We start from the raw sequence: 133673 nt of genomic DNA on the forward strand, positions 1-133673 counted from the left end.
CAGGTCGGCAGCAGGGTAGACAAAGTCTTCAGTCCCGTGGGGCAGAGCATCCGGCGGCCAATGCCCAGGGGGATCAGTGTGGCGTGGAGCAGCTCTCTGGTGTGTGGAGCTCAGCTGTCTCAGTAGTGGTCTGGAGCCTGCCTCAGTCACACCTTGAAAGTGGTGGACTCCACCCATCTGGGTCTTTTTTATTTTTTAAGATTTTATTTATTTATTTTTAGAGAGAAGGGAAAGGAGGGAGAAAGAGAGGGAGAGGAACATTGATGTGTGAGAGATACATCGATCAGTTGCCCCTTGCACACCCCTAACTGGAGACCTGGCCTGCAACCCACATGTGCCCTGACCAGGAGTCGAACCAGTGATACTTTGGTTCTCAGGCTGGCACTTAATCCACTGAGCCACACCAGCCAGAACTACCTTTCTGGGTCTTTTTGATAAATGTCCTGCCACCCCGGATGCCAAGGAGGGAATTCGCCCAAGAGCCTATCTATGGGTGGTCCCGCTCTGCAGACGTGGCTGTTCTGATCACATGTGCAGATACCGTAGGTGCGTCTCCTTGCCAAATGTGTCTTCTCTGACTTAGGTAGTTTCCCACTTGAACCAAGGTGTCATGGCTGACTGACAGCCATTTTGGTGGACATGAGTGACTCCACTTTGTTTTATATACTTTATGCTATCTTGACCAGACCAATACCATTTTATTGATCCTGCTCTCCACATATGCTCACACCACTCACCTCATGCCTCCAGCTTTTAGGATGTGCTGAGAGGGCAAATGGCTTTGACAATTAGCCCAGGATAGTTGCAACTAGGCTTTGGGCTGGAATGACACAGAGATGGCAAAAGTAATACTTGCAGCTGGGGCCAGGAAACGACCTCTGCCCTCCAAAAGCTCAGATCTGGGCAGAAATCATCACTTCATCAAACAGGACAGTATTTATATGAACACAATGGAATAGCCTATTTTATTAATTATTTTAGTCTTTTATTTTAATAAAAATTTTATTGACTAAGTCTAGTGAATCAAAGGCTCCCCTCACTACATCCCCAATGAGCCACGTAGTAAAATTGCACTAGGCCCTGATATAGAACGATAAAGTTTGAATTTATATCTATTTAGGGAGGGTTGACTACTCATTTCAAAACTAGACACCAATATCCGGGACTAAATCTTCCATCAAAACTATCTGTTAAATAAGCTGGTTATACTAAATAAATGATGAAGGATAATTCTGTGTGACCAACGTAGATGACCCTATAAAGTCAGTCTTACACAAATATTGCAGACCATGGCCACTGCTGCAGCTGGGCACCTGGAGTCAAGGAAATTCTGAGTTACAGAATTCTAGAACTGGGTGATCTTTTTTTCTGTCCTTTGCAGCAGATGAAACTTCAACATACTTATTTAAGATCAATTCCAGAAAAAGTAAATCAGACATGCATGTAACTTTTAGTTTCTCTTTTTTTGCATTAGCTTCTTCAAAAATTAGAGTTAATAATTTAAGGCATCAAAGTAATAATATATGGTTCATCATTTATAAAACTACTTTGGGAAGATTTGTCTGCGCTCTGAAATCAATGCTAACCTGCATTTCTGATGAAGCTTTGAAAATATTTTTAAAGCTCTTTTTATTTTTATATACTTATAAATGCCCATTGTTAAATACAGGAAAGTATAAGAAGAAAATAATAATACGCTGCTGCTATATCTAACCACTGTTAATAGTTGAGCATATTTTTCAATATTTTTTCCTATATGCACATGTTTTTTTCCTTACGCTGTTGAATATAGCAATCAAATCTAACCTAAAGGCTTTGTGAATTGGAGATAAAACTATATATATCCTTTATCTGATTTTGACTCTTTGATATGATAGAAAAAATAATTAAATGTCTCATTCATTCCACTTTCACATTGCCACTGTGTGATTCCAATTCAGAGGCCTTTCAAATGTAAAAAGGGCTCTTTGCCATAATAGAAGATGACAGTCTTAAATCACTCATTTAAAAAATACACTTTTAGAATGCTCAAACAAGGATGATGATCTTTCATTGATTTACTAGAACTTTCTCACCATTCCTCCGTAAGACCACAGGTGTGTGTTTGCATCAGTCAGCAGTACCTGCAATGTCCTGTCCTTGTCTAGGGACCAACCAAAGCAAACTGGACTTGATGAGGATTGATCCAGGACCTCATCAACCCACATTCTAGACAAATGTCAGCATAATCAGATTGCTTTAGGCAAATTGAGCCCACAGAAACCTAGACTAACAGAATGGATAAACCATAAGGTGATATTTGCTTTAGGAAAGAACTCCTTCCCAGAGAATTCTTTTAAATAACAAGCACTGTTAGTGTATTTAAAATAAGATTTGACTATATTCAAACACATCTTTCAGGATTGGCTACTGAGGAGAGTCCCATACAAAGCAACTTCCTGTTTTGCTGGGAAGTCTTTCAAATAATACCATTTGACACATTTAACACAATAAATAATTACCAAAATTTCATTTTAATTACCGAAGATGTAATTTGAGGTTACATCAGAGCCACAAGGTAAATTAGTTTCCTATGTCTCAAGGCCTTGTTCGCACTGCGTGGAATTTAAAAAGGTCTCTTAAAGGGCAAAAAATATGGAAAACATGTAATATACTTTCAAATAACTGTGAAATATCTGAAACAAGGACTTTGAGGTCTCAAGCTCACTCTTGACACAAGCTTTACAAAGCTAAATATGAGCTAACAGGCTCATTCCTAGGTGCAAAATTACTTTATTGCTTTTAATAATAAATTATTTAAATTAATTATGCTAATTAAACTTTGCAAGTTGCCTGAGGAGGATGCAAAACAATAGGAGCAGGACGGGCTACACGATTTACCCCGCCCCCTCTTCGAAAATTACCAATTTCAAGAGGGCATTCAACCTCCTTGACCTTGGCAACAATTGCACTTGAGCCAGGCTATGCACGAGGCCCTTCCCCTCCCCCCACCCTCTCCTTAAAAAGACTCCATTTTTTGCAGTTTTTGGTTTAAGGAAAAATTGGGCGGGAGGCACAGCGATTATCCATACACCACCGGCCCCTCCGAGGCACTTCTCATTCACCAGGGCCTTAACCCCCCGGTCACAGTGCGCTTGGGCGCAGAGAGGGGTGCTGGCGTTGCTGTCATACAGTTTTAGGTAAAATACTCAGCACAGCTCTTATTTACTATGCAATCACTGGGTCACAGTACTGTAAAACAGATTTTTTTTTCTTTCCCTTTTTATTGAAAAGAAACAGACTTTTCGAGTTGTTTTGTATTGTTGTTTGTTTCGTTGTTTACAACAGTGTTGCATTGAGAAGAATTTAGGCTCACTGTTAGCAAACTGCTGGAGGCAGGTCTAAGCGCCTGGGACTGGTCCTTGCGGCCCACTGCGCATTTTGCTCCGGGACGCGGGTACGGTAGCCTCTGGAGACGCTCCTCGCGTGGCGACCTTTTCTCGGTCTCCAGCGCTCGCCCAGAGCCGCACCTCCGTCTCTTCCCGGTACCTAGGTGCCCAGGTGGGCCCGAATCAGACGTCAGCCCCGGCCCAGAGCAGCCTCCCGTGCACTTCTTCGCCGCCCAAACTCGCTCTCTCCGGGCCACTGCGCGCCCCTCTCTCTCCTCACGACTGCGTTCCCGTCGCCTGCCCCCTCTACCAGTCTTTCACACTCTACGGCCCCTCCCGGGACAGCGCTGGGACCCCAGCCCCGGGCCAGGCTACAGAGCCCTACCGCCCTCGGGGCCTCCCGATCACCCGGTGCCCTGGCCCCTCAGGCTCCCCCCGCCGCGCCCTGAGGCTCCGGGCCGCGCGCCACCGCCCCTCGGCCAGCCGGGCAGCGCGACGAGTCCCACCCCGCGCGCCCCGGGAGCCGCGGAGGCGGTGGCGCTGGCGGGCGGCCCGGGAGGCGGCGGCCCCGCGGCCTGTGCGTGCGCAGCGCCCCCCGTGGCCGAGCCGAGCGCAGGCGGCGGCGGAGGGAAGGAGGGAGTCGCCCGCCCCCCGCCCGGCCTCCTCCCCTGCCCACCGCCCTCCCGCCCCGGGGCTGCCGGCGGTGTCCGCGCCTCCCCGCCCGCCCCGATTTCCTCCGCGCAGTGGCGGCGGTGGTGGCGGCGGCGGCGCCTCGTGCGTGCGGTTATTTATTTATTTCCGGGCTCCAGAGCGCTTATAATGGAGCCGCTGTCAGCAGAACCTTCTGCCGCCGCCACCGCCGCCGCCGCCACCGTCCCTCCTCTTTTTTTTCCCGGCAGATCTTTGTTGTGTGGGAGGGCAGCAGGGATGGACTTGAGCTTGCGGATCTCCTGCTAGAGCCGCCGCGCTTGGAAGAGGGCGCCGCCGTCGCCGCCGCCGCCCCGAGGCCCCGCCGGAGCCGGCCTGCGTCCGCCCGCACCCCTGCCCACTCGGCCCACCCGCCCCGCGCTTCCCGGCAGAGTCCCCTCGTGGCGGCAGATGTGTGTGGGGTCAGCCCACGGTGGGGACTATGGTGAAATTCCCGGCGCTCACGCACTACTGGCCCCTGATCCGGTTCCTGGTGCCCCTGGGCATCACCAACATAGCCATCGACTTCGGAGAGCAGGTAAGCGCCGCCGTGGCCCGCGCCCCGCTCACTCTGCCTCGGCCTTGGACGCCCCGGCGTGGTGGGATGGGGGCAGAAGGGAGTCACCTGCTCCGAGTTCGTCTTTATCCTGCAACATTTCGTTGGGTTTGCAGCCTGTCAAGGATGACTTTTCCAGCACTCTCTTTCCTTCCTCCCCCGCCAGTTATTCAGCAGAGTTTTCCAGCTCTCTGGAAAATGTTAAAACACGTAGGGGGTTTGGCGCTTCACCTATAGAAGGGTTTTCAGTGCACAGCAGGAATATTATGTAATTTGTGGTTATGTAAACCTCAGGTCTTAAAGTGTAGTTTCTGATAGTTCAGGTGCTGGCTTTTTATTTTTCCCGGCTTGATGGTGATGGTGATGGTGATGATGGGGAGATTTTTTATTAAAATGTGTCCCAGTTGATTTCGCAGGTACTTCTAATTTGTTTTCAGCCCAGGTATGGATTAGTCCCCGGTGTGTCCTGATAAGCGACCGTTGGCCATCTCTGGTTTGGGATTTGGGGGTTGTTTTCTCTTGGACCCCTAAAAAGAGGCGTGCATTTTTTGTTGCCTTCTCGTCCTTGTTTCTTTTTATGTTTTTCCCCATTGATCTCCATGTGGCGTCATTGCAAAACTGGCGCTGCAGACTCCCCAGCATCGGGGTATTGGTGCTCTGCACTTGGCCTGTGGGGACCGTTTTGTTTTTTGGTTTGTTTTTTTTTTCCGCAGGGCCCCAGGGGGAACAGTTGCATTTTAAGGCCAGGAAGAGGGGTGGGCTGTCGCATGCCACCTTGATGCACGTTGTTGGAAGTGGCCAGAGTGTGTAATGAGCAAGGCTCCTGGTGGTGTAGCACCTTATTTATGTTCTTTTTCTTTAAGTCAAGAGACTTAAAGGGTTATCTCTGTAAAAGATGCACCTATTTTAATGCACTTTTAGTTTTAAGAAAAAACGAACCGTTTTTCAGAAGGGGGTTCATTTAACATCTCCTTTTGGTGAATATCTGCTTGGATTTGTCTCTTTGCTCAGAACTTCTGATTGATTGCAACTCTGTAAGCTCCCTGAGACTTAGTGACATTGTAAACTACATTGTAAGCTACTTTAACTTTGTATTTTATTGCAGATAAGTGTCCACAATGTAGTGCAGTCTTTAGAGACCTTTGTCTAAAAGCCAGCTAATTTCTCTTAACTATTATATCTATTCTGTTGACACTGTGACTTGCCAGTTACCCACCCCCAAGGGCTTCTCTGCTGCCGCACCTCCTTCCTGCCCACCTTACCTTCTTTCATAATTACCTGGTGATTTGGGGCATTTCCTATAATCTGTAGAAAGATTTTTTAGACCTGAATTCACTACCTTGCATATTAAATGAGTCAAGTGTTGTGTGTTCACCTGAACCTTTTACTGTGTTAAGACTTATCTTCTTGGAGCTGCTCCAAAGGTTGTTGGCCCAGCCTGCTCACCTAGTCACTTCTCCCTGAACTGTAGTGTGGGGGAGGGGGGAGGGGGGAGGAATTATGTAGGGAAACTGGAGGAAACAAGAGCATTCTTCATCATAGTTAAATGACCTGAAGCATACTATAGTATTGGCTCACATTTGCCTTGATTTAATACAATGCTGATGTAACTAAGGATTTGAGTTTAGGGTAAGAGAAAGGGTTTTCTGAGGTTACAAAAGGGTGGCTAGACATAAGTGACAACTATACAGATGATTTATCATAGTGGTTCTACTAATTCAAACTCATCTTTACAACATTGCTAACCTCATTATCACAGCTGACATAAGAAAAGTACTAGAACAGTTATCTTTTTGCACAGAAGCAAGTTTTATCAACAACTGTTTTTTGAGGTCCTTTATCCCTTAAATGCCCGCGTATTTTGAGGTTAAAGGCTGCCTGGAGGTGGAGATATTTTATCAGAGTTGGGATAGAGGAGAGATGGGAGAAGAAATTGTTAGGTTCCCAAAACCTTGCTTTGCCTTCTAATATCAGATGATAATTGTTTTGCAAAATGTACAGGATAAGAAGAATGGAACTTGTGAACTAAGAGATGACCTGGTCATATGTGGGTAATGCATATAAGAGCATTTACCCCAACTGCTTCAAAGCACAATAAAGACAAAGAGAATGAGCCTATTTGCAAAAGTAGGTCTATGTTAGACTTTTGAAAATAGGCAGCTCTTGATGTGAGTTTTTATCAAGTTCTAGACAGATGAACATACACAGATCTCTATCATTCTATCAGAGTGAGCATGTATATGACACCTTGCCCTGAATGAACACTGATTTCATATTTCAGTAATTTATTAATCCTAAAGTAGGGACATGACATGGGAGTGTAAAGGTCAAAACAACCCCTGGCTCATGCTTTTGAGAGAATCAAGAAATGCAAAATTAAAAAATAAAACATCTCATTAGCTTTTAAGTCTCTGACTTGTCCAGAACAAAAGGATAGTAAAATGCTTTTAAATGAATCTTAGAGGAGGGTTTTCTATGATTATAAACATCTCAGCTTGAGGTTTCTGTTGAAAAGATAGACAGAACTTTTAAAATGGAAATAACCCAGCTATATAAAAGATTCCCCTGAAATTAGAATAAGCAGCACATATGTGATTGTATATAGGAATTAGACATTAGTTATCTCAGCTATTAATGTATGTCGGAGAGGGGGTATGAGGAAACCTGTAACAGTCCATCCAGAGCCTCCTGATATTCTCCATGAACATTATCTCTTGTATGTAGATTTCCCTGTAATTTCATAGCTTAGTCAGGGAGGAACCCAACTATTATGGAGTATTTATTCTAACAATACCAGCAAAATCTGGGATCACATTTTTCAGTTTTCATGGTAGTAGTCATTTAAGAAGGGAAGGAGGGTTGAATTCTACATTGGAAAAAGAAAAGCTATATGGAAAATAGAATGGCCTGCTTTATAATATTAAACATGGGTAGCATTGAAAAGAATGAGAATATATCCTTTATTGCAAAACATAAAATAATATTTGTAGAATCCTGTAAATGCATAGAACACTTTAGGATAATTGCAGTATATCTAGAGTTATTATTTTGTGTCTATTTTTACAGATTGATAGTCAAAAGTATTAATTACTTCCATTCTTTGAGCACTTTATATGTGCTTATAACACCTCAATACAAGTTATGTACCAGGAAAGAATGAGCGGCCTAGGCATGTTAAGTGACATGTCCGAGATCACACAGGCAGTACGGGGCAGAGCCGAGTTCATGCCCACATCTGCCTGGGCCTTGGCCGGTCTGCTCCCTGCCTGCTCCAGTCACGCTCACTCACGGAAACCTGCCCGGGAGTCCTTAGAAATGTATCCTTTGAGCTTTTCAGATTCCTAGCCTGGGTTTAAATTTAATCTTAGCTATCACATTTTGAATTGTAAAGATTCAACAAGTATAGGGCAATGGTAACAAGGGCTCCCAGGAAAGAAAGATTGTGACCAAGAAGTTCATGTAAAAAGAGCCAAATCATCCTAGTAATTAATTAATTCCACATTGTATCTTATTTTGACAAGGTTGGCATAGACTTTGGTCAAGGGGAGGAAAAAAGATAAGAAACAACAGGTACTTCACAATAAAAGTGTTCCAAAATCACTTAGTCTTTAGCATTAGAGCCATACAGACTGCTAAGGAAAGATGGAGGAGGCTGATACATTTTGTACAATATATTTCTTCAAAAGTATTTGCAAATGTACATTTGGTTTTACCATGTTCAAAGGATGTTGTTTCTGCTTAAAACTAAACTTGGTGCTAAGTCCCTGACTACCTTAAAAGCCAAGTTCACCAAATTATGTAGAATAAAGCAGTGAACTTTAAAAGGTACCAAATCACACTTAAAGCATTAGCTCTAACTTTGAAAGGTAAAAGAAAGTTGACCTTGTTCTCACTTGAGAAGAAATGTGTTCTGTCTAGTGCCAGGTAATGCAGTCTTTTACCCTCAGATGGTATCTTTAGGTATTTCAGATTGTTCTGTGTGACTCCCTGGTCTTGATTGGGTCCAATATGGCAATTCAGTGACCCTAGATGTTTACCTGTGAATGAAGGCTTTTGCATATGGGTTGTTAAAGTTATACCAGTAAGATGTATAATAGGAATGTTAAAATGTTTTCCTCGTCCCCCTTTCTAACTTAGGAAAGATTTTTCTAACTTAGGAAATCTACTACTGTTAGGCTTCCACAGTGCACAAAGAGGTCCTGCAATTATTAATACCACCAAATGGGGGGAGGGGAGAGAAGCCCAGGAAAAGTAACGTAATAAATGTTCTTCCTATCTACTAAATAGAGAAACACCCCCCACACGCACACACCACCCCCACCACCACCACCACCACCACCACACCACACACACACACACACACACACACACACACACACACACACACAAGTTCTCCATTAAGCTAGGAGGTACAGGAATTAGAAGGGGTGAATGGATGGCGCTGGCCACTATTATGAAGGGATTCTTCACCCAAGGTCACCAGGTCATAGGAGAGACAGAGCTTGCCTTAATAATAAAAGTGTCCATTGTGTGTTTTACTTTCCAAAGTACTTAAATACAGAAATGTAAACTCCAAGCTAAATTTTTAAATAGCTGTGAGGGAGAGACATTTTCCCTTCCAATCTATTTTATACTAATGGAATAAATTTCAAAATAATGTTTTTTTCTAACTAAACAAATAATATATGCTAACTATTTAAAGTTAGACTAAGTATTAAACATAGAGGGGAAAATACTGATAATTCTGCTCTGAAGAGAAAAAACTCCTTTAACATTTTTATCTCCTCCCTATTTTTTTCCAGTGTAATTAAGGATATCTTTCTCTCTCTCTCTTTTATATTCTCTCTCTCTCTCCCTTTCTCTCTCTCTCTCTCTTTATCTCTCTCTATATATATCTCAAAAGCATTTAAAAGTGTTTAAGTATGATTTTAAATAGCATAATATTTGATTATATGAGCATACTGCAATTTCCTTTGCTGTATATTCCCTGTTGGTTAAATGTTGAGAATTTTTTGGTTTTGTTTGCTTATTTTTCAATGTAAAATTTCAGTGAGCATCTTTTTGTAATAAGTAGATAATACGTTTCCTCTGACTAACTTGGGCTTTCTGCCTGGCATAACTTGGTGCCTATTTCAGTTTCTCATTCATACATAGAAGATGAGGTCACTCTTTTCTGGCAGTCCATGTTTACTTAAGGACAGAGTGACCTCCGCAGTCCAGCTGATCCTGACTCCACCATGTTTCCCAGTTCTCTTCAGGTGAACATCTACCTCCAAAGGATCTCTCTTTCAACGTACTTGGGAGAGCAGCTTGTTCCTAGAGCCATGACAGTATAATCCTGTGGTTAGTTTGATTGCTCATTTCTTTATTGAGGTGGTTTGATGACCTGCCTAACTACTACTTTGTCAGGATACTTCTTTCCAAGCATGTCCTTCAAAGAGATTAAAATACATCATACATCAAGACATTATCTAAATCTCTTTCTAGTAATAACATCCAGTTCTTTAAAAGCAGTTTTTAAAGTGTAGTAGTATAATATCATTTGTGCTACTGTCATCCTTTATAGATATGACAAGCTCAGTGTCATATTAGTGTAAATAATTGGGTCTCCATGCCATTTTGCTCTCCCTGTCGGTTTGAGGCCGTGGGGCAGGTTATGTTGGGGAGCTGGGGGGAGACAGGAGACCACGTATGGAAAATCATTCTTTTAATGGCCTGTGTGTGTTGAAATAAGTCAGCCGCATTAAACTGCTGGTATAACATACCAAAGTGATTTGGATGTCTTCATTTTAAAAAAAATATTGATCTGGCATTTTTTTTTAAACATCTGTGCCTCTGTTAGTTGCTGTGGAGATGAATTAGAAATACAGAAAACCGTTTTACACAGTGTCATCTGTATATGAGCTACCTATATGATAACTGAAGCTTATCCTTCAAAATTAAAATTATTGGTTTTTCTTTTAGTTTTTTAGTACAAAAATGATTGTTGCTTGAAATCTGTATTGTACATTTCTCTACATTATTGAATAAACATAATATGCAAAATGTTATTGGTGGCTCGTGAATGTCCATTCTTGCGCTGGACAATCACAAATATCCACTGGCAGGTGATACTCAAAATACTTAACTAAGAGTTTGGCACCAACCAATGCAATAAAAACAATAAGCAATAAGAACAGCTAATGCATGTTGAGTACTTGCTTTTTTATTTTCTGCTTTGGATCTGCTCTAAGGAACTAAAGTTTATTAGAATTTCATGAAAAATGAAGAGTAAATAATTTTTGGAGGCCTCCTTTGGCAAAACGCATACATGCTTGTGGTACTTGCTTTCTTGCCCTGCGCCGGTTTTGATTCTGTTCTCGAGAGATTCTAGAATGAATGTCAGTGACGTGACCTTAGCACAAGGGAAGTGTTGCCACATTTGACACAGCCCCTGCCCTCAAGTTGCCAGGGTCTTGGTGAAAAAAAATATATATGAAGTACCTGTGCAATCAGCATCACGGAGCAAAATGTCTAATTGCACAGCGCAGTTTATGATAACATATGGCGAGGTGCTCGGTAATTGCGGTAGAGCAGTAAGAGTGGAGTCATGACAAGCTGTTTAGGCAAGACAGTTCTCATCTGGAGGTTGCAGGCCCCTGCTTCCTTCTCTCTAAATGGTCTTGTCCTCAAAGTGGGCAGCACCCATCTGAGAAGGTGAAGATAGTTACAAGATAGGTAAATAAACAAACTTCATATCTAGCCATACAAACCCAGATTTTCTTTTTTGTTTTTGTTGTTTCCATGATTTTGAAATCATTTAACTGCTATTCCAACAACCAAATGCCATTCATGGTGCTGAGAACAAATGAGCTTAAAATGACAAAGACAGCCGTTATCTCTGTCAACTAGAAGACCTTTGCGTCAGAACTTTCTGGTTCTGCTATATGGTTGCTCCTTCAGGCTGAAAGTGCTTTCATAGTCCATCCTGGGGAGGGGGATAACTTGATTATTTGTCAGGGCAAAGAAGGTATTTATTCCCCTACATAAAGAGTTATTCAGAAACAGCCTGTACATCTGGTTCAGGAAATTCCACGGGGTCCCAGGGACAGATGGACCAACTTTGCTTCTAGTTGAGAGAGTACCTTTTGGTTTGTGAGCTCACAGGTCCTAGCTGGTTTTTAAATTTTTTTTTTTATGGTGTTTTGATGTGACTAGACTGGCAAGGCTTTCAATGACTCTGACATCATTGGCACTGTTAGAAGATTGCCTTTCTGGAAAGATGGGTTTTGTTGGTTTGAATCTACAGTCCTCTTATTAACGCGAGTCAACATCTCTGTCCCCAGCCTCCAGGCGAGGGGAGGGGCTGTGTGTGTCTCCTTATCCTGGAGCATAAGGAGGTGAGAGGCAGCCCCTTGCAGCTCCAAGCCCATGGTCCCCAGCACACTTCCTAGGCCTGTCAGTTTCTGTAGTTTGCATATCATCTGTCATCCATCCAACCTGTATGGAGCCAGGCTGGCAGCGGGGACCCTGACTCAAGGCTGGGACAAAAGTAAAACCCAAAGTGGGAACCCCTGGATAAGAACTTGCAAAAATGACTAGAAAGGTGATGCTGAGGCTAGTTGAGGCATTTAGTTTTAATTGAATGGCTATAAAGCTGAACGTATACTGGTAAGTTAATGAGACACTTTCTAAAGAGCAAGATGAGCCCAGAAGGGGCAGAAGTTGGCTTTGTGGTTGTAATTTCCCTAGCAGGTGAGAAGTCAAGGTGGCTTATTTTGTGAGAGACCCAAGGAGGACTCGTAGGGGTCAGGCAGCTTTCGGGTTCAGTAGCCCTGCTTCAGTATTTATGCCGGGAGAGCTGGTCACTTATGGGTATTGTCTTCACTAAATGACAGTGAGTCTACATTGCTAAGTTTGTCTGGATCTCTGCTCAGTTTTTAAAAAAATAGAACATTAAGCCTACAGAAGTATTTGAGTCCCTGACTATCATATTCTACTTTGCCATTTGGCTTAGGTATGGCTGTTTTGTTTTTAAAGCTGCTTTTTAGGCCCATGAAGTGTTGTATGTTCTTGAATGTTCCTCCATAACAACCCAGAGATCTCCTGGCCACTGGGTCATGCATTTCAATAGAGGGACATAGTAGTGTGGAGAATCTAAAATAGATTACAAGAAAAAAAAATTGTCTGATGGTCTGAGAGCTTTAAATGGCACGACAGGAAATGCACGGTGACTAGAACACTGAGGCCTCCCAGTAAGTGGGGCCTAAACTTGACATTTCAGAAAGACGAGCTGCGCAGAGGAGAATTACAAATAACCTCATAAGTAGGAAAGGGGTAACTTTCACCTCTCGGCGATTCTGGCCAAGTCAAGTGCCGAAGCAACGAGAAAGACACATGGCATCCAGCTGGAGTCCAAGTGTCTCTTCTCTGCTCCGGACACCCCTTCAGGTGCAGTTCCCTCACCTGCACTGAGACCCTGTTTTTCCTTTGGGATGGTTCTGGTTCTTACCCCTCCCTTTTCATTCAGGGGTCGCGTTGCCTTACCTGGAGCCCAGCCTTCAGGGTGTACTTGCTTTCTACTCCCACGCAGAGCCACGCACATTTAGGTCACCTAGCCTCACACCTGTTGGGCTATTTACCAAACTTGGGCAGGTTCCAGGACTTGTCCGCAGTTAGTCCACCAGGTGTGTGATTACCAGACTTCCCCAGACAAATCAGCGTTTCCGCAGTCAGGAGAAAGGAACTGGACTTTGTTCCGGGAACAGTGGAGACTCCAAAGAACCCTAAAGCAGACGGTGGCAGCGAGCATCAGTAGCTAAACTGCAGAACCACTTTTGTTTTTCTAAAATTCTTATTTACTCTAATTTCCTTTAGGCTTAACATGCCTTTTTTCAGGGGAGGGGGCTGGTGAGCCCGTTTTTCTTTCCTCTTTAAAATCAAAGGAGAATTTACAAACAGTGAAATATACAGTTCTTATTACAGGTCCATGGGTTTTGACAAATAACAAACGCCTGCCTGTGTAAACTCCGCATCCCAGTCAGCACATGCATGGAGCATTTCCATCAGCCCAGAAGGTCCCCTGGTGCCCCCGCTCCGGGGCAGCCACTGTTCTCAGTGCTGTCACAAGCCTTTTTAATTGCTCATGCAAAATGACACACATGCATTTGGTCCCAGATGACTAAGTTTGGGACCACTCCTTGTTACTGTGTAGCGCTTGTATTCTTTCTTGTAAAATATGCCTCAATATTGTGAATTTTAGTGGATTTAAGGCAGATGGAAAGTTTGACTTTCTGTGTAAAATAACTTTTTTCCTCAGTTCGTAATATTTGGTGATTTTAATTCTTCCATTGCCATACATCCTTCAATTATGTGAACTACTAATCATTTTGAAGTTCAGGCATGCTTAAAAATTAAAGTCTGCATAGAAAGCTAATATCATAAAACAAAATGTGATCTATGCCTGCAATAGACTATTTATTCATCCCTAAAAAGGAATGAAATTATGATATGTGCTACAGCATAGATGAACCCTGAAAACATCATGCTAAGTGACATAAGCCAGGCACAAAGGACAGCTGTTGTATCCTTGCACTTATATGAGGCATCTGGAACAGTCCAATTCCTAGGGACAGAAAGTGGAATAGCTGTTACTAAGGTTTAGGGGGAGGGAAAAATGGAGAGTTACTGTTCAGTGGATACAGAGTTTCAGTTTGGGATGACGAAGTTCTGGAGAAGGATGGTGGTGATGGTTGCACAATATCGTAAATGTACTTAATTCACTGAACTAGAGACACTTAAAATGGTTAAAAATGATCAATTTTAATGTATGTATATTTTATCCAAATTTAATTTTTTTTTTAAATAACTCATATGCTACTGGGAAAGCTTCTAGCTTTTGAAAAGGACCTCTTTTTTTAAAAACATCATTTATTTTATTCTAGTTGTACTTTGTTTTCATTGTAAAAAGAAGGAAAATAAATGAGAGCATTTAGAAGAAAATAAGAATGGTGTGCAAGCCAGCCACCTAAACATAAGTATGTATCTTATTTTAGTGCATGTCTTCTCATCTGTTTCCTATTCCTATATGGTGAAACAAAATTGTAACCTTTTTTCATTTGATGTGTAGGCAGTTTCCCTTGATTTTAAGTATTCGTCTAAAATGTGATGATTAATGGCTTCCTCGCATTCCTTCACATGGATATACCTTAATTTACTTAGCTGATCTCTGTGGTTAGATGCAGGGGAGGCAGGGTGGGGGCGGGGGGGTGTTTGTTTGTTGTTTCATGCTGTTATAAATAATGCTCTGAAATATTTTTGTACAGAAATCTTTGTACACACCTTAGAACCTCTTGGGACACACTTCCATCCCCGTGTACCATTTCCAGGCCTCTGCTCTCTGGCACCGCACTTGCGGAGAGAGTTGTCTCAGTGTGCCCTGCAAGATATCAATTCAGTTGTTTTATGATGTAATAATTTAAAAAAGACTCTTTCAGGACTTTCATTCTTTTCAATATGTTTCAGCATGTTTTGGACCAAATAAATACATACTCCAAACATGTATTTATAAGCTTGGGGAGGAAAAGGATTGTGTTGTTTTTACTTGCATATATATGTATCTTGGAAGATACCTGTCCTTGCACGTTCCAGGGCAGAGAAAATGCTCTGTGTGTGTGTGTGTGTGTGTGTGTGTGTGTGTGTGTGTGTGAGAGAGAGAAAGAGAGAGAGGGAGGGGGGGAGAGAGAGAGAGAGAGAGAGAGAGGAGTTCAGTAGTGCTCAAGAAGTTTACTTTCCACACCTTCCTGGTGAACACATTGGAGAGGAGAAAAATTTCCTGACCTTCCTGAGTGCCAGGGCCTGCCCTAGGCACATGGCATGCACTGTGGGGTCACCTTCCCCATTTTACAGGTGAATTGAATAGCTGTGCCAGAACCTCTCTGGAGCAGCCCAACTCCTCCGACTGATGGCTCATGCTTAGCGTCTCATAGGAGATGTGATGTTGACTGTGTTCTCGGGACATGCGGAGCTAGTGACATTTAGGGAAATAGAGAAAATGTTCTCCCTTTTCTACCACCCTGACCGTGGTTTCCTCCATTTCACCTGGTCTCCTTGCTATTTACAGGCCACTGCAGAGGAAAGAGGCAGGAGCAGAGGGAGAGGGGAAGTGGGCCCTGTGCGTTCAGAGACTCACTGAGTTCTGTGGCTTGTCTTCTGCCGTTCCCCAGCGGTGGTGCCAGCTAAGCATGGCGAGGCTGAGAGAAAAAACACCCCTTCCTGAGAATCCAGACCCCAGCGTGTGACCCAAGGCCCTGTGACCTTTGAGCAAAGAACTTGACCTCTGTGGGATTCAGCTTTCCCAACTATCAAATGGGGATAAAGGACTTACTTGCCTTCTTTTGGAGGTGTAGACCAGAGACGGCACACAAAAGCACTCTGAGAAGTATGAAGTTCTACACATATGTAAGATAATCTTGCGTAAGACTTTGAGCCTGGTATGCTGCTGCTACACCTGATTATTTTTACACATTCTTGACTAGCTGGCTTTTCTTCTTTGTATTGATTGGGTGACTTGCCTTAAAGGGATTTCTGAAATTAGAACCAGCTGGGTTTGAGGGCGTGCTGGAGGACAGATGCTGGGAACACTTGGATTTTATAGCATGTGTGTCAGCAACGTTGTTGCAGCTATTTTTGTTTGTTTTATTGTCATTTTTACTCTTTGTGGAAAAGACATTTAAGGCTGGATTTGTTCAGCAGTGGGTTGTTGTTTTTTTTTTTAATTGAGTTACTTGAATTTAGGTAGCATGTGCTTTCTGAAATGATGAGTTAAATTGAATTTTAATCATAGGCTGTTGTCTGCCACAGGTTCGGAGGAGGGTGGCTGCACATACCATTGACCCCTTCTGTAATCCAGACATGCAAATGGGACCAAGCCTTTCTCAGCTTTGTTGACAGTCATGGTAGTAACACACCAAGGTGTTCAAACCAACGTGCAGTGACTGCTTAATGAGATGAAAGTTACAGCTCCCTTGCCAGCTGCTAATATACTGATCTGGAGTGTCATGACTGTTAAATAAGGAGGGATATGAAACACAGAGGGCAATCGTGTCTTCCTGAATGAGTTGGTTCAGCATTTGTTTCTTGGACACCTGCTATGTCCCAGGGGCAGGCCTAATCACCTAAGACAGAAGAAAAGATGATGCAGTCCTGGCCTGCACAGAATTATGCAGAAGGGCGAGCAGCCAGGTAGGCGCTTACCAAAGAGTGCGATCAGGTCCCAGACAGAGGAAGAACAGGGTGTTAAGAGGATTTATCTCAACAGAGGGTTTAAGGTTCCCCTTATAAAAGGAGCCCTGAAGCCATCCTCCTTTCAAGGGTTAGGGATGCTTTCAGTTCAAGCGGAGACTTGAGGCCTAAAGAGGATAGTGTGTCCCAATCCTGGAAAGCAAGAGTTTCAGGTGAGGAAAGACAGGTACTTAGTATGATTGGAATGGCGAGCAGGACAAGGAGGGAGCAGGAGGGCAGGCTGATAGGGTGAGCTGCACCGGAAGAGTTCTCAGAAGGGGGGCGGCCTGATGCCCATATTTGAAAGGTTATTTTGGTTTCAGTGCAGCTCATGAATTAAGGGGAGGTGAGACCAGAGGCAGGGAAACCAGTTGAGAGGCACTTGTGGTAACTACCAGAGAGATGGAGGTGGCCTAGATTCTAGATCAGGCTTGGGGGCAGGGCAGGAGTGTGAAAGGCAAAAAACTAGAATCAAATGAATTTTGGCCACTGATGGATGGTGCAGGAGGGGATGTACAGCTGATGAGACCACAAAACTTTAAAAGACCCAGTTTGGAGTGAAGAAAATGAGGTCCGTTTCATTCATGTTATTTCACTAATACATCTAGTGAAATGTTTTCAATTGCTCGTGTGAGAGAGAATACACATTTTTGTATAATTGTGGGAGCCACAATAAATACTAACATCTGGATAGCTTTCTCCCTCCCTCCCTCCATCCCTCCCTCCCTCCCTCCTTCTTTCCCTCCCTTCCTGTGGCAACATCCTTACATTCTCTGTAAAAGGGAGATTTTTGCATTTTTACCTAAATGCAAATGCTATGAATAGTCATTTTTTTCTTTCAAAATGTAAAAATGCCTTCTTATAATGTAGTCAGTTTGTCATTTGCCTTAATGAAATGGTGAGCGATATGGAAAATTCAAAAATAATTATGAGTGTTTGGCATCGGAATACATTATTAGGACGTTGGGGGGAATCCCTAATTTATCTCTGCATCATCATGCTCTGCTGAGGATATTAGGTTGGACCAGGTGCCTGGTTACAGCAGAGCGATGCCATCTGGAATTGAATTTGATGAGCTCCCTGGGTTTGCTCTGTCTGTACATTAAATGTTTGCTGTATAAGCACTAGGGAGTAGACTAACCTCAGAGAGCCTCCTTTAATGGCTTTGTTTGTTTGCTTGGTTGGTTAGTTGGTTAGTGTTTACAGTCTAGTTGTAATTCATAAAATTTATCTAGACGACATTTTCCTATAGAAATAATATTACAAATCATGGTTAGGTTTCTAGGCCACTCCACCAAAGTTATATAGCCCCTAATGTTATTAAAACAGTACATATCTGCAATGAGGACTGGTAGAAAACCACACTGTTAGACTAGTAGTAACTGGGGAAAGCAGTAATATTGAGATATATTATTTGTCTTCGTTAACTTTAAGAACGGTTGGCTTAATAACAATGAAAGGAAGGCTACAGCGGTTTGGAGGGGAGGGGTCAGAGCTTCGGGCTTTAGAGATTGGGTTAACTTAAAATCAAAGCCTCGTGTGGATGCATGTGACTCTCAGCTGTGATCACGGTAATTTGAAAATGTGTAAGTGGGAGTGCCCCACAGTCCCAGGGGTTAACTTGATGAGACTTGGAAGAGAGGAGGATGGGCGGGAAACAGATCTCCCAGAGTGGGATTAACGGGTGGGACTGGGGTGACTTCTCTTGAGTGGACTGTGCAAGAGCAAGGGACAGAGGAGCATGAGGCTGGAAGTCCCTGTAGGCTGCTCCCCACGCCTGCTTCCGGCTGGCGCCCCGGACTCGGAACAGCAGGGTAGGCTGGGGGTGGGAAGCAGCAGGAGGAAGGGGCACGTGTACAGCCCATTGCGTGTGAAGCTGTGGCAGGTGGCTCGCCGCAATCAGTGATGTGCTGGTGGTGAGCTGTGTGCTGTGCGACGTGGAAGGCAGTTTTAAATATTTCCCATGGAAAAGAGCTGACTTCCCTATGTTTAGACAAATACTTGCTCTACTTGTCATAATCATTAGCTACCTGGACTTCAAAATTCATGTTCCTTGCCCTGTAATTTATTGTTACCGAGCCATGGCTTGTACGCCCAGTTAATTTCAAAGGGCCCTGCGACTTCCATATCATGTTTCCTTTCCCCTAATTAGTCCTTAAGTGGCATTCAAATTCTATTTTTAAATGTATTATTGCTATGTTTTCTAGTGAGAGTGAAATTTAAAAACGCCTATCTGTATCTACTGATTTAGGCTTACCTGAACCTCCATTCCATGGACATCTCCTAGAAAAATAGTGCAAAAAAAAAAGCAGCATTTAACGGTAAGAGACCCATAGCTACTAGAAGATCAGCATTTTCTGTAATTGGACCACATCCATATTGTAAAAGAAATACCAGTGGTGCCTCTAATTACATACATTACATTCAAACACTCACATGCGCTTGCATTTACATATTCTCTGTTTTAGAGTCAACCAATGTAATACAAATGCCTTAGATTGAGGGTATGGAAAACACACATTTAACCCCCTTTTTTCCTTTTTAGTCGAGCCAAAGTGAGCAGTCTTATTTTGAATGCAACAAGGGGAGCATTGCCCTCTCCCTTGCATGGCGCATGCTTCTCATTCTTAGAGCACTTTATAGTTTTACAGTATGTTCTCCTTACATGTAATAGTGGCTCCACAAGTGACGGACAGGTAGGGTAACCCTGCCTGGGAGGAGGCGAGGCCACCACCAGCCGCCCCTATTCCCTGCTTCCTCTTCCTCCGAAAGCTCCATTTGCCTTCGCACCCTGGATGGTGCTTCTTAGCAGGATGCAGAGGTCCCCTTGGAGCGCAGAGGAGTGTGGAGTCCAATCACGGACTTACAAAACGGACCAGGAGAGCAGAGAGGCTGTAAGGCTCAGAGCTGCCGAGGGCCCGCGATCTGTGTTTGTGTCAAAGGACCACAGCCTGTGGAGAGCTCTGCCTCCTCTGGATGCCTCTGTGTCCTGAGCCTCCTCTGTTCCCTGGTTTAAGGGCCTGCTCTGCCACCATCAGGAGGGTGATGCATCTTCCATCCTTGAGGTCAGGTCACAGCACAGGCCTGGCAGCTTTCAACGTCACTTGCAGGCTCTGCCTCAGGCCTCCTGAATTCTGACCTTATATACAGAATTCTGGTTCTTTAAACATTCATGACACATCGCTCCACCTTAGCAAAACCCAGACTGGCCCTGCCCTCCTCAGAACTGACAGGAGCGCCCCAAGTGCCTTCTTATCTATGGCTGCAGGGCGTTACTTGTTTTTTTTTATTTTTAAATTAAATTTATTGGGGTAACACTAGTTAATAACACTACTTTAATTTGACATCCAGGTACTCAATTATGTGCTCACCACTCGAAGTCTCATTTCCTTCTGTCGCCATGTATTTGAGCCCTTAGCCCACGTCACCCTCGCCCGAGTATTACTTTCTTAAAATCTAATCATCGAGTGAAAAAAAAATACTCGGTGTGGGCTCTCTGGGCTTTAATTGGCTGAACCTCCTGGCAGACATTACAGTTTTTGTTGCTTTTCAGCACCTTTTCATAAATCAGGTGTCTTTAAAAAAAAAAGATTTCTTTTTCCTTCCAAGCTTTCCTTAATTTCAGATTAGGTTGCCTTGGTGTCTACAGTGACCAGTTTCTTGCCTCTCCGTGGCAGCTGGTTCCAGAAGAGGCAGAGAGAGTCATATTCATTCCACCCTCTGGGAGGCGCCATCCATACAGTGCCTCCTGGTCTCCACAGGCCATCCATCCCCAGGGTTACACATCTGTCTCCCCATCTCCCCACGAACCTGAGGTCAGGGCCAGTGCGTGTCTTCCTGTGCCTGCCCGCTGGTCCCTTTCCTACAGCACTCAGCCCAGAGGAGGAACCTCAGAAAGTGCTGGAATGAAGAAGTGGATGAAGCAAATAAATGCGTGCATATAGAAGTAACATAACCCACACAGCTTGCTCAAGGTTAGGGCAGATGTCTCCATGTCCGCCAGCCAAAGCACATCTGTGCCTCTAAATCGGGGGTGCCCAACCTTTTGGCATCTCTGCGCCACACTGGAAGGAGAAGAATTGTCTTGGGCCACACATTAAATGCATTGCAATATATAATCACAAAAACATCTCATAATATTTTAAGTAAATTTACGATTTTGTGTTGGGCCACATCCACAGCCATCATGGGCTATAGGCGGCCCGCGGGCCCCAGGTTGGACACCTGCAGTGAAGGGACGACTCACTGAATTTATTAGATTTCTCCTGTGCACACGCACACTGCTTTGTACACGCACTTGGCTCCGGGTGTGAGGTAGGAGGATGACGATGTGTTGACATGCAACAAGAATCGCCTTCGCTCTGCCACCAGCAGAGGAAAGCAGCTCTTCCCACGTGTTGAGTCTGGAACCGTGTCACAGAGAGAAGGACTGGGGCACGGACTCGATATTCGGGTGTGTCTACTGGTCATAATATAGGTACCAGTGAGGCTGACTGCTCTGAAAAACAATTATTCTTGAGTTTGGGGGAGAAATCCTTTCCTGATGAAAGAAAACCTGCAAAACCGTGCCTGAGGCATGAGGTGATGTCACCTGAGGGAGGAAAAATCAGGGTGATTTGAACATGACTGAGCTGCTCCCTGGTGAGGAGGAGGAGATGGGAGGGGTGCAGGTGGAAGGGATGCTGGGGAGCCCCCACCCCACCACAACCAGCCCTCAGCCATGAGAGTCCGCAGAGAAGACCAGCGTCCCTTCAGGGGTGCGCATCCAAGTGACCTTAAAGCAGTCGCTTCAGGGAGGTGGGTCTTGTCTGATTGGCGTGCATGTATCTCCACGCCGGGAGAGGAGTCCACCCGCACACCCAGGGCTAGGATCAGACCGAGTAGGGCAGATGTGCAGAGCAGCATTAGTGAGCAGAGCTGTCATGTCAGCTGTTAGCTCCTAGTAAAGAGCACTCTGCACTTTGCACTTTTGATCATCAGCGTGGGCTGTAGCCAAACCAAAAAGCTTTTAATGTGCCACATTAATACATAATCGCAATATTACATGACACGTCATAGCATGGGATCCAAACAGAATACCACTGAAGTAATAGTAACCTAATAGCTAGCCAACAATATTGCTATTAAGTCTGCTTCCTGCCCTCAATGTATCACATATATAGCCCAATAACCTGTAATGATTTTCTATGCAACTAATGTTAACAATCACAGTTTATGGAATGTGTGTGTGTGTGTGTGTGTGTGTGTATTTAATATTGTAAGAGAAGAGAGCCCTTTGCTGTAGGGATTCTAAACTTGTTGCCTCCTTTACCATTACACAATGGGAGAGACTGCAGTCCAAAGTAGAACTAAAATGCTTTCCCTCCCCAAAATCCAACTGAGAAGCAAAAATGCATTTGGGACTTACTCTGCCTTACAAAGTTTATAAAGAAGAAATCTGATCTCTAGTATACACCAGTTCCTTAGCAACTGAGGTTGAGATGCAAAGTCCAGAGGGAGAAGATGGAAACAAGAATGGTATGTTTTCGAAGCACAGCGCCGGTAAACGGAGCCCCTGTCTTCCCTACCTGAGTCGTGACCTGTACTTGCCTACAGGTATTTCCCTTCTGTGGTTATTAACTCATTGATTCGGAACCTTGGCAACATTTTGATAATTTTCTGTTGTTGCATGTCTCCCTTAGCATGATATAAAATATTATAGATTGTTTCCAATAAGCCAGATTAAAAAAAAAAAAACAAAAGGACAGAGTTCAGGAAAGAAAGAAAGAGAGGGGAGGGAGGGAAGGGAGGGAGGAAGGGAGGGAGGAACCTTAGAAAGCAAAGCATGGATTTGCCATAAAGCTGATAGTGGGGCTTTGAAAATAAAGCCTACAACCAAAGCGGATGGGAGTACAGTACAATTAATTAATCTTTTAGTGACTCCAGGCTCTGTAGTCTACATATTATTTCTACATATGTGTATGTGTATGTGTATGCTGCTTTTTTTTTAAACAAGGGTGGAGAGCTCCTAGGCATAAAAACATTTTTCTTCTGTTATCTTCTCTCTGAGGTGTTTTTTGTTTGTGTGTTTGCTTTTTGTCTGATTTTGGCAGGGGGCGGGGGTGGGGAGAGGAGCCCTGGTAAGGTGGGATGACAGGGAAAATGGAAGGAGATAAATCACTCTTTTTCTCTCCGCAGGTCTTTAAAAGTGATTTATCACGTAACCGCTTCTCAAAATAAAATACCATTTTCTTCCTAATAATGACGACTGCTTTTATCACAGAAAGGTGTAATAATGACACGCAAAATTTTTCCTTCTTCATAGAATAAGAGTGTAAAACTTTAGGAAAGCAAATTAAAAACCCTTACTGACTTTTCAACTGTCCTTTTCATCGGGTTTCATAGCGTGCAGCGGTTATTTGAAAGCATGGGGTCCTCTCATATGGAGTGGGAAGAATTCTCTTTATCCCCACATTGTCAGAAAGATTCGCTCCCTACCTGTGGGCACAAAATACATAGACCCTTCCCTGTGTTTTGGCAGCCTGAGCCTTAGCTTGTCCCTCAGCTGATGTGGCCCCAGGTGGATCAAAGGCCGGCTGAAATGAAAGGCTTGCCCTGTGCATGGGTGGCTCGTGGGGACACAGATGCAACTCTTCCACACTCTCCTTCCGGATGACGATCCTTTTGTTCCCTTAGCCATGCTGTGAACTTGCTGCTTCTCTTTGCTGAAGCCTGCAGGTCCCGAAGGATTATAGGCTGCCTTCCTTCCTCCTCCAGTCAGGGCACGCTCCTGCGCAGCTTGTATTCAGGCCCTGTAGCAGCAACCTCCGCAGAGATGGTAATATTTCAAAAACGATTAACAGCTTTCCCCCCCCTCCCTCAGTGACCTCAGTTTTCTTTACTGGCCACATGGTCATTCATTTTGAGGTGCCCACTTTTACCTTCTTGTTTTTTCCCACAATGTGGATGAAAATAATACAAGAAAGATGTTGCCCTTGTCAACTGTGCTCTCAAGTGGTTCACTGGCCTCCTTCCTCTCCCTCAGAGCAAGGCGCTGCTTTTGATGAAAAGCCCTTCATCTCACAAGACAACCTGCAAGAATCCAGTTTGAAACCACAGGACTTGACATTCGTTCTTAGCAGTACATTTCGCCTTTGCTGTGCATTTCACGACGTGCCCAGTGTGCATGTTTTCCTCCAATGAGTTGCGCGAGACGACAGAAACGAAGTCTCTAATAGAAACAGCCCAAGAAACAATCAGGAGTTGCATATCTATTGTCAAATACCCTTGCACTAGCATTGCCCACCTATGAAGCAATTTAAAAAGAAACCCTCTAAAAAGCTGAATAACTAAAGAGCGCTTAAATGTGATTATTAAATAAATCTGCCCACTTGTTAGCATAGTCCAGGTTCTGTCACACCTTATACATACACGGAGTTGTAAATACTGTTGTTTCCCTAATGCTCTGTGCCTGTTATATGGAAAACTAGAGGAAAGCAGCGGGATGCCTTCTTAAATGCAGGAAATAGTGATCTGGGACACTTTGGTAACAGTCTTTAAACTTAAAATTATAATCACTTCCCAGCAGTTCGATGTAGTGCTTGAAGCCTGATTTACCAAAAGATACTCCCAAGGTTCGGATGTGACTGTGTCAAAATAAGAGTTTTACTAGAATCTCGTAGTTGCTGAAAAGCCCCCACAGGGATTTTCCATGGCCATGGGATGCAGTACTAGAGTGACTAGTTCGTTGTTTTTGACTTATCTCTAGTCAGACAGGCCCTAAGTCTCCTTGCACCTGTGGCCATTGACCAGTGTTGTAAGGCCATTAAAGTCACCTCACAGAGCCCAGCGTGGGGAGAGTCGGTTAGGCTCCGCCTGGCTCCCTCAGTGGATTGGAATCCTAGGGGAACTCCAGCACCCCCCGAGTCGCTTCTCTTAGGGCAGGACCCAGAGGAACTTTCAAGTCATCATCAACCCAAGTCTTTGTGTGGGGGTTCAGAAGACCCTGTACATCCTTGGCACTATGTGATAAGGGCAGGAGGCACTACATCTTATGAGAAACTCTTCCAAGGTAGCTCTCCCTGGGCACACACCCCTAAACACATACCTACACATACCATTTTGTTTCACTACTTCATACTGCCCTTTGTTCTTGTCTCTTCTTAACAAAATCAGAAAAGTTAAAAAACAGACAACCACCACCCTGTTTCCTTCTGCCAACAGAGAAGCCTCTAAACCTCAGGATGATGGCCTCAGGCGCAGGATAGAGGGGAGAAAGACAAGTCTGGCCTCCTGTATTCACCCCAACTAGGGTCTCACCATATTCACTAATAAGATAAACAGGTAAAATGATACTTGGTTTCATTCTTTGCCAAAATAGCAAAATGGTGGCGTTATTGGAAAGTGTGCTTCTGTCAGCACCATTAATCTGGATGTTAAATGATCGGATATTGTAATAGTTTTCTCAGAAAGTTCAGTTGCAAAGAAAGACCTTCCCCCCCCCCCCGTTGCATGCTTATGTAAACAGGAATAGAAGAGCAGGAAGAAGCTGATAATATGATAGGTTGGTAAGCAATTTCTCTCCCTGAGGCAAACACTTTTAAGTAGAAAAATGATACCAACTTGACCACTCCAACCTCCTGGAAAACGGTCCTAGAAGCACCAGAATTCTCGGATCCAGACAAAGAGCTTGTTATACACAAAGAAGAGGAGGGTGGGGCACAAAAGACAGAAATAACTCCCAAACTCAAAATAAGTGAAGAATCCTTAAATTGCGAGGAGTGTGGCCACAAACAAATCCCGAATCTTCAAGGTCTTCTTGTGCCCCTGTGGAGCAGAATGTTACAGACAGCAAGCAGAAGGGGGCCCTCTGTACATGCCCACCCGAGTGAGGCCTCAGGGACCGGCTTCCATGTACAGTTGGAAACAGGAAGAATGTATCTTTGACCTCTGCCTTGTATCCTGATCTGAGCAGTAGCTACGACCCCCTAAAAAAATCGAAATATCCACAGTAAAAGCTCAGCAAAGTGGGAGCAAGTCTGAAGGGTTAGGAGGCTCCAGCTGAGCTAGGAATAGCATGAGTGTCTTTTAGGTGAGGAACCTCCTCTGAATTAAAGTTTGATTGCCCCTTTTGTTCTGGGAGCCAAGAAGTTTAGAGAAAGCAGTGAAATAGTACAGGTAGTTGGAAACACCTTAGGCCAGAAGTAAGGTCAGGGAAACTTGGCAAGAGAAAGGTAACTGTGGGTTCAGGAAAAAAGTGAGCCTGTTGGCTTACAGTGTAGAGAATGAAGGACTATAGGAGAGAAACGATACATCAGAGTCAGACCAAGGCCACCAACCTTGAGGAATTTTTTTCTTTTAAAAAAAGCTTTTTGACGTTTACATCATAGCTAAATTCAGGAGAACTAAGGCATGAAGCAGAGGGAGACAGATCCCGCAGCCCAGCCAACAAAGCTGTTCTGGTCTGCAGCCAAGGACTTGTTCGCTCTATTGTGAATGTGAACTTGACTCCAGGTCAGAATCTTGTGGATGCAAGAACACTATTTTCCCCCTTTATTCCTGCTTTGTGGATTCACAGGAAGAAGGGAAAAGTATCATGTCTATTACAAAAGAGTCACACTCAGGTGTCTAAAATAGACCACAGCTATATTTAACTTACTGGCGTGTGCGGAATATGTGCCCGCTGTGTGTGTGGAGCTGCCGAGCAGTTTGGAAGCCGGGTTTCATCAGCCCTGAGGTAGCTTCTCCTTGCCGCGCCTCTGACATAATCTCCTCTCAGTGATGACCCGCATCCTCTCCCACCAGAGCAGGCATCAGAAGCCATGAAGGCCCCGGCAGGTTGCTAGGACGATGCCATAGAAGGATCCCCCTTACACCTGCGTTTCTTCCTGTCAGCTGCTTCCTCTCTCAGGTTCACCCTTCTGACCAGAGCTGGAGAATTGCTTACTTCACCTCTTCTGCTACTTTCAGATGGGCTCATTTTTGTGTTTTTGTTTTTGTTTTTGTTTTTTTCCTTTTTGGCCAACTGTGATACTTGTGCGGAAGAGGCGCACGTTCATTTGGGGTCTACTGTGTTACGGGAAAATGAGAAATGCCCATGACTCATTAGTTAGGGAATGGAACAGCCAGGGAGATGGGCTCTCTGCTGGCTGCTAAGGTGTAGGCAGGGACCCCACTCAGGAAGCACCATCTGTGAGCGTTCTAATCACTGCAGCGCTCTAGCCACATCTTAGAGGCTCCACTGACTTTGAAGCTGTCAGCAGGGCTTTGCTGTCCCACAGCAGAACCACAGTGGGAACAGAGCATGCCCAGCACAGGAGGCAGTTGGGTAGAACAGGCATTCTAGCTAGGCTTCTTCATGGGTTCTGCTGTGCTTGTCCAGAACATTCTGCTCTGGGTGCCGTTACTGAGAGGAGAAAGGACAGTAAGCCGCCATCCAGTGGCGACATGATTGGTCAGGCCTGGCTCATAAGCACTTGGCAAATGGAGGACACACTTCAGTGTTTTGCCATACTGAAGGCTCTGACACTCTGCAGGCCTGGATGATCAGCTCACTTCAGTTCCCCCATGTCTTATGCAAAGTGAGACAGAGTTGGTTCCTAAGGGAGGGCTTGTGTGGGGCTGAACCGATGGGTATGCTATAGCCCAAACCACGCTGGCCAAGACGGAACCGCTGAGCCTGCCCCAGGACTCTGTAAGATGGCGCTGAGCTTCTGTGGCTGCTCCAGGCCAGTCTCTTTGGGTATGTTGTTGGTCAAAGCTGGTCTCTGTCCCTGGCCTTCAGATCTGCCAGTGAGCTGAGCTTTTGATGTGGTTCACTCCTGCCTGAAACACAGTCTCTTGACCTGGCAGGTGAAGAAATGATTGGTAAGGCAATGAGCCAGTTAGAAGCCACACCCCACCCTTACGGGAGATCAGCCTTACACAGAGAACATCAGTTGGCTGTTCACAGTTACCTCTTTTGTAGAAAATTGTAGCAGAAACAGCTTTTTTTTTTTTTTAATCCTCGCTTCAGTATATGTTATTTAGGAAGGGAAAGAGAAAAACATCCATGTGAGAAACATCAATTGGTTCCCTCCCATATGTGCCTGGGCCAGAGATCAAACCCGCAACCTTTTGGTGTACAGGACAACATTCCAACCAACCGAGCAACCTGGCCAGAGCACAGAAACAACTTTTTAGATGTACTTTAGGACAAAGTAGAAAATGATGGACCTTGCTGGGGTAATATAATATTCCTTCTTAAAATTTTTTGAATTGTGTCTTGAATACAGAAAGAGGAAAAAATAAATTATTATAAAGAAAAGTTGGGGGAATTCCTTGCTCTGGCCAAATGTTGCGCTTGTTGAGAATAAAAGAATGTTGGAGTTTCTTTATGAGCAAACCTATCTATAGAATGTGTGGTCAGGATGAAGGCAAGGTGATATCACTTATCTTGCCTTGTAAGAACTTCCTGCATTTAAGAACTTGCCATATATTTTCTTGCTTATTCTCTGAAGATGTCTGGGACATTCATGGAGGGGCTGGCTGAATGTCGTGGACCAGGCCAGACCAGATATTTGTTATTTTAGCTCACAGAAAGTTAAGGTATCATTTATTTTCTCTGGTTCAACCTGCAATTGGTTACATGGTCCTCAGCAGTCAAGACTGAGTTCCTACTTCTTATGGCGAATGTTCCAGCTTCACATTTTTTCTCAGGTCAAAATAAACCCTGAGTCCTACTGACATCCATGCTGTGCATAAAGTTCCTTACTTATGGTGCAAAGTTAAAATATGGAGCCCAGAACACTAACAAGTGCGTGCCGTTAGGACTTTCATTCTGCTGTCCAGTGTCTTGTAGTTTCTTCCAGGAAAATGAAAATCTAGGGCTTGGCATTTTCTAGTCTTGATTTCAGGCTAAAAGTAATATGAGTTTGGAGACTGATCAAAATCTAGCCAGCCTTGAAAACAAACCCGTACAAAAGCTCTTTTTTATACTTAAGCTGGAAAAAAAGGACTTTCTTTGGGTTTTGTTCTTAACTGATAAAACTCGAAGAATTCGGGCTAGACTCAACCTTGACAGAATACGCCGGTACCCTGTGCTTTAAGAGAACCAAGGAGACAACAAGCCAAAACCACGTGTGTATGTGTGTTTTCACATTACAAAGTTTTAATTTAATGTATGTTAGCATTTTTTTTTAACTTGTGCTCACTACTTTCTATATTAAGGATTAGAATTAAATCACATAAACTTTCCTTTTCCAAAAATGAAAAGTTAAGTCCCTATCTTCCCCAATTCAGCACTAAGGTTTTATATATATATTCTCAAGACCCTGCCCCTCTGTTAAACTAACATGGCACTAGGCTCAATTTGCTGAAAGTGAAGGATAGATCTATTTGGATAACTTAGTCAAAAATCATTTTAAGGATCTTCGAATATTTTTCACTTGGGTTATTGTTCTAAGAGATTCTCATGTTGTTTACAAACACCGGCGCATCTAGGTTCTTCGTGTGGATAGTGATTCCATTCCTGCCAACATACGCACACCTTGGGGAGCAGGGCGATTTGGCTGGGGTTTTGCTGAGCACACCTGCTGTTTGTATACACTGGCAGAAAAACTCACACTGCACCGTGTTTTGTTCTGCACATTAAGTGCAGATTTATTGAAAAAATAAACTATTCCTAAACTTTCCTTAATCAGAAAGCGTACAAAGAGGCATCTGCCAAGTAAAATAATCCCAGTGGAATTAAGCGAACAGCCCCTCCCTCAGGGACCACTGTTGGTGTTGGAACCTCTTTCCTCCTGTCTCCCCTCTTGTCTCCCCTCCCTCTGTCACTGCAGAGGTCCCTCCAGTTACTGCGGCGCCCTCCCGCAGGACAGCTTTCTGATTCCAGGCTTGCACGTAAGAAGGGCATGGCTCCCGAGCGAAAGATACTTGTGGTTTTCTGAAGATAGGGGGGATTGCCTCTCAGCGTGATTCTGCCAGGAGACAAAGAGGGTGAGTGGTTAAGCAGAGAGACACACAGGAAGAGTGATTCGTAGCCAGCAGGAGCATCTGCCAGAATGTCGCATGCCGTAAGGTCACAGTAATGCTGGATCTTCTGCAGGCTCACAGGGAAACGATGGTAAGCGATGGTAAGCGGGGGAGCCACCTGCCGGGGCCGAGCGCAGGACCCTGCTGCTGGTTATTGCCAACACGCCAGGCTGTCGGAAGGATGAGCAGTGTGACTGTGAAACCGGTTTTCAGGGTCGGCAGCGCTGGACTTGGGAGGCGTTTCAACATGCACCGCGCTGGGCACAGACTGTTGGGTGTTTCTAAGGTTTCCTTTTGCAATGGGACACACTGTCCCAAAAGACAGATTATTCTGATGGTGAACCAGAGGCACGCATTCATGTCTTCAGCAACATTATTCTCTCTTAGTCTCAGAATTAACAATAAGTGTGGAAGCACTTTAATGTTTTTTATAAGCTCTGTCCAAATACAGAATTTTATATAGGTACATATTTTAAAAAACCTTATAAAGAAAGACAGGACCATAGAAATTAATTGTATTAGTATCAGCAGTAATAATTAATCCTGTTTGACTCATTAAGTGAAATAAATCGGCTTTCTTTCCTACTTTGGCTGAGAATAGTGCTTTTCTTTGTCCTTACAATGGAAACGATAACAGTCATATAGCCTGGACTGCTCTAAGTGCTTTATGTGTATTAGTACATTAATCTGTTTAATAACCCTCTGAAGCAACTGCTGTTATGATCTTCTTTCTCCAAATGAGGAAACAAAGGAACAGAGTTGACAAGTGACTTGCCCAAGACCACACAATTATATTTTTTAAGGATCTCAAGAAATCCCCTGATAAATCAGCAGTATACATGGGTTTTTTCCCCTAACAGTGTCCTTTTCTTCCTGTGATCTTTGAGCCTGATTGCCTTTACTATAATTAGCAGTAATAGTAATTAATAATAATAATAAACCATTACCATTTGTGGAGGGCTTATCACTCTAGATCATGCAAAGACTAAGCATCTTAAATGGATGCTCACCCTCTGAAGCGGCTCCTGTTATCCCCACTATGCAGATGGGAAAATTAAAGGCTCAGGTAACTTGTCCAGGGTCAGACGGCAGAGCCCTCTGCTGTGTCACCAGGTCAGCGGTAGCGCTCACGTTCATTGCCACATCATCAGTCCTTCTTTCTGTGTACTTCTAGATTTTAAACAGAAATCACTACAGTCTGTATTTATACTCCAAAGATGCTTATGAATTTTGTGGAAGGGGAGCCATGTTTTTAGACCAAGTCGGTGCATGAGCGAGCAGGAATTTTGTTCCAGCCTCCCTAGCTCCAGTTACTATAAGGATTGGTATTTCCAACAGCGGAACTGGTTAGTTACTGAGAGCTTTGGCTATTCTACTCCTCATTACCTTGAATAGCTAACACCCTTGTTTATGAATGAACAACCAGCCCCCTTCCCAGCAAAAGACCTAATCTTTAGACAGCAGAAGGTGTCGGACGACCAAAACATATCTCATTTTTAATGAACATGTCAAGCCATTTTCATTTTCAGTGTTAATTCTCTGATAGAACTTCCAACATACATGGCTACGCTATAATTGGAGAATGGAATGAGTATTCACCTGCTTTAGGGACGTCTGAAGACGTCATGTTAAGAGGCAAGCCTTAACACAAACAGGAAGACAGTCACCAGCCTCAACGTGGTTCTGTGTGCTGCCCAACCGACCCATCTGAGACACAGGAGTAGGGATGCACGTTGACGGAGCCTCCCCACCGAGCTAGCCCAGACTGGGGTCCACCAAAGCAACAACACAATTTCATCAAGAGATTGAAAACATAATATGCACCAGAAATTGTCTCTGGCCACTCACTCATTCAGTTACAGCTAGATATGTTTTAATTGTGCATGAGAAGGTAGGCAGGAAATAATTTTTGTGAACTAGTTCAGTTGCTCTTCTTCAGAAAGGTTAGGTGGTGGTTTGTTTTCCAGTAGTTCAGTGTTCATTTTTCTTCCAAGTTTTTAATTGCTTTCATGGGGGAATAGATATCCTCATCCCCATTTTAGAGCTAGGAAACTGAAACATGAGTACTGATTAAAGTTTGCTTTAATATTTTTGGAGACTTACCTCTTCCAACTCCTCTTGCAATAGTTTTTGGGTTTTTTGTTTGTTTTGTTTTTGTTTTACTTTTTTACTGAATTTATTGTGATAACATTGGTTAATAAAATTATATAGGTTTCAGTTGTACAGTTCTGTAATACATCATCTGTATATTGTATTATGGTTTACCCCAAATCAAGTCTCCTTCTATCACTATTTATCCCCCCTTTACCTTTTCCTTCTGGTAATCACCATACTGTTGTTTGTGTCTATGAGCAACTTTTAAATGTCTGTTAGAATTTGTTTTTAATTCTCATACTGCTTCTGGATAACTTGAAGTGTTCTATAAACCACCTATTTACTGAATGTAATCAATTTATATTTATTTTTTTCTCCTGTATGACTTTGGTTATTGAATTTTTTGGAAAGAATACTGCATATTTATAACCTAAAAATATTTTTCCTCATTGTATTTATTTGGGAACCTTATAACAAAGCAATATAGTGGAAATAATATTTACTTACACATGAAAAGCTGTCAGAATTTCCACTGAGAGAATAAATTTGGGTCTGTGATAGCAACCTTTAATAACTTTTAAATACTTTTTGTTATGTTTTTAGTTTGTGAATTGTGTTTTATTTTGGAAAGGTGACTGCTTGAAGACTGATTCTTCACATAATTTTTAGACCAGAAAAATCTCAAAAAAACCTATATTTAGAGGTTATTGATATAAATATTGCTTTTCTTGGAAGGAAGCTACCAGGAAATTGCACTGTAATTTTGAATAGAGTTGTGCACTGTTGGTATTATGAGCTGTTAAGAAATACTGGCATGGCTCAGTTGGTTGAGTGCTGTCCCACAAAGCAAAAGTTTGCTGGTTGGATTCCAGGTCATGGCGCATGTCTGGGTTGTGGTGCGAGGCAACAGGTTGATGTATCTCTTACATGTCAGTGTTTCTCTTCTTCTTTTTCTCCCCCTTTCTCTAAAAATAAATAAAATCTTTTTAAAAAGAAAGAAAGAATTAGATATTTTGCTGGGGAAGCATTTCCCCCCCTCAAAATTTAGGGTAAGCTTCAAAAGCAAAATGTCTCTCATAAATGATTAAAGCTTTGTTCCTTAAAGGTTATCCCTCTTCCTTAGCTTTCTTAAAATTTAATTTGGTGATGAAAAACATTAATCTATGGGAAATAGTCTATGGTTTGTTAACCGCTCTTCCCCAATTAGCAAGATTAATATGCTAGTTGAGGAAAAGATCCCATTTGTTTTCAATTCTATGAAAAGCTTAGTTGAGCAAGTTTCCCAAAATACACAACAGGATATGAAGAAGCCTTAGGTGAAAATTGGAACCTGCAATTAAGTAAGTTTAGGAGGTAAGAATTCTACTCCTCAGCCACCGATGCGCAGATTCAAGTAAGTTTGGCAGTATTGGGTTGACTACTATAAAATAATTTTCAAAGTTTTTTTTCCTGATCCCTGACCTTTGCAAATGATTAGTACATATTTAAATATTCATTGAAAGAAAAGGGGGGGTTCTGTGACTTCTTCAAAATCAGCAAATAATTAATGACCAAAAAAGACAGCCTCACATCGTGTTTCCAGAATCCCAAAGCAGTAGACTGAGTGGAAGGATGCCATTGGCAGGCAGTCTGCGGTCACAGAGGACCCTGAAGGGGCAACAAACGCCTGATGATCAAATCCCAGACATTTGGCCACAACCGGGGCCAAATGATGGTCGTGCCAGAATGAGGAGAGTGTGTAGCCCTTCCTTGCATCCCGAGCCTTTCCCTGTCCTTTATTTATCAGGGCACTTTTCACCGTGAGAGAAAGAGTAAAGCAGACAAGTATGGGAAGCTGGCGTTTCATGACCCAGAATGGAGAAAGGATGGGTGAAGTATTGGGAAGGGGAGACTGGAGCTGGGGATTAGCCCTGTGGTCCCTGCTTCGCCCCCACCTCTCCTGCCCTCCCCCGGGGGCAGAGTTCCACATGGGAGGTTACAGCCTGCCTAAGTGACTTCCGTGGGTCATGAGTGCATGGGACAAATTCTCAAACCACAACTTGTAAAACTCTGTGCAAGAGTTTGAGTTGAAAGAATATTGCTTTTAAACGTGCCATTAATAGTATTATTAAAGAGTAAATCTTAATTGTTAAAAAATAAAAAATAAAAGACCAAAAAATAGAGATTGACTTTACAAACATCTTCAAATATGCTTGAATGTTTCACATTATGTGTGGTCCAGCACTGGGAATATTAAAAATTATAGCTTGCGTTAATTTATATTCTATTTACCAAAAATAGTCAAGTCACTTCACCTAAAAGTGTGTCCTTAAAAGGAAAGAAAGAAAAGAAAATTGAACCACCTCATTAAGGCCTACCGAGAAAATGAGTTAACATGAGATGCCTTCGGAATGACCAACTGACCCAGCGTGACCTGCACCACGGGGTTCCCTTGACCCTGGACTTTCAGTGCTAAACCAGGAAAAGTCCCAGGGAAACCAGTCCGCTTGGTGCCTACCGCCAAAGGGGTGAAGCGGCAAATGAAACTCAGTGCCATGCCAGCGAGTCCGCCCCGGGGACCCTTTCCTGGGCAGCGCGTGAAGGTGGCGAGTGGGGAGGCAGTGTGAGGAAGCAGACCTGCCACCTTGGACTCTTGCACTGCTCTTTGCTGATGCATTTGCATTGGCTGTTGTTGTAATATTTTAGTTATAGCCAAATTATTCTTCTAAATTAGCAATGTTGCATTTTATCCCTAAAGGACCACACACGCGTGTCTCTACCCACACACACACATTCATGCAGGCATGTGCACACATAAACATGTTCACGCTCACACCCCGCAACCCACAGCATTTACATACCCCTAGCCATCAGGGACCATCTTCTCACCACTTCCTTTCCCTGCAGGACTCCAATGTGTTTGATTTGGCCTCTTCACTTAGTGTAGTATCATAGGGGTGAGGCTTTCCTTGATTTCCTGTTCATGTGTTCCCCACCTTCATTGACTGCAGCCTGTGTAGGTGTGTGTAACCGGGAAGGAGGCAGCTCCAGTGTTAGGGGCCGGCCACAAGCCACATGTTCTCAGTATGATAGAGCACTGCGTTAGGAAAATACGTTTGTCCAACAAGCCCAGGCACAAAAGGATTTGAAGGTTTTGAAGGGCAGCCGCAGATACACAAGAAGAATTTTGCCTGACACTTTTGCTTGCTAGACCCGTTTTAAAGGGCATGCCTAGTCTGTGTTCGATCTGCTATGATGATTTTAGTGTATCATTTAACCAGCTGCTTTTCAACATAAAACACTCTACTTTCCTGACATTCATTCTTGCTGCCATCCACCTTCCAGATAAAGAACAGGTGGGTGACTTTACCCCCATAATCCAAAAACAGCAAAACCCGGGTCAGAAATTGAGCATTAATAATTCCCTGGCTTATACAACATGGTACAGACATTGCAAAGGATTATTTTAAAGAGTAGGTTGATGTTTTCTGGGGTGCAACTACTGTTCAGTGAAGAGAGAACTGATGAACTTTGATGAAGACACTGAACTCATTAACGTATTACATCATTTCTAGATCCCAAGGATGGTGAACACTGCTGATATTTGTCTCAGGTCCCTGCCTACAACACAGGAAGTGTGCAACAAGGCTTTTTATTTGGTTTGACTTTTGTGGGAAGGTTTTCTCAAAGACTGATTCCTGAGATACACACACGCATTGGTTGTGCAGCTCGAGCCTGGCAGTGAATTCTACGTCGTGCCGGGCATGCCTGTGGATTCGCTGCACGAGCACAGGCGACTGGGCCAACTACGTTTTTCCTAAGCATTTGGTAGTTTATTTATAAAGTAGGATTTTGACACTTTTCTTCTTGTATCTCAGAGAGAAGCTGTATTATTTGGAGAACTTGACATTTTCTGGTAGGAGCAGAATTCTAACTCTAGTATGTTTGGCTTTTGATTATCAGATCAGATTATTTCTAGAAGTCTCGCCACCCAGATTGAAGAAGGAGAACAGAGAGATCTCGGCATCTGCGTATCAAAATAAATGTTTCTGGTTATACCCAGGATAGTGTACTGATGAGCTCACCTGAGTTCTAGTTCTAGTACTAGCTTTACCACTTACTGATGATGTGGCCTTAGTTAAGTCAACTTCTCCCAGCCTGCTTCCTCCTCTCTAAAGGGCTGGCAAACAAATGATGATAAAACATGTTTCCCAGGGTAGTAGTGAACGTTAGACTAGGAAAAACATGTGGGGTGCTCAGGACAGAGCTTAATATTGAAGTTCTACATTCTATTCTTTTCTTCATTATAATGTACAATAAGAGTCAGTTAACTAAAACTGAAGTAAAGGTCCATGCTTTGAAACTGCCTCTTCTGAATGATTGCCCCATAAGGAATTCCCTTGAGTAATTCAGACCTTAAATATTGGTGCATTGGACTTGGGCAAAGTCATTTGCTAGCTGGTTCTTTCACCTCTGATTTGAATACAGTGCAAGGAGATGGGCCTTATTTTGATAAACTGATATATTCCTAGAGCATGGCTAGAGTCTAGGCCATGAAATGTTTTCACAAGTAAATTTTCCAAATAATGAGACCCTCACTAGAGACCATACATTACTGATGGGGCTTTTTTCCCCATGGTAGGGGCCTGGGGACTTACAGTAAAGACAAGCATGTCCTTAATGATAGAAGATCTCCTTGGGTGGTGTCCAAGCTGACCTGTCATGGACAGCTTTGCAGCTAACTGTTTGGTGAGATTACCATGGTTCCTTTTTCTAAACAGCACAAAGTAGGTGGTGACGCTTAAAGTAGGGTGTTGTAGCAACAGCCTAGAAACAAGGGGACGTATTTCACAATTTGTCTGTAGTTAATGTGTTTCATCCTATGACACGGCAGTGCCCACATGCTATGATTGGAGGTGTGCCCAAAGGCTCCCCTTCTCCAAACACACAGGGTCCCGACCTGGAGATGTTGGAACTTGTCAGCAAGGAGATTAACCATTCCAGATCATGGCATTGTCTCTTGAAGGCATCTTCTAAATTTCTGTTGAAATAAAAAGATAATCTGGGAAGAGAACCTTGACATAACATATCAAATTGCTGAATGATCAGCCATGACCAATGTGGCTCAGTTGTTTGGAGTGTCATTCTGCAAAGTGAAAGGTTGCTGGTTCGATTCCCAGTCAGGGCACATGCATACATTGAAGGTTTGGTCCCCTGTCAGGGCACATAGGAGAAGCTATAGATCGATGTTCCTCTCTCTCATCAATGTTTCTCTCCCTCTCTTTCTCCCATGATTCCCCTCTCTCTAAAAAATAAATAAATTTTAAAATTTAAAAAAAAAAAATTGCTGAACGATCAACACTCTGCAAGCAAGATCCCAAAAGAATTTGAGAGAATTAAAAGAGCTAATATATGTAAAGCATTTAAAAGAGTGTGTGGCACATGGTAAAAGAATTAGCTGTTATTGTTACTCAAATATGTTATAGTCAGGCCTGAGGGAGGGGAAAAGCATGGATCAGGGTCTGCTAACTGCCCGAGCAAACAGTGCTGACATCTCAGCATAATAAAACTTCCTTTCTTGTTTGTGCCACAGCCCACGGCAGTGGGGTGGCTGTCCTCCATGCAAAAATCTAGGAATCTAGGTTCCTTGTATGTAATAGTTCTACCGTATTCTAGAACCCCTGAGTTTCTTCACTGATTTTTAGTATCCAACTGGCAAGTTAGAAAAGAGGTTCGTTTGCTGAGGTTTTCTTAGGGACTAGACCTCCTCCCACATTCCCACATCTTCCACATTCTATTGACTTTATTGCAATTGATTTACTCCCTCACATTCCATTGGCCAGAACTGGTCACATGGCCCTACCTAACTGAAGGGAAAACTGGGAAATGTAGTTTTAGTTAGCTACATGCCCAGGAAGCAGAAAACATAGATATTGGTCAGAGCATGGGTAAACCAATAGCAAATTGGTGATTTTGACTTTAGTTTATGGTTTCACTATGAAACATAAACATTTTTCAGTTTCATTTTAAGAATGAATGGGAAAATCTATTCCCTAACTTGGCACAAATCATTCAAATTCTAACGTTCATGCAGAAATTCAGCAACATTACCATTTCTGAATAAAATAAAAGCTAACATCTAGAGAGCACTTACTATATATCAAAATACTAAGAACTTTACCTGCTTGTTTCATCTTACTTAATAAAAATAATTTTTTAATCCCCACCACATCCCTTATGAGATAGGTACCAGAATTTTACACATTTGATGGATGAAAAAACTGAATTACATTGAAGCCATTAATCCAAATTTAAAAAAAAAAAAATGAACTGATGAATTACAAACAGGATTAGCCAAACTTCCAATTTGTATTTTCTTCTATCTCTTTAATCTATAACTTAACAAAATTTGGCAGAGAGCAAATTTATTGCCATCAACTCTGTTTTCTACTTAGGGAGATCAAGTCCAGATATAAAGCAGAAGAGACTTAATCCAATATGGGTGTTCACTGTACCTGATACAACACCCATTAATTTGTTATGAGTTGGGTGGTTTATCAAGAAAACCTAATACCCATGTGCATGGAAAAACACACATTGGTGTGTGCTTTATCTTTTGGTTTACTTTAATTTATTTGCTTAGCTAAACATGCTATGTTTATTACTGGGTTAACCATGCATGCATTGTATTAGTCTGAAAAAAGAGTGTTAGTGTCTTAACCTCTGATATCTGTTTAAATATGTTAGTTCCCTTATATTGGATCTGCAATTAATATTTTAATCACAGAGGCTACATAACTTGATGTCACTGGCATGAGTCCTATAATCTTGTGAGTAGGGCATCAAAAAGAGAAAAGATAAAAGCACATTTCTGTGAGCCTCTGTAGGTGTAAAGACTGATCTTTGAATTAGGCACTTACTTTCTTAAAAGAATCTGCATGGTCAGCTCATTGCAATCTTATCAATTCCATAGATGTCAAGTTTCTCTATGGAACTAAGATATGTTTGTAAAAGCCCTGAAAAGTTGAAATTTAAACAGATGTCAGATGGCAGCAGCAGATGTGTGATGGTACAAGGGGTTTTGTTAGGCCGTGGAATCGCTGACTAATTAGAATTTCTGTGTGCCGGCGTCTTTACTTAAACACTTTTGGCCAAGCGACAGGACAGTTGGGTGTTTGCCCAGTTGTTTGTGGCCTCATCTGTCTCTTGATAAGTCTCAGAAAGGCAGCCAAATGAGGAAAGCACCTCCTTCTGAATATTTGGTTCATGTGTTCTTTGGTTTCCATGCTGCCATGTTTTGGTTTTATAAAATCATAAGAAACTTAGGCTAACCATCTGATCTATCCATTCCTAACAGGTAATAATCCTATGATTTCCACCTTTAGATCCCTAGGTATTTTCCACTGTGCAAAGTTATAATGCTCATCACATTTGTTCTTCAAAGTAACTTTCATTGAGTTGATACAGGGACGTTGATCACTGTACAGGGTGTGCAACCAGAGCCACGGGGCACGGAGGTGAGCTCTGACAGGCCAAGCTCAGGTCCAGGGCCAGGCAGAAAAGTATCTGGGGCTGACTTCTTGGGCTGTAACCCTGGTGATTTCCATGAGACTTTGCGCTTGTGACCTCATTCTTGAGAGCCAGGGCCCTTATATAACACATCAGGAACGAGACGTGTCCACAGTCACTCACATCAGATTATTAAATGCCCTCACAACCTGCGAGACTTGTCATTGGACTTATTAGCTGATATTTGGAAATGACTGCTCATTTCTATTATGAATAATGTAACATGGTGATTCTCATTCCATGGGCAATGACTGAGGATAGTTTTGGTTCTGTGGCACATAGGGCTGCTGTGTTTTACATTTCATGACCATAAATATGCATTATCATTCCTTTCTTAATTCAAAGCATCTCAATTATAACACTAAAAAAAGAAACCACCTTTGCTTTCTGTACTCTTGGACAAATGACTCAGTCATTATAGCCCTTTAGGCTTCCATAGGTAGTCCAGTTTTGCTTTTGATTTCTAAACAAGAATAAAGGTTGGATGCCTCAGACAAACCATTTCTAGGCTAAGGCTACTTTACTCTCGTTGTCTACCACTGCACCCCCAACCGTAAAAAAGTGGGAGGAAATTAGTTTTCCATCACTTTTTTTTCCTATTTATATTTCATCAGAACCTATGTTTTTCCTCTTTCAAGGAGGGATTATCCTAAGGGAATAGATCGTTTCAGCCTTGATATTTGTGGAGACAAAATGTAATGGAGATGGTGTTTTTTCTTTCGTCAAGGCTGTCTGAAGATTCAGCAGACTCTTCGTCACTATAAGATATTCTTGCTACCACCTACTTGTTCAGTGGGTTTCTGTCTGCTGCCTGTTTATCTGGGCAAAGGCGCCACAGGAAATAAGGAAAGTTTAAATGTGGAAATGACTTCTTACACGTCAGAGGCTGTGTGAACTTGAAAGTCATTTGTTAGTTTTGATCTCCAGTTGGCTTGAAAATAACCCACATTTTCTCTTTCCGTTTCCCAGTTGTTAAATTACTTGTAGGAGGATCACCCACTCAAACTCCATGCTATGATTGCTTTCTTGCCACATAGTTGTAAATTGTTCATTTCCACAGCAAATTTGTCATTTCATAAACAGGATCACTCTTCTTTTTTAAAGTTATTTTTATTTTTTAGTTATTCTTGTTGTTCTTAATATTCTAGTAGGATGTCCCACCGGTGGGCCACAAGCTGTGTGCTGCATGCAGCCCAGGATGGCTGTGAGTGCGGCCCAACACAAAATCAAAAATTTCCTTAAAACCTTTTTTTTTGCTTACCAGTTTTTGATAGTGTATTTAATATGTGGCCCAAGACAACTCTTCTTCCAGTGTGGCCCAGAGATGCCAAAAGGTTAGACCTCTGTATAGAGATAGACACACTTACATCTAAATGAAACACAGTCCAAAGCACTTAGGACCAATAAAATAAATAGTTATTTTCTTATAATGTAGGTACAAAATAGTATGTATTCAACTATTTGACTGCCCAAGCAACTGTTAGCAGTAATCTCTGAAGTTCGTACTTTGCCCTTTACAATGAATATAGTCGATGTCAGATGTGTAGTTGAGAGTTTGATGTCATTCAGCGCTGTAAAATTTTATAATGGTACATTTAATATTACCAGGCCCAGATAACCTCAAATTAATTCAGTTTTAGTGGTTTTAAATGGCAGGTACTTAGGGCACAAGAAAAGGGCAAAAGTGGTTTTCATGTATTTCTTGGATTTGAACATTTGTGGTCATGAAATTTTTGTTTTTCATTGGCAGAGTTTTTACTATTGCGGTTGGTATTGCTTCTGACTGCATGCTGTATATTGTGAAAAATGAAGGCCATTATCTTTTTATATACAGGAAAAGGGTTATATTACAGAGTTATATCAGTCTCTGAGCAGATGGGCCCAATGGAGGGTCATTATTGATTCTGCCGGTGTGCTATTTCTGAAGTGTGAACTATTCATTCTGTTCAGATGGCTAGGAAAAACAGCCTTCCTCAAAGAACTGGCTAACACAGCACTGTCCGACACAAACGTCATGTGAGCCACATAGGTAATAATTTTCTTGTAGTCCCATTTAAGAGGTAAAAATAAACAGAGGAAAATAATTTGTGTACTTTCTTTGAATTCACTAGACCCAAAACACTGTTATTTCAATGTGTAATCAAAATAAAATTATTAATGAGATTTTTTATACTTTTATTTTATTTTATTTTTTTATCCTTGAAATCAATGTGTATTTTACACTTACAGCACATCTCAGTCCAGACTGGCCACAGTTCAGGTGCTCCATAGCCACATGTGGCCAGTGTTGGCTGCATTGGACAACCCAGAGTGAACATGAACTGAATCCATCGATGGTCTGATAGCAGCTTCAGAGAGAGGGAAGGAAGGGACCATGTGAAATGTCTGCTCATGTGCAGAAAACTAAATGTGAGTTCTTGAGTAGGAAAATACTGACAGGACTTTCTGGAAAATATAACTTAACTTCTAAATTGTTTATTTGTACAGGTCAAATGCTGCTCTATAGCAGAGTTGACTTTATTTTTATGGAAAAAACCACTAATCTAATGTTAGTCATTTCCTAAAGGAAATTAAAATTCAACATCATAGAATCTTAGTGTAAAGATTCCTTTTTTTTTACTCATTTATTTGGGTCTGCTGTTGCCATAGCTGCACGGATGCAATACATTCAAAATTAAAGACTCCAGTTACAGTCACAGCACTTTCCGTGGTTATCACATTGGGTTGGCTAAAAATCTGTTACGTTTTTTCCATAAAATAAAGGACACATTTTTTTATTTTCACCAAAAATTGCATTGATTTGGATATTTTGAGTATGTTGGCTATTTCCCGCTATTGGCTTCTAGTGGGTAGAGGCCAGAGCTGCTGCTAGACATGTTCTAAGGCATAAGACAGCCCCACAGCAAAGAATTATTTGGCCAAAATGTCAGTAGTACCAAGAAACTTTGCAAACTACTTTTGACACATTTGATCAGTCATACCACCTTCTCCATATACTGCATAAATCTTTTTGTGTTTCAGTTGCATTTTTATCTTTCTTGAAATAATAAAGCATAATGCCCTGAAAATGTTACGTATTTTCTTTTCTCTTCAATATTAAAATGGTTGCACAAAAATTCACCAATTTTGATACTTTTTTAAAATGCACACTGATAAGACAGCTGTCACAATACAGTCTAACACAGTTGTTTTGAATGAAGTTACAGGCAACTAAGTGCTACTAGAGGCATTGTACAGAAAAAAAACAAATGAACTTTTCGCCAACCCAATATGACTTTTCAACTAATGGTTGTTTTCATTGTAATGGACTTTTCCCCCCTGAAAATGTGGAATTTTTACTTAATGAATGCTTATATTTTTATTTGGTACAGTCGGTGGGAAAATGGCACAACGCCATTCCAAATGCTTCAAAACCCTCACAGCAACTATAAGCTGTAATTACCGAAACAATTAGTGTTAACTTATTACCAGAACCAGTCTCAGAGTCTTTATTTGTGGTGAATTTCCTCCTTTGTTGCTTCCTCTGGAATATGGGCTATTTTATGCCATTCCATTTTCAGAATAAAAGAGCTGTTGCTATATTTCTAAGTGTGCTGATACCATGCTCTGTCTCTGTCGTCAATGAAAAGAGATGACCAGCCAGATGGCCCTCATTCTAAAGAAGCTATGTATGACCTTTGAGTTTTTCACTGTTGATTGGAGATGAAGGTTCTATTCCATTCAACTATTATTTTGAGGGTAGATCATTATCCTCAAAGGATTAGTGATAGAGGCACGTGATCAGAATGAACTTGGGCCGTCTCTACAAACCCACGTGTCCGTCTTCCTCTTGATGCTGCATTCTCATAAAGTCTTTGTGTGTTTTTGAAGTCTAATAACTTAAAATGTTGCTATGGTAGAAATTTACAAAGATTCTATCCTTAACCAAATTTTAGCTAGCCCTCTTCTCTACTAGGCCTTGACATTGGCCTTCTGTGTCTGCCCTTGCCTGGCCTGTCTTTAACAAGAATCCTGCTGTTGGTTAAGTGGGAATCCCCCACCCTTGATTTCTGATCACTCTCATTAACTGACCAAGTTCCTCATCCTCCACCCTCCACATCTAAGTCCTTGGCCTACCTTTGGCAAGGATCCTCTTAGGCTAGATTGGCAAGAAGCCCCCTACCCTGATGTCTTTTCTGAGCAATCTTCTATCCCTGATCCCCTCCCTCTGCTCATTGGCTATTAAGCACTGCATGCCCTTGCTGTATTCGGACATGACCCTTGATATCTCTCTCCCCCATTACAATAGTGTTGACCCCTTATGGCAATAGTCCTGAATAAAGTCTTCCCTACTATTTTAATAAGTGTTAAAATAACATTCTTTTTTAACAAAATAATCAGTTGCATAGAAGGCCCATTTATTAAACCTTTAGCGCAATTTTATTTTTGAATGATTCATAAGTTCTTATTTTATTCCAACTGGAAAACAAACACTACTTTAGGCAGGCCAAAGTCAAGTTAGTGATTAGAATTGAAGTTCTTACTTATTTAGAAAGTTCATTGTTTGTTACTATTATGTAAAGATTTTATTATACTTGCAACTGAAGTTTAAAAATTGGCCTAAGACTTTATTAAAAGCTTATTTATAAAACACTGGATTTCCATAGTCTTAACGGTTTCTGTAGGAACAATGTGTTCTTTTTTTATAGAAAAAACAATCTCTCGCTATAATTTTTTAATTAAACTTATCAGAATGACATTGGTTAATAAGATCATGTAGATTTTAAGTGTAGGTTTCAAGATCATGTAGATTTCCGTGATACATGACTCTATATTGCATCGTGTGCCCACCACCCAAAATCAGATCACCTTCTGTCACCATGTATTTGTCCTCCTTTACCGTTTACTCCCCCACAACCCTCTTCCCTGTTCTTAATTTATACTAAAACGTTTGGCCCAAAATGTGTGGGCATGTATCTCCCAGGGATGTTCTCTACTGAGTTGCAAAGGTTGTTAGAGATTAGGTTTTATTTACTTTAGCCCACTTGCTGGAGGTCAACGAGCGGTCACATGGAAAGTGGCTCTGTGACAAAAATAAGCATACTAAAAAGAAGGTGATAAAGAATTACATTGTAACCTTAGAACAGCTTTCCCTGCTGAAAAGGCCTCCTTGTATAAATGCTGGGCCCCAATGGGAAGGCTTGTTTCATTGGAGAGTCCAGACCCACATTGCAGGCTTTCAGGATGACATTCCTACAGCACAGTCCCATACAACATGTGGATGCACAGATGTGTGCATCAGTCCGTGTGTGCCCTGTCAGAAAGCATTTCCTCAAAGTTTAGTTATGAGTTATGCAAAAGAAAGAGAAAGCAGAATAGTATATACTTTCAGCATTTCATTTTTCTCAAGATAACTATGGAAATTCCCTGGAGAGTCACTTTCTAGGTCTTAGGTGAGCTCGTTCAGGACACTGGCCCACAGTTAGTGACGGAAATGGGGCCGCTCGTGCCAGCAGCTTGATCATGAATTCCCTCTTCAGAGTTGAGCTTACAGTGAAACTACTTCCAGTTTCTATGTTAAACCCTCTCAATAAACATCTCTTTTTAGAATTAGGTATTTCATGATTTTTTTTTAATTAGCTTTTTTCTGAAGGAGCTCAGCAGGAGCAATTAAATATAAGGTCTTTGTTAAGGCCTTTGCTGAAGGATCCTTTGCTTAGTGTTCATTATGTGCGTATTTCAACAAGTCACAGACCAGAATGGTAGTATTTCAGTGAGGTATTTTATCTCTTTGTGAATGAAGCCAGGACAGAAGCACTGCATTCCTGTTAGAAGAGTGGAAACCACAAGACTGGGGGTATATGGAAGCCAGTTTGCACAGATGCAGCTACTTATTTGGATATAGTCCTTGTTTTGTGTCTGCCTCATTTAAAGAAAGAGAGAGAGAGAGAGAGAGAGAAAGGGAGAGAGAGAAAAGAAAGGAAGGAAGGAAGGAAGGAAGGAAGGCAGGCAGGCAGGCAGGCAGGCAGGCAGGCTGGAACAGCCCAGGAAAAAGTAGATGCTAGTGGGAGGGGTCCAACTTTCTCCCACTGCTGATTCTTCTGAGGAGCAATGAAAACTTGAAGATAGAGTATGGGCAAAACCTGGACTTCCATGTAGAATAAAGTGGATAAGAGGAAAAAGCTCAAGCCTTCACCAGGACACATAATGAACCATACCCATTATGGCCAGACTAATTGGGTAGGTAGCTATTGGTGTCTTAAATCTTGTTCTTTTTGCATCCACTTTTAAACTTTTAACTTTACTGCTAATATTATAACAAGCTCTTTATCTCATACCATGAATGTGTGGATGGCACCTCTATCCAGGTAAAGCTTGTCTATGCTGAATGCTGGTGTTAAAGGTTGTGTAGACATGCAACATGGCTGCCACCTGGGAACAATTCTCTAGACAAAATACCCAGAGGAAATAGGCAACCTTTTGATTCTTCCCACTTGTGAACTTCGACATATAAAGCGATGGCCGATGTCATGCCCTTAACTGTCTCTATATAGGATAATACAGTGGGAGGTAGAAGAGGTGGTCGGACAGTGAACGCAGAGCGTATAATTGGGGAAGTGTTGATTCCATACTACAAATGAGTCCTATCTCATGGTAGTTCAGAAATATCTACGTTCTTTTCTCACATTCATGTGGTCCCTTCATGTTTTATTTTTCCCTTTTCACTATTCATGTTTTCACCCTTGCATTTCACTCATTTCCACTCATGTTTGACAGTTTCCATCAATTTCTTCCCTTGGGCTTTGGCGTCACACCCAGGATCCTGCCACCATCAAGCAGCACCATGCAGAGTCAGACAGCCTCTGACACATGTAACACAAGGCTGCCAGAGCACACTGTGGAAAGCCAAACAGAATTTGTGAGCCTTGATTCATCATTTCTACCCCACGGTGACCAATCCTAGACTCTTACACGATACATCCTTTCCATCTGTCTCTTTGGCAAAAACAACAGAAAAATGAGAGACCATGTCTAAAGGAATTTAAGCATTTTATTCACTGAAATATTTGAATTTAGAAAATAGCATGCCACAGAATCATCAAAGCAGAAGTTATATTGTTTTTTAATTTTAAAAATACATATCCAACAGAAATTCAGGGCAATACACGTAGCAAAGCCAGGCTCCGTAGAATCAGATAATAGCACGTGTTCCCAGCCTATGGCCCTTTCTTTCTTCCTATCCCAAAAGAGTGTTTTTCTTTTCCCTGTGGGAGAGTTTGTTTTGCCATCACATTGCATCCTGGCCAAAGCTTGTGGCCTGTAGTGTTGACGGCCCTGCCTCTTGGTTGGGTGAGTTTTTGAGAAGCTTTGCTTGATGCCAGACCAATCTATTACAGAGGCTCCACTGAGGAGCAGTCAGGTGTACTTGTTATTCTTGTTCCAAGAAAGACAGCTGAAAGGCTTGGATCTCAGAAAAATATTGACTCCTGAATAAAAACATTTTGTGAAAAAGTAGATCGAGAGAAACAAGTCATCAACAAGACTTCTACATCCTTCGTAAGATGGTCGTGGTCTATTCTCACTTCTACATTTGAGAGTTTCCGATCTTAATCATTCCTTCCTCTTATGCCCGTTCCTTTCTTAGGCCTCACATCGCTCTCTCGTGTAAATCAGATTGTTCGGAGTGAAACCATTGTGATGAAAAAATCAGCAACGCAGCTTTCAAGGTTTAAAAGAAATTAAACTTTGTCCTCTCTCCTTGCTTAGAGATTCTAACCAACCCTCTTTTAATTATGTATGTAAGGAAACAGGTCCAGACAGGTGAGCTGCTGAAGCTAACACACTGATATAGGGCAGATCCAAAAGTAGGATGTCTCTCCTAAGATGGCCACCAGCTTCCTTCAACCACTTACATCAAGAAATAAATGTTTTTAGGTTGGGAAAAGAAAGAAATTCAGCATAATATGCTCTGCATATCAGAATAACAACTAGGGACGTTTGTAGGTCAGGAATATTTTTTCACCACCTTATCTACAGCGCTTTGTCACCTGATTTGCCAAAAATACCTATTGCTGGATTGGAAAGCCTAGTAAATGGGGCGTGCACACAGAAAAACACATAGGGATAAGGACTTGGAATTGGCCATTTGCAATAGTAACCCATCTATCTTGGTCTTAATGGTCAGAGCCTTTGGTCTTTATTGAAGTCTGAGCAAGCTGGTTTGTAGAGCAGCTAGACTCAACCAGGCAACATTCAGAGTCTCCTCCAGCTTGCTTGCATTTGGCAGTATTTGGTCTCTGCATTTGGTGCCTCTGTGCTCTATGACACTATGACCAGTGTTTCTGCCTTGTGGCCTCTGTTTCTGTGTATACACTTGGCATTTCCTTTTCTGTTTCTGTGGATATGGCCAGGTCATGGTTGTTATCTTATAAATAAAAAATACACTTTGGTAGGAGCTAATGAATACTTTCTCATCCATGAAAACCAGTCTTGACCACAAGAGACAAAGACATGGCACATCTTGAGGGAAATGTAGAACCCAGGGTTCCCTGGAATACTGTGGAAAATCAAGAGTGCTCATGTTTTCATAATGATGTAATAATTAATGGAAGGAAGTGAAATAGCTAACACTGCAAATGGCAAGTATGACTATCAGTGAGAAACTTCAGAGCTGTGGCCGTGTTCTTGTTACACCCACTAAGCATGTACATCCCCATTCACATGCATGTACACAGATGAGCTTTGGCTGGAGCACCTATTAACTAGTGCATTTATGAGGAGAAAAGACCCTCTGGTTATGGCACAATGAGCATCAATTTTTAAACCCTCGCATGCGGTACAACCCAGATTTGTGATCTCTCTTGAACACACTAGCACTGAGGTGCTACTGCAGCCTAGTAGGTTTCATTAAGTGGAGAATATTGAAAGTGGAACAGAAAAGTTTCATGCACTTTTCTAGAAAGCCACAGACCTAGAGTACTGAGCATAGTTTGTCTAGGTCGAATTGCAGAATTTCTAGAAAGGGCCAAGTGAAATGTTCAAAAGGACAGAGGTAAGAGGCTAGTTTGAAAGAACATACTTCAAACATTAGGACCCTTCAGACTAGAAAGGCAAAAGCTCTGTTAAATATTCCAGTTCCATTTTTAAGCATGGATAAAGTACAAATGGCCTTGTTTGGTAAATATTGGCATTCTAGATTTAAGGTTCCCCTCCCCCATGAAATTTGAAGGAAGTAAAACTTCATATAGACAGGAGAGGGAAGGAGGAAGAGAAAGAATTGGATTGGGCAACTATTAGTGAACTTAATGACCCCAGGAGGTATTGTAGGTTGAAAGTGTGAGCTATTGTAGATAGATAGATCAAAGGTGTACCCTTGAGTCTGAGTCAAGGAATGCCATAAAATTCACCTTCAATACAAGGAATGTCAGAAACAGACTATTGAGCTAAAAAAAAAAAAAAGAAAGAAAGAAAAAGGAACTGACTTAATCCATATACTTTGGTATCCATTAATTTACATTTTTATTTTATTTTAACAATTTTTTCAATTTGTTTAACAATTTAACAATTGTTAAATATTTAACAATGTAGTTTAACAATTCCAGAGAAAGAGAAATATCGACGTGAGAGAAACATCGATTGGTTGCCTCGTGCACATGCCACAACTGGGAACCAAACCCACAACCCAGGCATGTGGCATGACTGGGAATCGAACCTGCAACCCTTCAGTGTATGGGACAATGTCCCAACCAACTGAGCCACACAAGCTGGGCTTGTTTACATTTTTTAGATACCTGATATTTGTCAGAAGCTAGACTAGTACATTGACAGATCTCACACACACACACACACACACACACACACACACACACACCCCCCCCCCGACATGCAGCTTTCTGTCCTTACATCATTTTATGGTCTAGTAGAGCAGGAAAACATACATAACAGATTTATAATGCTATATATGAATGAAATACATGTCCCGCAGGGACTAACCATTGTCTATGGAAACGCTGAAAAAGGAATGCTTGATTCTAACGTGAGAGAAGGAAACACCACCTCAAGGACCTCAACCCTTGAACTGCCCCTTGAAGGATAAGGGGGAAAGCAGGAGGGAGGATGGTCTGGCCCAAGGAATGAATCCAAGCAAAGCACAGAAGAAGCATGATGCTCAGGGAACACTGGAACATGGGGTGCAGGGAAAGACCGTGGGAGAGGAAGCTGGAAAAACATGTGGCACAGATCATTCATGGGTAGGCATTTAGATATGTGCTGTAGGCAGTGAGTCTTTAATGGGTTTTGAAGATGGAAGTGGCATGATCTGGTCCATGTTTTAAGATGTTGACTCTGGATCAGTGTGGAAGCAACTGGAGAGCCAGGAGATCAGAATTGGAGTTGATAGGCTGGGGCAGAAATACTGACTGGGAGACAAGCACCTGGGATGCTCTCGGCCTCTGAGAGATGCCCGCAGGAGTCCACAGGGAGGGTCCAGGTGTTGATGGTCATTCTGGCCCACGTGAATACAGATCCTCTTCACCTTGGGGGTTTCCAACAGGACACAAAACTTTGTGATCACCTTAATAATACAAAGCTGAGGACACTGTTACACACTTTAATTCACCTCCTTTTTATGATTTCCATATTTATATTTTGGACAAAATAACTCTGTCTAATAGCCACCTGAGCTTAATGTTTCTCTAGTTAATTCAGGTGTCAATTGGCATTGCTAATCTGCATAGTATTTTTAGCCAAAATTCATACTCTGTAAGTATCAATGGGCCTATTTTTAACACCATCCTAAGACCTTAACATGCACTGAAAAATGGGTTATGCTAATAAGAACCTATTCAACCACATATAAATATGACAAGGATGGTTATACTGAATAAAATTAAAACACAGCACTTGGCTTGTACTGCTACTGTTCACAGCACCTATTTCATGCTACCTTGTGTTCATGTCGGTTGTATTACATGCCTTTTTCCTCATCTGGACTGTCGATTGCTCAAGATCAAGGTCTCTATTCACCTTTTGATTGTCCCCCATGTTAAAGAAAAAATTGTCTGATTTTTGTTACAGTGGTAGGGAAGAGTTTATTTGGGACTCTGGCAATAGGGGTCAAGACTCTCAGTAGGAGGGAGAGATCAAGGTCAACTCCAAATACAGCAAGGACTGGTGGGGCTTTACAGCCAGTGAATCGCGTGAGAGAGTAGGGATGGAAAATTACTAACAGGAGACATTGAGGGTAGGGGTGGGTGTTGCTATACTGACCTAACAGCATTCTTCCTAAGGGCAGGCTAAGGGTGAGGATAAAGAATTTGATCAGATATTGAGAGTGATCAGATATCGAGAGTAGGAGATTCTCTCTAAACTGACTTAGCAGGATTCTTGCTACAGATGGACTAGGCAGACCTAGAACAGAGCCCGGTGTCAGTGAGGGCTCCTTGAGAAGAGGGCTAAGAGGAGCCTGACTAACGTGGGGTCAAGGAGAGAGTCTGGTTTCCTACAAACCCCAGAGGAGCTTGTTCAGTGTGTTACAACTACAAAACATGTTGCGCGCGCGCGCACGTGTGCGCGCGCGTGTGTGTGTGTGTGTGTGTGTGTGTGTGTGTGTGTGTCTGTGTCTGTCTGTCTCAGGGGTGTCTGTGGTGTCCTGTACAGGTTGTTTCCAGACCAAGAGAGTCTGTCACTGCTGAGAGGGCCCATGCGTTAACATGGGCTGAGGGGAAGGGTGTTCGGGGAGCATGGTTCAAGTGACAAACAGTTGCCTAAACATTGACTACTCCATTACCTACATTTTAACACAAAATGACTTTCTGATTTTAGTTTTAATTTGAGGCAACACTCATTAACCCTTAAAGAATAGTTTGTTTTCCCTTGGTAGTTTTCAAACTTGGGGCTCTTTTGATTTGGTTTATTTTTTTTTTCTTAAATGGCATATTCTCTTAAAGGAAAAAAAATTACTGTCAGGATCAAATGATTAAGAATATCTAGTCAAGAACTTTATAGAGAGAAATATATAGGGAGAAAGAAAGGAAAGAACTATGATGGTACCATGAATTGAACTAGAAAAATATATTATTTTTTACATTCAGACTTGGAAAAGGACTACTAATGAGCCATTGCGTTGTCATGTACTTTTCCTCTTGGTCTTCAGACCTTGAAGGTTTAAGAATAGAGGAAAATGAAGAAGATGGATAATATCAAACATGGTCTCTTTATAAAAAGGTCAATGTGGTATTCCAGCCCTGTTACCATGGTTGATTTGGTTGTTTAACTTGGAAGAGCATTAACAGCAGTCAAGATTTTTTTTTTAGCAGAAAAGAAAATGGCAAAATTCCTCTTTGAGTTAGAACCCCAGGACTACAAAGAAAGGGGTTTCCTCTGAGATCAAACAATGTACCAATATTAGTAACCCAAGAATTCAGTGTGTTGAAAAATCAAAATTATGATATTCATTTTATTATTTTTTATCACACAAGGTTAATTGTTTGCTTGCATTTGAGGACAATGTGTAACATAATAAGAGTGCTCTTAAGGTGTTAGTTCCAATAGTACACACCTGCAGGCGATTCAAAAGGATCTACAGTGTACTGAGGTTTTTATGAGCTGAAACCAGCAGTCCTGCCTCTCACTGACATTGGGCAGTTACACCTGGAGGCTTCTTCATCCGGAAGCATGTGCCTGGTCTGGGTGGCCAGGGGGAAGTCCCAGCTCTGAGACCACAGGTTTCTCCTCTTTCCCTACTTCCCTGTCTCTGGGCTGTTGTCGTTGGTCAGCCCTGTCTTTTTCTCCTGTGTGAGTAAGGATATGAGTGGCTGAGCTTACTTCACAGGCAGAGCTGAGACTTTGGAAAGCCCAGAGACTGTTCTGGTACCAGCCAAAGTCAGAGTTCAGAATGCACCACGCTGCCTATGGCAGTGAGATTCCCTTACTGAGGAGGTTGTGCGAACTGCGCTGGCCAGATCAGGAGCTGTGTTTGCAGGAACACGGTTCATCTTTTGCTTTTAACAGACCATGCCTTTCCCACCTAGCCTCTTGGCCCACAGCGTCCTGTTGAAGTCATAATTCTCCGTAAAATGGCATTTTTCTTGCCACGGAAATGTTGGGTCTGGAATTTGATGAATGCACTATTCTGCCTTCCAGGAGTCGGGGTGTAGCAGAGGTAAAAATGACCTTGACAGTGATGCGCAAGTTTCGATCTCCTCCTAAGTCTTTTCTTAAAAGATTTTATTTATTTATTTTTAGGGAGAGGGGGAAGGAAGGGAAAAAGAGAGAGAAACATCAATAGGAGAGGAAAACATCGATCCGTGCCTCTTACACATGCGCCAATGGGGGACTGAACCTACATCCTGGGCAATGTGCCCTGACTAGGGATTGAACTGGCCGCCTTTCATTTTGCTGAATGATGCCAACCACCTGAGCCACACCAGCCAGGGCTTAAAGGTTTTTTTTTTTTTCTTTTTCAGACTTTGTAATTTAAAAAACAAAAAGTTCACCATGAGATAATAAGTCAGGGAACCAAGGACAGACAAGTGGTGGCTTCTGAGGGCACAGAAAGTAGAAATTAAACATGTAATTGTCTCTTTAGTTCCTTGGTGCCACAAGAGATTCCTGAAACCTGAACACGCTGGAATAAATGGCAGGCACTGAGTTAATAGTTAATGTAATTAGTCCTGTCACCTGGGTACTTTAAACTCAACATCAATGAACGTTAATCCTGGACTGATGTATCAGTGCAATCAGGTACAAACGTGCTCATCATTTTACTACTTTACATTTTATTAGTTAGTCATTTATATGCTTTGATCATGGTTATTCTCCTCTCCCATGAAGTTCAGAATTGCTTCTTGCGCCTGCCCTCCGTTGGACAGGGTTCAGAAGCTATTGGTGGTGCCCAGCCCCTGACCGGTCAGAATAAGGGGCGGCAGTGACACCAGAGAGTGAAAACAGAGTCCGTGTCTGTGGCTGCAGTTCAGCTGGCATCCAAAAACTAACTTCCTGTTTAGGCTCCTTTGGGAGCAAAAGTTTGGGTTCAGGTTTTAATTCTGTTTTGGCTTCAGGAGCCCAGTGCCCACTCTAGGGTGACATTGAGACTGAGCTGACTCAGAGGAAGGAGCCTCCTGTTGAGTCATCCACCCGACTTCCCGTGGGTCCTAAGTTTTCTTTAGTGGCTTCTCATCCAAGAGGCCCCAACTCTGGGCTACTCAGACGGATGAGAATTGAACAGTGCAGGTCATGCTTCTGTATTGCATCTCTCTAGAAAGGCACCATTTCATCCTATGAACAGTTCATTTCAAGAAATAGAAAACTGGAGGGGGGTGGGAGCCTGAGCTTTCTGATGTCAGGCTCACACATCTCATCGAAGCTTTCAGACCTTCCCCTTACCTGTGCTGCTTTGCTGTGGATGTGCCCTAGGGGGTCACAGTGCCTGCTTTTTAGAGATTTATCATCTAAAGCAGATGATAGTGCAGGTACCCGTAAAGACACACGTGCAAAAATTGAAAATATTTTAATAAACTTAACTTTCTCACAACTGGTTGAGGTGAAGAATTGGCAAGGGAAAAATGCTCAAGGAAGAGTAGACTCCTTAATCTCACGAACTCAGTGTGTGGACTCAGGGACATGGAAGGGCCGCCATGCGCACCGCGTAGGCACTAACTCTGTGGCTGTGGCTCTGCGAGTTGATTCAATGCTGGGATAGGAAGAAACAGGCACAGGAAACAGTTCATTACATGGAATAAAAAGAAGTAAAAGATTTTTAAAAGTAGAACTGTGTCATCTGAATTCATAACAGCCAGTACTGTTCAGAATTGTATATCTAAAATCGCACGGACTTCCTAAGGTGAAGAGTTCTGCAGTGCAGAGGTAGTTTTTCTTTCTCTTTTGTTAGTTTGGCAGGTACCAGTTCAGGGATTCAGTGTCTTCCGCATTTCCCTTTTATACTTACAAGAGGTTACAAGAGGACAGTTCAAACTGGTGATGACCAAAGATAGCTCACATTTGATAGAAGACCGCCACGGCCCATCCCCATTAGAAGAGCCTCCAAGAACAACACACACAGGAACTTGCCCTTTCCGTTCCTAATGGTCTACACTCTACAGATTCATCTCTGCCCTCCTAGCAGGAGGATGACCTCCTGATGCAGCCACAGCGAGTGTCCCCTGACATCCTGAGACAAGGGTTCGTTCTGTTCATAGCACAAATGACAGTACCATAGCGAACACTCATCAGGCACTGACATCAGGGGTATTCTATTGGACTCCAAGATAACTATTCAATGGCAGTTACTAAATTATTAAATGGTGATGAATATTCCATTTAACATGTTAAAGTCCCCTGTTTTAACCCTGTTCCAGCAGTAGGCTTGTGTAAGTTGTTTTCTCCACCTAAATATATTGTTTGGTGTGTTGTGTAGAGTTTTAATGTTGTTGTTGTTGCTTTTAGGAGTGGGGAAGCGTAGTGAGGGGGAAGAAGGGCTCCATGGGGATAATTCTTTTTAACTGATTAACAATTTTATTTTATTCAACAACTACTGAATTAAGCAGCTTGTACTTTTAGTGTTTTTAAAACATAAATATGCCGAAACGGCAAGATGGTAGAAGAACTGAAAATTACAATACAAAGTTGCATCCAAGTGTTTATAACTCTATGTCTATTATATGTTTTATAAGATTATCTTATCTTCCCAGCTAGATTGTAAACAAGCTAAAATTACCTCTTATTTATATGTATCTTCTCCAAACCTCTAGTTCAGTGATAATGAGACTACTTAGAGGCACAGAGTTGGAGTGGGCCATTGGGAGGCGTGGCGGCAGGTTAAGGAGGGAGCAGCTGCAAATGGACAGAGAGCGCGCTGTCCAGGGCCAGCGCTGTCTTAACTTCCTGTGCACAGGGTAGGGTAATATATTTGCAGTGGGCTGAAACCATTGCAAAGTTGTTTGTACATCCTGCAATGACAACATATCAACTCATGAAGGTGAGCTACTGTCTCATACAGAAAAGAAATGTGTAGATTAGGTCAGTAGACAGTGACAAGGCAATTAAAAGAACCATGAAACAGATTCTATGGGAACTAGATACCTAAGAATAAGTACATACCTACAGCAAGAAACGCTGAACTAACCTTCAAAAGTGCTGAACCTTGATAACCTCCACCTTCCGTGGGCTGTCATACAAAGATGGTGAGAATCACATTATTAAAGGACCTCAGAGACCATTGAAATCACACGAGGCGACTCAGTGACCTCTCTAGTAAGCCAGGGCCAGTTGTGCCAGAGAAGGAACTAGATCCCAATAAGCCCATTCTTCTGCTCCTCATAGCCTCACCCTGTCTGAACCCCTAGGGAGCACTGATAATGAGTCTTCATTCTTCTCTTCAAAAGGTACCCACACCATACTGTATCTTCATTTCCGCAGCTGTGTGTGCACACCTGGCGAGTCAGCAGCATGACGTGCTCCTCAAAGACAGGGTCCTGTAGGCAAAAACATTTGGGACTACCATTGTTCCCTTGGAGATTTATAACACATGTTGGCATATAAAGTCATCGGGAATTTCTGTCTTTTAAAAAAAGAGTTTAACTTTGTATCCTAAAGTTATTTATGCATGTCTAGGGCTATACTGGCACCTATTAACACCTGGAAGAAACAGTGTTTCTGGAACATGCTTTCCAAAGCACTGCATGAGCTCATCAAGTTCCGGACCTTGAGGATTTCAGAGCCAGTGGCGGTAGTCACCGGGTTAGACACGAGTGAGAGTGGAAGCAGTGGAATTTCCTTCCAGGAGGGTCGTAAAGAATTCAAGGGCTCAGACAAGGCACCTACTAGGGTCCTATGTAAAAAAAGGAGGTTAATGAAACAATCTAGTCTTTTAAAAAACGTTTAATATAGTGAGTATAATAAATTTTCTAAGATATATACCAAATGATACTCAAAAGGCACAGATACAAATTTCATAGTAAAAATATCATGTCAGAAAGATGTTTTTCAGCTGTGGTCTGCTCTGACAATGAAAATGTGTGCAATCTAATTTTAACTATAAAAGGCTCCAAGGAATAGAACACTAAAAGGTGCCATGTCGCAAAAGGAATTATTAACCAGCTCACAGTATCCAGGCTCTTCCCTGGATATTTGTTTATATATATTTTCTGCTTGTGCATTGTCCCTTGTACAATTCCCATTTGAAAACGGTAAGGGTTTGCTTTAAAAATCCAGTACTTTTCTTCTTGGTATTTTTATATCTTATTAATCAATTTCACACGATTTTGGATGTATTTTCACTGAAAGTGAGTTTAAGAACCACCAAGTATTATTAAGGGAATTCCTCTTGTTTAAGAGAAAAGCTACATCTGTGTATTTTTTGTTGTTGTTTCTTTTTTTAATGCAGAAAATGATGCCTATTCAAATAGCAAACCACAATGTTTACTAGGTCATGTCTGGATTTCACTATAATTGAAGGTTAATTTTTCCCACCTTCCCATTGCTGACTGCATTCTGATGTTTGATAGTAGGGACTCCAAACCAGTGACCAAATTTTGTGTTGCCATTAACGTGCCACAGAGAACATAGTACAAGTTTCTGTGCACAAACAGGAAAAATCCGGCTTCAGAGAAGAGCAGCTGCTTGCAGCAGCCTGTGATGAGCGAGGGCAGTGGAGAAGCTTTGGACCAGACTTGGGTCCAGGCGTTTTGGTATCAGTCAGCCACGCTGCATGGAGCACACATTGTCTCTGCATTGCCTTTCACTTCCATTACCCCAGAACATACACAGCCCAGCAAAGGAAAACCCAAGAGCGTACCTCCCAAAACACAAACGAAATTCTCTTTCCATTGCTCACCTTGTGCTGGAGCAAATGCAAAACTAAAGTATTTCTTCAAAGTCCTCTGACAGTATAGTGCCAAATGCAACCTCAACCCCATTCCAAGAAGGGCAGTCAGTTCTAAATCTTGGTGTGCAAATCTTAAGGCCATGTCTGTTGAAAAGCAAGCTTACTATATGAGTTGTGCAAGTTCTCATATTTGCATATTGTGTTTATCAGCTCCATGGGGAAATAATTAAACTGCACCTTAAGCAGTGATCTGCCTGTGGGCCTGAGCTTTAGCCACAGCACATTCACAAAGCGCTTAGAAAACCTGGGAAAATGTATCTGTAAACTGATCTAACAGGAAGCAAAAGGAGTAAGGAATTAGGGTGAGAAAGAGGAAAGGAGGGAGGGAAAGGGCGTTTAAACTGGAGAGCGTTTTCAGTTCCTGGTCAGGACTTCTCCCTGCTATTCCACTTCCTCCTCACTGTACTTTCAGGGCTCGGCGCACAGGAAGCTGCAGGTTACCCTTCTGGCTTCAGTAATTCGACTTTTTCCAGGTCTCCGTCCACTGTGGTTAAAATAAGGGTGCTTTGAAAATAGGTCCTGCTGCCCCAGAACAGGCTGGTATCTCAGCCCACTCCCCAACAACGCCTTACTTCCCGAAACTCTTCGGGCTTCCCAGAGTCCACACACCACATTGTCTTTTGCTTGAGAGAACAGAGCTCTGCAGTTTCCCTGACTTCATGGCCATCCCAGGGCATCTGGTTCTCACCAGTGTAAAAAGATCCTGGTGATATTTCTGTTTATCCCGCCAGCAGTTTGCCATCAGATAAGTGTCAGCTTAGCAAACACATTTGCTTTGCAGAAGCAAATGCATCAGGACTTCTTGCACTTAGAGAAACACATTTTTCCCCCAGTGGGTGGTCATCCCATTCATTGTTCAACAGTCAGCAACAAAGAACAGCAGTGATACCAGATGAAGAGGGAGAGGAGTTACTGCCCCATGACAGAGCAAACAGGGCAGGAAACTGCTCCTGCCAGGCCCTGCTTGCTGTCTTCCCGGAGACCACTCAGCTACAAGGGCCACCGGGTCATCACCTGAGAACTTCCAGGGCAAACACTTGGGACTGGGGGGCTCAAGTGAGGAGCAGGCCCACTGAAGGCAAGAATAGCAACAAGTTCCCTTCTTGCCATCGCCTGTTTGATCATCTTACTCTGTGTCCCCCGATGCTATCAATCTGGTTCTGGCCACCTGGCCCTTTCCTCTTTATTCTGCACCTCAGACCACTTAGCCTGCTCTACCTTTTGGGGAACTGTGCTGCTAGATGTCCAGTGGTCTCCCTGACCCTGATGCCCCGCAGTCCTTGCCAGGCTGCCAGTCTGCACAGGCTCAGCATCTCAGGGCAAAGCCACCAGAGGCAAGGGGCACTTAGTGGTTAGGTCTGTGGTGTGCATGGCCCAGGAATAAACAGAGCCCTGTGAACTCTTGCTGCACACAGGGTGGGATCGGTGTGTAGCCGCTGACTGAGTGACAGAAGTATAGTTCACAGCAACTCACAGCATCCCCCTGAATATTTTTCATGCCCAGGATCCTTATAGATGCCAGGGTCAAGGCTCACAGAGTCTGAGGCAGCTTGGCTCTGGCCATCCATTCTTCCCTGTGGTTTATATTCCTCTTTAAACTCAGACAGGAAGTTCATCTCTCTTTTATTTTAGGCTTCGTTGTAATGAAGTATTGTTTTATTTTTATTTCACATGACTTGGAGAATGGATAGCTCCAGGTAGTGTTTTTAGCTTATGTCACGGGTACCCAGTTTCAGGCAGTGACACCCCTCCTCAGCTAGACAACCTGAAATGGCTCTTTTATTTCGCCCATGTTGATGGATGGCCTAGATGCAGACCCCGCCCTCAGGGAGGCTGACTCAGGGGTGGGGTGTTCGAGACAGATGAGAAACAGACCTTGGTTCTTGCATCAAAATAAATGTTGGCTCCCAACTTTCTTTCCTGCCACCAACACCATGGGCCCTGGACTCCCCACCTCTTCCCTGGGGGTCTGTGGTAAGAGGTGGTTTTCTAACTCTATTTTCTTGTCATTTTAGTCCGTTACACACATTCTTACCAGATCAATCTTCATGAACTCTATACTCACAAGCTCCAGGTCATTCCTATTGCCTATACAGCCAATCTAAACTCCCCTGCCTGGGATCCATGACCCCACCAACATCCCCTTCCAGCACCCAGCTCTCCTTCGAGCAGCCTCTCCGTGATCCCAGAGGCCAGGGTAGATTTTTGCCTTAATGAGGGGTTACTGCAAGCTGCTTCTGAACATGTGCATTGAACACGCTGTGCACATTTCCTTCTAAAGCTGTCAGATTAATGAAGGCAAATATTGAGTAATGAGAAGGTTGCTTGATTTTGCTTAGCTACTACTGCTATTAAGTGCAAGGCTGAATTTTTTAAGCAAAGGAACCAGGCTTATAAAAAGAAAGTGAGGGGGAGGCAAGGGTTATTAGGGCTGGAGGAGCCTGGCTAGGCAGCAGCGGGGCGTGATGTAGAAGGTGCTTTTGGAACTGCTTCACTGAATTTGTATCTTTGCATTTTTTATGGAAATCAAAAAGCAACTACCACAGGTATCTATTTTCTTGCTGCCCCTCTCTTCCCCACTGGCCGGAGAGTCATAAACTTCAGGCATTTGGGTCACTTCTGGAAAATGGAGCTCATCCCTCACCCAGACTTAGGGTCCTTCACGGTCCCTACCAGAACATACTACGGGGCCAAGTCGGTATGACTCCATGGATCAAGGAAGTTATTTTTGCTTTGAATTGCTCCACTGGCTGAGGCTATTCTAAAAATCGAGTGAATCCCAGAAGATACACACATCTGCCGCAGGTCTCCAGGACTAATTATTAGTCTGCCCTGAACCAGAACTGCATGCTGAAGCCCTGGTGTGTCAGCGCAGGTGGTCTAAGTTAGGGACTCACACCCAAACATCGTATCTCCAGTCTTCTAATGGGGGAAGGGAGAGAGGGTTGGCGACACGCCTCCTTCTTCCTCCTTCTTCGGTGCTAAGCACTTTCACACACGTAATCTCAGTTAACCCTACAGGAGACAGGTTTGGGTGAGGATTGCTATTCCTGTAGAATCCTGAATCTCAGAGAGCTAGTCACGTGCCCGAGATCGTGCAGCCAGTAAGTACGTGGGGAACCTCACCGCCCGGCTGCTTTCCAGGCCCCTCTGCTGGCATCGGTGGCCAGAGTCCCAATTCAGCCCCGAACAGCTCTGTTTTCTCCCTGAGCCTTGGTCTCCCCATCTTCCACAAGAGCTGAGACTCCCTACCCTGCTGGGTTTTCAGAAGGATTAAATGAAATATGATCACAAGAGAAAATGCCCAGCACAGACCCCTATATCTGCTTAAGAGAGTCCACTTGGCAACAGTTGGAGCTTCATACAGCTCTGCTCATCTATACAGGGAGGAATGTGAAAATAATTTTAGATTTCTACTTAGCAGCTCCTCTCAAATATATTTTACACAAAGAAAGAAATAGAGGAGAACCAGTGAAAAAGGAATTTGAGTCTCCTTCCAGATATATTTTTAAGGCTCTATTCCTTTTCAAAATTTACAGCCAATGTCAACAAACACTTAGTTTGTCTAATCTTTTTGTGGTTCGCATAGAAGGTAGAATGAGTGTTTTTCAAAGTTGGGACTTCCTGTTTTTCCCTGATCGTTGTTTTTCTCTTTGACTTCTTCGATTTTTGCATCAGCCAAGAAAACATGTAGTACAGGCATATGGGATGAGTTTTAAATTCATAAGCGTTTGAGAGGATTAGAAATTACATGATATAATGGTTTATGTCATATTTCCTCCATTTAGTGCACTTTAATCTTTACATAGAAGTGAGTAATTATAGAGAAGTATCTTTTGTTCTGTAGAAAGGGTCTTTTGGGAAGACCAAGGGGAAAATCTTAATGCATTTTAATTTGTGAGGAAACATCATTTTCTATGTTAAGCAATTGACAGGCATTATAGTATAAAGCTTATTTTAAAACAGGTTTAATTTTAGTGTCAGAAATTTAACTTGACATAATGAGAAAAATCTATTTACTCTTCAAAGTCCAGAATTACCATTGTTTTTACCCTTAAAGTACAAATTTAAAAATCTGCACTTTGCTATTTAGAAATTTAATAATCTTGGGAGATTCTCTTTTACTCTCAGTAAAATAGGAAAAAATGTTTACTTTGGTTCATTCTTTAGTGTTAAAGAGAGTTTACTAAGCCACAATACTGAACTCTTCAAAGACTTTCTAGAAAAGGGGCTTTTTTTTTTTTATCACTGTCACTCTTGAAACACAACATAAGTTTAGGGTAATTGAAATGTGGATATTAAATTAGCTTTTTTTAAAAAAATGCATTTAGCCCATACGGAAGCCCAAGCATGAGACTTGGTAAAACAATTCTAACACTGAGATTGCAATGATTCTTAAATTCTTATATAAATGCTGTTACAGGCAATGACAAATGAGTTTAAATGTAGCCATACCCAAAGAGTCCAAGCTACATTTTTTTTCCTTTGCACAGATATTTAGGGCACATTCCATATACCTTTGTTCAGAAGTTCCCTATTCAGCCATTTTGATCAATTAGAATTATTATCTTGTCTCTACAGTTTGAATAGCTGTAGTGTTGTGTTTACATTTTAGCACCTGTTTCACTGATAGCCCTTCTATGTGGATCTCTCTCAGCCTTTATACTGTTTTCCCCACCCACCACTTTTTCCATCTTCAGCTCCTTAAATCTGTCCTCCTCCTTGTCATACAAAACTGCCCTAGTCTTTATGACAGTTAATCAATGAGTAACCATTCATACAAGCCCCTAGTTCTAAGATGTGTAAGGGATATAAAGAAAGATTCAAATATACTTCGGGAGTATGTCATATTGGCATGGTAGCCATTCAAGGTTAAAATTCTGACACCGAATCATGTTCATTGGCCAATAAAGAGCATGGAACCAAGCCAACGTGCCATACTCACCTAGTATATTTGAATGTGTGAAGTAGTGCTATGAATAAATAAGTGATGACCTGTGACAGGCACAGTCATGTGGCTGAGAATAGGGTAGGAAAGACTTGACCTTGATCTCAGAGGATGGGCCAGCGAGACGTGGAAGATGCTGGCATTCAGCTGGGATTAAGAGTTAGCACTCCGTGAGGGAACTCAAGGGGGTGTGGATAGCCTGTAGAGGTAATAGGACTCCAGGAAGCTGTCTCTGACCCTGCAGATTGGGTTAAAGACTTTTATGCTCTAGTCAGACTGTGTTAGCATACTGTATTTGTTTTACCTATTTGTAAGCAAATCATGATTTAGGTGCTAAAGTCAAAAAAGGGAGAAGTCACCTTAAATAAGCAGCAGCAGGAGGGAGTGTCAAAAGAAAGAAGATTCCTCTTTTCTCATGCCCAAAGGTCGAGATTTTGCAACTGTTTTTTGGCTAGCACAGAGCTTCTAGTATTCAGCCTTGTTTTTTAAACTGTTGGAAATCATGGCATATTTCAAGTGAAATGAACGGAGGGAATTCTTCTAAGAGATCTCATCCCAGGCGATTACTAAGTGTGCCAATAACATAACAACTTTCACTTTGTGGGGTGGTTACCTGGTTTTGCACCCTAAGAGTTAGGTATTTCACTTATTTTGATTATTCAACTTAATTACAATTAATCAAAATGAGTGGAAATTCACGTATTAAACAAGTTGCTTTTTTCATTTTCAAATATAAAGTAACAGGTGCTCTTTGTCCTAAGTAAAACAATATGAATGTGTATGTAACCTTTTTTCCTTACTGAGTCAAGGAGCTGGTACACTTTTAATTTTAATACCTTGACATATTCCTTTGTACAAGATTATAGCAGTTTACGCTCCAGTCAGTACAATATGAAATTCGCCATGGTGCTGTATCTTCACCACCGCTGGATTTCATCAGTCATTTTAATTTTTTTTAATCTGATGGCAGTCTTGCTTCCTTCCATGTTTTTCCCCTGACTGCTCTTGTGGTTGAGCATCTTTCCCTCTGTCTATCCCATTAGCATCTCCTCTGCTGTGAGTCACCTTCTCTTAGTAACTTTTATTACCTGGCAAAGGAAGCCCCCCTTTTTTGACTTCTTTATCACATTTTTCTTTTGGTTATCCTCCCGTATAAAGTTGAAAACCATTTTAGCCAGATCGAAATGAAAACCCAAATCTCTGGCATTTTGACTAACTCCATTAAGCTTACAGGCGAATTCAGAAGGGTGTCTGATAGATTCATCAACATTAGATCTTCTCATCAAGGAACATAGTTCACCTCCACTTATTCAGGTCTTATTTTACAAACTTCAAGAAAATTCTGTGGTTTTACTTCAGAACTCTACTTCTTGTTGAATTTATTCCCAAGAACTTTATAGTGTTGTCTTTTACAGTGGGAGAGAGGCAGTTTATTTCTAATATTGGTCTAATAAGTTTATTAATTTAATGAGACACAGACTGTGCCATCAGAAACAAATAGGAAACAGGCTTTTCTTTTTTTCATCTGTGCATTGCTTTTAAATAATAAACACAAAGTAAGGAGTTGTATTAGAGTTACTCCCATTCTCATTTGTATTAATCTTTTCCTACAATGCTTTAAAATAACAATTTTAATTTCAACTGGTAGAATTTAGTACTGGGGCTGCATGTGAGTCCTTCTTGCTTCAGAATGCCCGCTCTGAGTGGAACTCCCACAGGACTTACACGGGCTTAAATAACAAGAGTCTGAGCAGTAGGTATTTTGAGTCTGTTCTCAGTTTGTACCAGGACAATTACATTAGCTTTTAACTGTCAGAAAGACAACAGAAACTAAGGGAAAACCCAAGCCTGCCACACTTGTAAGATTTCACACAGAGTCCCGGAGCCACTGAAAGATTGTGGGGCTGGACCAGTAGACCTTTCTCTAGTCAGGTGGTGCCAGTTACTGGCCAGCTGTCAGCGGGATGTCGCAAATCTTCCTCTGATGAGAATCACTGGAGCCTTGATTGTAGCTGTACTACTTTAACAGACACCCTTCCCAGGCACTCACAGGGGCCTCCCTGGAGGCTTCTGCACACAGCAAGGCAAACATTGAAGACAGCTCTGTCCCATTAAATATTGTCTGTTTGAGTTTTGCTGGGATTCCTTTCTAGGTATGTGTGTGCAAGTCTCTGCAGAGTCCATGTGTGCGAGGGTCACTAGTATAGAACAGCTATGGACTAGATGGAATAACCTGAATAATGCCTAATTTTTACTCTCTTGCACCCACCTCCTAAAGACAATCAATTCAACAGACCCTTAGCAATCTTTCACAAAGCTTGATGTGTGTCCTATAAATACCTGACATGAGTCATAGTTGAACCCCATGCAAAAATAAATGAATTCTGCAGCTGAGAAGCAAAAAAAAATTGGACAAGTTATAGATACTGGGATGATGCATTGCCCCATGTATAAATGGGATAAACATTTTTGTCCGCTGTAAAGAGCCCATGAGCAGTCCCGCCACACTGGTGCTGTTGGAATAGGTGCCTGAGCTTCATGCAGCCGCCCACACAGCGCTGTGGCCACAGGTTTGTGCTCCCCTTGCTGGAAGGCGCCGATTGTAGAGCCCCAGGAACCTGATTTCTTTTATTCTCATTTTCTTCTCAGGGCTCAAATATAATGACTTCCGTCTCATTCCATTCATCTTCCACACAGTTGTAGTGCTTGCTCACATTACTGTTGAACAAATAATTTTCATTTCAGGGCTCTTGGAATTTTTTATAGAAATTGTCTTTATCCGAAAGTTCCCTTTGATCTGATCAGCTAATTCTCTGTTTGAAGTAAGCAACTGGCACTAACTGTGATAGCTGACTCAAAGTGGAAGGAGGGTTTAGCTTCGGTAAAATAGAGTGATGGTTAAGATCCAAAGACCGGAGATGTCTGGATTCCTGTGTCACCCTCGGCAAAGTGACTTCACCTCACCATGCACCAGTGTTCCCACCAGTCACCTAGGAGGCGGTAGTACCTGCTTCACAGATAGCATCTGCGACAGCAAGCACTCAGTAAATGTTAACTGCTAAGATATTTTTGTCATCATCATTACTGTCCTTATTGGGTTTCATAAGATCCAGATGCAAATAGCCATCGCCTTTTGCTTCTGTTAGTATAAATGCATCATAAACATCAATAGAAGGAAATAGATGTCATCTCTGAATGTTACAGTTGAGTTGGAGACAAAGAATGGCACTTCTGAGGTGCTCAGAGATCCACAGCTAAATTTAAGATACTAGAGTAATCAGAAAAAAAACTTTTACTCAGCACGGAAGAGGATATTTAAGCATGCAGGCAGAGAGAAAGTTATGGAAATGTAGCAAAAGACAAACTCCCCAGATATCGCAGTTAGTCTTTTATTCCAGATGATTTTTTTATGGAGTTGTTGTGTTGTTGTTGTTTTTTAATATAAAAGCATTTTAAACTCAGTTCTGAAGTGGAATGGGGATAATCCTAAGACATTAACCAAGCAATATTATCATTTGGGAGCCATATAACTTTACAGGTATAAAAAATAATTAGTAGTAAATACGGGCATTTCTGTAATAAAGATGTGAGCTCAAAGTGAGGAATATGTAAAGATTCTTGACAGGAACCTTTGGGTTTTTTAAAGTACACTAGAATTTTCATAATAATATTTGTTTCCTGTCAAGCTTCCCACCATCTTGAATTAAAGTTAAATTTAGGTGAATAAGCTTTACATTTAAAAGAAAGATCAAGAGGATTTAAGGAGGATCCTATGACACTACAATATATTAATGAACTAACACATTTCCAGAGTATGAGGCCAAAAATGAGAAGTTATTTATTTCCCCTGAAATACCGAAGAAACCCATGGGGAAAACTGAGTTAGCCAAATTTCATACCTGTTTAGCAGTTTATCCATTCTTTATATAAACTCCTCTCCCAAGTATGGGAAGTGACAGACTAAAAGCGTGTCATATTCTGGACTTGCCCTGTGCTGTCCCTGGGTTTTTCAGGAAGCACTAAATATGGACGCCACTACCCAGAGCAATGACTTGACTACTAAGGAGACCAGGCTTCATTTTCCTGCTACTCCCTGTAAACCACAGCCTCATGTGTGGGTGTCAGGTTCTTGGCTCGAGCACCAGCTAAACAGAGTGGGGGTGTCTCATTTAGAGCAATATAGATCCTTGAGAAAATAAAGCATGGCTGGAAAACTACCGGGAAGACAAATGATCTAATTTAACCCAAACCACTTTTAAAATACAGACGAACAGAACAATAACAGTGGAAAATTACAGGAACCCGGACTCCTTGAGAGGATTGAAATCCAACATGGTGATTAGCCATGTCTTTGGAAGAAGCTATCCCCACAGGTCGCTTTGCCTGCTGAATTTTCCCACTTCCATAAATGTAAATTTTCTGAGGATCTTGAGTTTGAGAAAGATTTTTAAGCTCTCTGTCATCTGCAACAATAGTGAGTGTGCTTTATATTGCAGCTGTAGACAGCAGTCTTTCATCAACAAGATTAGATGGCAGACTAACAAGACAGAATTACTACCCAGCCCTCTGTGCCATTGGTTTTTCTCATCCAGGATGAGGCAAGTAAAGGAAGTATTCATCTTACTGAAAGTAAATAAAAGAAAGTTGCGGCGGCGGGGGGAGGGGGGGCGGGGGGACACTTAGCATTTCATGTAATAATGTCTTGCTGTTTTAGGGAGCAACACCTTTCCAACTTACCACCTTTTTGTAGAAGAATTTGAAAAGCCACTTTTAAAGCATACTAGAACTTTCGTAGTCATATTTCTTTCCCATCAACATGATCAATTTTTTTTACCATGTGACCCTGAATATCAGTTACAAAATCAGGATCCAGCAGCCCTTGGCACCCCTAAATTGTGTGGGCCATCTCTCCCAATGCCCTGTCGCCCTCACAAGTACCGTCTTTCAGGAGCTGGGCACCGCTGCCCTGGGTACCTATCAGCGGCACACTGAGCTCTCAGCAGGGCTCTCTCAGCTTCTGCAGTATCTGTATGGGGAAGGTTCTCTTACCCTTTGAATCTAAACTACTTCTCCTCTTCTGTCAGCAGCTAACTTCTGTTACAGCATTTGACTCTATAGAGGGACAATTTGTCCTGTATCTGAGTTGACATCCAAAGGACATGAAAAAAAGAGTCAAAAAAGAAATCTTTGCTTAAGCTTTACACCTAGGAGGCTAATCATGTGGCCCAGTATTGCATTCCATTTATATCTGCGTGTCTATAGTTAAGCAGCCAACCTTTATCCAGTACCGGTGCCCAGCATGGCATAGTGGAAATACCAGTGGAAGTCCTTGCCTATCTCTTAAGAAAATAACAAGACTCCAAGAATGTGTACAGTGCTACTGCCATCACTTTGCATATTTGACATCCATCCATCCTGTCAAACAGGTTTATTTACCCAGAAAACCAAACCTGCAGTTGGAGATTTTATTTACCAAATATACTAAGATACCAGATTTATTACCAGATGTAAGCTGTATGTTACAGCTAACACATTCATTTTTTCACGTACTGATTTTTCCACTGTGTCAGGCACTGTGCTGAGTAGATGTAGGAACGCTGGTGACAAATAAGCCAATCCCTGCCTCAGGTAGTCTGGTGAGATGGGAGTCAAGTAAAGAGGCAACCACAGTACACCCAATGAGCACAGTAAAGGGGTCCAGGGTCCCTGCGGGTTGTGGAGCACCACGGAGGGACCGGGCCTAAGAGATGGCTTCCCAGAAAATACGATTCCCAAACTGATGATGAGTTTACCAGGTGAATGGGGTGGGGACAGGGGTAAAAGTGGTTCTATGTTGAGAAAAGAGCTTCAGCAAAGGCCTTTAGATGCAAGAGAGCATGGTGCGTCCAGAAAACTGCAAACAGTTGATACGCCCTAAAACACACAGTGCAGGTGGCAGGCCGACAGCGGGAGCAATTCGTCACCAATTCACTCTTGGCTCCCTGCTGCTGAAAGGCCTGAGCTGGCTCTGGGGGTCTGGCTTAAGGTTCCACGGAGCTCCACTGGCATGGGATGGCTGCGGAAGGAGACGAGGCAGAACGGGGTGGGGGAGCAGAGGGTACCCCGGGGTTCCTGCAAGGCCTGGAATGGCCCATCCCCATCTGGGACTTTGTGGAGCAGAAATGTTTTTGATGATGAAGAAGAAAGATGAACCTATATAGAGGTTCATCAGGAGCACAAAGAACTAGTTGAAAAGCTGTTAGAAAGATACGTCAAAGAAATTGGAATTAATGAAGATCAACCTCAAGAAGTATGTGCTTCTCTTCTTGCAAAGACCCTACTTCACAGGCCATTGTGCAACCATTGGCCGCAGAAGATTTTACTATCTTTAAAGCAATGACAGTCCAGAAAAACACTGAAATGAGCTGTAAGTCATTCGAATAATTCAAGGGAGAAATAGTGTGTTACTACCTGACTGCTTAACAGATGGTTCTGATGTGGTCAGTGATTTTGAATATGAAGAAGTGAAAATCTTGAGGGATGTTCTTAGAAAATCAAAAGGAGAATGTGGACTGAAGGAAGAAAAGAAGAGAAAAAAATCAGCTATTGGAGGCTAAAACACAAGAGCCCCCAGTGCAGGCTAATGAAACTGCAAAAATGAATAATTCTCAAGGGGACGGTGGACATTTTGCACATGAAGGTATAACATTTTGCACAACACTGTAAGTTAATGTCCATGAGAAAGGATATGAGGACTAAGCAGATGCAAAATTCGGAACAGAAGGGAAGACCTGCTGGGAAGGTAAAGGAAATGACAGAGAGACCAGAAATGACAGCAGAGGAGAAGCCAACTAAACCAAGAGGAGATTGCTTGCAGAGAAACTTAAAGAAGAAGTTATTAAGTAAATTTAAAACCAATTTAGCAAAACAAATTCAAATTTTCTTAAAAAGAAGTTCTTTAATCCTTAAAAGAAAAAATGCAGGAGGAAGTGTAGAGAGAATTGAAACCAGAGAGATAGCAAGGTCAGATTTCAAATGACTTTTGTAATTGTTCGCTCATTGCACAAATATTTATTGGATGCCAACTGACCACGTGCTGGACAGTATTATAGACTCTTAGAGCAACATTCATGGAGCCGATGTTCTGTGAGCAGGGCCAGCACTGCAGCACCTTGGATGCGCTTTTTGGAATTTGGGTTTCTGTGATCTGTCCACAGTATGAAAGATTGGAGGAGGGCTTGGTGACAAGAAGACCATTAATGACCTGATCCAAGACATGGCAGTGGGGCTAGAGAGAACTAGACAGATTCAGGAGTAACTAGAAGTATGAATTGGACCAAGAAGTCTGTGGCTATGAGTATAAAAGACATCCAGGGAGATCCTCAGGCTTTCCAGTAGGAACCCGGATGCATTCAGGCAAGTGGAACCCAAGGAGAAAGTCGAATCTGCAGGAACACAAGTAGCCTCACGGTTGAAGTCAGCTTTGGAAATGTAGAGTGTGAGGAGGCAGTGGGACATTCAAATGGAAATATGTGGATTTGGAGCTCAAGAGAAGTCTGGAAAGGTGGATCTGGGGATGCTGAACAGACGGAAAGTAATTGAAATTGTAGGAGGGAGTGGGGCCCATGAGCGAGACCAGAGGGTAAGAAGAGGAGAGGGCTCCAGACAGCCCCCTGGGAAGATGAATACTTAGGAGACAAAGAGAAAACATCAAGGAGAAAGAGCTGAAGCAGAAGAGATAGGAGAAAACCCAGAAACCTCAGTGTCATTATAGCCAAAGGAAAAAGGTCTTTCAAAGAAGCAGTGGCCAGCGGGGTCAGATTTGCTGCTGGTCAGACAGTTGAAGATAGACAAGAGCCTATTTGCTTTATCAGGAAGAGCATGTGTTGGGGAGAGAAAGAAGCCAGAACTCAGTGTGTTCATTCAGCAAGTTACTATATGTTGACCTCATCTGATATGACCGGACTGTGTTATAGCTGTAGTTCTGGGGATACCAACCAGGTCCCTGCCCTTTTAGAGCTGGTGTTCCAACAGGCTGAGGAGGAAATGGGTGAAAAAAGTACAAATGATGAGAAGTTATCCATGAAAGGAAGGTGAGAGAGGGGGCGGTAACTAGAGGAAGAGATGAGTCACAAGCAGGTTTATTTTTAATATGGAAGAGATTTCTACATGTGTATATGTTGATGGGAAGGAGTCAGGCATGTAACAAAAATCAGACAAGCAGGAGAGGAAGGTGGTGGCTCGTGACAAGGTTCCAGATGAGGCTGGAAGGATACAAATGCAAAGACCCAGGTAGACAGCCCTGTACTCGCCCTGGGGAGACTGACCGTTCCACTGGAATAGGAGAAAGGAGGTGAGGAGGGGTTGGGAGCAGGTGTGTTTTGTTGAGGTTTGTTTCAGGGAGAGAAACAACAAGAAATTTACTTCCTCCCTGATGGATTTCATATTCCAGATGAAGTAAGAGGTGAGTTTGTCTGCTGAGTAAGAGATTATTGAGGGAGGAGAATGGAAAAGATGGAAGGATAACCAAGCAGCTACCAGCCCAGTAGAGGATGGAGACAATGAGTGTGTGGTGGCCACAGTCTGCGTCATATGTTTGATTCCAGCCACTCTCAAAGCCCAAGTAGAGGCCTATAAATATTGATAAGAGTGGAAAATGTAAATGATTCGATGGCTCCAAGATCATACATTTTCAGATAGTAAGTTGTGTGTATTCACATGTGTGGGGTTAAAGGAATAATCATAAAATGTGGGTTAGAGTAGTAAGGAAGGACAGACAGGAGGAGCCAAAATAGAGAAGGTAGAGTCAAGAGAGTGACGAGATTGATGGAGATTAGCATAGATAGAGTGTCTCCAAGCAGAAGATAAGCTGTGCTCCAGACCTGCTCTCAGGGAGGAGGCGTCACCTCCCAGGGGCACACCATTCCTCCCAGCTAGAAGGAAGGCTCGCTGTTAACAGCGACATGTGGTCATTGGCAGGACTGAGGTGAGTTGATGACTCTTGGTCTGAAGAATCTCTGTCTGCAGTACAGAGATGTTTCTGGTTTCCAGAGCGCAGGTTTAAATTGTCAGGATCTCTTTGAGGGTTTAACGGATCTAAGACTTTTGATACCAGGGAGATCACATGCGGAATTTGTTAGCCATTTCTCTGGAGGTTGTGTTTTGTTGTTTGTGTGTTTGTTTGTTATTTTACTTTTTAATATCCTGTCATTTGCTAACTTTCTGGGGTGAAAAATACAACAGAACACCATGAACTTGGCAGATACTGGGAGATAGTAAGGCATGCAGGACCCAGGTATGTTTTTAAGTCAGATAACCCACACTGCTGAGTGTCCACAACATAGAGAACACGGATCTGACTGTGAACAAGGTCCATCCCGTTCCCTCTGAGACCAGACCAGGCTGTGAATGAAGGGCAGCATCATATTTACAATGGTTGGAGTGCTGTCAGATCTGGCCCTATTCTAACATGTTTTCACTTTTGGAAACTCATGAATGTCTAGAAACTTGCTTTTATACAGCAGGTGAACTTCTGAATTCTGACTTAAGGTCTAATTCATTCCAATGACATCTGAGACACTTCTTTAGCTGAATTTCAAGATAGTAGCTTTCTGTCTTTACTAGCCACAGCAACTGATCAGTCTGGTCTTGGCAAGAGATGCAGCAATGTTCAGGGATTGAGCTAGCTCACTAATGCTGAACTACAGCATAGTTATAACAATGATGTAACATGGAAGTCTTATCACATCCTTAAGGTGCTTACATTTATTTCTAGAGTGCTATAGGGCTGAATCCTAGACTCCTTTCTTTCTATGTTCTGTCTAGTTGATCTCATTTATCTCATGCCTTTCAATACTATCTATATGCTGACGGCCTCCAAATGTATCATCTGTAGCCGAGACATCTCCCTTGGACTCAGGTAGCCAACTATCCTACTTGACTTCTCTATTGGAATTCAGTGGGCAGCTCAGACTCCACAGGGGGCTCCCAAAAGGAGTTCTTACTTTTTCTTCCCAAATGTTCCCCACCCAGCCTCCTCATCTTAATCAATAGCTACACCATTTGACCAGTGACTCAAGCCAAGAAATTAAAAAATCACCTTTGGTTTCTCCTTTCTCTTCATGCCCACCATGTAGTACACTGCCAGAATTGTTCTTTTTACCTCCAAAGCAATAAACTTCTCTCTATCTCCACTATCACACCCCGGTCCAAGCCAGCACCTTCCCTTACCTGGATGACCACAGAACTCTGGACCTTCTGCTTCTGTCCTTTTCTCCTCAGTCCTCCCTAAACCCACAGCCAGTATGAGCCTCTGCCCCTAGTGTGCTCAGGCCCTCTAACAGCTTTCCATTGCTTTTAGAACAAAACACACATTCTTCACCATGACCTGGACTGACCTCGGCATGGCCTACTTTTCCAAACTCTCCCTGTCCCCCTCTACTTCTCTTACTGGCCTCCTTCACATTCCTGAAAGCATGAAGCCCTCCTGTAGGCCTATGCCTTCCTCCAGCTCTTCATTCAGCTGGTCATTCTTGTTCTCAGGACTCAGCTCAAGCATCACCTCTTTGGAAAGATTTCCTTGTCTAGTCCATCTGAGTAAGGTCCTCCAAGGAGTTCTCAGCTCATTAGCATATTTCATTTCTCCACCTGCCACTGTAAACAGTTGTACTGCTGGTATACGTTTTACTTCATTCTGTCAAAGAGCAGTCATGTGACCCCCCTATGATGCTGTAGGTCAGGGGATGTAGTATAAACCAGACAAAGTTCTCAGTGCCCTGGAGCTTACATCCAAATGGAGAAGAGAGGCAATAAGACAAATAGCAAGTAAACAGACAATATAATATCAGGTAATGAACATGCTATGAAGAAAAAGAGGGTAAGCAAATTGAGACAGACAAATGCAAACAACAGGTGGCAGAAGGTCATGTAAGAACTAATGACCAATAGGAAGACATCCCAAGTAAATGGGTAATGGGTATTTTATTCAAACTGGTTTTGAAGGTATACACTATTTTGAGAAAATTAATTTTAAGCCATATCTTACAGCATAAGTTCCAGAAGGATTAAAAAGCTAAATCTGCAAGGGAAACCATACAATAGAACAAAACTACCTAATCTCTGCATGGGTAAGAATGGGGGAGTCCATAAGTATGGAAAGAAACTCCATGAAATGATTGATCAACTACATAATCATGAAGTTAAGAAAGTGAACACATTGGGAGAAATACTACAAATAAGAATAATAAAAAGGCTGATAATTTACTATATGTCCTCCATTCTAAAGCTCTTTTTCTTGCATTTTAATGTTTCTTAAAATCAGGATATGTTTTTCAATGACTGTGTACTTTTAATGTGATCATTAAAAATATTAATGGTATATCTTATGAGTGATAACATCATGCAATCAATGTTATTTTCTTAAAGTTCATGAAAATTAGATGAACAGTAAAGTTCCTGGTAGAAAATGACCTGCACAACGCTAACACCCAGTCTAAGATCAGTTGAGTTGTTTGAGCTAGAATAAGGACTTTGGCCAAGCCTCTCAGTAGTTTAGTGATAGGAGCAGATCCGACTCCAGTCTGCATGACTCTGAATCCTGGGTTCTTTCTTCAAATGACCATAACTGGTGAGCTGACACTGTCCTGCCACCAGCACTGTCATTCTTTGTGCCCTCTTCCTTCCCACCTGCCTCAGCGCTGGGTTTCAGACTCAGTGAACTGTGGGTGCAAACAGAAAGCATCGCCATGGATGCCCAGGCAGGGCTGGTGTCCTTTTAGCAAAAAATAAAGTTTTTCCAACAAGACACATAAAAAGTCCAATCTTAGATTATTTAGATTCCTTCTTACATGCTTTTAAAACTTTGTGTGCTCAGTCATAGGTATTATTTAAATTTGAACCAACATTTTAGCAATGAAAATGTAAACTATAGCTACAGCTATAGATTTCGGGAAGGACAAGAAGGAAAAAGGACCAACCATACACCATTCACAATGTCTGGGAGAAACATAATTCGAAGTTGTCCTAAATCAAGGCCTTTGGAAGCAGATCCTGTGTTGGGCAATTCTTGTCTAAGTGCTTTATTAAGGAAGTGTTCTCAGGAGAAGGAGAAAGAAGCAGAGGCCAGTTAGGAAAAGTTAAGTAAGGGTGTGGCTCTTCTGGATATTAGCTTCCACCTGGTCCCATGGGGAGCTCTGGAACACAAATTGTACCAGAATGGCCCCTCACCGAGGCAGGGGAGCTGATCTTTCATGCCCCTGTGGTCAGCCAGCCATTGGCTACATGCTGCCTCGAGGTCAAGTGTAGCTTAACCAACCCAAAGTTGCTGGGGCAGTTTTCCCGGAGAAGCAGGCAGCTGTAAGCCATTAGTGGCCAACTCAGTATCTGGGGATGGGTGCGCTGCTCAGTACGAGGATCTGCGTGGGACACCAGTGGCATCCTCTGCAGCAGTCCAAAAGGAAATTAATTTGGAAGATTATCACATCAGCTTTGGTAGAAGGAAAATTCACTTTAAGGGAGGCATTGTGGCAGGTTTCCTCTGCAAAGGCTAAGAAGGTTCTTATGGAATGTTTGTGTTATTATTGGAAAAAAGAAAAAAAGGCTAGAGATAAAATTAGAAACAATGATCAGAAACTAGCTTATGTAATACCAAGTCGTCAGAAGCAGGATGCTTAATTCCTACAGCATCATGCATTTTTATGCTAGCTTTTTCTAAAATCATTTTTCACATTGGTACTTTACTGTAAATACATTTTTTGCTAACAATGCTTTGCATAGAATGTTCAACTATATAATAAATTGTGGACACGTGCCATTACATATTTGTCAAAACCCCTAGAATATACACCACCAAGCGTGAACCCTAATGTAAACTATGAACTTTGAGTGATAATGACACGTCATTGTAGGTCCATTGATGGTAACAAATGTACCCCTCGGGTGGGGGATGTTGATGGTGGGGGAGGCTGTGTGTGTGCTGGAGCAGGGCCTGTATGGAAACTGTCTATACTTTCTGCTCCATTTTGTTGTGAACCTAAAACTGCTCTAAAACATAACGTCTATTTTTAAAAGTTTACAACTCTAGAGAAAGCTGATTCTTCTGGTCAGTCAGTTGTCTTAAAGACAGAGGCAGTGTTCTAGTGACATTTTTAAAATAAAGTTCTCTCCACTTGAACATCCATTCCCACCATCTCCAGTGTAATTGATTGGTCTAGTCAGTGGGAAAATGAGTTAGGAAATGTAATGCTGACCAGGCTGCCAGCACCTCAGAGGGTCCCTCGTGGAGAATGGTTAATGTAACCAGAGTATTCTGTGACCACATCTCTTGAGCAAGCATTATTTGAAAACAGTATATTTGATTTAAAGTTTTCCGTCTCATATTTATCTGCACAGAACTTAGAAAATTATTTCAAGTTAACATACAGTCAGAATCAGGTGACTAGCATCCACCAATGGCATAATAAATTTATTCAGTATGTTTTTTCATAGCTGAGAACTCACTCTCGGCTTTGAAGGACACCTACATAACACATACACAGCACTTCAGGTTACATTCATGCATGTGCACGCACATACCCTTTCATTAAAAGAAAAAAAAAATGTATCAGTATCCACTCCATCTAAAGTGGTTGACTCATTTCCCAAATACCTATTGCTGTTATACAGATTCAGCCTACAAATAACATTTACCATGTTAAGCTTTTAACCAACACTTCTTAGAATTATTTTCTGAAATTAATGTAAACTGCTCATTGGGGTTTTTTCTATGACTTTAAAGGACAGGCATCTCCCCCACAGGAAGATATTTAAACTGAAGCTAATATGGATGAAAATGAAAACTAATAACTTTTATGAAATTACAGTGAGATTTACCCCATAAGCTGCTTAGCGTTTCCATAGAAACGTGATCTGTGAAGCTTTATTGTAGAAGTGCAATCCCCTGGAGATGAGATTTCTAATGCTGTTTGTGGGTTGCCTTTTCCCCTCACAGGCCTTGAACCGGGGCATCGCGGCTGTCAAGGAGGATGCGGTGGAGATGCTGGCCAGCTACGGGCTGGCCTATTCCCTCATGAAGTTCTTCACAGGTCCCATGAGTGACTTTAAAAACGTGGGCCTGGTGTTTGTGAACAGCAAGCGGGACAGAACCAAAGCTGTCCTGTGCATGGTGGTGGCCGGAGCCGTCGCCGCCGTCTTTCACACCCTGATAGGTAAGTTGTCAGCACGTCGCTTGAGAATCTAGCTTTGGTCGTTGCTCCTTCCTTTTAACGTATGAAAGTGTATTTATTATAATAAGTGATTTCTTCAGTAATTATTAAATCTTTCTCATGCAAATTTCAAGAGTCTGAAGGGATGGAGTTTGTGCTCCTAGCTCAAGAAAGAAAATGTGTTTTCTCTGGGGAGCTGGAGTTTTGTTTGATTTCCAAATGCGGTGGCATGGAGGGAGTAATTTCATTAATAGGTGACACAGTATAGGATTAGAGTTCAGTAAGGTCAACAAAATAGCAGGTGCTTTTGTTAGAGACAAGCTTTATTATACACTCACTTAATCTTAAGAATTAAAATAAAAGGATGTTATTTGAAATTAATACTTGTCAGTAGTGAGAACAAATGACAGATTGTTTTATGTGTCAAAATTAACTTCTTCTGTAGAGCCTCATTATTCTATTTTGTTCAAAGACAAAACTAAATACTCTTGGCATACATAACCTTCTTTCTGTGAAACAACAAGGAAGCTATATTGTACACGTAGTAACTAGCCTACAGTTTCACCAACACCTTGGAAGAGCACCCCTCTTTAGGGCCAGAGTTCTACTCTGCTGCCTTCTCTGTGGTGGCAGAACACGAGGCCACCATTTCAGAACAACTTGGCTTCAGGGCAACCTGGAGTAAAGATGAACAGCACGTCTATTGAACCCAGTTGCCCAGAACCTGTGAATGACACTTCCTAAGCACATTGTGTACCTTCAAATTGGCACTGGTTATAGGAGAACCGTGTTAAATAAAGGCGCCAGAAGATTAACCCAAACCATTTACAGTCTGTTCAGATGGCCGCTAATGTTTACTCAAATAACTGTGAATCTGAAAGTAAATGGAGTAAGGTCTTCGTGGTTTGTCTTTTTAATGTAGCGTAGAATTTTGTGCTCAGACACAGTGTGGATGAGAGGATGCTACACTTGGACCAAGTGTTCAGCCAAAGTGTTGACATTCACCATTAAACTTGGCCTCAGAGCTTCAGGGCATAAGGTTAAGAGGAGATGCCTTTCTCTCCCCAACTTATGCCCTAAATACTAACATGTGGACTAAGTTTTGAAGAAACCTTCTATAGCTAGATTTGATCTAGGCCATTTTCATGATCATATGTATTTAAGGAAAATTCCATACATGATGTAAATTAGGTCTAAATAAATTTTTGTTTAAACAGGTAAATTAGTTCCCTCTTGCTATTAGTTTATCTATTTGGATTTCTAAATAAACCTAACACTCTCTGTCTTGGTCATGGTTGAATAAGGCTTGGGGTGAAAAGCGTCTTAGTAGCTGTCAGTAAACATGGAAGAGAAAGGCCAAGCTTCCTGTGTTACTGAAATTGTTGTGAGGAGCACATGATCACTGAAAAAAAAAGTCAGTGTCACTTTCCAAATTAAATCTAAGTTTTTCAATTTTCAAGTGGAATCATAAAATCTTAAACTTGAACCAAAATGGTTCTATCCCCCAGATATATATAGCAATCTTTTTTTTTCACTTTTAGTATTTTTACAATCATAGTGCTTTTACTTCCACCAAATGGATGTTTTCTGCAATTGCTGAGAAAGCACATATCAGTTTCTTCTGAACACTCCAAGCTCAAATCTTAATGATTTGCCCTCTTCCAGTTTGTTGGCCTCATTTGAGTTTTCTGCCGAAATCTTTAATCCCTCCTGCCTTCTGCTGCATCAAGCATATTTGCCTCACCTTCCTTTCTCCTTCCATTTTTAGCAATCCCGTTAGCTTTTCTGTACCCAGGTCTTGTTCATTGTTTGCATTAACTTGACCACCGGCTCCAGACAGCATGTTGCCCTGTTGCCATCACTAGCCTTTCCAAAACTATTTTTCTACCATCAATAAACATCACCCCCCATTCAGATTCTACTGTATGTGTCACCCACACGAGACACTTAAACCCATTCTCACATCTTAGTAATGCTGAAAACAGCTACTTACATTTCTCCTTTAATAAACACTTCTTGCATAACTATACTCATGACAGAGGAACAAGGACATGGAGAAAACAAAAAGGCAAATAACCCAGATATATTTGACTTGAGAAGCCATTGTGTGCTCTCAGGCCATGTTTCTAATGATACTTGCCTGGACTGATATTGAAATATCTACTCCATTCATGCACAGCCCTGAGGGGCTGGCAGGAAGCATACGAAGCCGTATATATGTCAGAGACTCCCCATGCTCAACTCACAGAGTGGAAATATGAACCAGAGGAATCCAGGCTCGAAACCTAACCTCTCCGTATTCTTTTGTTCAGGTAAAACTAGCCTGATTGTCTTATACTTTCCCTTTTTGGTGCTATTTCCCCATTGCCTTAAAGATTTTATTTTTTTTAATCACGCTCTTACAGCTTTTCAATGGTATTTCTGTAAGGGTGTGTGAGAGCATAGAGGAGGGAGAGATTCCTTCCCGAAGGAATTGGTTCACAAAAGCCTCATGAAGTTAGAAGGTCATCTCTTAACTGGCTTGTCAGCACAACTCTTTTTAATTTTCCCCTTACCTTTGATACAAGATAGTCGAGAATTTGATCCAGGGCTCTGAATTAATATTTTCCTATAGCCATATAAAATTCCAGATGGTGACTCTTCTTGCCTATTTTGCGGCTCGTGATTTTAACACCACACTGGCATTCTGCTTTGTTTCAGTTTAATGGCCAACTCTTCTTGGTTTCTTTTTGCTTTGTTTCCTACTTAATCTTCTGTTCATTTTATTCTTTATGATATTAGTTACTTTTCCTAACATGATGCCTCTTGTGCATTTAAAATCTGTAGATTTTTCATTTTGAGATATTCTCAAGCATCGATAAAATTCATCCATTTTCCCTTATGATATTATTAATGTGAATGGTAACTGTAAAGAGATATACCACTGGTATTAACAGAGCTGATCTTCCTGCTTTGACTAAGGAGGAGTGACTAAGGATTACCCTTTGTTAAACTCAGTTTTAAAATAATCTAATCCCCTTCTGTGCTATCAGTGGTCCAACAAAAGATTTATTGAACAAATAATATGTGCATGTTATTCCAGATCCTGTTGATCAAAAGTTGGGAACAGAGGTGATATAGCTACAAAAGATATGGTGGCAAGATACACCCCTCTCCTTGGGTAGATGTAGCCCATGGGGAAATGTACGTGTTTGGTACCTGTTTCCAGAACACTGGCAAAAGCTGTTTTCAGCCAGTGAGAGCTTTGGAGACATGGTAAAGGTAAACCAAAGTTAAAGTGGGGAGAGTTAAAAACCACCCTGGACTGAGATAGCAGAGTGACTGTGAGTAAACAGGAGGGAAGGAGCTCTTGGCAAGGAAATGATGTGGGAGGCACACTGTAGTCATTTTATAAATTGGGGGAGATAAGGCAAGGAAGAGTTCAGTACTGAATGTGAGAGGCCCCTGTACAAGGGTTGGAGCAGGTAACCAGGTAAGGGAAGTGTGGAGCCTGAGACTATAGAAGAGCTCACTAAACAGCCCAGATAGCAAAATGGAGAGGGAGGAGGAGAGACTGGGAAGGACCAAGTAGGAGGGGGAAATGGGCAGGGTGGGCATTATACAGTGAGCTCTATGGCTGTATCTGAGTAACTTGGAGATCCTTTGACACCAGTGGGCACTTTTTCTGCCGTGTCAGGGACAACCATGTTGAATAAAGCAGATTTGTTCTGATGTTCATGTAATATGTTTAATGCAGCTTTAGCCAAGAAAGATCTATATATTCTACTTTTGCTTCTTTATAACCTCAAGCTCTCTAAAGAAAGTTTTAAGAAAAGTTAGTAAAGAAATTTTAGAAAAATTAGGTCCATTTTATCATTCTGCATGATCTCCTTGGTTTTGACCTAGTGCCTTGGTTAGATACTCTCAGATTATTTTTTTCAAAGATTGTATATTCCACGATGCTTTAGTCATTGGAGAAATCCTGGTCCCCAGCATAAACTTCTCTACCTTAGATTTTTCTCCCAACCTAAATGAATTTTGATGCTTCATACTCTTAATTATCTACTAATAATTTATCAATTGCTGGAGCATCAGTTAAAAAAAGGGATTTCAAATGTTAGCATCTTCAGCTTTGAAAAAGCCAGTTTCAGACACAGCTCCTTACTTGCACTCTGTGTCATCCCTGAGCATCAGTTAACAGGTCACGGTCGGACATTAGCAATAGGCTCCGGTCGAAGAGCCCCAGAAGCTCTGTTATCGTGTTTGCCCCAATGCGAGGTCCTTTTCCTTATATTTGCAGTAGTTGAAGAAGTTTTCTTCCTGTGTTTTGTATTTGTTTTCTCGCACGTGGCTATGGTTTCCCCAGACGTGGCTGGAGAAGGTCCCACTAACCACACAGGCACTTCCCCAGGAACATGTGGTAGAGACTGTGAGGGAAAGGTGGCTCCCCCCAAAAAAATGTATCTAAAAACTCCCCACCCCATAACTTTCTGCAGCAAGCCAAGTGAGGAGACACTTGGAATTGTGTTGGACTGACAGATTCGAAGATTACAAGATCCACCGGCCCAGGAGCTCATGTCTGCTCTCTGCACACCCATAGCCTGGCTCTGGATACCAAATTGCAGGAGACTTCGGAGTGTTTTTGGCTTTTTGTCTTTGGCCTTTGTTGAACACTTGTCAATAACTGCCCCTTTTTAGGCTACATTGCAGTCACTGCTCTCGTCATGGACTCACTTGTGAGATCCCACTTTTTGAACAGCAGTGCATAGGGTTTGCCAGGGCCAGACCTTAATTTAGGCCCGTGGGCAAGGTGCAGTCCTAGCCTATTTCCCTCCCAATCTAGAGAAAAGGGGAAAACTTGCTGACCTCATATTTGGTTTCATCTGGGTTCAGCTTAATTTTACCTGCACGAAATTAGTATTGCCTGACCTCCTAATTCACATAGATGTGGAAATCACTGCCGTGAATTTCTTATTTCTTTATACATTTATTCTCAGCAGTGACATGTAAGGCCCTTCCCTGGTCCCAAAACAGCCTGGGCCGTCAGCAGAGCTCAGAGGAACAACACTACTGCGGTGAACAACTAAAGTTATTTCTAGAGTGGTTCTTTTTCTCAGTCTTCCCTTGTCAACAAACTTCTCCATTATTCATGGATCAGAAAACAGCCCTGTAAAGTATGGATAATTACAATTTGATGTAGTTTAAACCAACAAGGGTGCTAGGAATGAACAAGCAGTTTCAATAAAGGCTCACAGTCTATCGCTATATAACAAACTATCCCTATATTCAGTGATTCAAAACACAAGCACTTACTCTGGCTTACCAGACCATGGCTGCGCTCATGCCTCTGTGGTCAGCTGGCGGTCCGGAGGAGACTCTGCTCATGCTGGCGGGCGCACTGGGGGGCTGTCACCTCACTGCAGGCTGGTCTAGATGGCTTCTGCTGGGACATTTTTGCAGTCAGCCTGCCGCAGTCACCTCTTGGGGGGTTATGGACTCATGCATTTATTCAATCAATATATATTGAGCACCTCCTATGTGGCAAACACTGGCCTAGATCCTGAGAATTCAGATATGACCACAGCATGTTTTCTAGAGAAAAGCAGGTATTACACAGTAAATCATCCCCAAACCTGCTCTTCCAAGTCTTGATACCAGTGAGATGGAATTTTTGTTGTTGTGTTACTATTTCACATTAACTCTACTTACTTTGTGTATAGGTTTATGCCATCTCTCCTAGGCCTGGGCAACATTGTACGTCCCTTCTCTGTGTCTTCCAGATAAATGTTGCACCGTGCGGATTACAGACAGACATATCATGTGTCTGTGACCCAGCCCTGACGCAAGGTGACAAAGCACCTGACACATATAAGTCATTCAACCATTTTTGTTAGAGGGATTTAAATGTCAGCCACACAAACACACGCTTTGGGAATGATACGTTAGAAACCAGTGAAAAACCCATAAACGCAACATAGTGGGCCAAGGAATAGTGAGACTTTCAACGTTGGGAACTTGGGGATCTGCATCAGACTAAGAGTTCTCAAATTTGCCTCTTGTTAATACACTTAGTATCCTGTTATTAAAATGGGAGGAGGGCTTTCTCCTCGATTCCCATGGGAAAATGCAGGTACATAGACTTTGTTTGGTTAATGTTACTATTTTGTCACATTTTCCTGTAAGAGCTTATAACTACTGGATGAACAAGCTTGAGAACCAGTGATTCTGGAAATGGTCCATGACCCTGGCAGGCTGAGGTCAGAGGAGCCAGGGACTGGCATGGGCCCTCTGGTTTCTTCCTGCCTGTGCGGGGTCAAAGCTGTCACCTGTAAATAGGTCAGGTCAATGCCCTCTGACTGCAGCCTCGGCTGGAAATCCATTTACATCTGTTTAAAAACCTTGTTGAATTTTTCTTTTCAATGTTCTGCTCTTCGTAAGGAATACAGGCTGTTTCAGAACAATCTTGGTCGGACAGTTGATGGAAGTTGAAGGTTACTAGATGTTGTCACGGGCAGCTAGCCTGGTAATTAGGGACTCTATGCAAAGCCCTTTAAACAAATTACCCCCAGCCAACAGCTCCAGCCAGAAACAGCTCCAGCCAGAAACAGCTCCAGGGCAGAGGATGGGAGGGAGAAGGGCAGGGGGGAGGGGTGGAAACAGCTGCTGGGATTTCATAGTCCCAGCTCACAGGGTGGAAACTACCTTTGTAGGCAGGATCAGACTCTTCTGCCGTGCAGGGGAGGAGTAGAAGGAAGAAAAAACCAGGAGAAAAAGCTCCCCTTGGCCTCTGAATTTTTCTAATACCTAAAAGAAGAAAAGAGGAGCAAAGGCAGCCTTGGACCCATAGGTCCCAAATTACCCTGGGACCTGGGGACGCTGAAGGAGCCCAGCCCAGCCGCAGGCTGGATAAAGCAGGGGTGCGGGGGAAAGTCTGGCAGTCAGCAAGCTGGGCTGGGCTCGTCACCCATCAGTCCTTCAGACCCTGTTAAGCTTTAAATGTTTCCTTCACTACTCTGCAGAAAGGCACTGCTTTTGCGGTTTTAGTTAAAATATCCTACCATGAGCACGTATCTTAACAAAGGGTAAAGACGCTTGTTTCTATTGATCTCTACACTCCCAGGCCACACAGCAAACAATATGACCCCTCTCAAGAGCAGGTCCCTTCTTTCTTGCCACTGCCCCAGAGTCTCACAAGAACATTATTCTCTCTCTCCCGTTCTCTGAAGCCGCCTGTATGAGTTTGCTAGTGCTGTCCTAACACAGTAGCACAGACTGGGCAGCTCAAACAACAGGAATGTGTTGTCTCCCAGGTCTGGAGGCTGGAAGATCAAGGTGTCAGCCGGGTTGGTTCCTTCTGAGGCCATGAAGGCGAATCTGACCCAGGCCTCCTCCACCCCCCCAACTTCTGGTGGCTGGCTGGCACCTGCAGCCTTCCTTGGTCTGTGCAGGTGTCACCTGTTCTCCCTCTTCATGCTCTCCTGGTGATCCCCTGTGCTTATCTATCTCTGTGTCCAAATCTGAAGGATACCAGTTATATTGGACTGGGAGCCCACTCTAGTCCGATATGACCTCATCTTAATTAACTAATTATATCAGCAATGGCCCTGTGGCCAAATAAGGCCTGAGGACCAGGGGCTAGAATTCCAATAAGAACCTGGAGAGGACAAAGTTCAGCTCATAACACCACCCTTGGGGTCGCAGGCTTTCACCAGTTTTCTGGTCCCCAGCTTTGCCTACGCAGTCAAGTCCACTCAGCTGGCCTTTGATATTGACTCTAACCTTTACCAGGGAGGTTTAGCTCATGAGCTATTCATAGCCAGCCCTGCACTTGGCATTGCACTGCTGTGCTGGCCAGCATGACTGCCTTGTGTGTGGCCAGTGGCCTCCGCCAGGGTGGGGCAGCGGTGTGGGCGGGGCAGCGCCGTCTCCTCGCAGGTCCCAGTGCAGTGAACATCACCTGCCTGAGTGCAAACGAATGGACAGATAAACAGCAGCAACAACAACCTCCGAGACAAAATGCCCAAGGTTAAGCACCTAAAGTAGACAATATATATGATAAAGCCACATCTCCGTGTTACTTTGTGGTTCTGTCAGCTTCCCTCAGGCCTGAGTGCCTCAGTCAAGCCTTCTCTTGCCCACTTTCATCCATTTGCCTTCTGATCCAAATTTGACCTTAACTGCTGCCTCCTTTCTCCCTTGTCCCTTGCCCGCAGTCGTACCTTCCCACCTTCCCACATCTTTCCTCTTCCTGCCACATGTCACCTCCCCTCCTGAGTGTATCTCCTTGCTGCCTCGGTGGCCCTGCAGGCCCCGCCCCATTCCACACATGGCGCCTTTGCTCACCTAGCAGCTCACCCTACGGATTTCCCCTCCGCTCCTCCTGGGAGGACTGGGCCCCCTCCTCCCTCATTGGCCTCCCCACCTTACCCGTCCCCTGCATACCTTGGCCCTTCCTGCTGCTACCCCTCGGAGTCACTTACTCACACCTCTGCCCCAGTGGGATTCCATTTGTGCATGTAAGTAGCCTTGATACCGTCCTGAAGACCTCACTCAATTCCCATAATTCAAGATTAATCCTGACAAAGGAAGGGGAGTCATTTCTTTTCACTAGTTAATGTGGTAACAAGTCATCTCCCAAGCTTTGCAGTAGAGGGGAGGGTTCTTATTGCTCCTCATGAGGTGAGGCTCTAGCTGCCTTCTATCTCCTTTCTGATTTCAGAGCAGCTTCTGTGGTTGTCAAGTACATAAACACCCACATTTATAAAAGCAGCAGGGGCACTACTACCAGGGCACTATATAAAGGCCTATGAAAAACACAGGGATGAAAATCTTTCTATAAAGTCTTAACATGTGTCAATGAAGTAGAAAAAACTTAATGGTTTATTTCGTCTTTACTAATACTGTCCATCAAAGTGCCTACCTAACACATGAGGAAGACCTTTCTCTTTCTTCCCTTTCTATCTGTTTGGCATCGGCCCGTTCATTCAGCCCACACTGGTTAAGTGCTCACTATGTTCCAGTCATACGCTGGTCACAAATCGTGATGTTGGAGGGGCCTCAAAAGCACCCCAGAGATACCTTTTTTTTTTAATGGAGCAAGGCTAAGCCCAAAGTTGCTACCCTCCTCCCCAAAAATGAAAAAAAAAAATGAACAGAAAATGGTGAAAAGCTAGCTGTAAAATTGTTACTGAAAAGGCATAGTAACATCTAGGAATTTTCTCTTAGTACATGATTAAGAATATGTGTAAACACTTACCTTTAAACCTATCCATCAAGCCTTCTTTAATAATATCAAAATAATGGAAACCACATAAATGTACAATAATAGGAGATTAAGTTGATACTAAGTAAACCTACAGAAATGAATTCAGTGCAACAATTAAAATGTAGAAGCATGTCATGAAAAGGTATTCATGGTTTACAAAGGCATATACATAAGTATGATCACATCATGTTTTCTGTTAAAACACATGCATACCGCACACACGGCCACCACGCACACCCCCATGAAAGAACTGGACAATCCGAGCCCAGAGTACACCATGACCTCGTCTGGGTAGAGGGATGAGATTGTAGATGGTTTTCTTCTTTTTGTTCATCTAAATTTTCTAATTTAAAAAAATATATATTACATTTAAAATTGTTTTTAAACTTTTAAGAGAAAAACCATATACAGATAACTTTTTCTAAATATCACCATGTATGTTTTTTGGACCTTTTGCAGCTTATAGTGACCTAGGCTACTACATTATCAATAAGCTGCACCATGTGGACGAGTCAGTGGGGAACAAAACGAGAAGGGCCTTCCTGTATCTTGCTGCCTTCCCTTTCATGGATGCGATGGTGAGTAGAGAAGATTGTTGGCTTTTGTTAATTATAGTATTGTCTATAGAATGTAAAACTTACCATCTTAACTATTTTTATGTGTACAATTCAGTGGCATGAAGTGCATTCACATTGTTGTGAATCTTCAGAATTCTTTTCATCTTGTAAAATGGAAGCTCTGCCCTGTTAAGCACTAACTCCCCGTTCCATCTCCCCTCAGCTCGCGGCAACCACCCGTCTACTTTCTGTGTCTACAAATTCAACTACTCTAAGGACCCCATAGGGGGGAATCACACAGTATTTTTTTGTGACCCATTTATTTCACTTCATATAATGTCTTCAAGGTTCATTCATGTTGTGGCATGTATCAAAATGTCCATTTCAGGCTGAATAATACTCCGTTGTATGTATGTACCACATGTAGTTCAGTCAGTCATCAGAGGACATTTGGGTTACCCCCACCTTTTGGTTATTGTGAATAATATTGCTATGAACATGGATGTACAAATATCCTTTTCTGTCCCTGCTTTAATTCTTTTGGGCATATACCCAAAAGTGGAATTGCTGGGTCATATAACAGTTCTCTTTTTGATTTTTTTGAGGAACCACTGTACTGATTTCCATTTTACATCCAGCAGTCAGAAGGGTTCCAACTGACCATTGACTTTGAACCAGTCCATCTTGTCAGTTTATTTTATGAGAATTGTCTTTATTTGCTTTAAGTCCTGGCAGGCCCCAAGAGAGCCAACTTGAAAATTTTGGTTTAAATGGAACATTCTCTTCTGGTGTCTTCAGGATCGAGGGATCAGGGTAGCTTTCTGAACAACTTACCACTTGTGTGCTGTAAGCACATAAAGCTTTTTAGAATAAGAATCTTTTGAATATACGATAGGGTTTCATTACTTTCAACACCAGCTTTACCACATTAGCTAAAGGTGGCTCACTTCCATAGATTAAATTCTTTGTCATGATTCTAAGGAGTTCTCATGCAGTGCTTTTTTCCTCTCCATCTGTGTCGTAGACATAAAGGAGACTTAGCAAAAAAAAAAAAAAAAAAATACAGACACACACACGCATGCCAGTTATAGCCAATGCTAGCAAATAAGCCCTTTCTTTGGGCTTCATTTTAAATTACCCTTGGAAGGAGACTTAAAAATATGTTAATCTGTACAGTTTTACTACCCTTACCTCAGGTTTTATATGCATTAGACACCTGAGGTGAGTGGACATCTGTATGGAGGTGAGGCAGTGTCTTCTCAGATGTTATCAAGGGTCTTAGATTATTGACATGCTCCTGATGAATCTCTGACAGCTTTGCACCAGTTGGCAGGGTGGCCTTAAGTGTTTAACTCTCGGTTTGACACAAAGGTTCTGATTCTCAATTGTTGTGACATCGCTTTAGTGGGAGAATTTAGGCATCAGAACACTTGTACCAAGATTTATTTGTTGTCTTTTTTTATTACCAGGTATAATTACTCTGATAATGGACACATAATCAGAACAAAAGAGAAAAGCAAAGGGTTGGGGCTCCCTAGAACCAGATTCCCCAAGGTGTCCCCGCTGGCCTGCACTGGCGCCACAGTGCTTTCACATCAGTTAGGGGCAAAATGAAGGACCCCGGTTGCATCCTAAAGGAGAAAAAGCTAACATCCCAACAGAGTCCATGGTATTGCCTGATGCCTGCCCCTGCATCTGTATTGGGACTCTGTCAGCACACAGAAGAATCACAGCCATATAGTGGATTCAGGGAACTAGGGACTCGGTAAAAGTGAATCACAGACCCTTAAATACCTTTTATTCCACTTTCCTTCAGCTGTACTTACTTGCCACAGTAGACTGTCTGATATCAGCATAACACCAGAACACGTGGGATTACTACCCTTTTCTTCCATGTTTCATTTGTCAGTTCCCCCAAAGACCCCAAAAGTGAGAGACTTCTAATAAAAAGCAAAATAATGAACATTTATAAAGAGCAGGTCATCTCCCCAAACACACACTCTCTCTCACACATACACACACACACACACACACACACACACCCTTACAGCATGGCCCTGATATATTAGTTTGAGAGAGAATATTTGAGAACCACAAAGCTTATCATCCAGATGGCTTTTGGTCATCAAAGATAGCCCAGAAGCTGTTATTTGCAAATGTTATCTAGAGTTTGCATTTCTTGTCGCATTTGGCACCTTGGAACCTATAAGCTGCGGAAGGAAGTAGATATAGCAGCTGCTATGTAAAGTCTTGACACAGATCTATTTAACTCTGTTGAAATGTGATTCCTGTGTCAGTCCAGGTGGGCCTTTCCAGGTTAGAAGGATGATCCTTAAACCAATCCTACCCTGAACTTCAGACCTTCTCTAAACCTGCCATCCCCTGAGCTTTTCATTGTCTACTTCCCTTAAAGGACCTTCCCTCTTCATTTCCCTCAAAGACACAAAGTGACAGATCAGATCCCACAGAAACTTGAAGAGGAGGAAATAGTGGGACCCTAATCAGTCCGTCAGAACCTGTAACAGCAGCAGTAACTCAGAACCAACTCAGAGCTCTCATTATACGATGCTTTCTCTACAGAGAAGCTGCTGCTTTGGGATTGCGACTGCTCCCAGAGAGAGACCAGGTTCCTCCATGCCTGGTGGTCCCCCAGCTCTCCCACCAGGCATGTGAACCTAACTGGTACACTGGTCTGCAGATAGCTGGTACGAGGTAAAGACTGCAATCACTGACTCCACATTAAAAATAACATGTGGCCAACTTAGTCATTTTACCAACCAAAGATTTACCAACCTGCACTACTAAGATTTTAGGAGGTACAAAGTCTATTTTAGGAAGGTCTGGTACATCACAGTGACCAGAAATAATATAATCCCAAAGGTAGACCTCATGCCAAATTCTTTTTCTTCTGGCAGGCATGGACCCATGCTGGCATTCTCTTAAAACACAAGTATAGCTTCCTGGTGGGATGTGCCTCAATCTCAGATGTCATAGCTCAGGTAAGGATGGCCTGTGTGTCAGGCAGAGCTCTTGGAGCCCTTTCTGGGTGAGCAACAGAGCTCACAGATGCTTCCCGCCCATTCATTCCCTCTGCAGTGTGTTCCTGCATGACTCGAATCAAATGTCGACTTCAGTAGATGTTTGTGAAACGAATGGGAAAATGAACCTCCTATGATACAAGCATGTATAATCTTGCTAGAATGAGCGTTTTAGGAAGTTAAATTTAGTATCAGAGATTTTGACCTTTATTTTTAAAGCACTTGCATGTGAAAAGATTATAAGTCACTGCTGGTACACTTTGGGGTGGTCATAGAGCCACTGCGCACTTGGCCTCATGGACACTCAGCCCTCTGTGTGGCCTGACAGGACATGGCCTGTCACTCGGTTCTAGAGAGAATGCTTAGGAATCATCCTTAAATGTTGTTTGTCATGCTGTTGCCACGCAGGGCTGCCATTCACGCATCATTTCCCCACATTTAAAAGAACAAGGAAGCCAGATGCTGCCTGAGAAGAAGCCTTGGTTGCTCTTTCTGCTGAGTCCAGTTCCCTGGCATCTGGCCCCAGCCCTGGTTTTCCATTCTCCTTCCTTTCTTCTTCCACCGAGGATACTGCATGAAAAATTTCAGCAGAAAATTAGATTTCACTCCTACAATCTATAAATTAGGCTTAGTTCCTACATTCAGGGGTTTAGGAGCATGATTTCTTCACAGAGGAAGAGGTTAGGCTGACTTCTAAGCTCCCTACCCAATTCTCAGTTCCATTCTATGAACACTTCCGTGCATTTCATCCTGGTTTTTCCATCTTGCACACACTAGTCCTTTGGCCATCTTTTTAAAATAATCTATTGTTAAACTGTGAGTCCCTCCTGAAAGACTAAGAGTTAAATTTCCAGATTCATTGCATTTGCTCCGTGGATCACAATGAAAAGCAACTGAAACTCATTCCTGCTAACACAGTGCACACATGCGCATGCACCTGTATGCGAACCTACAGCCATTTTCCTGCTCCGTTTTAAACCTGGTCCTGGCCCTCACCTGCTGGGAGGGCTCCCAAGTTCAGAATAAATGTGCCTGGTTAGTAGGGGCCATGGAAGCTGGATTGAGATGACATCTGGTTTCGGCATAATGCTGGTGAAGTAGTTGTTTTAAGCCTTGTAGTTTGAGTTCCTGCCCCAATGTGGTTGGAGGAGTAAATTCAGCTTCTGTTGCTAAGTCTTTTACCCCTGCCCTCAGCTTCATTCCTCTTATTACCAGGCAGCATTTGTTAATTACCAAATTTGAGAATGAGTTAATAGATCCTAGGCAAAGTCTTTGAAATGCCACGTTGGCATAGATAGATAACAAGCAATCACCAATGATAAAATGAAAATAGTTTATAACACTTTGGCTTGCAGTGGCAACTCCTGCTCTTTAAAAATTTTACTAAGCCAATCGATGTCACACAGCAGTGCAGAAAAGCTCTCTGATTCAAGCACGCAGTGCTTCTCTGTGCCACGGCTGTTGCAGTAGTCATATGTTCCAATTATAATGCCAAGGGGTTTATGAAAAATATTGTGGTATTTGTTTAATTTCATAATCACCTGCACATTCTTAGCTTGCTCAATATCAAAACGAGAATTCCCTTGAGGTTATCAGACCTCCCTGAGACCTCCAATCTTTTAACCTTTCCGCTGTCATCAGCCCTTGCTTTCCCAAGGCAGCTGGCCCCAAGGGTCTGGTCAGACACTTTCTTGGGACCTAGGGAGCCACCCTAGGGCACCCTGCTTCATTGCCAAGCCTTTCCAGTTTTAATCCTAGACTTTTTCTTCTTTTCATCTGCCCTCTTTTCCCCACTTCTCCTGTGCTTGCCCTGGTTCAAAGGGTCACCCCTCCTACCTGCACTACCTGAGATGCCTCATAACTTGCCTCCACCTTCCCGCCCTGTCTCTGCTCCATCCTTCTCCACTCGGCCACAGTGATCTATTCTCGGTGACACTCTGGCCACCTCACCCTCGATCATGGCCTGCACAGTGCTGAAGGCCCACGGGCCCTGTTTTTCTCTCCAGCAAGCACTGTGCTCTTGTTTCCTTGCTCTCTCCACTCTAGCCACACGTCCTCCTTCGGGGGCCTCCATGTGGCCCAGCCCCCTTCCATGGGGTCTTTGCATGGATCCCACTGTCCAGAAGAAAATGTTCTCCTCATGTGTCCCTGTCTCCCTCCGACTCCTGCCCACCCCCTGCTACTCCTGCTGAAGCTGCAGGTCTTAGACACACTTCACGTGGGGTGCCCTCACTCCCTCCACAGCTTGGCCCTCCAGCCATTGCCCTCTTTCCTTCAGGGCTTTGTCGCAGTTTGTCAGTGGACACTCACTGGCATCCTGTTTGATCAAGCTTTCTGCCTCCTCCACTAGACTGTCAGCCCCAAGATCACAGAGTCTGGTACTGTGCTATTTGTCATTGAATCCCCAGCACCTGGTATGGGGCCAGCACATAGCAGACTCTCACTAGGGAAATCCTCACCACCAAGACAGCAAGCTTCCCTCAGAAAATAACCCGACATTCTTTGATGGCTGTGTCAGATTCAAAATCATCTTTTGGAATTGAAATGCAAAGGCTCGAGGGTTATTTTAAATTGCTAAGTGATACAATCCACTGTGTAGATGTAAGTGCTACAAGCACTGGACCACATGGCACCATGTCATTACAAAGACGGGAGAGGCTAAGAGAATCTCCACCTTGACCTTGGGAGCATTACTGGCCGAATGCACCCTCCTGCCCTTCCACCCAGCTCTAGCCCACTGTGCTCCTCGGGCCATTTTCTTGTGATCATCACACTTATTTCTTTGCCTGTCCTTTCAAGTCCTGATCCTCCCCCTTAGTCTTGCACGGCCACCCTGGTGGCTCTGGGTGCCTTCCTGGACTTGGCACGGGAGGGGTTAGTCTTCACGTATTCATCTTTTATACAACCTTTGTCTCCAAACACGATCATCTCAGTTGACGCTGGAGGTTTGCATACGTCCAATGGTACAATTGCTATAAATATGTTAGTCTGAGCTTGCATGTTAGGACACCTTAGAGGCCTCTGATTCCTTAGAGAAATATATGGGCATCTTGGCCCCAGCACAAAACTCTCAATCTTCTGATTCAAACACAGTGGGTTCTTCACAAGGCTTCCGGCAGTTGGTCTCCGTAGCCTGCAGTTAACACGACAGTTGTTCTCCTGGGAAGCAACAGTCATGGCAACAGGCTCGGGCGTCTCTGCTTCCATCACTGGGCTCTGCTGTATCCTTGAAGAGCGTTGAGTGTGAACATGAATGTGAGCGTGACTGCGAGCGCCACCCCAACTTGTGACCAGTCACATTGCCAATGTTGCGGGCAGCCTGGTGTGTCCACGCAGCCACACAGTCCCTCTGTCCTGCATGCCCCTGAGGACAACTGGGCCAGCATCTGTCTCATTCACTGGGTTTGAGAACAAAACTACAGCCTAGGCATGGTGTCCGCCAATGCTCTAAGCAAATCACCTCACTATCTAATACTTCTATTTCATTCAGAAGGGTTTTCTCTGTATCGCCCTGCTTCTCTGTGGTCACTGTGGCAATGAATGTACTCAGTGAATCGTGCTCAGCCTCCAGCTTCTTTTTTAACTTTCTGCCATCACTGATTTCTTGCTAATGAGTGATCATGATAAACCTCCTATGGTTAGGATCACTCAGTGATGGTGTATTTTACATGCCTACCAATTGGTGGCTATTTGGCTATTAAGGTTGATATAACCCAGGGATATCCCCCTTCTTCCAGTACCGTACGTTTGTACCCAGTACGCCTCTGTGGTCCTCAGAATGTGCAGGTCCCAGGACTCCAGATAGAGGCAGGGCTGCTCCTCAGATTTCTGCACAATAGGGAGGTTAAATGCATTAACCCATTTGCTTTAGAGACTATTATTATTTTTCTCCCTCGACTATTTTTGACCTATTCCATTTTTATAAGTTAATGTTTTAATTTGGCTTGTTTTATAATAACTAGCATTAGTGCTTTTGTAGCTTTTTTGGTGAATTCCATCTTATAAATGCTAACATCTATTTTTCTACATACTGTTGTCATTGAGCACTGCTCTGTGTGTGTGTGTGCGTATGCGCACGCGTGCATAAGGCAATTTAGGTCCTCAGGCCTGGATTATATGTGCACCTCAGTATCCAGCCTCAAGAGGGAAAAGCACTGCTGTATCTTTTGGGGTCTGGGTAGCCAACATTTCTTAGCAAACTTTTTATCAAAAACCTTAACCAGATATGCAGTTGCCTTAAAAGAATCTTAGTGGTGAATACAAGATGATCGTGTGCTCATCCTGTGGATCCCAAATGTCTGGCCCTGTATTCTGAGAGCAGTATTGCACCATAGCCCATTTCCTGTTCTCTTTCTCATCATCACTGAGGTTGAGGCTTTTGCTTAGAAATCCGTTTCATCTGGGTGCAAGAAATCGGGCTGTGGTTCAGTGGATCGGTTCTGCCTTCTTCCCTCTGACTTGTCTTGTCTGCCCCTCTCACAGGTTGTTTTTGTAGCCATCTTGCTTCACAGTCACCTGGAGTGCAGAGAACCCCTGCTCATCCCAATCCTCTCCCTGTACATGGGCGCACTTGTGCGCTGTGCCACCCTGTGCCTGGGCTACTACAGGAACATCCACGATATCATCCCCGACCGGAGCGGGCCGGAGCTGGGGGTATGTCCTCAGAACTCGTCGAAAGGCTGTCTGTACATTTGAGTGGAAAAATGTGACCCTACCCTTCTAGGAAATGAGAAATCAGTAAAATAAGCACACTCACTGAGATGTTAAGTGCCAGGAGGTATCCGCAGGGACAGACAGATGGAGAATTCATAAACTCTGGCCATCAAAGAAATCTTAGAGGCCACTGTCCAGCCTTCTTATCTCTGTATGAGACTGGGGCAAAATGGGTCAAGTCGGGCCAAGGAGTACGTACAGTACTTATGGTTTTTCTTACTCTCTATGGTCAAAAGCAAGTCATTCTACAGTCATACAAAATTTTAGCACCCATGGTACCTTTGAACTTACCTTGGATTATTTTGAATTTACAACAAGGATCCAGGCTTTGTGCCTACCTTCTGTATTGTCCAAACACAGTTGACCATTCAGGTACATACCACGGAGTGAGAAGAGCATTTAGGTACCATAGGGTGACACAGAAAAATTTTAAATATGGTCTCTGCTGTCAAGCAACTCTATGTCCCACTTGGCAGATAAAGACCAGTACAGAAGTAACGGGTGTTGACCCAAACATAGATGCAGCGAGAACACAAGAGCCACTGAAGCAGAGAGGAGGAAGTTAGTGATATGGGCTGAGATGCCTCCCTGATGGAGGCACAGCTTGGGCTGTGCTTTGAAATGTAAATAAGATATAAGCAAGATATAATTATTTTACACAAATGACCAAAGCTTCCTTTTCATCATAGGTCTACTCAGTGGCTGATGCCTACGTATGCTGACCTTTTCTACCCTTAGGCATTAGACATCATTTGGATTTGTTTCCATCCATATAGCTATAAGATACATATACATGACCAATGCAGTCCTGAATAAATTACCACACTCCACCCCCAGACTCCACCTTTGACCATATGTTACCTTCGTCATATCAGAACATTAATTGGATTGCCCAGTTACCTCAATCCCAGGTCAGGACACCAATAAAACCCAATCTAGTTATTTCAGTCCTGAGGACAACCACATCAAATTGATCTTGATGGTAACAGTCCATCTCTTAACGTGCAGCCACCAGCAAAGGGAAATAAATTGAAGTGGTTGAGATGGCCCTGTGATGTCACTTCTACCCTCATGAAGATTCAAAACCATAGTTAAATAACTGAAAGCCAAGCTTTAAAGATAGCACACATCTTTGCTGTAGAATTCTTAGTAAGTCACACTTTCTTTACCGTGCCCATTAATTTTCGCCCTGGCCAGGTGGCTCAGTTGGTTGGAGCATTGTTTGGTGTACCAAAAGGTTGTGGGTTCGATTCCTGGTCAAAGCTAAGTTGCAAGTTTGATCCCCGGTCCTGGCACGTATGGGAGGCAACCAATAGATGTTTCTCTCTCACACAGATGTTTGTCTCTCATTCTCGCCCTCCCTTCATCTCTCTCCAAAATCAGTAAACATATCCTCAAGTGAGGAATTAAAAAGTTATAATAATTTTTTACTTTCAAGAGTTACCTCTTGGGGAGTTGGGGCAGGTGGAAGAGGGTAAATGCAGGATAAATGGTGACAGAAGGAGATTGGACTTTGGATGGTGAGCACACAATACAAGGTGCAGATGATGTATTGCAGAATTGTACACCAGAAGCCTATATAATTTTATTGACCAATGTAGCCCTAATAAATTCAATTTTTAAAAAAAAGAATAATAAAAAAAGAGTTACCTCTTACTTACATGGCTTCTAGCCAGTCAGCGTAATGATTTAAACAAAAACTAATTTCCAACTCTTTTCTCAGTCCATGGAGCTGGATTCTACCTGGCTCAGAGTTGCCCTGTTTGGAAAATAGTGGTTTGGATCCCTCAAGGCTAACTGTGTGTTTTGATTTCACAGTAGCCTGCCAACTGTCTGAGTTCATTTTATTTTCACTGTACATTTTATTTTAATTCAACTTGGCTTGTCTACAGAGGCTTTTCCTTACATTAGTTTTAAGTATGGTGACTTGACTTGTGATTGACATCTAAAAGGAAGGATTTGTCTCTGAACTGTTTTTCCTATTCTGCTTCCAGAGTTTAGTGAACTTTTGCCTCCATTTCTTGATGCAGGGAGATGCAACAATAAGAAAAATGCTGAGCTTCTGGTGGCCACTGGCTCTCATCTTGGCCACACAGAGAATCAGCAGGCCTATTGTCAACCTTTTTGTGTCCCGGGACCTTGGTGGCAGTTCTGCAGCTACAGAGGTAGGGTGGTTTCTGGGGATGTGGGCACTCATTGTCACCTTGTAAAGAATGTGGGCAGGGAAGGTGGATTACACATATGTTTCCAACTCATCTTGAGAGCTCAAGGAATTCGGTGATAGGAAATTATATGACACATTCACACATTCACGCTAGGAAGCCATGAGGATCCCATTTGGTGACTTAAAATCATGTAATTTTATATCTTTATGACTACAGAAGAAAATATCTCATTCATCCTTCTTAATGACTATATGAGGAAACTGAGGCAAGGACATAAAGTTAAGGACACAAAACTAGGAAGAAGCTGGGCTAATATTAGAATCCAGATCTTCTGAGTGTAGCCCAACGGCCTTGCCGTTTTTCCGCGGCGTCAGCATGATGCCTGCCCCCGGTGGTTGGAGAGGGCAATGGAACAGGTGTGCGGCTGCAGAAGGGGTGAAAAGACGCAGAGGGCGAAGGGTCAGTGCTTCCATTTGGACCCACCTACTGTCACCTGTTTTTTTTTCTCTGCCGTCCTGCACTTACCACCCACCCCCTTGCGGCTTCATGTGCTCTTTGGCAGTCTGCCCTCCTGCAAAGGAGGAGCCCACTCACAGCTCAAGAAATTTACCTGGAAACTGGCAGCTCCTCCAAAGAGAGAGTTGAATCACTCTTTCCATCCTCCCAAGTATGGTATGAACAAACAGAGTGACTTCATTTGTTTCCTGCACCACCGCCCTCTGGAGAACTAATTCTGTCTGTGGAACCACTGATCCTTCAGGAAGACTGGTGGCTGCTCATCAGGCACCCTTGCCCTTGCCCTTGACCACTCTGTCAGCATGTCTCCAGCCTGGGGTCTCCTGCCAGTTTCCATGTCTTGGGAAGCAGCGCATGTTGGCTTGGAAAGAGAAGCACATTAATCACAAGCAGAACACTTTCTCTTGCCTCTGTTCCTGGAGTTTGTGTTTTGAATCATGTATGGCATCTTGGGTGGCTTCTATAACCCAGCAGCTGTTTTATGTAAATACCACAGTGTAAGTTGCCGAGGAAAAAGTATAAGACCCCCATCACCTCTGTGCTAGAATTCTATCTTCCCCTTAAATTGAACAAAGCAACATATGTTAGAGCTATTTCTCAATTGACCTCAGTAGCATAGAGACACAGCACATTGAGTACAGAATGGAGTACAGTATTGATTATCTATGTATGTGTCAGTATTTGTGCCCATTTCGGCTCCCCATAACCCTGTGCAATGGGGGTTGTTATTCTCCTGGTTCTGCTGGAGGAGCGGAAGGGGAGGCCTGGGGGGTTCATGCTTCCCACAGCTGGTAGGTGAGGAAGTAGAGGTTTGAGTCCCGGTCTGCCTAATTCTAATGCCTAATTCCAACCCATTTTCATGGAAGAACATGCTCGGCCTCTCGTAAGAAATAGTTATTTAGGTTTCTTAAATTAAAAATAATAGTTGGGCTCTGCCACCTGAACAGATTGGAAGTGAATTTAGTCACAGGAGGGAGTACATAAAGCCATCGACAAACACAGGATACTGATGAGTCACCCTGAAGGCCTGGATAGAGGCGAACAGGTGGATCCTAAACACAGACTATCCAGAGAGCAGAGAGAGCTCAGAATCACATTTTGAAACGAAAGGTTTGGGCCAGACTAGAAGGTTTGGTTTGGCTGTATGGAGAGAGCAAAGATTCTGGAGTCTGGACTTGGGTCGAAATTATGGCTTCTCCAGCCAGCAACCTGAACCTGGACCTGCGTCTCGCTGGATTCATGTAAAACAAGACTCATGCTCCTGGTCTCAGGTGCTCTCCTGGGGTCCACTTTTCCCATCTCCAGGGCCACAGTGAGCAACTGTCCCTTCTTTCCCCCAACCCAGGACATCCTGTGGCTGGCCAGTGCTTCTCACCCAGTGTCAAGTGACTTGTCAGCAGTGGCCACTCCTGAGACAGCTTGTTCTGTCACAGGGCCCACGGCAGCTACAGGAGGTGCCCTCCGCAAATGCTGACGCTAACTCTGCTGCCTCTTCCTCTTGCAGGCAGTGGCAATTTTGACAGCCACGTACCCCGTGGGTCACATGCCATATGGCTGGTTGACGGAAATCCGCGCTGTCTACCCTGCTTTTGACAAGGTGAGAACCTGTGCCACGTGGTGTCTGAAACACACTCTTTAAAATCAGGATTTGATAGGCAGGGATCTCTGATGAGAATCACTATGATGTTTCCAGTCTCACCTCCCTTGGGGGGTTATTGTGGTGGCGGGGTTGTCGGAGATGGTGGTGGAATATTTCCCTCCGAAGAAAAAGAGGTGAATTTCAGCTTACCTTGAGGCTAAGCTTATAATGCCTCTTCAAACTGATATTCATGTTTAGGTTAATTCTATTGAGAAACTATGTGTTTGCAAAAGGGAAAACAAACTCTGAAAAAAATGACACATTGAATTTTGTTTCTGTGGTTTGTTTTTTTAGTTAAGCTAATACTTACAGACTTCATAGTAGATCAAAGGTACAGACAGGAACTGTGTGCCTGAGCCCATAAACTTACAGAAGTCTTTCGGTGTGTGGGGTGCATGCCCGCTGAAGTTGTCTATGCAGCAAGTGTGGGTCCACCTTGATCTGGATGCAGTGGACTCATTGCAGCTGAAAGCCTCTGTTGACAGCAGCTCTGTCCTCTTGCTGCTGCTGCTGCTGCTGCCGCCACCACCCAGGGAGGCACATAAGCCTTTGGACATGGACCCTCTGTCTGGGTCAGGATTGTCTTATAAAGGCCTAGTTCATTAAGCTTAATTATTTGAAACTAAAACTACTAGCCTTTTATCCTAAAACAAATGTCAAACAAAACAGACCCCCGAAAGATAATGTGCAATGTTTTAAAATAAAAAATAGTAAAGAAGCATACAACCTGCCACTAGTACTCTTAAAGCAACTGTTTGGCCTTGACTTTCTAAAGAACTGGCTCAGAGCCATTGCCAATGTTGGTTTTTTGTTGTTGTTGTTGTTGTTGTTTTCAATTACAGTTGACATACAATATTACAATAAGTTTCAGGCATACACCACAGTGTTAGACATCTGTATGCCATAAGAAGTGATCGGCAATATCATTTTCTGTATCCCAGCCCTCGGAAGGCAAGAAGAGGAAGCTTCTTTGCGAGGGATCCCCTGCGGATCACATGCCTCTATTCCCACACCCATAATCACCCAGCTCCCCTCAAAATACTTCTAGGATTGCCTCCACGCAGTCTTTTGAGAGACAGGGTAGAAGTGTTGCCCAGAACTCTTCAGGGTGTGGACCTTCCCCAACAGACCAGTAGTTGGACCCTCCACCCATTGCAAACATTCTTTGTAATGTCAGGATGCAGAGAGTCTCTTAAAGAGGGCATTTAATTTCTGCTTCCCAAACCTTTGTGATCAGACATCAGAGGCATGAGTCACTAGCAGGAGAAAGCTGACAGTATGTGTTTGAGTGGGTTTCATCCAATCTACTGATAGACATCATTGTTTCCTTTCAAGAAACATGTGTCTGGAAGTAAATCCTAGAAAACCAAAATGGATGTAAGTCTTCTTACTAAATTTCTAGCTCTTGGAGATCGAGATTATATAATAAAACTTGATGAGAGTAGCAGGTACTGAACTGTTAGAACCTCCTGGCCATGGAGAGTCTCATCTGAACTCCCTTGAAATAATTAAACTTAACAATACTAGGCTATACAGTTTCGCTAGGAGCGCCCAAGAAAAACATTGTCTTATGCATGATCCCAGAGGGTAGGTGCTATGAGAAAATTCCTTTAACAAGCGTACCTCAAGCCGGAAACTGGAACTACTGACTCAGAACCCTTTGGAGACCTCGCCTATTGTTTCCCAGCACTCCACCGAGTTAGCGCGGCCCTTGCGGGAATGCGCCTGTTCACCTGAATCTTAGACTGGGATGACCCGGAGCCCTGTCACCATTGTCCTGTTCTTCCCCCCTAGAATAACCCCAGCAATAAACTGGTGAGCACAAGCAACACAGTCACGGCAGCCCACATCAAGAAGTTCACGTTCGTGTGCATGGCCTTGTCACTTACGGTAAGGAGAGGGACCACCCCCTTCCCCCTCCCCTCCCCTTTTTGTTAAGTAGAAATAGTTACATTAAAGGGAGACATCATGTATTCCATAATGTGATGTTATGCTAAGATTAATTAACAACCTCTTCAAAACATTCTCTCCCCAAACTATGAACAATTGTGATGCAAGGGAGTCATTGAATTCAGGAGCAAAGGGTCGTCTTCTGGCTTTTCTTGGGACTTCTTACATACTGAAGAAAGGCAGACTTTACTTTTCATTTTAATCATACTCTTGCTGAGTAATTTCCAGCCCAGTTTTGAACATCCAGAGCCAACCATCCCTTTTCCAAATTTAATTGGTGCTATTTGCATTTCCCTGGTTCCTCTCCTAATTATATTTATGCTGATGTATCCTACTTATTTATTCACCATTCAACACATATTGATCAAGCCCCTGCTGCCTCCCAAGCCCTGTGCTGTCCTCCCAGATCCAGCTGTGAGCAGGTGTGGATCACGCTGCTCCGCTGGCAGAGCCAGTCAGTGACCCTGCACAGGCTTAAATAAATATCACCCATCCTTCCTTTATCTACTGCCATGGCGATTCAAATGTAGAAGATAATGGAGGAAATACACACGATATAATCTAAAGCATGTGTTATATAATTTAAGGTGGTTTATAACGCTTATATAGTGGCAGCAAAAAAAACATAACATTTATAAACAAGCTTACATAGACAGTGTCCTTTGATGAGGACGAGAAGAGAATCAAAAGATATACCAGTCTTTTGAACCCTGTTCAGTTTTCCTTTGTTGTGCTGGTCCACGTTTCCTGTTCAGTCCTGTGGAGATCCTCTGTTTATTTAGTGCGATGCAAGTATCTTCCTGGAATGCCAGTGTGTGTGCAGTTCTCATCGTAAGTGACTGACAGTGGGACCTAAGGCAGTAAAAGGTGTAGGCTTCTGCTGGTGACAGGGACACAGTAACTGTTGTCCTTACCATTATCACCAGAACTATTTAGCTTGATGAGTCCTGGTGGCGACCCTTTCAAATCAAACCCTACAAGTGTTTTAAACCTTTAGTGGGTATTTTTTTTCAAAGTCCACAGCTTATTATTGGACTCATTGATCCAATTCCTGAACAGATTGTAAAAAGGGCAACAGGAGACAAAGAGCATATCACATAAAACCACTCTGACAGCCACATCATAGCCTTGTGTCCTCAGCCACCCACCACTCCAACCCCTCCCACCTGTCTCTCTCATGAAACTGGGTGAGGAGGTGTCAGAAGTACAGTCTGGCGCCACCTGACCAGAGAAATTTCCGGGAGCACGCCTGTTTGAATCAGGACTGGTTACCCCATACAACCTGCCCACCGTTTGCATTATTTCTCTCCATGGTGTGCAGATTTTTTCATAATTCCCTAAAATATTAGCAAAACACTGAACACCCCTGAATCTGTTTAAGAGTACTTCAGGAAAAACAGAGAAGGTTTCTGTTCCAGGCGCAGACCTGAGCTTTTGGCAACCATGTCACTATTAACACTGCGAAGCCAGGACACGTCCCCAACTTCTGGGAACGATTTATGTTACTAGTTTTTAATCTAGTTGTACTTATCCCCCCAAATTGTCTCATGCCCTTGATCCTTTTAGCAGCGTCCCACTTGAGCCTTCTAAATGGTGTCTGTTTTGGTACAAAATTTTAAAAATTACATAGCTTCTGTTTAACATGTCAGTACATGCCTGCATTCGAAAAAGGACACCTGTGAAGCCACCACCTGAACAAGTTACAGAACCACAGGGAAGACGCTGTTCTTCCCCAGGGACCCTGCACGTGCAGGGTGCCACTGGGTCCCGCCTCACACCCGCACGTGCAGGGTGGACTGGGCCCCTGTCTCACTAGAGACGTGGTTCCCAGGCTGTGCCCCGAGGCTCTCCTCGGAGAAGAGCAGGTTTATCAGAGGTCGCTGGCAGTCACAAACTGTTGTGCCATGAAAATGGCAGTCACTCAGTGGGGACTAACTCATAGACATCCAGGAATTTTATTCTATGACTTTCTATGGCTTTTTTAAAGTCACTTTTATTAGTCTCAGCATAAAGACAGAACCGGCCTGGGGAGCACTTTTCTCCTTATCCAGTGGGCACATCACAGCGGGTAGGGCCCAGCCCTCAGCTGTGGGCGCAGGCGAGGCCTCCTGACAACACTCGCAGTGGGACGTGGGGACCAAGCACGGCTGTGGTGCTCGTGGCGTCCTGGTTTCCGGTTTCAGCACCTGCTCGCACATCCCCAAGGGCGTTGGGCCCTGAACATGAGCACATTCTTGGTGGCCTCAAACTCTCGATATCGTATTGAGTTACATCAATTCAGCACGTGGGGAGTCAGGAAAGCCCAAGTCAAACATCTCAAGATACTTTTTGTAAGTTATCTCAAAATATATCAAGAAACATCCAGTGGATATACATCAGACAGCATGTGAAATGAGTGCGGCAAAGACATAGAACACTTGATTAGCATGCTAAGTGGTCATTCTGTGTGTTTAATGAAGCCAGAAACCATTAGACCCAGGAACAAAAGAAAACAATCCAAAAACCATCTGGTCCCGTGGAAGTATTTTCCTGGCTTGCCTCTCCCACCACTTAGCTGTCACCTGCACCTGCAGACAGACCACGAAAGTGACCTGGAAAGTGAAGTCGCTTTTAGCTAACTGATAGACGGCCTTTGCAGAAAACACTCTTTATTTTTAGTTTAATGAGTTTATCGCTGCATTTGCAGCTCTAGGTCAGACAGCCCACCCGCTCAGGCACATTGAAGTCAACACCGTGACTTGTGCCGTGAGATTATTCTGGGGGTCCTTTCAGACCTTCTGAGCCCACGCCAAGGCTCAAAGAACTACACTGTGATGCTGAGATAAAAAACAGGTGTGGCAAACAATAGAGGCTAGAAAACCTGCTCAGCATTAATCAGGTGCCAGGAGGTTTTAGGGGCTTGACTTCAATCCTTCCTGGGAAGTGGCACTTAACCACGTGGTTTGAAGAATAAGTTGTGAATTGGCCCCTTACCGAAAAAAAGACGACGACAGAGCCAGGGCCTCTGAATTGGAAGTGTGTTGAGATGCCCTCAATGTCCCTGGGGTTCCTGTGGTACCCAAGTGCCCTCTTTTATTTTAAAGGGTTGAGAAGAGAGGTCTAAGAAAGAGGGACTTAGCTCAACCTTGAATCCAGAGCCACATAGCACGGTGGGTGTAGATGTGGCCCTTGAGGCTCTAGCGCCTGGGTTCAAGACCCAACTCAACCACTGACCATTTGGGTGGCCTTGGGAAGGTCACTTAATACTATCAACCTCCGCTTCCCTAGCTGCCACACGAGCAGGGTCAGCATACCCACCCTTTAAGACTTCTTAAAGGATTAATAGCTTGCATGACGCAAGCGCGGTGTAAGCAAAGAATGCCAGCTGTCATCATCTGCAGTCCCCAGACACACGGGACTCCCACTGAGGATAAGAAGGCTGTATCGGTAAATACACGGCTCTTGGTATAATTGATGCCAATGAATAATTTTATGAATTTTTCAAGTTGTATATATAATACCCTTCCTGGTTTTGTGTGTGCGAGTGGGATTTTCTTTTGGTTTTTTTTTCAAATCAGCCTCTTGATAGATTCACACCTCCCTTCCGCAGGTGGGCCTCAGGCGTGCATGAAACACGGGCACCTGTTTTTCCCCCTGAGGCTTGGAAAGCTCTGGGATGTCCTGTCGCACCTTCCTGTTTGTAGCCCCATCGCAGGTGCAGACAGTGCTCACTCCAGCCTGCGGGCGTCTTGCTAATTTGAAATGTCAGTTCCCCACAAACTGCAGCGAGCCCAGAAAGGGAGAAAATGATATATTTAAGCTTCTGGCTTAGACGTCCCATAGACTGTACACACCAACCAAATATTAGAAATGCCGGTGAGGAGAGAGTTTAAGCCACACGCATGTGCATTGCCAAAATTCTGGAAAGCCTGGGCGGTGGCACAGACACTTTCAATGGGATAGATGACGCTTAGGGAGGCTCTGTTTACAGGCGCCACTGCCCGGAGAACAGACACATGCATATTTACCCCTGCAGTCATTCCACGCGTGCTGAGCCCTGCGGTGTGCCAGGCTCCAGGGCCACCACAGTGAAAGAAACCAGCAGGCTCCTTTCATAGGGAATTTATAATTGGGAGGCAGGCAATAAACAGGCATTGCAGAGTTGAGGAGTGTATTAGTTTCCTGCGGCTGCTGTAACAAATCACCACAAAGCTGATGGCATAAAACAACAGAAATTTATCCTCCCACAGTTCTGGAGGCCAGAAGTCACAGTTCAGTTCACTGGGCTGAAATTAAGGTGTCCGCAGGGCACATCCCCTCCAGTGGCTTTTAGAGAAGAATCTGGTCCTTGCCTGCAGCTCCTGGTGGCTGCTGGCATCCCTTGGCCACGCGGCTGCAATTTGTGTCTCTGTCTTCCTGTCGCCTCTCCTTTTCTGTGTCTGCATCAAATCTCTCTTTGCCTCCATCTTACAGGGACATTTGGTGATGGTATTTCGGGCCCACCATGATAATCCCAGCTAATCTTATCTCAAGATCCTTAATTTAATCACACCTATTACCATAAAAAGTAATGAATACTTGTTCTGGGGATTACGGGATGGATATATTTGGGGGGTTGGCCATTATGCAGCCTGCTACAGGGATTCACAGGTGCTTTGAAGGAAAATTAAGTAAAAGGAAAGAGGGTGAGGGAAATGTCATTTTGGACAAGATGGTCAGGGAAGGTCCCCGTGAGGGGACAGAGTCACGTGTAAACAGAATGGAGCCCAGCAGCCTGGTGCTCCCTATGCATGTGTGCGCGTGACCCGCTGTGGACGTGCGCCCCCGTGTCCGGGTGGGCCCTCGTGCGCATCCCCCTCTTTCTGCTCAGGCCCTGCCTCCGTGCCTCCCTCTCTCCAGTGTCAGCCTCTCCCAACTTCTTTAAATATATTTAAGGTTTCCAACCATTAAAAAAAAAAATTAAACCATAAAAATCTGTCTTTATCCTCAAGCAGACCACATTTCTCCTCTCCTCGGTATTCAGGCTTCTTGAGAGAGTTACCTGAAAGCACCTTCCCCCCTTCCTGCTGCTGTCTACCAAAGCCATCTGTCCCCATCTCTGGCCACCTGTCTCCTCCCTCAGGGACCAAGGGGCCCCACTTCCTTCTGAGATCATTCTTTCGATGTGCATTGTCGCCCATCATGTGTCATCTCCTTGCAGAGTTCACCGAGGTCCGCACTGTCTCATTGCCCCAGCGCCAGGAAGCCCCGTCCAGCTCTCACCTGGGGCGGCCCCTCCTCTGCTCGCACCTTCGCCTTGTGTGACTGCCTTCAGCTCGCCTGCCTTCTTCCTTTCTGGTGTTCCCTTTGCAGCCCCCCGGGGGAAGGTCCCTGTCCCTCCTTATGAGTGAACCCCAAGCTCTGCCCAGCTGCCTGCCTCCTGACACCCTCTCTCTGCAGGGCCTGGGTGAGGACGTGGTCACTCTCTCGCACATGAGTGGTCTGCTCCTCCTGCCCCGTCAGCCTGTGTCCCCTGGGGGTGTTCTGTTGGTCCCCAGCTTGCCGCGATGAGCCTTGTCCGGGAGGGATCAGGTTGGAGGCTGCAGGAAGGAGGAGGGGGACTGAGAGATCTGTACACTTCAGACCCAGAACGGCGGCGAAGCAGGCGCCCTCCGCACCCCAAGCCGCCACAGCCCTTGAGACCAGGAGGACAATAGACGTTATCAAGGGAGGCCACTGTGGACCTCGAGGGGGAGCTATTGAGTCTTTAAAACCTTTTAGTCCCAAATCTTCGGACTTTCAGACCACGAGGGCCCCTGCCCTCAGGGAAGGGAAGCAAAAGGCGGCACAGCAATGAAGGAAGCCGACAGAAAAATCTGTGCTGCCTGGGTACTTCTCCGTGACACACTGAGGTGACTCCTTCCAGGGAGGCTCCGCTCGTCTCAAAGGACATATAGGTGTAGCCCATGGACACAGACAACAGTGTGGTGTAGGCCAGGGATGGGGCAAGGGCTGGGTGGAGGCAGGCGAAGGGGGACATCTGTAATAGTGTCCACAATAACAGAAATGCGGTTTATGCTGTTCACACGAGCAGAGGTGACCCAGCCTCACCTTCCTGTTGACCCCCCGCCCCCACGAGCTGTCACTCAGCCATGGGGACCAGGACAACCCAGACCTTACTCCAGCCGTGGTGCCAAACTGACCCTGTGTCTCCAAGAACAGCCTGTTTGAGGCTGAGTTTCTGCTGGGCAGCCCCGCCCCCAGGCCCCGAGACTGCCTTCTCGTTGTTCACATTACCCGGAAGAAAGTGGAAGAAAGTGGCTCTGTCGTGCATAGGGGAGGACAGAAAGGGCCAAAGGTAAATAAACCAAATTGAAAACTTTCTCCTCGGGCACTCCTGAGAGCATAGGGTGTACTAGACCCTTGGGGCACCTTTAGACATCCCAGAATATGGAGGGAGCCAGACTTCTGAGTCCCCAAGGCCAGGGTTGAAGCCCCGGCCCCTCCTTTTACCAACAGGGTGACCTGGAACAAGTCACACAGCCCTTCTAGTCCTTGGTGTCCTCCTTGGTAAGGGAGCAAACGATACTGCCACTCTCCCAGGACTTGTATGGTAATTAAATGAAATGACCTATGGGAAGCCCTTGTGTATAAAAATTGGTAAAAGTTAGTTCCTTCCCACTGACCCCCTGCCCTCCCTTCTCCCGTCTCTCCAAAGTTTCAGTTGTGCAGCATGCACTTTGTACGTCACAACGTACTGCAGATTTGAGAGGGTGACTAGTTAGTTAAGGGGAACTCGAAGGAGATTAAAGCAATTAAGACTGGTCTCCAAAATTCTACCTAAGCCCTCATGATAAAATGACAATACAAATCCACAGTGCATTCTTAAAACAGTTAGCAAATGAAGGAGCACGCCCTGATGTTAAGAGTAGATTCCAATTTTTTTTTTTTAAGATTTTATTGTGGTAAAATACACCTAACATAAAATGTAGCATCTGAACCACTTCCGAGGGCACAGGTCAGTATGTTCACATTGTTGTGCTGCTGTCCCCACCATCCATCGGCAGAACTCTTTTCAACTTGCAAAATTGAAACTCTAGACCCACTGAACGATACTTCCCGAACCCCCTGCCCCAGCCTCTAGCTCCAGCAAGTTTGTTTGACTCTTAAAAGTCAAGGAAAAGCAACAGCTAAACAGAACAAGGATGGGAACTTTCTAAATATTCTTCAAATCAGAGTAAGAATAGGAAAGAATTAAACATCCTGCAGAGACATGGAATGGGCAGAAATTTGACAACTGGGGCGCCCTCTGCAGGCTTGGTGCATGGCTCCCCCTGCTGTTTGAAGTGTGTTTTTGCTTTCAGTTAATATGTCTTCCTAAGAATTTAGCATCTTCTTAGGTCAGAAAGGAACATTGAGTGCTCTGAGTGTCTGTTTAGCAATTTCATTAAATCTAAATGATACTTGGAGCAATTTAGTTTTCATATTCTTTAAAAATAACTGATTTTAAAACTATATCTGAAAATGTTAACTTTTTACCGACAGATGTGCTATTACAGTGGTTCTGTCAACTCCCTTATGAAAGTATCCAGATAGATGTAAAACAGTAGTTATGATGGTCACGAGCCACATTGATAATATTAGGTACCACATGAACACTTTGTAATATCCTTATCCCAGCTCCCTGGCTTACCTGAAAACCAAGTTCGGTTTCTCTCAGTACTAGATGGAGTTTGTCTATTTCAGCCTGATAAAATTTTCACCTGTCTGACCTTACATAAAAAGCCCCTTGCACTTCCTCACTGTATATTATTGTAAGAATAATATATATTGTAACCCAATATATATTATGTTATATATTATATATTGCACACTACAATATATGTCGTATATTGTAATAATAATAACAGTCCTCCCTCAAAAGGGCTTCTCTCCCATCAGCCTCTCCTGTGATGCCCTGTGGTTTTCCTGCCCGCCCACAGGGTGGTTCCCCCGGCCCCCCATCAGGGGACAGGTCACCTGTGCAGGACAATAGCCCCACTCCCCTGGCCATTACGACAGGCTCACTCCCTGTCACCCTCTACAATGCTGCTCCCAGAAAGTGGGCCCATTGGCCATTTTCACACATTATGTGAGCTTTGGGCATTTGCACTGTAGTAAAATGGCTTTTTTTCCCTTGAAAGTTGGGACTCACCCTGGTTCTAAGAGTCATCCTAATGGAATGCTGTGTCATTCCACTGGGATGTGGTGACTTCCAGTGGACTCGCTGCCAGCATTCGGACGGCTCTGAGAAATGACCCCAGCTAGTCCAGCGGCAAGTGCAAGTGAGAAACCGTGGAGAGGACAGACCGTAGGTCCCCAGAGGGCAGCCGCCGCTCAGGTCGCATCGCTCCCTCCCCGTGCTTGTCCACACTGGCCCCTCAGCAGCCCTGTGAGCACTAACGGCAGATACCCCAGACTCACCACCTCTCACCTCCCGGTGGCCCAAGGCCGCATCCCCTGGACTGCATGCTTCTCGCGGGCCCCCGCAGTCCCTTCTCACACAGCCTGCTTGCGTGGCCACCTGATCACGTCTCTCCTCTGCCCACAGTCCCCCAGGGCTCCCATCCCTCTGGGAGCAAAAGCAGGAGTCATGACCACGGCCCACAAAACCCACAGTGAACGTCCCCACCCCACACATGTACAGCCAGTAAGTACAATTTAATGCTGAGAATCAAAAGGCCGAATGGCGCTCCTTGGGTCTGCATCAGCTCTCTCTGAAAACTCCAGCAAGACAGGCGTGTGTGTTATCTGCCAGTGCCCTTCCTTGTTTGGGCCCTCCCACCCCCAAGTAAATCAAATGAGCGCGTCTTCCACGTGGAGCAGCATGGGACCCCGTTTCCCACAGTGCTGGCTCTGAACACCCAGCTGTGAGCCCCTCCCTCTGAATCGAGACTTCTCACATCGCTGTCATAAGCAGGTGTTAAGATTGACAGATACCGGGGTCCTTGTTGTTTTAAAATGTTTTTCTGATAAAGAAAAAGGAATACACACTCTATGTGGAAAACAGGGGAAAGTACGAAGAAAAAAATAAAATCAGTCCTAATCTCACCACCCATAGATGGCTCCCCTGTCAGCATTTTATTAGGGCCCCGGGAAACCTTTTACAATACTGACAGAAAGAGCGATCAGTCACACTCCCTGTGCCCCACGCGGCAGGAACATCGGTGCAGCTTGTGGGGCCGCAGACACACTGGTGGTCTGGCCATTCGAGATGCCTAAGGAGCTGGCACCAGAATGTAAATCAACTTACTCACCAAGCCCACAGACCAGAGGCAAGCTGTAACCACCTCTTTGCATGCGGTATTGTTGGGGGTTAACCACTGGTTTACCCAGTGGAGACTTAAACCCAGTGAAGGGGCTGTCGAACCTTTCTTTCTAAGTAAAAGCTCCAAATAAAAAACAATGCCCAGGGCCAGCTATTTTCATTCAAAACAGCTGCATGTCTTTTACCTCTTCTAATTGCAGGGGACCAGAATCTGTGACTTACTACTAATCCTGACTGTTCTGGGTAATGGCGACAGCTTTGGGAGTTCTGGAAACTAAGTCAAAACCAGCACTCCTGGCAATGTTCCTTGTGGAATGGAATCCCCTCAGGGCATGCAGAATGGCTGTCCCCCGGGGCCGGGTTGCTGTATGCTCTGAGTTCAAATGCTGACTGCGACAACTGGCTTCTTCCACCCCAGCCCCAAATATTGGTGAAAGAGACTGGGATTGTCCCTGGGCAGGTCAAAGACTGACTGTGGGTGAGGAAACAGGTCTTGGAAAAGATGCCCCTTCTGTGGTTCTGGTCACATGGGCTCAGGCTGTAACATCTTAGACCAGGGCTATCATTTCTATAAGGCTTAGGGCTTCCTTCTTCCTTACCACACACTAATACTATTTGGGGATCTTAATCTATGGTAAAAATTTGTCATAACTCAGCTCATCGTTATAGGGGTTTAGAAATGAAAGATTAAATACTGCCCCCAATCTGAAACAACTACATAAATGTAAAGCCTGCTTTGAACAGGTTGCTTTTAAGGAAAATATTAAACTCCTCATTGATCTGCCCATTAGAAATCTGACCATGGCACGTCCACTAACCAGAAACTGCATGTTAGGGCCGCCATTACAATGGCTGCAGCCCAGCGCGGGGTTAGTTTCCAAGGAGGCAAATACAAGGAAAGGAAAGAGAACGCCAGGGATGGTGAAGGCAGGAGGTGAGGAGTGGGCTGTACAAGAGATGAAGCTCTGACGAAATACAAGGAAGTGTTTCAAAGATCAAAGTAGAAATTTTATGGTCAGTGCCTGGTCCGCCGAAAAAGAAGCACAGTCTATCAAAAGAGTGAATCGTAAGTCTCCTCCTCCTCTTCCTGCTCTTCCTTCCTCCTTTCCCCTCCTTCTTAATAACCTTTTTATTTTAGAATGAGTTTAGATTTACAGACACACCGTGGAAATAGCACAGAGTTCCCACACACCCTTCACCCCTCACTCACACTTTGCTTGGCTGGGGCTCCCCTGTCACAGCTAAGGAACCAGCATGGGTACATGACTATGAACTAAACTTCACAGTTTGTTTCACTAGCTTTTTCCTCACGTGCTTTTCCTGTTCTAGGTTCCCATCCATGTCACCATCTTGTCTCCTCAGCCTCCTCTGGTCTGCGAGTTTCTCAGACTTCGCTTGTTTTCGAGGCTTTACCAGTTTGAAGGAATGCCGGTTAGGTGCTGTGTAGAATGTGCCTCAGGCTGGGTTTGTCTGAGGCTGTTCTCAGGTTAGATGGGGCTTTGGGTTTGCAGGAGGAAAACCACCTGGGTAGAGTGCCAGTCACCTTACATCTCGTCAAGAGTACATACTGTGAGCAGGCCTTGTCACTGCTGGCATCGACCTTGATCAGCTGGCCGAGACCCTGTTTGCCAGGGCTCTCCACTGTGAAGCCACTCTTTGCCCTTCCCACCTGTCCTCTCCCCGCGGGGGTTACCGTGGTCGGCCCACACTTCTGGATGGGGAGGTATAGCTATGCTTCATCTCCTTGTGAGGAGAGAATCTTTATAAATTCGTTGAAATTCTGTGCAAGAGATCTGTCCCTGTTTATTTATATCAATGTTGGCTCATGGGTATTTACTGTATACTGTGGGTCATAATTCAATACTACATTATTTATTTTGTTGCTTAAACTGTTCCAGCTTTGCCCATTGGGACCACTTTCTGCTGGGCTCTGTGTTCTTTGACCTATTACTCCAGGCTGATCGTCTTGTCTATTTCCAGCCCTACTCCTAGAGTGAGCCGTGTCTCCAAGGAGCCTTGGTTCCTTTTATCGCAGAATAAATAGAAAAACCAAGATCTGGGCACTGAGTGGGTGGTTCTATTTTGCTGGCTGCTTCCTAGTGAGATAGTATTGACAGCAAGCTCTGCAGCAGAAAATCCACCCCTGCAGCTGCTCTAAGGAACAAATCATGTTCATTGTCAGTAGTTTATTAGGTTTGTGTTCTGGTTTGGAAAACTCAACATCGTTAGGCTCTGCAAATATTTGAGGAACACAGCATGTCATGGTCAACTGGAAGGGCATGTTCAAAGTCAATGCTACGCTAGATGAACTCATTAGAATGATGCTTTCCTGAAATATCCTTTGTTAGGTTAACTTCTAAAGCTTGTTTTCTGAAACAGACTGGTTACATTTGGTCTGATTATTATGCTAGGGCTCAGCCCTTTTCTTAGGGAAAGTTGGCCTGCAGGTAGGTATTGTACCATACCTATTTCTATGTTGCATGTCTTTTTTCCTGGGCAATACAAGAAATAGTACTTTTTTAGGAACTTGCTGGAAGGTAAGGAGCATTTGCATATTGGAAGCATGGCAAAGGCAAAGGGTGAATTCAGAGACCTCAGGAAGAGATAGAAAGGAACCTTGGATACCATACATTGTGGCATTTGTTCCCTTTAAATAATTGCCTGTGATTGCTCAAGCCCCAGACCAGACTGACAGCTTTCAGTTATGTTGTTCCGGAAGTTACCTAAGGTCTGGGTGTGCGTGGCTGAAAACTCTGAATTGCACCTCAGTGGTACGTGGCCTTGATAGGGACATCTAGGGCATGCTTGGCTCAGACAGGTACCAGAAAGAGAACAGAGTGGTATAGTAGTGCCAGGTTATATCACACTGCGGAATTTTAGAAATGGAATGTCGAAACCATCAAACCTTACCATTTTGTTTCCAGGGGGCCAGAACTGTGGTCACCAGCCCAGGTTACTGGATATTTATGTAAACATCTCAATTGATCTGGGTGTGCTCACTACGGTTGTGTCCTCAAATTGGACTCCCTCCCCCAAAAGTTACCGGTGTGTCCTCTGAGGCTGTAAGAAGCCTCTGGGTGAACATATCCATGCAGAAAGTCCAGAGGGACATTGCCTGGCTTTGCCACGGGCGCCTGCTGCACCATCCTCTGTGACAGGCAATGACCCCCTCCTTTCCCCTTGGTTTGCCATAACCTAAAAGCCACTTGACAGTGATTTTGCACAGCACAGAGAGACTGCAACAGGAGACACTATCTCACACTCAGAGGATCACTGGCTACGCAGGACGTCCAACAGGACAGCGATGGTCCGGAAGCTCTCATCTTCATCAGAGCATGGCCCATAGGGGTCTCACTTCAACCACTGAGGAAACGCAGGACAACTTGCCCTCTGTGGGTCCGGAGGCACAGATCAAGTCCAGATGGGGGGCGGGGCTCACTTATCTTAACCTTTACAGCTTCACTGCTATGGAAAATATTTGTCAGGGAGGTGAATTGTGTCCCCCTGCTGCGCTCAGTGTCATTTTGAAGTTGTGATATGAAATCACCACCATAGATGGGCTGTAGGTGTGAGCGATACCACACTGGTTCATCCTGGCAGCTTTGCCGTGAGAAAAAAGATGGCAGGGCCGCTTGTGCGGGCCACCAGGTAATAACGCCTCTGAGCTCTGAGCAGCTACATCTAAGGAAGTGTTTCCCTTCATGTCAAAGATGGGCTGCAAGTACTGGCAGCAGGCAATAGGGTTAAATGAGAGCAGGTCTGTCTTTTTTTGAAAACCAGTGGGATACTCTTCCCAGACGCTGGAAGATAACATGATAGAATAAAAGCTCCATGGCATTTATAAAGTGAAATGTATATAAATGAAAACAAATGTATCTGAAAATTTTTTAATAGAGAATCTTAAATGCAGCAAGAAAAAAGCAGTTAGGGAAGGGAGGGAGGGAGGGAGGGAGGGAGGGAGGGCCTCCTTGGTATTTTTAAAAAAGTACTTCAGCATGACATAGAAAATAGGACCAGCCTAATTCCATGAAACTTCATTCACCCAAAGCCTAAAGGTGTTATAGTATAAAATTAAGGTGGTCTGTTTTTGTACAACTATAATTCATTTTATAATGCATTCACTTTCGTTTTGGAGGATAATCACTCACTCAGATCATAGAAAGGGAGAAAATTGTTGGGCGGAACTGGCATGATTTTAGCTCCACTTTCTCCTGTCCATCGAAGGTTCCTTTTTCTCGAGACAGTTCAGTCAGGCCCCCACCTCCCCTCTGTTTTCCAGAGTTCCTGACTCCGGGTCTGTGGTCTCTCATTCTCTGAACTGGACCTTTCCCAGTTCTATAATTTCCCAGGCCTGTAATTAACCTAAGCATCACTATTTCCTGTTCATTAGCTGTGCTGACTCCATGCGGCTCTGCATCCACCCAGATCCTTTTGGGTCACTTTTTATTATTTAGCAAAAGCTGTAAAAAGTACATTACTAAGCATTTCACCCTGAACGGCACACTGCTTGGCAGTCTAGTTCCGCCTTCCGTGAGAGCACGGTGGTCTCCTTCACTGGCCTGGTCACCCACTCAGATGCGTCCACATCTGCCCCAGGTGTGGCAGGTGGGCCGGGGCCCATGTCAGCAGGTGAGAACAAGCAGGGTGACGGCAGCACGAGGACAGGTGCGCCCGCCGCCTGCCTGGGCAGGGTGCCCCCACGCGGAGCGTCCCGGGATTGCAGAGCGCCTGGCATTCTCCTCTCACTCGTTTGTGCCATTTCCTTACAACTTTGCTGATCATCTTTCCCCCCAGCTCTGTTTTGTGATGTTCTGGACCCCAAACGTTTCCGAGAAAATTTTGATAGACATCATTGGCGTGGACTTCGCCTTCGCAGAGCTCTGTGTCATTCCTTTGCGAATCTTCTCCTTCTTCCCGATTCCAGGTAAAGGAAAACAGCACAAAAGAAAAATTCCTATTTACCCTCATGCCTGATTCAATCTTCTTTCATTGGAATGTTTGCAATCATGTCCCAAACAAAAATGGAAATGTTCACAGTGGATTAGAAAGAGGTAAAGACGTTATCAAGTCAGATGAAAGTTCAAGAAACAAATCAAACCAGGATAATTTGTTTCTTAAAGGACGCGGTTGCAAACACAGTAAAAAGGAGGTAGACCGGAAGAGAGATTGTGAGAAATTCGGGGGCTGTAGAACTGTTCCACGTCCTGATTGTAGGGGTGCTGACGTGGATCTAGGCCTGTGTTAAAGTCTTAAAACTGTACATTAAAAAGTTGATTTTTTAGGTATGTTAACTTAAGAAGTAAAGTGAGGGGAAAGAGCCCATAGGAAGCAGGACAAGGGCCCCGGGGAGTCAGGACTGGGAGGAAGAGCTTTGTATTCTATTCCCTTTAGTACCAAAGGTATGTTATTACCTGTTAAAATTTTTATTGCCCCAAAATTCCACCTCAGTCATCGAACTGAGAAGCCAAAATCTAGAGAGCTACGATAAGGTTAAGAAATGGGCTGTGGGGTTGGTTGAGGCCAGAACCAACAGGGCATCTGGGAGCCCCTTGCTGTTCTCGACCCGGCCACAAGCTGCCCCCACTCTTAGCGGCCAAACATTCTTGGAGGCTGGGGTTCTCGGATGTCACCTTGTCGGCTGTGCAGAAATGGAGGAATGGAAGACCGAGGCCATTTGTTGGGGCGGAGGGGAGACAGGACACTGGGGAGCCAAGCTTTGGAAGGTGACGCCCCCTAGAGGTGGCTGCGCTAAATGGTGATTAAAGCGCAGTCTTGACTCAAGGAGGGGCTGGAGGTGCTGACGAACTCCAGCTAGACTCAGGTGGGACTCACCATTATCCCCTCTGGCCTAGACTTCCTCACCGGTCATCCTCAGGGCTTGCCGACAGCCATCAGCTTCCACCCATCTTTGCAACCTCCTGGGTTTAGGCCAACCGGATTAGCATTCCACCTGTGTGCCCTCACCTTTGCACTTGGCCTAAGCCAAATGTATGTCTGTGCCTCTTAAATACAACCCTCCACGCTGGGGCTGGCGCACGGTTAGACCAGGGACACAGCAGGTCTTTCTCCCCACATATCGGGGACACTGGGTTTTACCCCAGCGACGAGCACTTCCTTCCCCCTTCACAAGGTCTTTGCCACCCCACACGGGACGTAGACTGAGGCCTCACGCTTCCTTAAACCCCCTCCAGTTCCAGATCAGATGGAAACAGTTGGGGCACTTCTTGCTGACAACAGTGTCTGTTTCCTCCAAAACCAAATTGAGCCAGTCCACACCTGTCGCTGGGGCCCCTCCCTGGCCCTCAGGCTGGGCGCCCTGCCGTCCCACAGCTCACCTCTGGAGGGGGAGACCGGTGAGGTCTCTGTGAAACAGCGACCATCAGAACGGCAGGGAACTGCCAGGCGAAGGAGGAAGGGAGGTGACTGAGGTCCAAGTGGTCACGGACGGCTGGGAGGAAGTCAGGGAAGTGGACAAGGGCTGCCCCCTTTCCTCCTGACGCCTGTCTCCACACCACCCTGACTGTCACCGTCAGCGGGGAAGCCCGGGCTGCTGGTCCAGCCTTTCTCTTCACTCAGAATCAAACCTCATCACCGCCAAGTTCTTTTCTCTAAGTTTTCTCTTCTCGAGAGGAAGGATCAGAGCTTGACACTGGGGGTCGGGGGGATGGGGCTCGGGGGTGGCAGGAGTGGACAGGACTGTCCTGGAAGCAGGCATGGCGCCCCTGGAAGATGGCAGTCGCCCTGGCGGGAGGGCGCTGCCTGCAGCCCCCTTGGCGAGCTGTCTGGGCCTGAGCGCTGTGATGAGGCAGGAGCCCAGGTAGGGAGGGGGCTGCCTCCCGCTCAGAGGCAGGGATCAGGAGCCTGGCGGGAAGGCGTGGTGACACCCAGCGTAGTAGCAGCAAGGTCAGGGTCCCAGATGTGCAGCCCGGAGGCTGGAAGCTAACAGCCCAGGACCCAGAGGAGCAGGTCGTCCCTGACGAGTCCTTTGCTCTCTCCGCAGTCACTGTGAGGGCCCATTTCACCGGGTGGCTGATGACACTGAAGAAGACCTTCGTCCTGGCCCCCAGCTCCGTGCTGCGGATCATTGTCCTCATCACCAGCCTCGTGGTCCTGCCCTACCTCGGGTAAGTCTCCAGGGGTTTGGAGCCGTGGGTCCTCCTGCCACCTAAGTACTCTGCCTAGAGGTTTACGTCAACTTTCTTAGGCGAAGTCCCCAAGCGTATCTAGAAGTAGAAATGTAGAGTCACTTTGTGTTCTCTGCCTGGGCACTAGATGGGAGGCTGTTGAAATCCATTCTAGAAAAGTGCTTTCAAGGTTGGGCCTGTACACAGTATTCATTGAGCACCTACCACGCCCCTGGAGCAGGGGCGTTCCTCAGTCCCTCCAGCTCGGACACCGCACTGTGCAGAGAGGAGGGGCGGGAGGAGCTGCTGGCTCACCAGTGATGGGGATGCAGCCCAGGTACCAACGGAGGCTGGGCCGAGGCCTGCTGGGCCGTGGGAGACGACTCTGCCCGGCGCTCCAGGACCCCTCCCCACGCAGACGCACCTTTCCTGGATTTCCGCTGGATTTCCACTCTCTACGTACCTCAGCACAGGTTTAACAAACTAATGGCCTGCGCATTCTCATCCCCAGGGTACACGGAGCCACCCTGGGCGTGGGCTCCCTCCTCGCGGGGTTTGTGGGAGAATCCACCATGGTCGCCATAGCCGCGTTGTACGTCTATCGGAAACAGGTGAGACATGGTGACTGACACGCACCTGCGTGACTGGGAAGCCTCCTCCCAGGTGCAGGAAGACTCGGGTGGCTCCCTGAGGGCCCACGGTGGTGGTGACACCTCACATTCATCCTGTACCTCAGCTGGGCCCACACTGCCCTCCATGACTTCGGGGCCTCTGCACGTGAGCAGCCCTCACAGCAACGTGGCTCAGCCCTCAGTCGGGTTTGATAACCGGGGTGCCTTCGCACATGATTATGTGGGGCGCTCCTCACACTGGCCTTGCTTCAGAAGGCAGTCGTACTTCGCAGGAGGGACAACTAAAAAATATAGGTCCTGCATTCTGCTGTCACCTCTAGAGAATTAATAAATGTAGAAGGGAAATGATGGTTTTGGCCACGGAAGAAAACCCTGAAAAGGTGATTCCCTGGCAACCAAGTCCCCTGAGTTTATAAGTCGCTATAAACTCGGACTTGACCACGAAGGGATGACCAACCGAGGAAAAGCCGGGTGCCCGGGATGCCTTCGCCCACTCTGCCCCTACACAGCCTGTCCTCTTCAAGCCCAGCTCCCACCCCGCCACAGGGAGTCCCTCCCAAACCCCAATGCACGCACGCACACACGCACACACATTTACGTTAGCACGTAATTAGTTTACCCTGTAGGGGTATCTAATTATTTGGGAGTATATGTCTTTCCTTTCTAAGATTATGAATAATCAGGGAGCAGGCACCCCATCTTACATTATTCATTCAACAGAGAAGGGACGAGATTAACCAGGGAGTGAATGGAGGTGGAGAAGAGAAGGGGTCCAGGGGTATACCTCTGGGGGATACCACTGTGGGCCCCCCCAGCAATGGCAGCCAGGTGGTGACAGCTGAAATTGGCGGAGATTTGGACCTAACCAAGGTTGGTGTTTTGCCTGGCAAATATGATTAAAGACAAGAGGGGCAAGGAAGTGGTTACAATTATTGAGCATTTCATTTAAGCTGCTGGAAGAGGGGAGAGGGGACAAGAAGGTCTGGGGGTCGTGGGGGCAGGGCCCTGGAGGGCGGGGCCAGACAGTGGTGGCAGGTGGACACTGGTGTCCCTGGAGTTGGCCTGTGGGTGGCGCTGAAGGTGTTGGTAGCGGCAGGCTCTGCAGTGAGCTGGTGCGCTGCGGAGGTGGCGCTGGGGAACCTGACCCCCCAAGAGGAAGGTCAAGGCCGGTTACTGCCAGGCGGGCACCAAGGCCGTGCAGCCACCTGGCATTAGGACAGGCCACAAGCAGGGTGGGGGAGAACCACAGCAAACCCAGGGCTGGCCGGAGGGAGGTCGGTAACATCAGGCCCCACGCTCGTCCCAAGGAAAAAGGGTCTGCACCTCCGGGAGGGGAGGGTGGGGGAGCGCAGCCCCTACTGGAGAGGGCGGCAGGATGTCCTCGGGTAGAGGCAGGTCTCTGCCAGCTGACGGGCGTTCTAGAGGGCGCTGGGGAGAGTCTCTGGGACGGGGTCCCCCAAAGTGCCCAGCACAGTGCCAGGCACCCAGCCAGCGCCCAAGTCACCAAACTGAAAGGCGGGAGCGGAACAAAGATGCGGCCTCCGTGAGGTCACCCCAGCCATTAACCCATTAATAAGATCTGAGTCTGAGACCTGGTGGCCTCCCCGCCCCCTCCTCCCCCGACTCTCGGCTCTGCTGCGATGTGTCCCTGTCACTGCCCACGCTTACGTGCCTTCTTTGGTCTAGAAAAAGAAGACAGAGAACGAGTCAGCCGTGGACGGGGAGGACTCGGCCATGACGGACATACCTCCAGCAGAGGAGGGGACAGACGTTGTGGAAATGAGAGAGGAGAATGAATAAGGCCTGGGACACGGTGCTGCGGGGATGGTCGAGATGACACTTTTCCGCCTCATCTCCTCTCCCACCGAGTTTTGTTCCCTTTTGGTTTTGGTAATGAAAGAGGCCTTGATTAAGGTTTCCTATAAACTCCCTGGCATACTGGGTATGCTCACACACAGGCAGGGACCTGGGGAATGGTCTTCGCTGTTGCTGTGTAAAAACCAACAAAACAGTTGACTTCACGCCCCCGCTTCATGAAAACCCAAAAGATGTAGCTGCCTCTAGTCCGAGTTGCCTCCCCTCCCCCTCGGACAGTCTCCACTCGGAACCAAAGGACTGCGGCTCTGCCATCCAACGCCCCGTGGCCACCGCTGCCCAGCAGGCCCCACATAGCACCCTGTCCCTTTGCATCTCTCTTAAGAATCAGCAGGTTACAACTTGGTTTTCTGTGATTGGCCTCGCAGTCACATGGCTGTGCAGAGAGAGGTAACCCAGGTGGCCTTCCACTATGGAGTCATCAACTGTCCACTGCACAGGTGCAGAGGGTTGGCCCGGAGGGGCCCTTCACACTGAAGAAGGGGTGTGTGAACACGCTGGGCAGCTGGATGGGAATAACCGCCTGTGGGAAAGTGTGAGCTGCCACAGGAGCAGCCAGCTGACAGCATCCAATGCTCGCATTTCACCTGGCCCTCCCCTGGATGCGAGTGAGCTCCCACGTCGTGCCTCGCCTTGTACATACCCCGCTAACTGCTAACTTGAACGCCGCCGCCGTCACAAAGCGCATCTCCAGATTTCAGCTTCCTTCCGCATGGCTTCCCCTGAAGGCTTGTTCTTCACTCACCTTCCTGAAGATGGCACTAGAGCAAGGGAAATGGAGCATTCTAACTCTGCGTTTTAGTTTTTACAGTGAACTGAAGCTTTAAGTCATAATCTCATTCTAATGCCAGGTTGCCGTATTGTAACTTTTGAAGTAGATGTAATACCTGGTTCAGCCATTCTTAGTCAAACCGTGCAGTACAGGTAATTCCACGTGTATACCCCTCTCCCGCCACAGGATAAAGCAAGACATTTTATAAACAATATCAAAGTCACTATGTGATATTCCCTGAGATGACACATTTGAAATCCATTTAGTGCAGTATATTTTTCTAAGTTTTGGAAAGCGGGTTTTTTCTTTAAAAAAAAAAAATACTGACACAGTTCAGTAAATTTGATTTCGTCAAAATTCCTAGACTGAAAGAACCTAGACACAAAAAATATTTTAAAGATATAAATATATACTGTATATGTTATGTAATTTATTTTAGGCTATAATACATTTCCTATTTTCTCATTTTCAATAAAATGTCTCTAATACAATACGGTGATTGCTTGTGTGTCAACATACGTGCAGTTGAAACGTATTGTATCTATGAACATTGTCTCTTATTTGTAGCAGTTTTACAAAGCCTGTCATTTGTACATAAATATAGGGATCAGTAAATAACAAGAGATCTATTTTTCATCATGGGTAACGGGTGTAAATGGGTCAGCCAGTATAGACACTGGTGAGGATGGAAGTAGATGCTGGAAGAGCAAAAAAGACTAAAGGAAAAGACAAGGCTTTTTGTATTTATTGTTTTCAGTGCTGTGTGATCCTGTTGTTTCTCAAGGAAAAAAGAATGTAAGAGCATAAAGCCAGCCATGAACATCACAGGGTTGAATTCAGACTTCCGGACACCCAGTGGCCCTTGGGGTGCCCACCGCAAAGACAAACCCCCTGTAGACAGGAGCGCTGAAAATTAGGACGCATAGCTTCAGGGTGGTTTCAGGGAAGACCTGAGAAGGTAGGAAATAGATCTAATTTTATCAGCTTTTTTTTTAAGTACATGGCTAGAGAATTAAACAGTATTTTTTAACATGGTTGATTATTTTATCAGTGGGGTTAGAGTTTAAAGACAACATTGAATAAACTAATTCCCTCTAAATCGGGCAGATCAGCTAGAGACTCCTTTGGCAACTAGTACATATCATAACTTCAGACGCCCCTTCAGCGACAGATTCACAGAGTAGGATATTTTAGTAGAATTTTGGAGACACAGGAAGCAACCCCCAGCCCATGGCGATGGAGCTGTGACTGAAGGATGGGTCCAAGCCCTTTGGCCTTGAAGCACATGACCTCCCACAGTTCCTTCACTTGGGCTGCTGAAGTCCCAGCCTATCAAACACATACTTAACTCCTAAAGCAAAACCCATTCCGGGCAGGTTCTCCGGCATCTGTTCTGACCACCACGCACGGTGAAGGCAGTCAAACCAGAGAAGTGCAGGCACGTCTTCCGACTTTTCGGAGTGAGGGGCACACTTTTGACTTTGCTGACCAAAGAAACGTTCGCCCAACAGGTTTTTTTTAATTGCACATTGCTCTAATGATAGATACCTTAGAAAGGCATGATACCCATGAGGCTGTCATGCCAGGGGCCATGAAAAAGCCAGGTGTGACTTTCTCAATGTACAGTGATTGCTTGAGTCAAACAGAATCTGAAGCAGTTTTAATGTGAATGCTGAGAAGTGAGTCTGGGCAGTTCGAAGCTGTCTCTCTGGAGGGAGGGTTTCCTCTGCACAAGCCCAGGTCAGAGCAGCTCCTGCTGGGGCCTCCCTGCTCCTCTGAGGGGCATGTGCAGGGTTATTCTAAACACATAGCTGTGTGTGCGCTGCCCCCAGTTAGCAGGACCTCGGTGGCCCTGGACATCAGTGAGACGCCCGAGAACAGAGCAGAAAGAACCCGGCGAGGCTGGTTCTTTCCAGGAAAAGCCCTCCTAAGGCGGGGCCTGCAGGATGTGTGACTCAGGGCACGTCAAGGGGTTTGAGCGTTGGTGGGAACCCCCTCACCTGTTCGCAATTCTTTAATTTGAGCACAGAAAGCCATGGTTTACATCATCACGCAAAAGCCAGGTGCACCCCCCCACTGCCTGCGTTGGGCTCACCTAGTCCCAAAGGTCCTCCCCTCCTGTTTGGTGCATTTTGTGTTGTTTCAGCACCAGCAGGTGGTTTGGCTTTGGAAACGTCCAAGGGTGACCGATACCTTCAGAATCAGAATCTTTTAGAGGTGGGTTAGGATATATTGGATAGGGCTAAGTCAAGTTTCGCTCTCTTAAAGACACTTTTTTCACTACTTGAGTCTCCCAACAAACAGACGTGAGAGGGGCGGGGGCCGGAGGCCTGCGGTGAGAGGGGCTCACCCTCCACCCTAGTCTAGCTGCCCCGGCTGAATGTTCTCTGCCCCCCTGGGTGCCTCCCAGCCAGAGCCAGCTCTGTGATCCTCCCGAGCAGCCTTTTCTGGATCTCTCTCGGAGCTGGGAGTCATTCCGTCCCCAAATCTCAGAAAAGTTATTCAAGGTGTCTTAGAGTAAGAAGTGAAAAAAGTGAAAAGCTCCTTCTAATTGTTCTGCATTGGGGTCTTTTCTATGGCAAGGAAGGGGGGGGGGGTATAACTTTTTATGTACCCTTAGTTTCTAGAAACAATGATTTAAAGATTCAGTAGTTCTGATTGGATTTTTTTTTATTGTTTTTACTCCAAGCTGAAGTGTGAGAATGAGAACCTGTGTGACAAATAGGAAGTATGTATCCTGTGATAATTAAATTACATGCCCTTGAGAAATATTTTCTTGTATTTATAAACCTTTCTACTCCAGTAACCCTCCTAGTAGACCAGTGCCCAGGACTGCACACGCCAGGGTGCCTAACTGGCCTGGTTTCTGGCCTCTCACTGCAAGTGAGCTGACCTCTAAACTTAGGATGAAGGCTCCAAAGTAATGCACAGTCCAGGAAAAGGGGTCTTCTGTGATCCACATCCTGCCCATTTTTTTTTGTAATGTAAATTGCAATGGGCATGGCTTTCCAAGACACAGGGATTTGTAAGTATTGAGACGCCTGCTTTGCACGTGCAGCCGATTTCCCAAAACCAGCCGCTCCCGCTGGCCGCCTTCTGTAGTCGGCACCCTCACAAAGCGCAGTCTTCACAAGAAGAATGAACCATAGAAAAGCGTTGAAGCAACATGTTTGGTAAACACGCATGATGTTTCTGTGTGGTTGAGTCCCTATTTCTGTCATTTGCTGCAGCAAAACAGCACAAGATTCATCAGCTAACCTGACCACACAGAAAACAGGATGTAGAGCAACTGTGAGGACAGGTGCACCAAAGCCCTGCTGCCTGCCCTCGCAGAGGCTGGCCGTCTGAAATCAATGGCGTGGTGTTCCAAATGAGAGTTGTATTATGGAATCAAAATAATCCCACTTCAAAGTCAGAAAAGGAAAGACATGCAATTTGCTGTCCAATCTCAACAGGGAAAATTATTGCAGAGGAATGGTGAGATGTAGTTTTAAGTTGACTTCGTTTGCCTCTGCAGCAGGAAGGTTAAAACTATTAGCCATTGTGGTCAATCCGCTAAGAAGGGCACCAAACGTGGGCCTTCTAAGTCTTTTTAATTACGTTTGCCAAGTCCAAATGGTTCCAAAAGAATCTTTTCTCTGCTTCATATGTAATCAATCAACCCAGGTCTCAAAAGATTGCATAAGACATACGCACTTTTATAGACAGCAGTCAGCCCCACATAGATTCAGCACGTTTCTTACAGGGTACCTCTTTTTAAGTTAGGGAACCTAAAGTGCACTTTGCTAACAAAACTCGACATTGGCTTCCACAGCCCGTGTAAAACAAAAGCGCACAAGAGCTAGGAGCCTGTTTTCTCTCCAGAACTATACCTGGTTTCAGGTTAAAGAAGGAGGGAGGTACAGGCAGACCAGCCAAAAACAGTTGTGCTGTTCACTGTCTGGCTTCGTGGAAATTCAGTGGCATGCCGAAATTGGTCATTACTCTGAGATTTAGACGTAGATGGCTCCCAGCCCTGAACCAGGGACAAGAATGGTGCCTTTGGAGTTGGGAAACGTTACAACCAGGAGGATTCTGGTACCTGAAGTGTGGGGCTGTGAACGGGGGGGACCCACAATATGGATGAACCTGCTACTGAAGGTGAAGTTCAAACCACCACGGTCTAACAAAGGAGGTACAGGGTACACATGCACGCCACTCACTCAGCACCCACAGCATGGACCAGTCACCACGAAGCAGGCCTTACTCCAGGCCACACCCACAAGGCCTGTGGCGCAAATACACAGCTCCTTGTATCTACGATCTATAGCTGGAATGACCAAGGAGCTAGTTGTAGAGCTTCAGAAATCTTGACAGAGCCACACGTGGAAGTCTGCTCAAGCCGACACTCATTCGTTTAAGGAATGCTTCCATGCTGGAGGCCATGGGCTCCTAGCATACCTTCCACATCACTCACACCTCTCTGGCCTCGCGGTGGCCACCTGTCCAATGAGAGAGAGGCTTGGGCCACCCTTACTCAGGCTCCTTCCTGGGCCAACGTTCTATATTTGATCTGGGCTGTAGAACATGGTACAGGATCCTGCAATGGAAAAATAAAATTACCTCATTCTTCATTTCAGACCTGGTCATCAGCAGTGATCTAAGAATTTTTACAATAAAATTAAGTCTACTGGGAGTCATTCTACATGTGCTTGTCTGTCAGTTTACAGGCTTTTCAGTTTCACAGAAAAACTGGTTTTAATTTAAACGGTTGAAACCAATCACGTTAAAATATTTGTGCAACCTTTGATTAAAATTGACTGCAGAGTTCAATAAAAAATACATGTTGCATTTAAGCAAGTACTGTGTGTGTATCTAACAGATGTAAGTTTTTGCATTGTTAAGAGCCTTTATCCTTTTCTTTTTTTAATTTTTGGGGGGTTTGTGCTCATCTATTGTTAAGTAGATTTCATACTCTAATTTTAGTTTAAGTAAAGCTTCGACAGTTGGCATACAATTGAGATTGCTTTTAACTTCATTTTCTTATTCTAACCATTAGTCTGTTTACATACCCCAAACCACATGGTTGCTGACTACAATTTTTTTTTTTCTGGTCAATGAACAGGAGATCATAAAATTTCACCCTTCACCTTGGTAACTGAAACAAACCACTGGGATAATTCTCTAAACTACTGATCTTACTTAAATATGACCTTTTTCTTCAAATTTTACTCTGTATTAAAATGAATTTGTACTTCCCATTACTACAGTAATATTGAAAGTACTACTCGGAAGACTGACTTCTCTACACCCTTTTAAAAAGGGATGCCACGTGTAGCCAGGTGATAGGAAAGCCAGAAGAGCAGAACCCGAAAGCCACTCCTGCCCACATCGGAAAGACTGTCCTTATCAGTCTTTATGTGAAAGGCATGACTCTTTTTAAAAATGTAATGCCTTAACCTCAAAGAATCTTGGCTCTCATTTTTTTTTTTTGAACTTCCTATGGGAGATTCCATGGAGGTGTTTGAACCTCCGTGTAACCAAAAGCCTTCTCTGACTTAAGATGGCCTGTTTTCTTCTGAGCTGTGTAATTACATCTTTCAGTTAAAATCCCAGGTCTCAGCTCTCTCTCTCCGATCCTCTTCTTTGACTGCCTCCAGTACTACCATGGTTTTGAATTCTGAGAGGCATCTGTCTTTCCGCCCATGGCTCTTCAGATTTGGCATGTCTTCCTGTCCAGCTGTAACATCAGGCAGGGGAGTGTGCTGGCCTCAAATCACGCATTCTCCCCACAGCAGTGTGGCCACCAGGGCAAACCTGCGCCCTTCCCACGCCCCCTCCTGACAGTCCAGATGACTCATCCACCCAGAAACCCACTCTGTGACACCCCCACCCCTACCAGTGGGGTCCCACTAGCCCCCACCTGTTCCCCCTCCTGGTATCTCTCCCTTCATCCCTCCTCTGCATCCTCTTTAGTCCCACCGGCTCCGCTCAGGGACTCCTGGTGCTTTGAATCCAAAGTCTAACACAGAATGAACAAATACAATAATTATCATTAAACTTGACAGTGTGCCACACACCTAAGTCCTTCCAACTCATTCATGTAAAAAAACTGTCTTGCTCTGAGGGCACCGGGCTGAGGAGCCCTGGCTGTGGTCGCCGGCTCCGGTCGCCCCCAGCCCCTGGGCCGTTAGGACAGAAGCTGCCAAGTTCGTGCAGGACGACTGAAAACAGCCCTTTCTCCCCCGCGTCTGGCCCTGCCGCGTCCTGGCTCAGCTCTGGCCGGCCTGCCCCCCAGCTGCTGCCACTGCCCAGATTTCCACAGAGCCTTCCTCGCCCTGCAACCGTTTCTGAATGCCATTTAATTCCGTCTTCGGAAAAGGATAGCAATGGTCCCCGTGCCCGGGCCCCAGGCCTGCTCCCCGCTTAGTTGGGAATCCAGTCCTACAAGCTCCCAGGTGACCTGATCTGGGCCTGTTTCCAATTCCAAATGCACACGAGGATCCCCGGGGCTGCCTTCCCAGCCCTGACTTGTTCCTGAGCTTCAGAACAGTCACCTCCCAGCATCTCCGAGGGGGGCCAGAGAGGCCCTCCCGGCCTTCAGCCCCTGCAGGCACACTTCTCCCCGACCCCTCCCAAGCTTTCTCGTGACAGACTAATCTCGTCACCACCCACCCGGGAGCCGACTCCCTGCCCCGCCTTCCTCCTCATAGCTCACTCCTGCCCCTCCCTCGGTCCTCTGCGGCCGGGTGCTCCTGGATCACGTAGGACCAGGGAGCTACAGGAGCCTCCTCCAGATTCACGGCCCCTGGACTGTGATGTCAAGGATGCTTCCCAGAACTTCGCCTTTGTACCACCTGTACCACCGTTCCCGGCGGCCTGACCCCGTGCCGCACCCCCACCGGCCTCTCCACGCCGGCCCTTCCTCTCACTCCAGGCTGCTGCCAGGGGGGCCCGCACTGACATGAGTGGGCGCCAGGCTGAGCCCGGCCAGAGAGGAGGAGGGCGCTAGCCCCCAAGTGAAGCAACACAAAACTGCTGCCCAGCCCCCTGCTGCAGGCATCTTCACGTCTGGCCTCCTCCCCCAATCTTTACCCTGACCCTTCTGTTCCTCATCCACCATGAGGATGTAAAAGGACGATGGGCAGACATTTAGAAAGAGAACCTGTAGAGATGGTTGGTGTCTGTGCAGAGGCGCCCGCTCCCCTCTGGGGCGTGTGCATGTGTGTATATGGCGGGGGCATCCTTCGACACCTGAAACCTAATGATAGGGCTTCGCAGGAGACCCCGGGGAGCTTGAAATGGGCCCTACTATGGTGGGACCGCAGGAGAGGCTGGTGCTGAATAATGGGCCTGTTGTGGGGGAGCCCCAGATGCCATTACCAGAACAACACCCCCCCTCTCCCCAGGGCCCCTCGGGTCTAGGTCCTTTGCCTGCCGCCCTTGCAATTACGGGTCTCGATGGCAGAGATGGGTGAAAAGGAAAGGAACTATTTATTCAAAAGTTATACAAGTTTTAAACAATGGCTAAATGTCACTGTTAAAAATCTCAGAATCCCTTTAAAACACTCACAAACGCACACAGTCCTGCCTTCCCCCTCTTTGCCCAGTCAGGCCAGTCAGGGGTAGCACCCATTCTTCAGAAGGAAAAGAACAGAAGTCGGGGGCTCGGCCGGGCAGGCCTCTCGCGGTTCCCAGCACCATCCGCTGCATCGCCGTGATCTCTAGTTCTTAATTCAAAACCACGTAGCACCTTCTCCTGGCCCACTCGCAAAAGTCCATTCTCCCCTTTCCTTCCTGCATGGTCTTCACATTGTTCCCCGGAGTCTATGTCATGTTTCTCTCTCTCTCTCTCTCTCTCTCTCTCTCTCTCTCTCTCTCAGGCCCTGTCTCCCCTTCCCAGTTACATCCTGCTTCCTAAGCCACGTGGTCAAAAAGCCTCTAGCAAGGCTGCTGCACCTGGATTTTGAACTCCAGCGTGAATCCTCCCCTGCAACCCCACCTCCAACTCCTTCAGCAGGTGCTGTAACCTGGGGAGCTGCTTCCCAGTTCCCTCCTGGGTTAAAGTTATGCCAAACCATCCTGCTTAACCCTGTTGATGCGCAAAATAACCATCTTCGCATATGAAGTAGGAAGCTAACCTCCTGCTATTGACACGCAAAATGACTCTCAAGGGCCCTACTGCCTGTCTCCCATCCCCCATGGCAGCCTGCCTGTGGGGAGGGGTGAGAGTTTTCTATATTTTTCTTGGACACCCCAATTTCTGGACTCTGTTATAAATCCCCTTTGAGGGGGCCCTGGCTGTGCCCTGTTACAAGGGGACACGGGCTGGATGGCACATGCCAAGTCTGACAGGGCCAAAGACTCTAAGGTCTTGCCCATGAACCAGACCTGGGCCACACAGATCAACAAGCTGACTGGGGTCATCTCAGGTCCTGAGCAGGTAAACAGGGCTCAGAGAAAGAAGCTGGAGGTCCCACTGGGGCTGCATTTACAAGAGCGAAACTTGACCTGGCCCCACCAATATATCCTAACCCAGCTCTAAAAGCTTCCAATTCTCAAGGTATCGGTCATCCTTGGACATTTCCAAAGCCAAACTATAACAGGGCACAGCTAGGGATCCCCCCAAAAGGTATTTGTAATGGAGACCAGAAATTGGGGCATCCAAAAAAAATATGAGATATTCTCCGCCCCTCCCCGCGCCCTGCCCCCCCCAAGATGTGCCACTATAGGGGATGGGAGACCTGGAGCAGGGCCACTGAGAATTACTTTGCATATCAGTAACAGGCCAGCTTCTTACCTGAAGTGGAGCAGGACCAGTGAGAGTCATTTTGCATGTCAATAACAGAATAGCTACAGACCTCATATGCAAAGAGGGTTATTTTTCATCTCAACAAAGCTAACCAGGAAGGTCTGAAAGACTTAATACAGAATGTAACTGAGAGGAGACGGGGCCTGCGGGAGAGACAAAGGGACACAGACTCTGGGGAACAATGGGAAGACCATGCAGGAAGAAAAGGGGAGAAAGGACTCTTGCTCGTGGGCCATGAGAAGGGGCCATGTGGTTTTGGATGAAGAACTGGAGATCGCGGCGATGCAGCAGATGGTGCTGGGAACCACAAGAGGCCTGCCTAGCCGAGCCCTGGACTTATGTTCTTTTTCTTCTGAAGGACGGTGCCCCTGACTGGCCTGACTGGGCAAAGGGGGAAGGCAGGACTGTGTGTTGGTGCGTGTTTTAAATGGTGGGTGTTTTAAAGGGATTTCGAGATTTAAGAGCAACATTTAGCCATTAATCAAACCTGGATAACTTTTGAATAAATGGTTCCTTTCCTTTTCACCAAACTCTGCCATCGAGAGCCGTAATTCCAAGAGCAGCAGGCAAAGGACCTACAACCGAGGGACTCTGGTGAAGCAGGAGGAGGCGTTGTTTCAGTAATGACTTCTGGGCACCCCCTCCACGGATCCACTGTTCTGTAACACAAGACAGAGAGGAGGACCTTTGGTACTAGGTGAGCCCAATGCAGGCAGTGAGGGGGCGCACCGCCTAGGAGCTGCAAAGGCAGAAGTGGTGAGTCAGAGGGGGGAGTATGGGCCCTGCCAAGGGAGCTGCTGATGAGAGGCCCTGGCATAGGGCGAGGGGATCTCCAAAGGTCCCTGGAAGTGCCCCAGGCCAGAACGAGAGAATGACACCTGGCCAGACCTAGGCAGGGAGGCTGGTTTAGGACAGCAGCCATCATGAGTAAGATTTTCACCACCCTGCCCTCCTGCCCTGCCACCTTCTTCCTGCCCAGCCCTGGGGCCAGACCAGGAGGCAGCAATTAGTCACGGCTTTGGCTCCTATAGGAGATGGGTTTTTCCTAATCTTACAACTGGAATAGCATATTTGGCAACTTAAAATGATTATAAGGCTTCTTTATGATCCAAGCACGCTCAGCAGTCTTGTGCTACCCTAGGCTAAGTTCTCATCCAGGAGCAGGGGAAATGTTCTCCTCCTGACGACGTCTTGAACTGTGGAAAGCAAACGCTGTGATTCTACCCCTGAAGTCAGGCCAGTTCAGCTTACGAAGGTGGGGCAGGGCCAGCTCACCCTGGCACCCCCAAGTCTGGAACTGCGGCTCAGAGCAGGCATTCTTCGGTGAATGAATGAAGGCATTCATACCTTCCTTGCCTGAACATGCTCTGACCTTAGGTCACCTACACATCAGCCCTCCCTCCTATAACCTTCTCATCTCCAAACTCATCTTCTTGATGAAGGTCCAGCCCTCTGGGACCTGGGACCTTAGTTAACCTGAGCCAGTTCTTGTCACTTGCAACCAAAAGGGCTAGACACGGATCCCTGATCACCCCTCTGTCAGCCTTCCCTTCCAGATGTTCCCACTCCTCTCGTGTTGTGAAATAAAATAGGAAAATCAATACTATCCCCACGTATGACAGTCTAGTTAGAAACTGTAACAGATGGGCAAAGGACATGAGCAGATGGCTCCAGAAAATGACCCACGAATGATTTCTACAGATGAAAACAGGCTCAGCCTTGCTCCAGCAAAGGAATGCAAACTGCAAGGCTAGCTATCAACACAGCCAAGATCAAAGGGTCGATTGGCGCTCCGCATGGGCAATCCTACTCCCGGGTGGGAATGCCAGTCGATACTTCTTCACAGGAGAATGTGGCTAAGATGTTTTAGCACTCTCCACTAAGAGATTATTATCACCGGGCAAATAACATTCAAAACAGCGATGCAGGAAAGAAATACAAGGGACCCATAAGTATCCAAGAAAAACGCTCACCACTACTAGAATCAAAAACCAGCTGAAACAAGATGTCTATTTTCTTTTCTTTTTGAATTGTCAAAGTTAAAAATTAAATTACCCCCACTCTCACCTGGGGCCAGTGAAGCAGGCTCTCCTGTATCAATCAATGGCTGACAGTGAAATTCCTGCCATTTTTTTGGAGGGTAGTTTGGAAATCTGTTTGAAGAACCTTAACCACGGTCAGCTCAGAGATGCATGAACAGATTCATGACTAAGGCGGCCCATTATAGCACTGCTTACCATTGTGAAAACTGGAAATACTCCACAGTATTATATAATGTTTATTACAGATTTTTAAAAAACCTTTAACATGTCGTAGTTCCTCTCCATCTCGCCTGATTAGGATGTGATCGTGTGCATTAGCTGACAACTACGGACGCGTGTGGGCTCTTTATTTTCTCAGCCTCCTGGCATTTTGAGCGGTGGCGTTTCCTAAGTAAACAGCACGGCACATCATGAGAGTATTTTATCTGCCCTCAACTGCATTCTAGTTCTCAACTTACGGAGATGGCACTACAGGAGTATTTGGAAGGCACTGTCCTAGGTGATAAGAAATATTCTAAATTGTCACAGTGAGCATATAGCAGCAGCACCACTAGCACGAAAACTCCCAGGCACCCTTGAGGGTGGAGGGAGGGGCAGCAGAAATTCTCATTCAGCTCCAGGGAGCTGGGGGGCGGGCATCTCACCCAGAGCTTTCCCACCCCAGGGCCAGTTCTGTTCTGCCCCTCTGGGGCTGTCCTGGGGGTCAGAAGTCTGGAATCAACCCTCCAGGTCCAGAGAGTCAGAAGGCCATTACTGGGCCACTCACACTGAGCCCAGACAAGGGGTGGGGCTGGGGGGGGGGCGCGGGAGGTAGGAGGGGTGGGGAGAGGGGGCAATTCAGAGAACTGCAGAGAGAATGCCCAGGTTTCGAGCAAGACAGATGGTCAGTGGAAATGTACTGTATAGATACTCTCATTTTACACACATAACACAGTTGGCATTTTCTTGATCATTTGAGCGCTGTGAAAGTATTCCAAAGGGCGTCCCTAGGACCACAGCCTGGATCTGTTCTCCCACTTCCTAGGGTGGTGAGAGGCAGGAGAACTGCCAGCAGCACAGCCCTCAGAACTGAGAACACCCTACTGCAGGTAAGCCGAGGGGCAAGCGCGTTGTCTACACCTGACACTCCGTTTACTAACCCACCTGAATAAGGCAGAGGAGGGGGGAGATGGAGGGTGGAAAAGGCCTGCCACAGGAAGGGCTTTTTCTGCACTCTACCGAGCTGGCACTGCTTCCTGTCACCCACCCAAACCACGGGTTCTGCAGGAGCCCAGCACCATTTCGCAGAGACTCTCAGACTCGGTAGTCCTTCTGCTACCAGGCAGGCAGGTCTCTGCTGGCTCTTCCTTCATTCTCTATCCCCAAGATTACCTTTGAAAGCCCATGGTCTCCCCCTCATTGAGACCGCTAACTTCTTTCAGTGGCAGTCTGGTGCACGGGCAATGCGTAGAGGTTCTTGCAGTCGCACTTCAGGGTGCACTGCCATCGGTCTGAGTGGCTGTGAACACCTAAGGATGTTGCACGGAGCACAGGCCTCTCCTTGGCAACCACTCCAGACAGCTGGGTCTGGACTGTGGCTGCAGCCCTGCCGTGCAGGCCTAGCCGGTCTTCCTCCAAGCCTCTCAAGTGCTGGCACCTTGCTTTGCCCCCACCCCCGTCCAAGAGAGCCTGTGCAGTGCAGATGAAGATGGAGGGAGGTCAAGCGGCTGGCCCAAGCTCACCGTAGGAGTAGGTGGAGGGACGCCTACTGAACCCAGATCCACGTCCAGAACATGGCATTTAACTTGCGGGGGGCACCCGCTATGTGTTTGGCACTGTAAAGTCATCGGGCATCACAGGCCTGTCTTGGGGCATTGAAAACTTACAGCATTGGACCCCGATCTCCCCCAGTTCTCAAAGGCAGGCAACAAATGACAGCAACACAGCTAGCCTCCTGAGTTTTTCTTTTCTTGGTTTATTTTTAGTTACTTTTTTTTTTTTTTTTTACAATCCTCAGTGGCCAGGTTTCCTTAATAGGGACCAACAGCAACGTCCCACGTTGTCTGGACCTCCAACGGTGAGAATGAGACTACGCAAGTCACAGAGGAAACTCACCCCAAGCCAGGGGTCCAGGCGCTGGTGCAAGTGGGAGGCAGGGCCTCAAACTGACCAGAGCCTGGGGGCGTTGTTTTTCAGAGCAGGACAATTTTTTGACAAATGTGGACATTTTAGAGTGACTTGGTTAAATAGAGACGTGGCTAAAAGAGCCACGGTGAGCACAGCCAGGATCAAGCCCCGTGTTCCTGCCGCTCCCTCCCCCTTCCCAGCCCAGCCTGGGGGCGGGGCGCAGGGGCAGCATCTCCGGGGCAGCAGTGGGGAGGGTTTCCTCTCGGAATTCGCATTACAGAAAGGCAGAAGCTGCTAAAGCGCAGGTGAACATACCACAACTTTTTTATAAAAGCATTGGAAACGAGAAGATAACTCATTACATACATTCATTTTGGCTTAGTTCCCCTGTTGAAACACGCGGATGTAGTCAAAGCTAACCACGGACTGTTGTGGCTTCTGAAAGGCAGGAGCACCATATTTTAGCACCGTTTATGCACAGGCATTTTTCAATATATAAAACTCTTAAAGTTAAGTACAAAATTATTTTGAAGCTCATGATTTAAGTCCAACCACTGGGAAAACGACTGCTGAGCCCATGGTGTTTCAAGCTCCGGACCGTTTTTTTTTTTCATTGCGCCTGTTTCACAATTTCATCCCTGACCCAGACTTACATGTAAGAAATCAACAAGACGGAGTTAAAACTCCAGTCAGTGTTCTTCATTAATAGCTCTATTAATGAGTGTTCAAAATTTAAATATACATGT

The 133673-nt window shown here is 44.6% G+C and overlaps 1 protein-coding gene and 1 pseudogene across 2 annotated transcripts; both read left to right on the forward strand.

Moving 5' to 3' along the window:
- Positions 1–4049: 4049 nt before the first annotated feature.
- ANKH (ANKH inorganic pyrophosphate transport regulator) lies at positions 4050–121626 on the forward strand. 2 transcript variants are annotated; one of them, XM_054578317.1, is made up of 13 exons: positions 4050–4593; positions 76285–76501; positions 86202–86320; positions 89215–89298; positions 93820–93990; positions 96081–96215; positions 98236–98328; positions 100165–100260; positions 114380–114509; positions 116586–116709; positions 117221–117320; positions 118062–118211; positions 119028–121626. In XM_054578317.1, the coding sequence occupies exons 1-13, from the start codon at positions 4498–4500 to the stop codon at positions 119139–119141; spliced, it is 1629 nt and encodes a 542-aa protein (XP_054434292.1). In that variant the 5' UTR covers positions 4050–4497; the 3' UTR covers positions 119142–121626. The 2 variants fall into 2 exon arrangements, with proteins under 2 accessions (XP_054434292.1, XP_054434293.1); XM_054578318.1 differs by lacking the exon at positions 118062–118211.
- On the forward strand, positions 68370–69304 carry LOC129074697 (cilia- and flagella-associated protein 36-like; annotated as a pseudogene).
- Positions 121627–133673: the final 12047 nt, after the last annotated feature.

Source organism: Pteronotus mesoamericanus, unplaced genomic scaffold (genome assembly GCF_021234165.1).
Source record: "Pteronotus mesoamericanus isolate MK-2021 breed Mesoamerican mustached bat unplaced genomic scaffold, CSHL_Meso_final contig_50, whole genome shotgun sequence".
In the NCBI taxonomy this organism is placed as follows: domain Eukaryota; kingdom Metazoa; phylum Chordata; class Mammalia; order Chiroptera; family Mormoopidae; genus Pteronotus; species Pteronotus mesoamericanus.

Bases quoted from the DNA above. Each gene is read 5' to 3' on its own strand.
- ANKH (XM_054578317.1), top strand. From the start codon at position 4,498: ATGGTGAAATTCCCGGCGCTCACGCACTACTGGCCCCTGATCCGGTTC. The intron at 100,261-114,379 runs GTAAGGAGAGGG...CTTTCCCCCCAG, and splicing joins GCATGGCCTTGTCACTTACG to CTCTGTTTTGTGATGTTCTG. The intron at 117,321-118,061 runs GTGAGACATGGT...TTCATTCAACAG, and splicing joins TGTACGTCTATCGGAAACAG to AGAAGGGACGAGATTAACCA.